General features: G+C 37.4%; 1 protein-coding gene across 5 annotated transcripts; it reads left to right on the forward strand.

Moving 5' to 3' along the window:
- Positions 1-69,999: 69,999 nt before the first annotated feature.
- On the forward strand, positions 70,000-120,888 carry LOC131052754 (HIPL1 protein). 5 transcript variants are annotated; one of them, XM_057987350.2, is made up of 7 exons: positions 70,000-70,178; positions 70,769-70,932; positions 77,546-78,349; positions 78,444-78,660; positions 118,059-118,237; positions 119,738-119,979; positions 120,346-120,888. In XM_057987350.2, exons 1-7 carry the CDS (start codon positions 70,109-70,111, stop codon positions 120,755-120,757), a joined length of 2,088 nt encoding a protein of 695 aa, XP_057843333.2. In that variant the 5' UTR covers positions 70,000-70,108; the 3' UTR covers positions 120,758-120,888. The 5 variants fall into 5 exon arrangements, with proteins under 5 accessions (XP_057843333.2, XP_057843332.2, XP_057843334.2 ...); XM_057987349.2 differs by lacking the exon at positions 70,000-70,178 and adding an exon at positions 70,270-70,665 and having other exon boundaries at positions 118,065-118,237; positions 120,346-120,887; XM_057987351.2 differs by lacking the exon at positions 70,000-70,178 and adding an exon at positions 70,270-70,665 and having other exon boundaries at positions 78,444-78,516; positions 120,346-120,887.
- The last annotated feature ends 23,291 nt before the right edge of the window (positions 120,889-144,179 follow it).

The following is a 144,179-nucleotide window of genomic DNA, read 5'->3' on the forward strand; positions in this document are numbered from 1 at the left end:
TAGATATTTAATTAATTGATTAGAAGAAAAGGAATAATTGAATATTAGATATTTAATTAATTGATTACAAGAAAAGGATAAATGAATGAATTAATAAAATGTTTCAATTAAATTAATTAATAGAAGAATATGATATGAATTAAATAAATATAAAATATTTATTTAATTTCTCATAGCCATTTTTATGTGTATACATATACAATTCATCAACCTTGATAACAAGGTAGGCTAAACCCTCAATCCTCAATTACAAAATTACATCACACAATACAAAGATCAACCACCAAACCAATATAATGATTTACATAGAATAGAATGGACCTAAATCAAATTACCAAATGCACAACTCCACTGGAAATCATGCCAACATCAACTGCAACATGCTACACCACCAGGAAAACTGCATAACACGAAAATCATCACCGATTGATAGAAACCACCAAAAAATTGCACAACGATCAATGCAGATCGACAAAGAAAATAGGACATGACTAGGAAACACCAACAAGCATGTTAGAATCATTAGTAACAACTGCATCAACACCACTTATCAAAATCTTCATCGATCAACATCTAAAAGCTCAAGAACATAACCAATCAACAACTATCACGAAGAAAGATAACTTGTGGAGTATCAAATCACAATCCATTTAAAAATGAAGATACACAAGACTATCCCAAACAATATCCCAAAATATCAGCATAAGATCTGATCAGACTGGAATATACTGGAGGAAATACTTAACTCTACAAAATAGTGATTAGCAAAACAACACTGCAAACCAGATCATAAGTTCTTCTCAGTTTGCAATCACTAGAGCAATACACATGAATATGTTGAAATAAATGACAACAACATATCCTAGCAAAAACAATGACAAACAATATCCAACACAAATAACTTAGGTTTGCTACTGACAAAATGAGTCTTCTAGAGGCTGAGGTTGCTAAGACCCTTAAGAGCCTCATGTAATTTTTGTTCTCTATTTTTCTGGTTAATTCTCTATTTGGTTGTTGGTATGTGGGTCTCTAGTGGTTTTTTGTTGCTATTTTGTATTTTTGCTCTCTCTTTGGCTGCCAAATGTATTGCTCTATCCTCTGCAGCCTTTTTTGTTTTGGATTCTGTTTTGTTGTGTTGATTATAAACCTTTTAGAATCTTCTTTGTAAAGGGTTTTTGGGCCCCTTCAAAACTCATTTTTGCCTTAATCCAAAACATCATCCCATCAACAAAAACATAAATCTTGTCTATCTAGGTGGGAGAAAATAGATCCCTATTAACACTCACATGAGCACCAAAGGATTCTAAATTGTACTTCTCTAATCCTTCCCTAAAGAAGCTCATAGCCTTCTTTGTATTCTCCTCATGAGCCACACAACTAGCGTCAAATATGTCAGCCAAGAAGCCAAATGGGGGAAATAAGGAGATAGTCTCAATGGCTTGCATCACTATCTCCATGTTCACTTGAACCACCAAAAGTGAGAAAAATGAATTCCCCACAACAACTCACACAATATTTGTACCACCCTAGAGAAAAATGCATCGCATATGGCATCCTCATACACATGCCCATGAGACCTGAGCTCAACACCCACAATACTCATCACTACTTCTCTTGCAAGCTCACCTTGAAGTTATTTGAGAGGGAATTTTCTATAATGGGATTTTTTTTTCTTTTTTCTACAAAAAAAAATAGAAATCATATTAAGGAGGATTAAGGTGGAAAAAAATACATGCACGAGTTTCAAGATGTGGAAATTAAAACTGGAGGATCTATTGATTGATTGTGATTTTTGGAATGTTTTTTATGCATATGTTCAAAGACCTACAATTCTACTCAAATACCTTAGTATGATGTAATGAAATAAAAATAAAAGGGTGTAATCTAATTATACCTTGCAAATGTAGTTCTTATCAATATCCACAAATAATGCCCAACAAAATCATTATGAAGAAACATGGAGAAATCTATCAACCCAAAAACTTGGTGACAAAATTTTCTTGAGGATGGAAGAAGGTGAATCGATTACAAACCATCTAGAAGAATTTAACATATTGGTGATAATTAAATTCTATGGGTGTGAAAATGAATGAGGAAATATGCCAAACTTTGTTATGTTCATTTCCAAACCCATGGTATACCTAGTGATGGCCATTGGAAGCATTTATAACACTTTAAAGGTAGAGAATGTTGTTTTTTATTTCATTTCTAAAGAGATAAGGAGGGTAGTATCTTTGAGTTCTAAATAGGCTTTGAATGTTTAAGGAAGACCAAAAGAAAGAGAAAAAAGAACAATCAACTTAGCATGCCAAATAAAATTTCAAGTCCAAGGGGAGATATAAATCCCCTCGAAATTCCAAGGCTAATTATAGTAAACCCAAGAACTTCCTTAAGGAGTATAAAGAAGAGAAGAAAAAGAAGAATAAATTTTATTTTGATTACGAGTTTGAGAAGGAAGATGGTGACACATTCATTACAAATTTGCCTACTCATGCAAACAAGAATGCATTGGTGATTGACTCAAGTGCATCTTTTTATATGACCTAGAATAAACATCAGTTTTGTAAGTGTGAAAAGTGCAAAGGACTTAAGGTGAACTTGGTAGAATCTAGATAAAAATTCCTAATTATAGAGTTAGGTAATTTGATGATGTCTTGCATACCCTAATATTAGCATGTATTTTTTTTATATGTGAGAAAACTAATAGATGTGGGTGTGTAGGTGGAATTTGAAAGGGACTTTGTATTCATATAGAGCTATTTCCATGTAACCCTATGAGAGAAGAATATATAAACAAGTATTCAAAATCCATAGTGCAAAATAATATTAAAACATATGATCAATATGACACAAGGTCTACCCCAAGAAAATCCTCATGTAGTAAGAACCCAACCTCCAAAAGTACTCACATTCAATGTATTATTGCATTAGTAAATATTTCACAACAATTACAAAATCTCCATGAATACTTCTAAAACATCAAGCTCCCCGCATGCATTCTATGCAAACAAGAAAATGAGAATCATGTTGCCACACATCCCAATCCATGCTTCCTCTTCTTACATATGAAACCTATAAGAGATGCTCAATATAGCCTTAGTCAAACAAACCAAAATAACCAACTTTAACAACTACTCATGGGCTTGATTTTATATAAATAAGCTTGCAATAAGTTGTTGCCAAAATGAGCGCTCTCCTCGAGATTTGTGACAAGGGACTAACCTCCTCCTATGCGATCCCCATCTCTACAGTTTGTATCGGGCATTGAAAGATCGGTATTTTGATGCAACGACAAACTGGGCCAACAAATGGCATCAGAGCATTGGGTCATGGGTTTAAATCGCCTAAGGTAACACTAAGGGGGATATTGTTGGCAAAATGGCTAGCACTCTCCTTGGGATTCATGACAAGGGACTAACCTCCTCCTGTGTGATCCATATCTCTATATTTTGTATCGGGCGTTGAAAGATCAATCTTTTGACACAATGGCAAACTGGGCAACAGAAACCACAAAGTAGTATTGCATAAAACTTTGTGACTAATACCACAATATTACAAAATGATTTCCCTTAATTTATTTTTGGTACTAATTTTTCCATTTTTGGTAATAAATCTGCCTAATACTAAATATTCTCTAAATGTGAAAACCCACATTAAATATTTATCCTGATATTATATATTGTAATGGTGTAATTTGGAGTTAGGGTCACACCAAGCAGGTTAAGACCACCAATTATCAAAATTAACCAACACGTTGAAAGGGGGATGAATCTTCAATAGATCAAACCTCAATTCTATTAGGAAGAGGGTTGAATGTTGATTGAGGTCCTATTTCCCCTTTTGTTTGAGTTGAAATTGTGTAACTTGAATTAGGTTTGGAAATTATGAATACTAAATCTATTGAAATAAAATGATACAAACAAAGTGTTGTAGAAACCAAACAAAGCTACAAGATACGATTATGAGCACTAGAAGATGATCAGAGTCCATACTTGAAAATTCAAAAAAAATTGTCAGGACCATGATGTAGTGCCATGGTCCTCAGTGAGCGCCATGGTCTTGAGGTGTTTCCAAAATTTCTGCAAAAGGTAGTTCACTTTGTCTCGGTCTCCTTTCTCTTTTCCTACATGCACGACTCCCAAATCTACCACCTACACACCAAAAAAAGGGAAATTGTGTCGCTATATAGGGTTTTACCTTAGTCAAATCCCTTGTTTTGGTGATGTCCACCTCCACAAATAGTCAATAATGTATTGAAAAGTGTGTGTGCTAGAACCTTGTGTACATGCAAGATCCTAAATGAGCTAGAAAGTAAATCTAGAGTTTTACCCTATGCTTAGAGTGTAAACCCTAAATGAATGTAAATGATTCAAATGACAAATGTAATAATGGATCTAAAGCATGAATGTAAATCTAAAAACAAGTGTTGTGAAGCTTAGAAAGAGATATGAAAATAACATGAAACCATACCAAACCCTAAGGGAGAGGTACAAGCCAATCAATAGTTAGTGATCTCCTATTATTCTTCAATATCCCAAAGCTTCAATTGATGATGAAAATGGTTGATGAAGACTTGATAAATGCTTGATTTGTTTGTTGAAGACTCCACATAACCTGTACTTTCACTTCATAAGAGGCTCCTTCAATTCCTTGTATATGGATCCTTCAAATGAGGAAAGGAAAGCATATATGTATGAAACCCTAACTTTTTTTTTTATCATAGGCTAACCTAGAGATGATATCATTTCACACCAAGTTAGATTTAAAAATTATAATATTACCAAAACATGATCCCGAAATTCGGGGAGAAAAAGCTGGGACCATGGTTGTTAGACATAATGCACCACTAAGAGGGTGGGTGAATCAGTGGTTCTCAATATTTTCCCTTTAGCTATCCTATGTGAGCATACCAAATAATAGATCTAACTCAATGCAGACTTACAGGTTAGTGAAGAGACCAACACAAATGCAATCACATAAGCGACATCACATAACACCAATATATACGAGGAAAACCCAAGATGGGAAAAACCTCTGTGAGCAATATTGGAGTCTACTGCTCCAATGCAACCTCATAATAACAACTCTATTACAATGTTTAGGGCATCAACCCCTGATTTAGGGCACCATCCCAAGGAGCACCAACCCCTAACTTGTTTATGGGATTCAACACAAAGGAGCTACGACTCAAATGTTTACAATGAAAACATCAATTACAAAAGTAGTTATCTTGTTACAAGTGAATCTTGCAACCATTTCTTATACCTTACTTTGTCAATGAGATACCTTCTCTGCTACACCGACTCACTCTTCTGTTGCTCTCACTTGTTGCTCTACTACCGGAAAACCCTACTGGTATACCTCTTTTCTTCTTTTTCTATGTTGGATCTCCTCATCACTGCTCTACACTTTAGCGGTGCTATACTCTATTGGTCCACTATATGCCTTCTGTACATCTCTCTTCACTTCTTCTCTACCAGTATAACCACTACCAGTTCTTCTCTTCACTGTCCCTCTTATCTCAGATACTTGTTTTGCACTTGGCTAATTTTCTCTCACATGTAGAAGTAACACTCAATCACTTCGCAATAGCACTATCCTCTTCTCTTCAACAAAAACTTAACTATGTCTTTGGCCAGCATATTTATAGACTACCTTTCCCACCAAAAGCCAATTCAAAATCTAGGTTGTTAGGGTTTCCTCATTACCCTTGAGGCAAACTAAATCCAATCAAATCTTCCCCGATTTGATCTCTTTGACAACCAACTATACACCTCCACCATTATTGCACCTTCTTGACCACGCCTTCTATCTTTGGCAATTTTCTTTTTACCTTGTCAGTTGATCTCTTGATCAAGTGTCGGGATTGGTCTTGTTGTTTCCTTCATCCACCTTGATCTATTCAAATATTCTCAGTTGTCTCTAATTTGTCCTCCAGACCTCGAGCCACACACCTCTGCAACACATCTTGTGATTTGTGGGATCTTCCATTAACGTCGACCAACTCTGCAACTACCCCATCGGTGTACATTCCTTCTTCATCTAAATGCAAGTCTGCCACCTTGACTCCATGTGGCATCTAGGTCAACCAACTGCCAGCTTGGATCTTCATTTTCGATCCAGATGGGATCACTGACCAAACACTCTACCGGTTCCTCTTTTCTACCAGTATACTTACCTTGCCAGTATCTCACATTCTACCAGTTAACTCCTCATGTCTGCACTTGTTGAACTATTGGTGGAACACCTAAACTGGTCTTTAGACATGTCTATCCCAAGACATGCACATTCCCACAAGGTGGGAAGTCTTCTGCATCTCACCTTTCCATATTACCGGTGAGCATTCATACCGGTAAAACCTCTTGATGACTCTATGTCATCAACCTTCAGCAAAGTCCATCTTCAATCCGACCCTTTTACTCTGGTTGTGTTTGCTTAGCCTTGCCTTCTCACTGATCAACTCAGACAATATCTCAACCATTTTGTCATGCTAACAAACTCATCACTCTTCATTTGTACCGTCATCTCAACATGCCTTCATTGTCGGTCCAGTGCATATCCCTAATTTATTGCTCTTAATGCACACCTCTTCTTCCTTATCTCACAAAACTATGATGTACACAATGCATGATAGGAGATAAGTTTCTCTTATTGGTGGAGTGGCACCTTGTCTTCTGCATCTTGCAGTGTAATCATGTGACTTCCCTATTTGTGCAGCATATCTTCAAACAGACACATGTGATCCAGTGTGGGCACATTCACTGTCAGTCATTTCTTCTCATGATGACTGCATCTTCACTAGGTGAGAGTCCTATTTTCTTGCAACCTTACAACATACATGTGATCTATTCATTCTTATCCTCCAGTGTTGATGTGATTTAGGTAACATTCTCCTTCTTCATCACAAACAACATCCAAGCACCTTGCTCATCCTACTTGTACACTAGTCATGACCTTTGTAGGTTGACAACCACTCACTTGGTTGATCTGAATTCCCCATGTCAACACATCACTTACCTTACCATTCCATCCACACAAGTTAGGCACCAACTTGTGTACCAGTATCACCAGTGGCCACTCTTTCTTACCTTACCGGTGCTCTGCAACACAAGGTGATATCAAAGATATCTCAACATGTACTCCTCCTTGACAGTGTTACACATAAATATCTCATACTGGTAGTCATCCCATACTAGTTGACATCAATGACAACCTAATGCCAACAATCTCCCCCTTTGGCATTGATGTCAACTCATGTAGTATTCAACATATTACATAATCCTTCTCCCCCTTTCACTGATCTATGGTTTCTCAGCACATGTAGTATGTAGTATACTACAAAATCTTTCTCATCCTTTGACAATAATGGAAAAGGGCACTATCAGGCTATCATTCATCCTTGTATTTACCAGGCACTAACAGAATTCTATCTCCCCCTTTGTTTTTACCAGATTTCTCTCCTTCTTTGATACCAATTGTTGCATTTTGTTACATTTTCTCAAGTCACAACACTTGAGATGGAGGACACAACCATCAATTGATGCCAATTGAGCATGCAAATTTTATACCTTTTGTTAAACTTCTCAATTTCAGAGGGATGTGCCAGTGAATACTACTCACCTGTCAGTCAACCTGCATCACCTCCTGTTTGATCCCAAATTTCTTTTAGGAATCAAATGTGATTGTACTACCAATACAACCAGCCAACTGACAAGTAGGAATCAAATGTGATTGTACTATGAATACAACCAATCAAATGACAGGTAGATACCCCTTATAATGAAATTTTCTTGGGTATTCCTACTATAACTTTTCATCATCTACAGTTTTGGGCAATCAATATCCTTACAATTTCAAGCATGTCAGCTCTGCATCATGAGCACTTGAACTCCCCCTGAGTCATACATCTCAGGTTCTTATCTTCAGTTAGGTACAATACCGGGACTCCAATCTCCTCCATATACCTGTTGAGATATATATGTGTGTGTGTGTGTGTGTGTGTGTGTGTGTGTGTGTGTGTAATCATCTGATGATTTTTCAGCTCCATTGTTTCTACCACGGCTTATGACATGATCCTAGATGAACACAATGCCATACAATATTATCATCAAGTCATAAATCTAACCGGTTAGCCCTTAAACATGCATGTCTGCATGGTAAAGCACTAGGCCAAACTATGTCAATTAGGTCTTTTCCAATACCACCTGAGACATGAACTCCACATTCCATGCTACTGGGACTATTGCAGTGATCTCCAACTTTATTGTCTTACATAACCTGCAAGTACTTGTTAGCATTTATGTCAGTAACATCTTGCACATACCGGTTTCCTGTACTGGTCCACTATCACTACCGGAGCACCTTCCTATGGCTCCTAACATTTTGTGTCATAATATATCTGATTCCAATTGTTATCTTGTCAAACATTGATACAATAGTAGTGATTCGATCTTTCATACCAGCAACAACATGTTCTTCCATGTTGCCTTCATCACTGAGGGGGTGAATGATAAGTTCAGTGTATTACTCCCTCTAAGATCCTACATCTCCTTTAGGCCTTAAGAGATATCACCTGTGCAATGAGTGCACTGTGCTGGTCTATGGTTTTCTTCCTCCATACCTGCTTGGTCTCATTCTTCTTCCCATTTTTCAGGCTTGGGAGTAGGTCTTTCCTTCTTCTGCTGATGGGTCCTTCCATTTCCTGATTCTCCATCATAGCCAGAAGTAGTGATATAGTAGCACACAACATCCATCTCAACTTCATGTTTGGGGAATCTCTTGACATACCGGTTTGACCATCTCCTTCTGGTCATATTGTTGTGATTGGCAACCAAAACTGATGGACCTCTTGCTCCTGCAGGGACATTTCTCCTTTGGTTCCATGCAGGTCTCTGACTTCCAAATGCTCTATAACCACTTTTCTACAGAGCATAGTTGTTATACTGGCCTCCATGTGATTGTAGGTTCCTCTTCTTGCATTCAAAATCTCTATGCCCAGATCCATTACAGTTATGACAAAGAATCATTGCATAACCGAGAGAGGGGACATGCATGTATCTACTCTTGGATACATTTTGCTTATATGCATGATGTCTATGAGATCCTATATTATTCTTTCTAGATCTCATTTGACATACCTCTGCCCTATGGCCATAAGCATTACATGCAAAGCAGTAACTGGTAAATGATAGCATATGGCTTATAAATTTATTTTGCCATGCATGGGGAGATCTTACCGATTTGGCATCTCCATTTCTTCCTCTTTGAGAATGGATCCTTGCTTGTCCATTCTATGTAGCTCTTCCATTTGGTCTCTTCTTCTCCCAAACTTGTTTTTCCCTGTGGGTGGTAGCATTTCTCTGCCCTCTACCGGTAGGAGGTCCTCTTTGTTGTCTTCTCATGTTCCTGCATCCAGAGAAGTTGTCTTCTCCCATCTTCCCTTTACCTTCAGGATTTGCATTGTTCCTCCTTCTTGTAGCACCGATTTTCATTCTTGTCTAAAAGTCCTCACCAGTTGTGGTTAGGTCAACCTTCTTTCGGGGATTTTTTTTTACTATGAAGGTCTACCCATTGTTTTCTCCATTTGAGGAGACAAACTAAATGCCATTGTGGGGGACATTCTTGTTGGTGGAGCATTCACCGACACCGCTTCCTAACCCTTCAGTATCCTTGGCATGCTTTTTCTTTTTCAACATTTTGTCCAAGGCATCACTACTGTCATAAAGCTTGATTCTCACCTTGAGCTCATCCTTACATTTATCAAGGTCATTTTGGAGAACCTCCACTTCTCCAAGAAGCTTTTGATGTTCTTTATTTTTTACTTTTAGCTCAAAGGCTAGATCTTCACACCGGCATTCCTTGGTGTCTTCTACCTGAGACTTCAACTCTGAGAGGCTTTTCTCAGATTCTTCAAGGCATTTTGTTAGCCGGTTTTGCTCCACTATAGCAGCATTCTTGAATATCTTGTATTCCCTTCTAACTCTATTGAGTTCTTCAAGTGCATTTACAAGCTCTCCTTCAAGGTAAACTTCGGCTTCTTCTTCTTCTTCTTCACTATCAAATAGATCTTGATGGCTAGATCTATCTGCCATGTCTTGCTCTTCTTCATCATCACTGCCAAACACATCTTGCCAATGGGATCTGTTTGCCTTAACATTCCCAAATGTGTGCACCTCATCTTCAGATTCTTGAGCCATGAAGAGGTGGGATCCTTCTTCATCAATATTGCAGCTACTAGTCGATCTACCTTCATCATCTACAGAAGTATGAGATATATTTCTCATCCTATCATCACAAGCCAATCTTGTAGTAGTAGGCTCATTTCCATAGAGCTTCTTCAATCTCTCCCATAAGCTTTTTATTGTTTTGCATATGTCCACCTATGAGGAGACATCACTAGTGAGCCCACTGAATATGGCCTTCATGGATTCTTCATTGCATATGCAACTTCTTTTTTCTTTAGATCTAGTGGGAGGACTGACATTCCTAGGAAGACCATTAATAATTGCCATCCAGACATCATAACCTAGGGAGGATAGGTAGAATTTCATTCTACAACTCCAAATAGAATAGTTTGAACCATCAAACACGGGAGCAGGGATTGACACTAAACAAACTATTGTTTCCTTAAGCCGGAATCTACCCAAGCTGGAGAAATCTCATCCAACTGGGAACCTATGCTCTGATACCAATTGTTAGACACAATGCACCACTAAGAGGGGGGTGAATCAGTGGTTCTCAATATTTTCCCTTTAGCTATCCTATGTGAGCATACCAGTTAATAGATCTAACTCAATGCAAACTTACCAGTTAGTGGGGAGACCAACACAAATGCAATTACACAAGGGACATCACATAACACCAATATATACGAGGAAACCCCAAGATGGGAAAAACCTTGGTGAGCAATGTTGTTGGAGTCTACTGCTCCAATCTAGCCTCACAATGAAAACTCTATTACAATGTTTAGGGCACCAACCCAAGGAGCACCAACCCCTAATTTAGGGCACCAACCCAAGGAGCACCAACCCCTGATTTAGGGCACCAACCCAAGGATCACCGACCCCTAACTTTTTTATGGGCTTCAACCCAAAGGAGCTACAACCCCTACACCAAGATATAACTCAGTGTTCACAATGAAAACATCAATTACAAAAGTAGTTATCTTGTTACAAGTGAATCTTGCAACCATTTCTTATACCTTAGTCTGTCGGTGAGATACCTTCTCTGCTACACCAACTCACTCTTCTACTGCTCTCACCTGCTACTCTACTGCCTCCAAACCCTACCGGTACACCTCTTCCCTTCTTCTTCTTTGTTGGATCTCCTCCTCACTGCTCTGCACTTTACCGGTTCTATATTCTACTGGTCCACTATCTGCCTTCTCTGCAACTCTCTTCACTTTTTCTCTGTTGGTATAACCACTATCGGTTCTGCTCTTCACTCTCCCTCTTATCTCAGATACTCGTTGAGCACTTGGCTGATTTTATCTCACATGTAGAAGTAACACTCAATCACTTTGCAATAGCACTATCATCTTCTCTTTAGCAACAACTTAACTATGTCTTTGGCCTGCATATTTATAGATTGGTTTTCCCGCCAAAAGCCAATTCAAAATCTAGGTGGTTAGGGTTTCCCCATCACCCTCGAGGAAAACCAAATCCAATCAGATCTTTGACAGCCAACTATACACCTTCACCATTATCGCACCTTCTTGACCACGCCTTCTATCTTTGGCAATCTGCTTTTTACCTTATTGGCTGATGTCTTGATCAAACACTGAGATTGGTCTTGTTGTTTCCTTCATCTACCTTGATCTCCTCAAACATTCTCAGCTGGCTCTAAGTTGTCCTCCAGACCTTGAGCCGCACACCTCTGCAATAGCTCTACAACATGTCCCATGATTTGTGGGATCTTCCATTAATGTCGACCAACTTTGTAACTACCTCGTCGATGTACATTCCTTCTTCATTCGAATGTAGGTCCGCCACCTTTACTCCATGTGGCATCTAGGTCAACCAACTACCAGCTTGGATCTTCATGTCGGTCTAGATGGGATCACTGACCAAACTCTCTACCGGTTCCTCTTTTCTATCAGTATACTAACCTTGTCGGTATCTCACATTCTATCGGTTAACTCCTCATGTTTGCACTTGTTGAACTGCCGCTGGAACACCTAAATTGATCTTCAAACATGTCTATCCCAAGACATGCACATTCCCACAAGGTGGGAAGTCTTCTACATCTACACCTTGTCCATATTACCGGTGAGCATTCATACTAGTAAAACCTCTTGATGACTCTATGTCATCAAACTTCAACAAAATCCATCTTCAATCTGACCATTTTACTCTAACTGTGTCTTCTTAGCCTTGTCTTCTCCCTGATCAGCTCAGACCATATCTCAACCAGTTTGTCATGTTGACAAACTCATCACTCTTCATTTGTACCATCATCTCAACATGCCTTCACTGTCGGTTGAGTGCATATCCATGATTTCATGCACTTAATGCACACCTCTTCTTCCTTATCTCACAAAACTATGATGCACACAATGCATGATAGGAGATAAGTTCCACTTATGGTGGAGTGGCACCTTGTCTTCTGCATCTTGTAGTGTACTCATGTGACTTCCCTGTTTGTCTAGCATATCTTCAAACAGGCACATGTGATCTGGTGTGGGCACATTCACTATTAGTCATTGCTTCTCATGATGATTGCATCTTCATTTGGTAGGAGTCTTTTTGTCCTACAACCTTATAGCATACCTGTGAACTGTTCATTCTTCTCCTCTAGTTTTGATGTGATTTAGGTAACATTTTGCCTCTTCATCACAAACAGCATCCAAGCACCTTACTCATCCTACTTGTACATTGGTCATGACCTTTGCAGGCTGACAACCACTCACTTGGTTGATCTGACTTCCCCATGTCAACACATCACTTACCTTACCATTCCATCCACACAAGTTAGGCACAAACTTGTGTATCGGTGTCACCAGTGGCCACTCTTTCTTACCTTACCGGTGTTCTACAACACAAGGTGATATCAAAGATATCTCAACCTGTACTCCTCCTTGACAGTGTTGCACATACATCTCTCATAGTGGTAGTCATCCCATACCGGTTGACATCAATGACAACCCAATGCCAACAATGGTGTCGTCTGTGGTTTGGCTGACTTGTTTCCAAATTTTTAGGGATGCAAGGTATCATGATTATAAAGTAATTCCTAGGTCGGTGTAACAATTCAAGGTGTTTAGGTATGTGAAATTGGGCCTTGAAGGTCAAAATAGAACTTAATTAGAGCTCTAATGAATTAATTGATTGAAAGAATAAAATTAAAAGGGGCACACATAGAGTAAAGGGCCTAAATTTATGATGTATGGAGGGATAAAAGAAGACTTTATATTTAATTAAATTAATTAATTAAATTCTTAAAGGGAATTTAAAATGCAACATGCAAACACACTAAGGAGGGTGTCAACCTTAAACGTGGAATTGTACCACCCAATTAAGGGTGTACAATTTACGATGCTACATTTAGCCCCCACTTTAGTGGTTATGTGATACTACGTGCATATGCAAGCTAAAGTGCATAAAAATAAACATTCATGAAAAAGGATATATCCATCGGGTGTCGAACGAAGCTCCCAATGGTATCTGCAGTACACTGTTAGGAACCACATCCTACAAAACCACATTGTTAGATAAAATCACAAAATATCCTAAATGCTTACTAAGGAAGTGATGAAATTTGAGGGTAGCTATATGCCCCCCCTTATTTCATCTTGCTAATTAGTGAGTTGAAACAGGGTATCATTTTTACCACATTGAATTGTGAAGGCAAATTGATGACAAATTCTCACAAGAAGGTTTGATGCAAGATCAAAACTAATGGAGAATCATTTGGTAAGAAAGAGAACTACACCACAATTTCGACACAACCAAGAATGTGAGAATCAGAGCTCTCTAACACAAGATGAAAGATTAAGTGAAAAATGCAAAATTAGGGTTTAGAAAAATATTACCCTTAAAAAAATAAGGGATCTTTTTTATAAATAAAATAAGGAAGAGATCCTTATCCAAATACATCCACCTTTGAGAATAGAGTGTAGCTTTGATAATGACAACATCTTGAAGGAGAGGAGAAGGAAAATAAGAATACACACCTTCTCCAATATGTAGAAAAAGTGGATTCTTATTGCACACTTTTACTAAGGAGAGATTGTTCATGAAAGATGTAATATTTCAAACAAAGAATAGGTCCTAGACAAGGAACAACATCCCATATTCTATGAAAGGAATGACATCAAATAAAAAATACAACTTAACAAAGGAAAGGTAAACCATTGGAGAAAATATGGAAGATTAAATATCACCCTTTCCCCTCGAGCATAGAGGAAAGGACATCAAAGAGAGATCATTTATAAAATAATCATTTTTCTAAAAGAAGGAAAGAGATCCTCATCAGGGATATGCACATTCACAACATAGAAGGGTTCTCTATAAAAGATACCACTCAATGAAGAAAAGAATTTGATGAATGATTATAGATTTCCATACCAAGTAGGGGGTCTCAATTAAGGATATGTACTTAAGATCTCCATTACGGATACTTGTTCCAATATGAGAAAGGGAATTCCTAAAAGGAATATACACCTCTACAATCTATAAGAGATCCTTATACAAGACACCACTTCACAAAGGGGAAAGTTTTAATCTTAAGAAGATGAGATGTTTGAAATGATTCTTGCCCCATACATAGAGACAAGAGATGGGACCAAAAATAGGCTATTATGTTGCTTCCAAAGTATGATTGCACATGAAATTGTACTATCATGAATGGCAATGATCCCCCAATAGGTAAGCTACCAATGTCACATGGTAAAGAGCAACATAATAGCCACTAATGCTATTTAAATATATGATATATTGGATGGAGGATTTGAGTATGACATGTGAAATTCTCTACACTCAATGAGAGCAAAAAAATGTATAAGATGATGAGTATTGGAATGTCTTGATCAAGAAAGTAGTTTATAGGAGAAGAATAGGCCACTAAGTCATGTTCCTCTTGCACAAAAATTCTCATACATAGAGGAAAACTTAGGAGAGGGACAAATTCAATTCATTAGGGCCTTGTTTCTAGAAGAAAGGATAGAAGATAAAGCCTCATAAGTGGGATTGGAAATCTCTTGGTGAGATTCATAAAGAGAGTTTCCAATCACCATATTTTCCTTATGAGTGAGTGGGATGAGTGGTGAGAGATGTAGAGGATGATTTAATTGAGATGAGGTTATCATCGCTACTAAATATAACATTCACATTAAGAGATGGCATTTTAGATGCTTTGGTGGGATTTGAAGGATTATATCTGAGTCTAAATGAAGCATCACGTATGTTATTTTCTAAAGGAACCTTAATCCCTTGTTCATTTGCATCACAACCATTTCCATTATATCCACTCTTACCTAAAATGTTGAAGCATTCACTGGTAAAGAGGGACCTCAATGAGATCAAACCGGATCAGTCAGCAAGAGTAAACACAACGGAAACACATAGAAATGATGGAGGCAATGCAGAATAGGTTATTTTATTGCATGAAATATGATTACAACCAACCAGTAACAACCGGGTTACAACATACTAGCTCTTAGGCCTAGTAGAATACGTCACAACCGAGACCTTGAATCAAACAATCTATCTTCTATGTATATTCGAGCTATCTAATTCTCTGATTGATTCCATTCTAAAGAATAATTATATATTTATATATATATATATATATATATATATATATATATATATATATATATATATATAAATCCAAATGATCCAGTCAGCCCAAAAGGGATCAAATCCTGAAGAACAAGACCTAACATGAAAATCACAAAGGTTAACCTCCACCAAGAGATTCCTCCAAAAAATTCAAAGTATGAAATGTAAGAAAGTTGGCCACATGCCAAGGAACAATGAAATCAATGCCCAAGGCTCTACAAACTTTAGAATGGGTTCCGGTAGATCACTAGAATAGGTCTCAGGCAACCGGTAACAAGACACTATCATGGAAACTGGTAGCGACATCTTACTAGAAAGTGATCCAAATGCGATGTGGTCTGAAAGAAAGAAACATGATCAAGTCTTCAAGTAGAATCCAAATTCATAGGATATGGTGACCTAGAACCGAGAAACACACAAAGTAAAATTGAAACTGCAAACATAAAACAAAATAGAAAGGAAAAATTGTTTGATTGATGCAAGATTGTTGTGAACTGGGGATGCTCCTGTATCAGAAATCTAGGGTTAATGAAAAAGTGAGCCTCTCACTTTGTTGGGGTCAGAGGGAAACCAAGGTGGTCTACCTCTACCTGAGAAATCCAAGATGAATCTTCAACTGGTCTGCCCTTCCACTTCACAAGATATTCCTTATACTGACTGTTGCGGGTACTACGCCCAATCTTGCTATCCAAAATCTCTTCAATCTGATCCGGTTCATTCCGGAGTAACTGTTTCTCCAAGTCTACAACACTATCCTTACTGAATTTTGGTTCATGGTACTCATGAATATCCACAATGTTGAATATGGGTGAAATATTCGGTAGCTCCACTTCATATGCATTTCCAGAATTGAACTTCCACAAAATATTATAGGGTCCAAACTTCTTCATCTGCAACTTATTATAAGTTCCAACTAGGAATCTCTCTTTTGTCAGATATACCATCACTTCATCACCAACTTCAAATTACTTATGTTTCCTTTTCTCATCTATCTTCTCCTTATATTTGATGTTTATGTCTTCCAAATGTTGTTTAACCTAAATATGCAATGTTGCCATGCGATCTACAAAATCTTCTGCTTCTGAACTCTTCTTGTCTTCACTGTTAATGTCTCTCAATTCTTCTATACCTCTTGGGTGTACTTCGTTAACAATCTCAAAAGGTGTTTTTCTAGTACTTCTATTCACTGAATTGTTGTAGGCAAACTCTGCTTGTGCAAGGATTAAATCCCAACTTTCGGTTTTATCTCCCACTAAACATCTCAACAAATTTCCCAAACTCCGGTTAACAACTTACGTATGTCCATCAGTCTATGGATGAAAGGTAGAACTTAACTTCAAATATGTCTTCATATTCTTCCAAAGTGTTCTCCAAAAATATCCAACAAACTTAGTGTATCTGTCTGAAACTATGCTCTTAGGCAATCCATGCAATCTCACCACTTCTTTGAAAAATAGGTCTACTACATGCAATGCATCTGATGTCTTATTGCAAGGTATGAAATGATTCATCTTCAAAAATCTATCCACTACCACAAATATAGAATCATTCCCTATCAGTGTCTTAGGCAATCCAAGTATAAAATACATGCTTATATCCTCCCAAGGTCTTACTGGTACTGTTAAAGGTTTATACAATCCCACATTCTGACTACTACCTTTTGCAACTTGACAAACTCTACAACTCTGCACATATATCTTAACATCCTTATGATTTTGGGGCAAAAGTATTGCTCACTCACCAAAGCAACTGTTTTGTCAATGCTAAAATGTCCAACTAGTCCTCCACTATATTTCTCTTTTATCAAATTCTCTCTCATGGAACTCTTAGGTATGCACAGCTAAACTCCCCTAACTAAGATTTCATCTTGAATAAATTAATCCAACCATTTTATTCTATCTACCATAACTGGTTCTCTACATGCTTTCCAAGCCCCTGCAAAATCTAGGTCCTCATCATACAAGGTCTTAAAATCTTCAAAACCTAATACTGTCACTCTTATCTCTGTCATCAAATTCGTTCTCCTATTCAATGCATCAACAACTTTGTTAGATTTTACACTTCTATGCTTTAACACAAAGGTGTAACTCTGCAAGAAATCTACCCATCTTATATGTCTCTGATTCAACTTACTCTGACTGTTCAAAGATTGTAAATCTTGATGATCTATATACAACACAAAATCCTTAGGTAATAAGTAATGTCTCTATTTCTTCAAGGCTTGAACTATGGTATAAAATTCCTGATCATACATTGAATATCTCTTACGGGCATCATTCAATTTCTCACTGAAATAGGCTACTACTCTCCCTTCTTGACTCAAGATTGCTCCTATTGTTGTTCCACTTGCATCATAGTCCACTTGAAATACTTTACTAAAATCCAGTAAAGCTAACACAGGCTACTCAGTCACTTTTTGCTTTAACAGCTCAAAACTTTTGTTTGCTCTGGTGGTCCACTTGAATTCCTTCCGATCTCCTCTCATGGTCTCAGTCATAGGGTTACAAATTGAACTGAAATTTTTGATAAACTTCCGGTAAAAATCAACCAACCCATGAAATGATCTTACCTCTCCAATGATTTCCTGTGTAGGCCACTCAACAATGGATTTCACTTTCTCAAGGTCCATCTTCAAACCATCCTCAGATATCACAAATCCTAAATAGACTAACTCATCCTTCATGAAAGTAAACTTCTTGATATTGATCAACAACTTTTCTTCTCTCAACCTTTGCAAAAGTTGTCTTAACTGCAACAAATGCCCCTCTTTTGTCTTATTGAAAATTAGAATGTCATCCAGATACACAATAACAAACTTACCCAAGAATTTCTTCAATACCTCATTCATCAACCTAATGAAATTAATCGGTGCATTAGTCAATCCAAAAGGCATCACCAACCATTCATATAGTCCTTCATTTATCTTAAATGTTTTCTTCCACTCATCACCTTCTCTGATCCTAATCTAATGATATCCACTCTTCAAATCTATCTTTGAAAAGTATTTTGCTCCACTCAAAAAATCCATTATGTCATCCATCCTAGGCAAAGGATGTTAGGTCCTGGAGACAACTGAGAGGGGGGGTGAATCAGTTGTCAAATAAATTCAAACCAAAAACTAATTAACCAACTTGATACTTAATACCGGTAAACTAGTTAAGCATGTCGGTAGACAATGTTAACAGTAAATTATTATACCAGTAAGGATTAATGCATGAAACATAAACATAAAGTCATCCACAACACATAACACCAATATTTGTACATGGAAACCCTGTAAGGGGAAAAACCATAGTGGGAAACCTTACCCACAATCAAATGATACTACTACAGATAGTAAGTGTACATAAATGGGGTATGCACATGCAAAAAGGCCAACAGCCTAGAGCTCACTGCTCAAACACAAAATGGGAGTCACACTGACTACAGTTGGATGGTTAAATCCAATAAGAATGTACTGCACAAAATAGCATCTTCATATGCTAGATTCAGTACCGGTGTAATACTGATATGATTCTATAAAAACCTAGCTTCACCTTGAAATGATGTCTTCATGTATACCTCTGCTTAATCTTGCATATACCTTCACTCAATTCTTTTCCGCATTCCACACTTGATCTTACAAATAAGATCTTACATTTATACCATACCCTAAGACCAATTTTAGTAGGTCGGCTCTACAAGATATTACAATAAAAAAATTTTACATACAATATAATATCCGATGCAATAACTAATTAAATATGATGGCTTAATGCATTTACATCAATAATAAATCATCTCCATATCGTGCCATGTTGATCTGGAAAAGATAAACCTGCCGGTGTAACCCTAGATAACCTTGTACCTATTTGCTGGTAAAAGCAAATATGCAAATATGAATATACCAATGATTAATTCTTCAAAACAAAGTGTCCACATGATGTCTTCGACATTACCAAGTGTCTTCCATATCATTCCAGGTACTGGTGAATATTATATCCTGGCGGTGAACCATATACTAGTAACTATGCAATAGTTACCTACTTGCTAGTGAATGTTGTTGGATCTCCAAAGTGCTTGTTTGCAATAGGTGTTGACATCAATGACAAAACCATACCAAAATACCAACAATCTCCCCCTTTGGCATTGATGGCAACACAAGATGGAAAAACCATCAAAGTGCCAAAACAGAAATGCCAAATACCAAAAACCAACAATCTCCCTTAGACAACAATTTCTCCCCCTAGGAGCAACATTTGTTTATCCGAAGATTTATTTCCAATACAAGTCTCTCCTAAAAGATAATGTGTTGTTTTTCCATAGATATCTCTCCCCCTTTGACATCAAATGCCAAAGTTACAAAAATTAAGTTCATACAAAATACCAACTACTCCCCCTGAGAAGTAGCTTCCTCATCAAAGACCGGAGTAAAAGATTTGTCTTTTAATTCTATCGGTTGATGACAATCATCAACTATCTAAGTCTCTACTAGTGGTGGTATGACTCCAAGCTGATCTCTGAGATATTCAAAATTCTCCTTAGGCAAAGGTTTTGTGAAAATATCTACAAGCTATTCTTTAGTATTGACATAAACCAGTTTTATCTCCTTTTCTTCAACTTTTTCCCTTAGAAAATTAAGTTTGATAGAAACATGCTTTGTTTTAGAATGTAATACCAGATTCTTGGATATATCAATTGCTGCAGTGTTATCACAATATATAGTAATGGGTTCCTTGCATTTTACCTTTATGTGTTTCAACATATGTTTAAGCCATAGTACCTATGTACAGTTAGTTGCTGCTGCAACATATTCTGATTCTGCTGTTGATAAAGATGTACAACTCTGTTTCTTACTCAACCAAGAAACTAATCTTTTTCCAAGAAAGAATGCTCCTCTAGTGGTTCTTTTTCTATCATCCACATCTCCTACCCAATTTGCATCTGTGTATGCACATAGATCAAAATTTTCATCTCTAGGATACCATAATCCAAGATTTGTTGTGCCTTGTAAGTACCAGAAAATTCTTTTTACAGCTGATTCATGATTTTCCCTAGGATTACTTTGAAATCTAGAAACAATACATACTGCATTCATAATATTAGGCTTGGTTTGTGTCAAATACAGTAAACCTCCTATCATAGATTTGTATATAGTTGGATTAACAGGTGTAGATTCATCCCTTTGAGATAATTTGTCATTTGTAGTCATAGGTGTGCTTACCTGTTTAGAGTTCTCCATCCCAAATTTCCTTAGTAATTCTTTCAAGTACTTGGATTGACTCAAAAATATACCTTTATCAGTCTGTGAAATATGCAATCCTAAAAAGAATTTTATTTCTCCAATCATAGACATTTCAAATTCTGGCTACATTTTAATAGAAAATTCCTTACATAATCCATCTTCTCCTCCAAAGATTATATCATCAACAAATACTTCAATAATCAAGATGTCATCATTAGTTATTTTGTAATATAAATTGCTATCTGCATTTCCTTTAGTAAATCCAATCTTTAAAAGATACTTATCCAACCTTCATACCAAGCTCTTGGGGCTTCTTTTAATCCATATAGAGCTTTTCTTAACCTACAAACCATATCATTGTCATATGTTAAAGAAAATCCATCAGGTTGTTCAATATATACTTCTTCTTCAAGATCTCCATTCAAAAATGCACATTTAATATCCATTTGATAAACTTTGTAGTCCTTATGAGCTGCAAAAGCCAAGAATAATCTGACTACCTCAATTCTGGCTACCAGTGTAAAGGTTTCATTGTAATCAACTCCTTCAATCTGAGAATATCCCTTACACACTACTCTTGCTTTATTTCTGACAACCTTACCATCTTCATTAAGTTTGTTTCTAAATACCCATTTGGTTCCAATTACATTTTTATCTTTAGGCCGGGGAACTAATGTCCAAGTATTATTTTTCTCAATTTGTCCTAATTCTTCTTCCATAGCTTTAATCCAAAATTTATCTTCACATGCCTCATTGATAGATGATGGTTCAATTTGAGAAATAAGATATACCTCTTCATTTGCCAATCTTCCTCTTGTGATAACTCCTTTAAATATGTTTCCAATTATGATCTTCAGAATGACTCAATCTTACATACCGGGGTGTCTTAGTTTGTTGTTGTTCTTCAATTACTGTGGAATCCTCTGATGATACTGGAGTAACTGGATCTTCATTCTGTACTGGTGGATTTAGTATAGGTTCATTTGTCACACTTTCTGTTGCCAGTTTAGAGTCTATATACCTTGAAGTTCCTCTTAATTGTTCATCAATCTTTACATTTGTACTCTCAACAATTTTCTGCAATATCTTATTAAAACATCTATATGCCTTGCTCTTAGATGAATAACCAAGAAATATTCCTTCATCACTTCTAGGATCAAATTTGCCAATATACTCATCTCTTCTAATATAACATTTACTTCCAAAAATTCTGAAATACTTAAGAGTAGGAGTATTACCAAACCATAGTTCATGAGGGGTCTTACCGGTTTCAACTTTGATGTGAACTTTGTTGAATGTATAGACAGCAGTGCTAACTACCTCTCTCCAATACACATGTGGTAGATTTGCTTCTGACAACATACTTCTTGCTGCATCCAAGATAGTTCTATTTTTCCTTTCAACAACTTCATTCTGCTGTGGTGTCCAAGGTGCTGATAACTATCTTCTGATTCCATTCACTTCACATAATGTATTAAAGTCCTTAGATGTGAATTCTCCTCCTTGATTTGATCCTGAACATGTGATTTTCTTACCGGTTTCATTTTCAACCATTGCTTTGAATAGTTTGAACTTTCCAAGTGCTTCTAATTTCTCTCTAAGAAAAGTAACCCAACACATTCTAGAATAATCATCAATAATTAGCATGAAATATCTATCACCTTGTAAGCTTTTTGTTCTAGCTGGACCACATAAATCAATGTGAATTAAATCAAGAGCATTATTGGACTTTTCTAGAATACTTTTGAAACTAGCTCTAGCTTGTTTTCCAAATTGACATTCCTTACAAATTGTATTTTGAGGTTTCACAATTTTAGGTAGATCTCTTACTGCCTTAGAAGTATTGACTTTTACCATGTAATCAAAGTTTACATGCCATAGTTTCTTATGCCATAACCAACTTTCATCTATATGTGCAATTAAGCATGCCTTTTCACTATTATTCAAATGAAAGATATTACCTTTAGTCTGATTACCGGTTGTAATTTCCAAACTAGTTCTACTCATGATTTTGCATTTTCCATTTTTAAATTGTAATTGAAATCCCTTCTCAACTAATTGACCAACATTTAAAAGATTATGCTTTAAACCTTCAACATAGTAGACATTCTCAGTGTTATTCTTACCATCAAGAGATATTGAACCCTTACCTTTGATTGAACAGGCTTTGTCATCTCCAAATCTTACTAAACCTCCATTGTATTCTTGAAAGTTCAAGAATTTACCTTTGTCTCCTATCATATGATGTGAGCATCCTGAGTCGATGATCCATTCATCCTTTGCTTCAACTTTAGCTGCTAGGGCTTGTTCTAAAAGTCGAGCAGTAGGTGCTAGTTGATCCTCTGTTATAGCAACAAAAACCCATCCATTGTTTGTTGGATCCTCATCAGAATCATCAGTCACACCTTCATCAGCAATGTAACAAGATTTGTCTTTGTTCTTCTTAAATTTGTATCTCTGATATTCAGGATTAGGCTTGTATGTTCTTCTTGCTTCTTCTCTTAGTCTAGCATGTCTATTAGGGCATCTTGAAGCCATATGACCAGTCTTATTGCAGTTAAAACATTTAAAGGGTGCTTTACCTTCATACTTACTTCCAACTAGACCTTTTGGCATTTTCCTTGCAAATAGTGCTTCAAGTTCTTCAATTTCTTCATTCTCCTTCCTGGTTTCTTCAAGTTCTCTTGCATAAAAGGCTCTCCAGTCTGATTTGTCAAATGATGGAGCAGATGATGTTGATGCTTTAAAGGCCAAATCAGTTTTTATAGTAGCAACAGGACCAAATTCCTCAATTTCAAAAGCTGAAAGTTTTCCAATCAATGTATCCCTAGTTACTGATGTATTAGGCATTGTTCTCAACTCATTTATAGCAGTAACCTTCATTTTATATGCCGGTGGTAATCCTCTTAAGATTTTTGAAACAATTTCATCCTCACTCAATGTTCCTCCACAACATTTAATACCCAAAACAATTTCATTTACTCTTTCCATAAAAACAAAAATCCTTTCATCTTCTTCCATTTTTAGATGTTCATACCTGACTCAGAAGCTTTCAAGTTTTGCAATCTTAAATGTGGAATCTCCTTCATTTAGTGTTTCCAAATTATCCCAAATAGCTTTAGCAGTAGACCTATCTGATAATCCCATGATTTGTTGATCTGACAATGCGCTCAAAAGTGCTTCTCTTGCTTTGCAATCATTCTCCTCATCTTTAGCTAGGGTAGTTGGAGCAGTCTGACGAGCTACAATAGCAGTATAACCATTCTTTGTAACTTTCTAGATGTCTTTACCGATGCAATTCAGATGTGTCTCCATCCTGATCTTCCATATCCCATAGTTGGTTCCAGCAAGTTTAGGACTGTCCTTCCTGAAGTAATTTGTAGACATTGGATCTCCTCAAGTTGTTAAACTTCTGCAAAAGAGGACTAGGCTCTGATACCAATTGTTAGGTCCCAAAGACAACTAAGAGGGGGGGGTGAATTAGTTGTCAAATAAATTCAAACCAAAAACTAATTAACCAACTTGATACTTAATACCGGTAAACCAGTTAAGCATGCCGGTAGATAGTGTTAATAGTAAATTATTATACCGGTAAGGATTAATGCATGAAACATAAACATAAAGTCATCCACAACACATAACACCAATATTTGTACGTGGAAACCCTATAAGGGGAAAAACCACGGTGGGAAACCTTACCCACAATCAGATGATACTACTACAGATAGTAAGTGTACATAAATGGGGTCTGCACATGCAGAAAGGCCAACAGCTTAGAGCTCACTGCTCAAACACAAAATGGGAGTCACACTGACTACAGTTGGATGGTTAAATCCAGTAAGAATGTACTGCACAAAATAGCATCTTCATATGCTAGATTCAGTACCAATGTAATGCTGATATGTTTCTATAAAAACCTAGCTTCACCTTCAAATGATGTCTTCGTGTATACCTCTGCTTAATCTCGCATATACCTTCACTCAATTCTTTTCTGCATTCCACACTTGATCTTACAAATAAGATCTTACATTTATACCATACCCTAAGACCAATTTTAGTAGGTCGGCTCTACAAGATATTACAATAAAAACATTTTACATACAATATAATATCCAATGCAATAACCGATTAAATATGTTGGCTTAATGCATTTGCATCAATAATAAATCATCTCCATATCGTGCCATGCTGACCTAGAAAAGATAAACCTGCCGGTGTAACCCTAGATAACCCTAGACCTATTTGTCGGTAAAAGCAAATATGCAAATATGAATATACCAATGATTAATTCTTCAAAACAAAGTGTCCACATGATGTCTTCGACATTACCAAGTGTCTTCTATATCATTCTAGGTACCGGTGAACCATATACCAGTAACTATGCAATAGTTACTTGCTTGCCAGTGAATGTTGTTGGATCTCCAAAGTGCTTGTTTTCAATAGGTGTTGACATCAATGACAAAACCATACCAAAATGCCAACAAAGGCAACCAGTATTTCACTGTGATTTTCTTTATTGCTCTTGAATCGGTACACATCCTCTATTCTCCATTCTTCTTAGGTGCTAATACAGCTGGTACTGCACAAGGGCTCAAACTCTCCCTAATCAAACCTTTCTTCAATAGCTCCTGCACTTGTCTATTTAGTTCTTCATTCTCTGTCGATGTCAACCAGCGTGCAACTCTGTTAGGCAAACTAGCTCCGGGAACCAAGTCCATGCAATGACTAATACTTCTCATAGGTGGCAATACATCAGGTACATTATCTGAAATTATGTCCTCATATTCTATCAGCAAATCTCTTATCTCTTTCGAGTGTTCTCCTTCTGGTTTCAGTCTCTCAGTCTTCTTAGGAATAAAGGCAAAACACACATTCTCATGTCTCAGTCCATCCATGAATTTCCTTCCATCTACTAAATAGATTTTGGCATTCGTACATACTTCATTCTTCAAAGGTTCCTCTAAAGGTAACAAGGTTTTCTTCATCCCATTGGCCACAATAGTATATGCATTTTTCGTCCCATCATGTATTGTCTGTCTATCAAACTGCCAAAGTCTACCCAATAAAAGGTGACAAATATCCATAGGCATAATGTCACACAAAACTTCATCATGATAATTCCCAATTTTCAATTTCACCAAACATTTTTCACTTACTAACAACTTATGTTCATCCCGAATCCATGCTATCTACTAAAGCTTAGGGTGTTTCAACCTCTCCAATTTCAACTCATTCACCATCTCTTCTAAAACAAGATTATCTGAAATACCACTATCAATAAAAACTTTACAACACTTACCGGATACCTTACATCTAGTCTTGAAAAAATTCTTCCTCTGCAAGGGCTCTTCACTTCCTTCGCTATGACACAAACCTCTCCTCATCATCAATAGTTCTCCATCTTCTAGTTTATTGTTTGATATGGTGGGGTTTTCTTCCACCACTGTTGCTCTTCTAGTAGCCTATGTCTTCTTACATTTGAATGCACAGTGTCCTTCTCCTCCACACTTAAAGCAGGTTCCTCTGAATGTCCTCTAGTCTTGTCTTCCAAAGTTCTCATTTTGGTAACCATCCAGTTCTCTCCTCCTGTAAAAATTTCTATCATCCTTCCGGTATGAATTACCTTCTTTGCTCACTTTCATGTCCTTGTTCTAATCTATATTGGTTCCTCTTCCTCTAGTATATCCTCTTCCTACTTGAAATATTCCTCTGGTAAACCTTCCACCTCTACCTCTCTGTCTTTGCTCATGTGTTTTGTTCAATTTCTCTTCAACCTTCAGCGCATACTGGTAAGCCTCTTCAACACTCTCTAATTTGATCATATTGAGTTTATCTTGTATAGACATCCATAATCCATTCAAATATCTTTCAATTTGTTCAACTTCATCATCAGCATGTCCAGATCTGATGTTCAACTTGTAAAATGCTTCAGTGTACTCCTTCACACTAGATTCCTTCATCTTAGATTCTACAACTTCCTGAACAAATCCACTTGATAATTCACCGGCATGAACTTTGATTTCAACTTAGCAATCATCCTATCCCACATCTTGATCTTCTCTTTACCCCTTCTCTATCTGTCAACTTGAAAATGCTCCCACCAAAAAGATGCATGACCTTTCAACTAGTTACAAGCATATTTCACCTTCCTCTATTCTGTAGTGTTTTCAAAATTGAAATACTTCTCCATCTCTAAGATCCAATCCATCAATTCATCCGAATATAACTTCCCATCATATTCCGGTGGGGTAAAATGAGGTTTAGTTTTCACCCTACTCAAAACCCTTAAAAATCTTTCTTCATCTGGATCAACCGTCGGTAAGTTTACTTGTTCTGTCAGGGCTTCTTCTCCTTCATCTTCACTTACATCGTCAATATGTCAGCCTCTTGTCTAGGTTGTCTCCACGGCTTCTAACCAAGCTGCTATTCATCGTAACATCTCCATCACAACAGGGTCTGCATTCCCACATGCTCTACCATTCCTAGTTCATCTTCACACAATTGATTCATGCTAGTCCTTTGCAATTGCAGGTTGGATCCACAATCTGCCACCCTACAAAAAAATTTAGGACACGCAACCTCTAGAATGAAACTTCACTCTGATACCACTTGAAGAAGTCACCAGTAAAGAGGGACCTCAAAGAGATCAATCCCAACTAGTTAGCAAGATTAAACACAATGGGAACACATAGATATGATGGAGGCAATGCAGAACAAGTTATTTTATGGCATGAAATATGATTACAACCAACCGGTAACAACCGGGTTACAACATAATGACTCTCAAGCCTAGTAGAATAGGTCACAATCGAGACCTTGAATAGAAAGATCTATCTTCTATGTACAGTCTAGCTATCTGATTCTTTGTTTAATTTCATTCTAAATAATAATTTTATATATATATATATATATATCAATCCAAAAGATCCAGTTGACCCAAAAGGGATCAAAACCCAAAGAACAAGACCTAACATGAAAATAAAAAAGGTCGGCCTCCACCAAGAGATTCCTCCAAAAAATCTAAAGGATGAAACGTAGAAGGTTGTCCACATGCCAAGGAACAATGAAATCAATGCCCAAGGCTCCACAAGCTTCAGAATGGGTTCTGGTAGATCACCAGAATAGGTCTCAGGCAACCGATAACTGTTTATGGTGAAAATGGATAACAACAATTATAATATTGAAAGGATAAATGAATTCAACCACAAAACCCTAGCCTAACAACAACAAAGATCCACCATAACATATGAAGATTACCTAAGACAATGCAAATCAAATGAAATCACAAAGATTATACCATCACATGTCCAATAGGGTTTTGATCTCCATTCTTCCTATCTCCATTGATCTTGCTTGATATATTTGCTCTTAGATTTTATATGCACAAGAGCTCAACAAAGAACGAAACTGTGGTTGCAAGTAGGATTGATTGAATATGCAAGTTTGAAAGCATAGTCAGGGCTGAATGCATAGATTGATTAGGGTTGATAATGAAGGAAGCATCTCCTTATATAGAAGATACTATAAGAAATGAAGGGATAAGATTGAGAGGTGTAAAAGATAAATGGCGGCTATGATTAGAGGGTAGGTAAAGAAAATAATAAAATAATGAAAGGGAAGGTAGTGTAGGAATTAAGAGATGAATGACATTTGTCATAGGTAGAAAAGGTTAATGAATTAATTAAATAAATAAAGATTCATTTAATTAATAGAAGAAGTGGGATCAATTAAATAAGTAAAATATTTATTTAATTTAGGAAAAGGATAATTTAAATAAATAAATGTATTTATTTAAATAAGAAATAAGGCTAGAAGAGGATAAATGAATTAATTAAATAAATAAAGATTTATTTAATTAATAGAAGAATTAGGCTAAAATAATTAAATAAATAAAAATATTGATTTAATTAGACTAGACAATTTTAGGTGTCTACATTTTGCCCCTCTTTGAGACAATGCGGCTTGTCGCATTGTTTCAAAGAAGATAAGATGAACTGATACAAAGTTGCCCCAAGATGGGAATGATATGCCCCCTCGAGAGATTGGATGAAAATGTCTGGAAAGATTGCAGACAATCTCTCGATAAGAAAGAAAGGCTAGAATGGACTGATTGAATAGGATAGAGTGACAGAGTCACGAGATAAAGAAGACTTAGTCGGGAAATGAGGGCTAGGGCTAGGGCTAGGGCAGTCTATAAGATAGACTACAAGGGAAATACATCCTCATTGCCATCCACACATCCAAGAGATCAGAGTGCCAAGAGAGAATAGAGCAGCAACAGTCAGTAGCGATGACATTGGTTCACAAATTCGATCGCGTCCACCAATTTTAGAGCCCAGCAGAGGCAGGAGAGCCGGTAAGTACCACAAAACTTCCTTGTGCTTTGTCGCATGAAATGTTGTCATTAATGCATGCTAGGTAGCGCAATAAATGCATTTTAGAATATGTCAAACAAGGTCAAAAAATGCTTAGGCACATCTGTATTTGTGTCAGGCGCGTCTGTGCAATATGTAAGTGCGTTTGTGTCTTCTAGGTTGAATCGGCAATTCTGTGATGAAAATACGTTGTCGATTGGATAAGCTGCTGAGAGGATACACTCAAGTAGGTCCTCTAGGGAAGACTAAAATAGCAAATAGGACTAGGATTGACAATTTTGTGATAGAACATACGTTGCCAATTAGGAAACTACTTAAGAGGATACACTTAAGCAGAGGCCCTAGGATAGGATAGATCAAGGCACTTTGTGATGAACAGGGAGTACCAAGACAAAGTACTTTGTGATGAACTAGAAGTACTAAAAAAAATAGTAGCACTTTGTGATGAATAGTGAGTGCAAATGTAAGCAGCACTTTGTGATGAACAAGGAGTGCAAAAACATGTAGTACTTTGTGATGAACAGGGAGTACCACTAGGATAAATAGAAACACTTTGTGATGAACAGTGAGTGTCACTAGGATAAATAGTGCCATATGATAAATATAAGCAATAGGATAAAGAGTAGCATTTTGTGATGAACAGGGAATGCCACTATGACTGACATAATTGATTTGCTTGACTGCAGGAGTACCTACCTATGTTGGAGTCACGGGAGAGATTCCCATCGACTTAGAGATTACGACCAGAGCTGACATTTGAGGACCAAGCTGCTATTGAGGGTATGGGTCTATGATACATTCTGTATGTGCCCGAGTTTCGGGTGAACATGGGATTGCTGACTGCGCTGGCTGAGAGGTGGCACTCAGAGACTTGTACTTTCCATTTGCCGATGGGTGAGATGATAGTCACCTTAGAGGATGTGTATAGGATATTGAGGATATTGATCAATGGGGAGTTAGTTCCTTATGATCGAGAGGGAGACGGGGATGCACTGAGACGAGTGTTTTAGGATCCAGGCCTAGAGATGAGAGCTGGACACATGGCATGGGACACGATGACAACGATAGGACTGGCACTACCAGTAGTGCTAGGAGGAGTGATTAGTGGGTTCATGTGTCCAGACATGGCAACACGAGGGTTGGCTGTGGGCTGGGGGAGCACCTTGGAGACACTGGTTACACAGCACACCAGATATGCCTTGGGACTGTGTGTGCTGGCACACTTGTACTATGAGCTACATTAGTTTGTGTATCACAGATCCGTAGGATTGGGCTGCAGAGTTACATTGTTGCAGGTATGGGCCTATGAGCATCTGTCAGTTACCCGACCGATACACTTCAGGGGCAAGGGTCATGGACGTAGTTTTGTGCATTTATATTATATGATTACATCATAGCCACGAATTGGCAGGTTGGAGCATTGGCGTCGAGTCCTGGATGAGATCGACACTATGATATGGAGGTCGTACCTTGGGTGCGATTAGTGGGAGGATGATGCAGTGGATCTACCTTATACATTCCAGAGTAGATATCTGATTGGGCGGATGCCCTATGTATTGGAGAGATAGCTAGTTGACAGGGTATGCAGGCAGTTTGGCCGCATTCAGCGAATGCCACGGGGTTCTGGGATGTATGCTCGGACAGTCAGGGATCAAGCACACTTTGGGCCATTGTTGTTGTATGATCAGGTCGTGATGTAGCTGGTGGAGATGGTTCCCTTGCCATGGGATATGTGGCCAGATATTGAGGATGCAGGTATGGATGCAGAGTACACTGCATATTGGGCCGAGCATCCATTCCCACGACTGACAGACCCAAGGGAGGCGATAGATGGAGATGGTGGGGGGGATGGAGATGATGATGGAGATGGTGAAGGTAGAGGCCGACGGAGGAGGCAAGGTGCAATTGGAGAGAGGATGGGGAGGAGAGACAGGCTCAGGTGGTGAGGGGTCATGGTGGAATGCCACTATAGGTGCCAGCAGCACAGGGTCCTGTGTGGGGGAAAAAGTGACACTAAGCAAACATGCCCTAATCTCACTTTCAATCACACATTTGTGGAATACGAAAGAGCCTAGAGGTATCACACAATTGGCTACTTCTTTTTGTGGAAGAGAGAGCCACGGGCTACCTATTAGGATTTCTATTCCTTTGTTGTAATTGAAAGATAAAATGATGCAAGTTCAATTCCTAACCCCAAAGTGCAAGTACGAACTAATAACAAAATTGCAGAATTGAACTTAAACAATGGAAAGCTGTAAACACAAGGATAAGACAAGAATGCAGATACGTACCTGGAGTCAAAATATGAATGAAAATGTTCAGGATGGGGGCGCGGGCGCCACTGTCCTGATTCTGCCCCTGAAACTGCTCCGGAAACTACTGTCTGAAAGAAGGACCAGGGCGCCCAGCGCCCCTGTCCCAGGGACCAGGGCGCCCAACGCCCTTGTCCTGGTAGGACCAAGGCGCCCCACACCCCTGTCCTAGTCTTTTGCTTTGCAATTTGGTGTGAAGTTCAGTCTCCGTCTGCTTCCGTCAGATCTACAACTTGCGGCGTCGTCCGAATCCCAAAACCTGCACTTATATCTGAAAAGGTATGGTGGGCGGCTATATAGGGTTTTGCCTTAGTCAAACCCCCACTTTGGTGATTTCCACCTCCACGAATAGCCAAGTTGTATTGTAAAAGTAGTGTGTGTGTAGACCTTGTGTGTGTGCAAGATCCTAAAATGCAAGTAAGCAAACTAGAGCAACCTAGAAAGTAAACCCTAATTGCTTGTAAATGATAATGTAAATGCTCCAAATCAAGATGCAAAGTGATCTAAAGCATGAATACAAATGATGTAATGAAGCTTATGCAAAGACATGAAAACAACATGAAATCATACCCAACCCCAAGGGAGGGGTACAAGCCAATCTTCAGTCGGTAATCCCCTATTGCTCTTCAATGTCTTCAAAGCCCTAAATGAATGAATGAAATTGATGAATTCTTGATGGATGGATGTTGAATGTTGTTGAAGTCATCAAAGATCTGCTCTTTTGCTGCATAGAAGGTCCTTGAAACCAAAAATCCAGTCCTTTCAAATGAAGAAAGAGAGCTCTTATATATGAAACCCTAGGTCTTAATTTCAACTTTTGGCTGACCTAGAGATTGAATCTCCCGCCAATTTCTTGGGGTTAAGCTTTATTTTATGATTGGATCGCGCTCCTAAAATTTCGAGAAAAATGTCCGGGACCATGTGCACGTCAGGTGCCATGGTCGTGACAACTTTTCACCAAATTTTCAGGGTCGTCGGATATGATGATTTTAGAGAGAATCCCGAAGTTACAGGTGATTTCGAGATGTTTTGACCCTCGAAATCAAGCCCCCAAGTTCAAAATAGGACCTAATTAGGGTTTTTGATTAAATGATGTATTAGAGGAATAAAATGAAAGGGGCACACTTTAATGAAAAGGGCCCAACTTTATGATATGGGAGATGATAAAATAGAACCTTAGACCTAATTAATTTAATTAATTAAGTGCTAAAGGGGAAATGCAATGCAAAATGCAAAATGCGCCAAGGCGGGTGCTAAACTAGGTGTGAAATTGTACCACCCTAGCAAGTGCGTACAATTTATGACGCTACATTTAGCCCCCACTTTAGCGGTCATATGAACACTACGCGCATATGCAAGCTAAAGTACAGAAAAGTAAACATTATTTGAAAAAGGATATATCCATAAGTCTGTCGAACGAAGCCCCCAGCGGTATCTGCAGTACACAGTTAGGAACCGCACCCTACAAAACACACGTTAGATCACAAAATCACCTAATGCTTACTAAGGAAGGTGATGAAAATTTGAGGGTAGCTATATGCCCCCCCCTATTTCGGCTTGCTAATTTTAGTGAGTTGAAACAGGGTGTCATGTTTACCACTTCGAATTGTTAAAGAATATTGATGACAAATGCTCACAAGAAGATTTCATATGAGATCAGAAACTAATGGAGAATCATTTGGTAAGAAAGAGGACTAAATCTCAATTCCAACACAACAAAGAGTGTGAGGATTTGAGAGTTCTCTAACACAAGATGAAGGATGGAAACAAAATGCAAAGAGAAGAAAAGAAAGGAAAAAAACATGAATACACACATTGGTGATCCATGAGAAGAATAGTGAGAGAGAAAACATGGACTTCTCGCCCCTAGATCTTTTCTAGGTGATCCATGTAAGGGAGGAGAGTGAGAAAGTCTAGCCTTATGCCGCTGGTTCCACTCAACCTCGTGCATGTGTGTGTATGGGAGGTTAGAAGCACCTCATAGGAGTCTATGCCTGAGTATGCTACAACCTGTATATGTATAGTACAAAAGCGTGACATCTCGCTCTAAGAGTTTGTGCTCTGGTTCCGAGAATAATCACCTTGCATAAAAGAAAAATGGAGACATCTCACTCTAAGAGTCTGTGCTTTGGTTCCGAGAATGACCCACTGCTCAAAAAGTGTAATGTTTATGTCATAAGCAAAGTAGAACAAGGATACCTACCTTCATCACAAAAGAAGATACCCCAAAAAGGCAACAATGTCATAGATCCAAGCAAGAGAGTTTTGCACTCTTTAAGCAAGGATAAGATAGTTGAAAAGGGATATCATGTAGTATGTGTAAAGGAGATCCTTAGAGGAGAAGAGATCTTTGTACAAAAGACACCTATCCCCGAGAGGAATTGTCTTAGACAAACATCTTCTAGAATAAGACAAAGAAGAGAATAAGAATGCAATACTTCCTTCTTTTGCGAGGTGAAAGTGATTCTTAATGAAGGATGACGCTCTTTTTAACCCAATTGGGAGAGTGAATTCATTATGGATGTATTTTACCAAGTGCAAAAGAGGTTGTAGTCAACGACTTACACCTTTTGTAAGAGAGAATCCTTGAACAAACAACAACAAATGCATACAAGGAATGACATCAAGTAATAAAGTTCACACCATCCACGAAATAGGAAAAAGTGGATCCTTAGATAAAAATAAGGAAAGATCATTGCCTCCCAAGGATAAGGACAATGAGAAGGACTTACACAATCTTCTAGGGATAGATTTAGACATAAGAAAAATGTACTACATACTCACATGAGTTCATGCAAGCAAGACATTAGTGTATGTAAAATGCTCCTCACAAGAAGTGGTTAAGGTAAGAAAGAGAATACACATCTTCTCCCATATCTAGGAAAAGAGGATTCTAAAGAAAAGATGATCAATATTTCCACATTATTACCCCATAGGAACAAGAGATAACATAGAAAAATTAGGCTATTATGTTGCTTCAAAAATATGATTGCACTTGAAATTGTACCATCATGAATGACAATGAGCCCCCAGTAAATGAGCTACCAATGTCACATAAGGATGAGCAACATAATAGCCATTAATGTTATTTAAAGACATGATAGATTGAATAAGGTATTTGAATATGACATGCTAAATACTCAACTATAAGTGAGATCAAAAACATGTATAAAATGATAAAAATTGAAGAAGAAAAGTCACAAGAAATCTTAGAAGAAGGATGAGTGTAATTTATTAGAGCCTTATCCTTGGAGGAAAGGACTTTATGATGAATAGGAGATAAAGATTCATAATTGGATTTAGAAATTTGAGGGGAGTCATAAAGAGATTTGTTCATCGCCAAGATTTCCTTATGAGGGGAATGAGAGTTGATAGAAGTAGAAGATGATTTAGTTGAAGTGAGATCATCATCACTACTAAATATAGCATTCACATTGAGAGATGGTCTTTTAGATGCTTTGGTGGGCTTAGAAAGATTATATCCAAGTCCAAATGAATATTCATGCATGTTATGTTCTAAAGGAACTTTAATTCCTTGTTCATTTGTGCCACAACCATTTCCACTATAGCCACTCTTAGCCAAAATGTGAAAACCACGACCATAACGATTAGCCGTTTCAGAGAGAAAAGGTGGTTTTTCATAAGACGAAGAATCAAATCCTTCAGAATTAGAGGTGTGAGGAGAAGAAGTTTGAGAAGTAGCCACAAAATTATTGCTCATAGGTTCAGGTAAGACTAATTGATCTCTAGTTTCTTCCTTATTTTTAACTTTAAGCTCTCTAGGAGGAACCCTATACTCAGTTACAAAGGTGGGATTAAAATCAAGAGATCCCCAATCGTCTTCTACGAGAACCTTCTCAGTATCAAAAGCCTTTTCATGTGTAGATTCAAGTTGAGAAGAACTCCCTTTGGAAGTAGATGTTTGCAAACAAGCTTGAAAATTAGTATCACCTATCAAGGTATATGTCTTATTATTATAAATAAATTTAACTTGTCTATGCAATGTAGAGGGGACAGATTGCATACTGTGAATCCAAGGTCTCCCTAATAACAAGTTGTATGTTAGATTTCCCGACATAACATGGATAGGAGTAGGCAAAGTAATAGGTCCCACTGTGATGGGTAAGGTGATAATACCTAATGAAGACTTAGCCACATTATCAAAGCCTCAAATGGGACGAGAGTCAGGCTCAATAAGGGATGTATCCACATTCATCTTATGCAATAGATTAATGCTACACACATTAAGGCCAGAACCATTATCTACCAGTGTTCATCTTATAGCAGTGTCATTTATGATAACCACAATCATCAAGGGATCATATTGATGTTGAATTTCACTAGTAGGCAACTCATCTTGAGTAAACACAATTTGATCTTTAGGATTCATCACAGAGTTAACCAAAGACACTATATTACTAGATGTATTAGGTGGAGGAACATTCAAATCTTTCAAGGCATCTTGTAACATTCCATGATGAGCTGAAGAAGTTTGGATCAAATCCCAAAGGGATATCTTAGCAGGGGTAGCTTTAAGTTGTTCTATGAGATCATATTCCTTACTAAGCATTTGTGAAATACGAGGAGCTTGAGGAAGAATAGGTTGGGAAGGAGGAAGAGACACTGGAGTAACAGGAGGAAGATTAGGCTGCCTATTATTTCTTGTGTTATAGGTATGAGCAACCGCATGATAAGTCTCTCTAGTCAATTGCTTAGCATACTCATAAGGGCTCTTAGAATAACCTCCTTGCACAGTAATAATAGGTTTCTTAGGAGTGCAAAAAGAATCATTAGCATAACCACCTTGGACCACTAAGATAGGCTTATTTAAAGGTTGAGAATTTTGAGAAGGACAAGCACCTTGGACAGTGAAGAGAGGTTTGTTAGGTGTTTCATTCACATGTATCAAATTGATTGAGGATGGTTTAGAGGAATGAACAAAAGTGTTGGAAGAATTGTTGATAGTCTTCTCTTGCACTAAAATCTCATCACAGATTAAATCAATTTTAGGAGAGAGACAAGGGGTAGGCATTGATGTTCTAGTAGGTAGAGTAATACTAGGAAAAGTCATATCATCCTCTATCATCAAAGGATCTACATGGGGAATAAACTCTCTAGGAGAAGGATCAACATTACTCTCTAAAGTCTCACTCTTGAGAAGGAGATCTTTGAAAGAGATGTTCACCATCTTGCTTTGAACTAGGGTTTCCTTATGAGTAGAACCAAGTTGAGGAGAGGGAGAATAATTGAGATTCAAGGAAGGTGAGAAACTATCAAGGGAGTTTTCAATCTTGATTTCATCCCCTTTGGCTAGGGTTTTCTCATGGGATAGAGAATAATCTACACCTTCTTCTAATGGTTCATCCCAAATAGTGAGGTTGTTGAGAGGAATGTTTGAAGTATTGTCAATTTCGGGAGAGGAGATAACATTGTTTATTAATTCCTCAATCTTAGGAGGGAGAGCATCAATAGATGTGTTCAACTCATCCTCTTTCCTCAAAATATGTTCAATATGATCTTTAGGGGAGAGAGAATTAAGGAAATTTCTTATTATTTCATCTTCTTTCTCTAAGGGATGCTTATGGGTAAGACAAACTTTAGGAGAAGGGTAAGCATTTATCATTAATTCATCATCTCTAGTGGGAATTTTGTTGGAAAAGTAAATGCCATCACTAGGAAATGTAGGGATAATGTCATCTTCTTGCACAAAAGGATCTTCATGAAGGGAGTGTTTTTTAGGAGGAACATGAACATATTTCTCCAAAGATTCATGCTTAGGAAGGAGATCTTTGAAAGAAGTGTTCATAACCTCTTGTTGCACTAACATGCCCCCATTGGAAGGACCAACTTTAGGAGAAAATAAGTCAATGTCCATCAATACCTTTTCACTTAGAGAGGCATCATGTAGGGAAGGTGAAGTAACATTAAGAAAGGTGTTTATGATATCATTCTCTTCCTCTAGGATAGCTAAATAGGAAGGGCACATTTTAGCAGAATTGTCAAGATCACTCTTAAAGTCTTCATCCTTAGAGCATGGGAGAGTCTTAAACGGATTGGTAGAAACTCTTTTAGGCACTAAAATGTTGTTATAGATGGGGGGAAGTTCTTTAGGAGAAGGAAAAATTGAAACAAGGGAAGCTAACCCATTATCACATCTATGAAATGAATGCATCATGACAACAATTTTCCTCTTTGAAATGATAACACATGCAAAATAGAAGGAAATGTTTAATTTTAACCAATGCAAGCACTTAGAATATAGATTTAGAAAATGAAATTTATGATTCAAATGAGTTCCTAAATCAGATTTGAAATTAGTGATCCCAATTAAGCTATCCACAAGTTCAACAAAATTAGGGTTTTAGCAAAAATTTCCTCTAAATTTTTGAATCTTGCAAGAAATTAAAACTTGTAAATACAAATTTGAATTTGAAATAGCATAAACACTCAAATTTGAAAACATAAATCAGAATTAGAGAAGATTGGAATTCACGTCGGGTTCACCAAAATGTGTGGGGCAAAAAGTGACACTAAGCAAACATGCCCTAATCTCACTTTCAATCACACATTTGTGGAATACGAAAGAGCCTAGAGGTATCACACAATTGGCTACTTCTTTTTGTGGAAGAGAGAGCCACGGGATACCTATTAGGATTTCTATTCCTTTGTTGTAATTGAAAGATAAAATGATGCAAGTTCAATTCGTAACCCCAAAGTGCAAGTACGAACTAATAACAAGATTGCAGAATTGAACTTAAACAATGGAAAGCTGTAAACACAAGGATAAGACAAGAATGCAGATACTATCTGGAGTCAAAATATGAATGAAAATGTTCGGGATGGGGGCGCGGGCGCCACTGTCCTAATTCTGCCTCTGAAACTGCTCCGGAAACTGCTGTCTGAAAGAAGGACCAGGGCGCCCAGCGCCCCTGTCCTAGGGACCAGGGCGCCCAACGCCCTTGTCCTGGAAGGACAAGGGTGCCCCACACCCCTGTCCTAGTCTTTTGCTTTGCAATTTGGTGTGAAGTTCAGTCTCCGTCTGCTTCCGTCAGATCTACAACTTGCGGCGTCGTCCAAATCCCAAAACCTGCACTTATATCTGAAAAGGTATGGTGGGCGGCTATATAGGGTTTTGCCTTAGTCAAACCCCCACTTTGGTGATTTCCACCTCCACGAATAGCCAAGTTGTATTGTAAAAGTAGTGTGTGTGCAGACCTTGTGTGTGTGCAAGATCCTAAAATGCAAGTAAGCAAACTAGAGCAACCTAGAAAGTAAACCCTAATTGCTTGTAAATGATAATGTAAATGCTCCAAATCAAGATGCAAAGTGATCTAAAGCATGAATACAAATGATGTAATGAAGCTTATGCAAAGACATGAAAACAACATGAAATCATACCCAACCCCAAGCGAGGGGTACAAGCCAATCTTCAGTCGGTAATCCCCTATTGCTCTTCAATGTCTTCAAAGCCCTAAATGAATGAATGAAATTGATGAATTCTTAATGGATGGATGTTGAATGTTGTTGAAGTCTTCAAAGATCTGCTCTTTCACTGCATAGAAGGTCCTTGAAACCAAAAATCCAGTCCTTTCAAATGAAGAAAGAGAGCTCTTATATATGAAACCCTAGGTCTTAATTTCAACATTTGGCCGACCTAGAGATTGAATCTCCTGCCAATTTCTTGGGGTTAAGCTTTATTTTATGATTGGATCGCGCTCCTAAAATTTCGGGAAAAATGTCCGGGACCATGTGCACGTCGGGTGCCATGGTCGCGACAACTTTTCACCAAATTTTCAGGGTCGTCGGATATGATGATTTTAGAGAGAATCCCGAAGTTACAGGTGATTTCGAGATGTTTTGACCCTCGAAATCAAGCCCCCAAGTTCAAAATAGGACCTAATTAGGGTTTTTGATTAAATGATGTATTAGAGGAATAAAATGAAAGGGGCACACTTTAATGAAAAGGGCCCAACTTTATGATATGGGAGATGATAAAATAGAACCTTAGACCTAATTAATTTAATTAATTAAGTGCTAAAGGGGAAATGCAATGCAAAATGCAAAATGCGCCAAGGCGGGTGCTAAACTAGGTGTGAAATTGTACCACCCTAGCAAGTGCGTACAATTTATGACGCTACAGGTCCTAGACAGGTGCAGGGATAGAGGCAGAGGTAGGTACAGGTATAGGCACAGGCACCAGTATAGAAGGAGCCATAGGTAGAGGCACAGGGGGCCGAGGAGGAGGAGGATGAGCTGCTTGAGCTAAGGGAGATCTGCTAAGGACAAGCAAATGAGATTCGAAACTTGGAGAGGGAGACAGCTAGGCTCAGGAGGCGACTGAGGGAGATAGAGCATGAGTAGGATCAGGCTATCCAATGCTATACTGAGGCTGAGACAGCGCTAAGGGCTGGGAGGCAGGCGACAAAGGACACAAGGGCTGGATATGCCTATGTTCTACAGGTAGGGGAAGAGATAGGTTACTAGCGAGACCTATATTACAGGGTAGTGCCACTAGAGCAGCGGGCGAGGAGCTTTCGCAGACCATCACAAACAACGACAGCTACGGGAGGGAGCCAGAGGAGACAGGCATCCAACGGTGGGGTTATGGGTCCTCCACCACCACCAGATAGAGGGGATAGGAGGGATGATCCTAGGGTGGGTCCTTCTAGGGCTCAAACTCCGTCGAGGCCAGGTGGCTCTGAGGGAGGGAGTTCATCATAACCTTAGAGGGCTCCCTATGTATCAATGTTTTGTACCATTTTGTATTATGATGTAGACGCCTTCGGGTGATTTTGTAGCCATATGATTTTGACATCATTGTATCATGACACTTATGATTATATATATGAGATGATTCGTCATTGCGGCAGCTATATGCATGTGTACCTATGTGATGAGATGTTTCATGATGTATGTTTCTATGTGATGGTTATGCTATGGATGCAAATATGTACATAATGAAATGCAATATTTTTGTTCTTTTATGTTTTATATGTTTATGCAAATGCAATTGTGAATGTATGGAATGCAGATGAATATGATAATGCAAATGATTATTTACATGATGAGAATATAAAATGTGCTAACATGTATTGTGTGCATGATGTGTTGTGATTGTGATATCTATATGTATATATGAAATGCTTAATATGTGATAATGCAGGTGCAACTACATGAAATGCAAATGTTTTTGGCGTGTCATTATACTCAGTCATGTGATAGCAGGATACACAGACTCAAGAAGGATGATGGAAGTCAATCAAGAAAGGGGGATGAAAGATAGAAGATATGAAAGTGAAAGAGCCTCTTGTGTGTTATCATCATTGAGCTTTATTATGGCAAGTAGGTTATGACAATTGAAGCATATATTTGACCCAGAAAGTCATTATACCTGTTTGCATGGAGATAAGACAGTCACAAACAAAGAATGCCCCAGTTCATACTAGACTCACAGTGTCCTCATATCCTTAGACAAGTCATAGCATTACTAAGAGACAATCCACAAACAGCAAAGAAAAATAGGTGACGATACCCCATCCTTGCCTTTCTAGTCAAAGACATCCTGGAGATAGAATCTCTAGTCAGAGACATCCTGGTAAAGCTAAAAGACATGCCAACAAAAAGATGAAATCAAAATAAAACCAAGACTCAACACTAACATCCACTGTAGTCCTCAAGTTTAGTGTCTCTTGTCACTTGTATAAGTCTTATTTGATTGTGGTCACAATGTTTACTTTCACAAAAAGGATAGATAGCACTGAACCATAATGTTGTCTGAGTCTGTTGAAAGATTTGATTTGTTGAAGCACATTGTTGCTACTGTGTCTCATCTGAAACTGACTGAATCCATGAAACCAATATGTTATTGCAGAGAAGACGAAACCTAATTGTCGATTGGCGATGCAAGTGTTGTTTTATTGCAGATTCTACGTGAATAGACCGAAGGAAGCTAGAAGAAACTGTACTCCTCAAAACATGTGATGTTCTTAGTTCCACACCCATCACTAGACATAGGATTTGCCTTAGCCATAGATAGGAGTTGATTTATTATGAATGGAAAGGGGTGAAAAGGGAGGTTTTATTATGAATGGCCAACCAATCTTAGGTAGATCAATAACAAGCCATGATGGGAATGTGTAAGTTTATTATGGACGAATAGGTTGTGAGTGTGTGCAAAGTGAAAGGATGAAAGTGAATCCTAAAGGAGGGAGGAGCAATGTCTCTACGCATGGCGTTGGTGGCCCATTTTTCACCATGGTACTTGTCCAGGGCACCACCGAAGTGGTTTTCACCGTTGGATGAAAATGTTTTTCTTTACTTTTTTTATTTTTTGATTTTTTTTTGTATCACAAGGCACCTATTTTCCAGGTTTTCACCAAGTAATCATTTTTTATGTTTTATGATTTTTTTTTTGTATTTTTGAATTAGGATATTCCAAAGAGCTATGTGTAAAACCTGCGCAGGTGCATGCTATTGATAGGATCCTCTAAAGGTTCACCCTCTGTGGTTGAGAGTTGATATGCACCAGATCCATATGCTGTTGTAATGATGTAAGGACCAAGCTAGTTTGGTTCGAACTGGCCCTTCTTCTCTCTATCTTGCTGATTTTTGGGGTTTTCTCTGAGAACCAAATCACCTACCTCAAATGTGTGAGGCTTGAATTTGCGATTGTAGTTGCGACTCATTCATTGTTGATAAGCCTTTTTATGATTAAAAGCAGTTTGTCTTCGTTCATCCAATAGTTCAAGTTCTTGTAAGTGAGAGACCCTATATTCTTCATCACTGATAATGTTTTGCAAAAAGACTCATAAAGAGGGTAGCTCGACCTCAATAGGCAAGATAGCTTCAGCACCATAGACAAGTGAATAGGGTGTAGCTCCTGTAGGTGTGCCGACACTTGTGCAGTAGGCCCAAAGTGTGAGATTAAGTTGGATATGCCAATTATGGTTAGCGTCATCAACTGTCTTTTTTAAGATTTTAAGGATTGTTTTATTAGATGCCTTAGCTTGACCATTACCTTGGGGGTAATATGGTGTGGAGAAATGATGGGTAATAAGGAAATGGTCACAGAGTTCACGAACATCCTGATTTTTGAAGGGACACCCGTTATCGATGATAATGGAAATAGGAATACCGTATCGACAAATGATATAGTTGAGAATGAACGTAGCAATTTGTTTTCCAGTGACTTGCATGAGAGGCATGACTTCGATCCATTTTGTGAAATACTCTATGGCAGTGATAATGAATTTATGACCGTTGGAGGATGGAGGGTGAATCTTGCCTATGAGATCGAGTCCCCACTGACAAAAAGGCCAAGGAGTCACAATCGGTTGAAGTTCTTGTGATGGCACATGAATGAGGTCTCCATGAAGTTGACACTACTTACATTTCTTGACAAACTAATATGAGTCTTTTTCCATATTGGGCCAGTAATATCCAGTCTTGATGAGTTTCTTGGCTAAGGTAGGACCACTGGAATGTGGACCACATATCCCTTCATGTACTTCACGTAATACAATCTAAGCTTTGTCATTTTCTAAACATCTAAGAAGAGTGCCATCTAGACCTCGACGGTATAGGATACTGGCTAAAATGATGTATCGAGAAGATTGGCGAATGAAAGTGTGATGTTGGTTATTGGATAGATCAGGAGGAAGGGTATTATCGCGAAGGTATGTGAAAATGGAACCATATAACTGGGACTCAAGACCAATGACACATATCATCTCAGTAGGAGTGATTTCATATGAGGGAACCAAAAGGTTATCCACCAAGAACTCATAGCAGGTCTCATTTGGAGGTAGATCGATTAGTGAAGCAATTGTAGCCATGGCATCTACGGCTCGATTCTGCTCTCTTGGTATCTGCTCAAAGTCTATCTTTGTGAAATGTTGTTTCAAGTCATCTACCATTCTTTTGTAAGGCATTAATTTCTCATCCTTTGTTTGGTAATCATCAGTTGCTTGATGGATTACAAGTTGAGAGTCCCCAAAAACATGAAGTTCCTAGATCTTCCACTGAACTGCAATCCGTAATCCTGTTGTCAATGCCTCATGTTCTACTATGTTATTAGTGCAAGGAAATGATAAGCGGTATGATTTTGGTATAGAATCCCCTTGAGGAGTTATAAAGAGGATGCCAACTCCTACCCCATGTTGTGTGTATGAGCCGTCAAAGTATAATTGCCATGGTTTTGCATGTGACACTGTTAAAATGGATTCATTTGGAAATTCTGAAATTAGAGGAACATCATCTATCATGGGAGCATCTGCTAATTGATCTACGATGGCTTGTCCTTTTATTTCTTTTCTATCCACATACTCGATGTCAAATTCACTCGGGAGCATCACCCATTTGGCTAGTCGACTAGTAAGTGTTGCTTTATTGAGAAGGTATTTCAACGGATCGATCCTTGCAACCAACTTAGTCTTATGAGTTAGCATGTAATGTCGTAATTTTTGCGAAGCAAAGACCATGGCAAGACATGCGCACTCAATTGGTGTGTAGCTTAGCTCATATCCCACCAATGTGCGACTAATGTAATATACTGCCTTTTATTTGCCTTCAGTAACATGTTGTCCTAAGAGTGCCCCCAGTGCTGTTGAAGTAGCTGATATGTATAGTAGTAGAGGCTGATCTGGAATTGGTGGCATCAAAACTGGCGAATTCAAAAGATAATTTTTGAGTGCCTAGAAAGCTTGTTGACAATTATCATCCCATTTGAATTTGATGTTTTTATGTAGCAAGTGCTGAAAAGGATTGCACTTATCTACAAGTTGTGCTATGAATCTTCGTATGGATTGAAGTCTCCCTTGCAAAGATCAAAGTTGACTGATATTTCTTGGTGGCTACATCTCTAGGATAGCCTTAACTTTTGCTAGATCAGCTTCAATTCCTCTTTTTGATACAATGAATCCCAGAAGCTTCCCGGAGGTTACTCCAAAGACACATTTCTTGGGGTTTAATCTTACTTTATATTTTTCCAACCGATCAAAGATGACTGAAAGTATGTCCAAATGTGTGTCTCTCTCTATTGATTTGCCCAAGAGGTCATCAATGTAATCTTCCACAGTAATGTGCATGAGGTCATGAAAGATAGTAGTCATGGCTCTTTGATATGTAGCGCCTACATTTTTTAGCCAAAGGGTATGACATTCCAGCAGAAGGTTCCCCAAGGACAAGTAAATGCCATTTTGTGTTGATCCTCAAACGCGATCTTTATTTGATTATAACTAGAGAATCCATCCATCAAAGATAACATTGCATGACTTGCTGTGAGATCAACAATCAAGTCAATATTTGGTAATGGAAAATCATCCTTAGGACAAGCTTTGTTGATGTCTCTAAAATTTGTACATATTTTAATACTCTGATCTGGTTTACTGATAGACAGGCACTAAGTTGGAGATCCATTCGGGATAATCAATTGGGTGTATGAATCCGACATCTAATAATTTCTCAAGTTCTGCTTTGACTAGTAATGCTACTTGTGGATGCATCTTTCTTAATTTTTGTTTCACTAGTTTTGCCCCCGGTTTAACTATCAAATGATACATTACCAAATCCGGATCCAATCCAGGCATATCAGCGTATGACCATGCAAAGTTGATTTGTCATTCTTTGAAGAAACTTATGAATTTTGACCTTTCTGACTCCGTCAAAGATTGGGCCAAGAATATTTTGTGTGGAACCTCTTCCGTACCAATATTTGTTTTGATAGTCTCCTCTACCAACATGGATGACTTTTCCTCATATGATTCTGGGAGAATGTCGAGCCTTCCATCTTCAGGTGCCTCAAAGAGGTTTTTGCCCTCAGATACATCCTTTCTTTTTACTTTTTTGGGGTTAGACAATGCCACAGTGTGGTTTTCGCCATAAGACCCTTGATTTGTTTTTATTTTTATATTTTTGCAACTGGAAGGTCCGACACCCTCACCAAAATATGCCATGCTATTGAGTTCTATAGTGTATCCCGCTTTATGGTCCCCAGGGGGAAGATCATCTCGTATGCCAAGATAGTCAATCAAAAGCTTCATCATTTTGGAATGTGTCAAGCTGTGCAGGTCCTTCATGATCCCAGTCAATGAGTTGGTGATGAACGAGGGGAAGGCCTTTAATTCCTTTGAAGTTAGTGGGGTTAAGAGTGAAGATGCAGTTATATTCAGGTATGTCAAGGTAATTATCGAGGTCATCATTGGCACTCTCCTCATCAGTCTCGATCGTGAACGAATCCAAATTATCATCACTAGTAGTGCATTCTGGGACAGGTGTTCTCATTCTATGTGATTTCGACCTAGAACTTAGAGACAAAGATTGTATGGGTTCCTCTGGAGTTGTTTCTTGACCAACTTTGAATTTTTCATAAAATTCCTCTTCTTCTGTGGGTTCATCTAGCTCTCTGAATGTCTCGGTGAGCTCATAGTCACTAGAGGATTTGTCTGAACCCCATTCCCATTCATTGGAGTTTGTGGAATAATGATTCTCTTGTTGAATTTTGGCATCTTTGATTTGTAATGCTTCTTCTGTCTTTTGAGTTACAAAACCAAGTCCTTTGAAGCATTCCTTTTTGAATGTCAATTCAGGTTGTAAAGGTTCAATGATGCCTTCCTTTCTTAACCCAAGAGGACTTTTGCCATCATACCCAATTTTTTGTAGAATCTTGAACCCTTTGCCATACTTTTCACATGGTAAACTGATGTGATCTTGTGTATCATTTACAAGGTCTTTGTAAAGCATTTTTTATAAGTCTTCCTCTTCCAGTTCACCCCATTTTCGGAAGATTGTAGGATCCCATTCAAGTGTAATGATAGATACCCGCTTAGTAGGATGTGGTCGTCCATATTCTTTTGGTGAATTCATGACTTGTTGTAAGTACATGGTCTGATTCAAAGTGTATTCACCCATGCCTTTGTCCTGGAATTTGCCCTTAAGTTCACCTTGTTTTGATGTCAAAGGTTTTAATGACTCAGGATCAATGTACGTAGAAGAAGGAACAGCTTCACGATTACTGGGAATGATGGTCTTAGTTTTTGGTCTCAAGTTATTGCAATATATGAATGGATTAGGATCTCCATTAACTGTTATTTCAACTCCATTGTGAGGAAACTTGATGCATTGGTGATATGTAGATGGGACCACCCTCATTTCATGAATCCAAGGATGTCCTAGCAATATGTTGTATGTGAGATCAAGATCTAGGACTTGACAAACCACATCCTTCGTAACTGGCCCAACTTTGAGAAGTAAGGTGACTGTGCCCTTGGATGAACTCTCTTCATCATCATATGCCTTGATGGTAATTTTGTTTGTAGAATTCACAGCTTTGTCAGAATATCCCAATTGTTTAATAGTGCTCAATGTACAAATGTTTAGACCCGCTCCTCCATCTATCAGGACTCATTTTATGCGATGCTTGTGTATGAAGGCTTCAATGTGTAATGGTGCATTATGTGGCTGACTTACGGAGGTGTCATCAGCTTCTATGAATGTAAGAGTGTGTGGAATGGAAAGGTATCCCACCATGGCTTGAAATTGGTCCACATTTAGATCAGTAGGGATAGCAGTTTCTCTCAAGATTTTCTCAAGAATGGATTTATGTGCGGGGTATATGCGTAAAAGCTCAAGGATGGAAATAAGCACGTGTGTTTTTCCTAACTATTCTACAAGGTCATACTCAGGCTTGGTTGATGAAGAAGCAGTGTTTTTAGCTGGAGCACCTTGCAAATTGAATTTACCTCGATGGGTTGTAACATGACATTCAGAGGTAGGTTCAGAAGAAGATCCAATGCCTTTCAAAACAATCTTGGGTCTCTGGGTAGAATTCTCAAGGGTTTTGTCCTTGATGATAATGCTAGAGACATAATTGTCCATTGAGATGTGATTGATAGTTGAATCATAGTTATAAGATGCTCTGGTATAGTTGGTTTGGTCATCTATGGCTTTAGCTTTTCCCTTGTCATGCTTTGGGAATGGTTCCTTAAACATCTCATGTTCTTGATTGGATGAGTGTCCTTCAATCTCAATGTCACCTCTATCAATCAGATCTTGTATGATGTTCTTCAGTCAATGGAAATTTCCTATCTTATGACCCTTGCTCTTATGAAATTCACAATATTCATCATCATTCCACCAATTTGGTTTAACCTTTGGCTCATATGGAGGAAAATATGGAATTGTGATTACCTTGTTTGCCACTAGCTTCTTGAAAACTGACTCAAGTGGTTCTCCCAATGGAGTATACTTCCTCCATGATTTAGAAGTTGTTTGAGTATTCACTTGATTGTTTGTAGAACTTGATCCTGAAAAAATGAATTTAGGTCACATTGTATTGGCATCAACAACACCATCATTGGCTGTGTTCTTGTTTTTGTTCCAAAATCTTGGCTTATCTTTTCCTTTAAAGTCATCTTTGTTTTCTTTGAATATTTTGATGACTTCTTGTTCAATTAGGACTTTTTCTATCGCTACGCCTTTTTCAATGACGTCCTTAAAGGTGGACAAACAAACTTTTCTTAGATCATAGCCAATGTCTTTGTTAACATTCTGAGTGAACATTTCTACCATTTGTTTTTGTGGGATTTCACAAGAGCATCTACTGGCTAGATTCCTCCATCTTTGTAAAAATGATGCAAAAGACTCTCCCTCTTTTTGCTTGGTGTTGCACAAAGTAGTGACTAATATGTCTGTCTCTATGTTGTATGAGAAATGTTGGATAAATGCCTCTGCTAAGTCACCCTATGACTTAATACCATGTGGAAGTTGGGAGAACCATTTCATAGCTTGATCACCTAGGCTTTGTGGGAATAATCTCATCAAATATGTCTCTTCTGAAGCTACCTCAATGCAAGCTGTGAAAAACTGTCTTATGTGTGCCTTAGGATCTCCTTTTCCTCTATATTTATCAAACTTAGGTGTCACAAAGTGTGTAGGAAAAGAAGGCATTGTAATGTTCTTGTCAAATGGATAAGGACATATGTCTCTCATTGTGTATGTTGGCTTCGGTGTATTTATGTCCTCCATTTTCTTTTGTAAGTCCCTGATTTGTTGTTCCAAATTGCTCTTAGGTGGAGATCAACTTCTTGGACCATACCCCATGCTTGAGGCACCAATTGGAGGAGGAGCATGTTGCATATATGGATGATATTGATCATACACATGTTCATATGGAGGAGGTTTGTAATGATGCTACGTATATGGACCACTTGGTATAGATTCATGTTGAGGAACGAAATATCTACTTTGTCCATGTATACCATACTCTACAGGCATGTCATGAATTTGTTCTAGAGTGTTGTCCCCAAATTTGACGCGGGGTTTCCTTGTGTCCAAATTTTGAGCATGCCTTGGAATATCCAATTGATTTGGTGGTTGATCCTTAGCATTGGTATGTGATTGAGCATATTTTTCTGCATAAGACTTCCATAATGGTCTGTGAAGGTGAGTATCATATGCTTGGCCATGTGTGTATGGGACCTCTGGTTTTTGAAACAAAGATGATGGTGATTTAGGCACCATATGTGGTCCTCTATTGCCTCCACTATTAGGTCTCCTTTGATCCATGGTGGAGTGAGTTTGTTGCAAAGGTCTATTTTCCATTATTTGAGACATGTCAAAATCATGAGGTATCTTGGCTCCACTTTGTGCCATCATTTGTAAGAAGTATTGTCTATCCCTCATTATTTCCTCAATCAATCGATTGAAACAGGGATCCATAATGGATTCTTCCACATCTACTGAATGTATGGAGAAGTTGTCCATATTGTAATTGTGTGTATCATTGTTGTTTGTAATGTCCATGTTCTCAACATTTGGAATGTTTCTATAGGCATCCATGTCAGGTAATGTAGTATGATCAGAATTGAAAAAGATATCATTGTCATACTCATAGGAACTCATGTTTGTGGACTCTTGAGCCTCTTTAGCTTCTCTCCTAGATTTTTGGGAACGGGTTTCAACCATGAACTAGGTCTTGACCAAGATGTGTGAGACTAGATGAAAATGGAAAAGAGTATGGAAGACCAAGAGTTGGATGGAATGTAAATGAATCTGAAGTATACTTGCAATGTCCAAAATGTGAGACCAAGTATGTATGTAGTAGAGTAGGTGTGGCTTCCAAAGAGAGGATAGTTTCTCTTGATGAGGTAAGTTGACCTTGACTCTAAGTAAGACCAAATGAGACCCAAAGGTGATAGACCTTGATGAGGGACCACTTAGCAAAATGTTGTTGTATGTAGTGTGTTGACAAACTAAGATGAGGACAAGCAAGTGACCCTTTGACTCAAGTTTAGACAAATGTGAATGTAATGTAGGTGTACAGAAATGATGGACTGTGTGAGACCCAAAAACAAGTTGAATGCTAGATGAAACCTTGGAGAAATTGTTTGCTAGACTGTAAAAGTTTTTCAATACTGAACACAAACGCACCTGTATACTGCACAGACGCGATTTCCTGACGCAAACATGGTTCTGTTAAACACAGACGCGTTTCTAAGATTTTGTCAATGCAATGTTGATTCTGGGAACATATACGCATTTTTGCCCTTCATAGACATGGTTATACAACATAGATGCGGTTATATCAGACACAGACATGTTTCTGCAAAATTTGTGCATTTTTTTTCAATTTGTGAAGTTGTTTTGTGACCAAATCTGAAAGTTTGACTGTTTTTTTTTTGTAACAAGAGGACATAGTATTGATGAGGACTCAATATTTGCAAGTGTCTAGACTCGAAAATATGACTCAAAGAAAGTGTGTTGTTCAATGTAAAATTGTTTTGCATACACTTGAAGACACAAAAGACACAATGTTTTGCTATTTGGTCTTGAATGTTTTGAATGTTTAAAATAAGTCAAGCACAATTCTTATGGCTGGCCAAGACAATAGTTGTTGATCCCACATGGGGTTTTACCCCTGAGGCTACGCTATTCAGAGCAAGTGCTTAGATGCTTGACCTCACTGGCTCCACCCTCGGCACTCACTTCTCAGGTCAGCCAAGCATCAATCTCCATGAAAACTCCCCGTGGTGAACTTTGTATCTCTACTAAGAACCGTATGTGTGTGGGCCGCTACCAGAGGTCCGACCTCCTGCCCCAACAACTAGAAGGATTTGGGCTTCTAAAACAAAAAGGTGCTAGTAAGGGCATCCACTTGTGTGGCCATACATGCGACACTTTCAGCTCTGTAAATACAGAAGGCTCCCAGCCAGTAGGGGTTACACCTTACAACTGATCAAATAAATTTGATCAAACGGGTTTATGGGGAGACATAGTGTCGATATGAACTAATCAGCACACGTTATCCATAGTTTTCACCATGAATACAGTTTTTTATAGTGGTTTGGAAGAAGATGGCTTGTCTTTTGCTACCACTTGGGTCATTCTCTCCTCACTAGTAGTCCTAATGACCACACGGGGAGACAGGCCCTCTAAAGATGAAACAAAAAGAGCCTATTGCTCAAGACACAAAGGACAATGATTCAATTTTAGTGCACCAATTGAAGTGTTTGCTAGTCTATGAAAACAAGGAACACAATAAAAATCCAAAAACCCTTGCCAAGGACCTACAACAAAGAGTTATTAGTAGTTTGGATTGTTTGAAACAATCACCTCTTCCTGCAAGCACACAAGTTAGGTAAATTTTAGATCCAAAAGACTTTGTGAAAATAGGGACCTTCAACAAAATGATTTTGCTTTCAAGGCAAGCTGCACCAATTTCATTAGCTAGATCTGCAACTATTAGCTCAAAATAAACTAGATCTAAAAATAAAACCGAATGACTAAAAACTTGAATCAATAAAAATCCGAAGTGAAAATAAGTGTACACAGATGCGGTTACCCCAAACACAGACACGACTCTCTGACGCAGACGCGCTTCTGTGAAACACAGATGCGGTTTCAGAATGCAAACATGGCTTCTGGACACAGATGCGCCTAAAAACACCACAGACGCAACTAAAGAACACAGACACGGTTTTCGGAATCTGCAAAAATAAAATACTGTCAAAGATGTAGACGCGATCCAAGATGTCGCAAATGCGGCAAAAAATCATAAACGCGATCCAAAAGTACACAGACGCGAGAATACCAGAATGTCATCGAAAATGTCAGATCTGCAACTTCAAAATACAATATCTGCAACAAGGATGTTAAATGCAAAAGGGACAAGAGTCCCACTGGGCGTGCCAAAATGTTTATTGTGAAAATGGATAACAACAATTATAATATTGAAAGGATAAATGAATTCAACCACAAAACCCTAGCCTAACAACAACAAAGATCCACCATAACATATGAAGATTACCTAAGACAATGCAAATCAAATGAAATCACAAAGATTATACCATCACATGTCCAATAGGGTTTTGATCTCCATTCTTCCTATCTCCATTGATCTTGCTTGATATATTTACTCTCAGATTTTATATGCACAAGAGCTCAACAAAGAATGGAAATGTGGTTGCAAGTAGGATTGATTGAATATGCAAGTTCGAAAGCGTAGTCGGGGCTGAATGCATAGATTGATTAGGGTTGATAATGAAGGAAGCATCTCCTTATATAGAAGATACTATAAGAAATGAAGGGATAAGATTGAGAGGTGTAAAAGATAAATGGCGGCTATGATTAGAGGGTAGGTAAAGAAAATAATAAAATAATGAAAGGGAAGGTAGTGTAGGAATTAAGAGATGAATGACATTTGTCATAGGTAGAAAAGGTTAATGAATTAATTAAATAAATAAAGATTCATTTAATTAATAGAAGAAGTGGGATCAATTAAATAAATAAAATATTTATTTAATTTAGGAAAAGGATAATTTAAATAAATAAATGTATTTATTTAAATAAGAAATAAGGCTAGAAGAGGATAAATGAATTAATTAAATAAATAAAGATTTATTTAATTAATAGAAGAATTAGGCTAAAATAATTAAATAAATAAAAATATTTATTTAATTAGACTAGACAATTTTAGGTGTCTACAATAACAAAGGAACAACCAGTAACAAGAAACTGTCATGGAAATCAGTAGTGATATCTTGTCAGAAAGTGATCCAAATGCGACACAGTCTGAAAGAAAGAAAGATGATCAAGAAAGAAAGAAAGATGATCAAGAAAGAAAGTAGAATCCAATTTCACAGGATCCGGTGAGCCAAAAATGGGACACACAGAAAGGAAAACTAAAACTGTAAACATAAAGGAAAATGTTTTTGGTTGATGCAAGATTGTTGTGAACCAGGGATGCTTCTACATCAAATGTGAAAACCTAGACCACAAAGGGATGTCATATCAGAAAGAGATGGTGGGGTCTCATAGGTCTCAATGCCATAATTAAATGAATAGGAAAAAGATTTTCAAGAATTGTTTGAATTAGAAGCAGCCACAAAATTGTTACTAAGTTCTTTAGACAAAGTGGGCTGCTTTTTAGTTTCCACCACATCATCTTCCTTTTTAGTCTTAGGTTCTCTTGGAGGGACTTTGTATTCTCCTACAAAGGTAGGTGTAAAATCTAAGGATCCCCAATCATCTTCCAAGAGCACTTTTCTGGTGAAAAAGTATCTTTAGGAGGAGATGGTGATTCAGTGTGAGTGGAAGAAGAAATAGGAGTACTTAAGGAAATAGGCATACTTGAAGATGTAGGAGTATTTTTAGAAGAATTAGAAGTAGTTGAACAAAAAGATGAGGTTTGCAATAGAGATTGTAAATTGGTATCAACAAACAAAGTATACATCTTATTGTTGTAGATGAACTTAAGCTGCCTATGTAAAGTAGAGGGGATAGCTTGCATACAATGAATCCAAGGTCGTCCTAATAGAAGGTTATAATTAAGATCATCGTGCATGACATTGATGGTATGATGAAAGAATAAGGATCCGGTCAACTACTAAGAGTGGGGCGGGTGAATCAGTAGATAGAAAACTGATTTAAACTTTCACCAATCAAAAAACAACCTCTCAAAGCAAACTCGGAACTGACAAGATGCAATATCACTATCAAGTTAAACCAATTGACTATTATAACAGACTAACAGTGACACAACTTGAAACTCACAAACATTCAAATACTTTACTGACATAAGTAAAACCTCATTTCAGATTGTTGTCAGTTAACATAACATATCAAAGTGGATTTAGCAGTTAAGCAATTCAACCATAGTAAACATAACCACAAAAACATTCACCACTTGACATAATATTTTTGACGTGGAAACCCAAATGGGAAAAACCATGGTGGGGATGAATACCCACAAGTATTTTGAAGTCTTTTGAAGTTTGCCCTGTTAGGAGCCAATCCTGTTAAAGCTTTACAATAAGTCCTATTAAGAACATATCTTATTAGGGACCACCCGGTTAAGGGATTGACTATAATGCCCTATTAGAAGCAATACCCTGTGAGGAGTAACCTTGGTAGAGGATTTGAAATCCAAGCTAATGGACCACCTAGTTAGAGTATTTGAATAACACTAGGCTTGTTAGAGCTTACCCGATTAGGGGATTTTATTGTTGTAATTGTTAGAAAACAACAGGGGTTTGTTGATCTGTTTGAATATCACTACACTTGCTTGTTCAGATCCTTTTCATGCTCCTATTTGCCTTTACACAAACTGTAGATACATCATCTAGTTCAGCAACCACACTCTCACTCTTAACTTCAAATTTCCAACTCTACAACAAAAAATCTCATCAACCTTATAAACAAATCATCAAGTCAGTAACACAACACAAACCTAATTTTCTCATACAGGTTAAAAACAAATCAGTTCAAGTATGACCGTTGGATTACATAACAATCTCTGCACATCATTCAAGATAGCCTCGACCACTCCTTGATCACCACTTCATCGAACTCTGTAACTCATCACACGGTTTTCATTACATGCAATATACTTGCTCGTTCCCAAGATAAAAACAGTTATCTCAATGCACCAAAAACCATTTGAAACTCTTCTCATACAACATGCATACGTGTCATAATCATTATCAACCACCATTAGATCATAAGCCAATACAACTAACTTCATCGGTTAGGTTTTATCATATCAATAGGTAGGGTTTATTTGTTGATCTCACTTCTTCTCTAGTAATATCGGTTTCCTCCATAAATTCAGTTACCGGTTGCAGTTCCCTTCACTAGCTCCTCCTAATGATTACAAAACAACAATATAACAACATCATTATCAGTTAGTTGACATCAATGACAATATATAACATTTCATCAATGCAATCTTCATGCAAATGCCAACAATCTCCCCCTTTGGCATTGATGGCAATATAAGTATCAATACCCTTGATTACTATGATTGTGAATAGGAATCCTGGTTTACATTTTACCATGTACTCTCCTTGTCTTTAGCTGGTAACTAGCTATTTATCTTCTCTTTGTCAATCATACAATTCTTCTTCCCCAATAATCACATATTTCTTCTTCCCCTTTAAAAAGAATGCCAAAGTGAAAGTAAAACATGCAATGTCAAACTTCACTGCTAAGCATCTTCAACCTATAACTTGATGCTCCCCCTATGGAATAACTCCACTCTACACCAATCCTACTGTAAAATTCTGCAAGTAGCTCTGGGACTGATGTACTCTACATCATGCTCAATTGACCTCATGGAGGGTTACAACCCCTAGCTGACTTCTAAGATACTCAAAAGTAGTCTTAGGTAGAGGTTTAGAAAAGATATCTGCAAGTTGCTCCTTGGTAGAAACATGCTCCAATATCACATCTTTACTCTGTACTTTTTCCCTCAAGAAATGATACTTCAATTCAATATGCTTGGTTTGTGCATGCAAAACAGGGTTCTTGGAAATATTTATGGCACTGGTATTGTCACATAAGATCTTTACAGGTTCTGTAAACTTCATCTTGAAACCTTCTAGAATGTGCCTCATCCACATAGCTTGGGTACAATTCATATAAGTTGCAACATACTTAGCTTCAGCAGTAGACTGTAATATACAACTCTTCTTCTTGCTACTCATGAAACAAGTCTTCCTCCAAGAAATAATACTCCACCGGTTTTGCTTTTCCTATCATCAACATTACCTGCCCAGTCTGCATTTGGATACACCTTCAAATGAAAGTTACCTGCATATGGATACCATAATCCATAATCAATAGTACCTTTCAAATATCTGAATATCCTCTTGGTTGCTATCAAATGTGTTTCCTTTGGATTCTTCTGAAATATAGCAACTAGACGAACTGCATGAGCTATATTCGGTCTGCTGTGAATAACATAATGCAATTTCCCAATCATTGGCATGTACTCCATTTCATCAACAAATGTGGCTTCATCTTCCTTAGACAATTTACAACCTGTAACCATTGGTGTCTCAATTGGTTTGCAATCACTCATACCAAATGTCTTTAATACCTCTTTCACATTAAAGAATGTGTGATGAAAATACCACTCTTCATTTGCTACATTTGCAAGCCTATGAATTTTGTTATCTCTCCCACTAGAGACATTTCAAACTCACTTTTCATTTCATTTGCAAAGTCATTGCTCATGTCATCATTGCCTCCAAATATGATATCATCCACAAACACTTCACTAACCAGTATCTTATCTCCTTCATATTTGAGATATATGTTGTTGTCTTCATTGGTTCTTTTAAAACCTATCTTCATCGGGTGTGAATGAAGCCTCTCATACCATGCCCTCGGTTCTTGCTTTAACCCATATAGTGCCTTGTCCAAATTGCATACCATGTCTTTTTCATCAGTCAAAGCATAACCATATGGCTGATCAATTTATACTTCTTCTTCTAGTATTCCATTCAAAAATGTTGACTTCACATCCATCTGATATACTTTGAATCTCTTATGTGCTGCAAATGTAAGTAAAGTTCTGACACCTTCCAGTCTAGCAAATGGTGCAAAAGTCTCACCATAATCTTCTCCTTCTTGTTGTGCATAACCTTTACAAACCAATCTAACTTTATTTCTGAATACCCAATTAATACCTGTCACATTTTTATTCATCGATCTGGGTACTAGGGTCCATGTATTGTTCTTCTCAATTTGATCAAGCTCCTCCTCCATAGCTTTGATCCAATGATCATCTCCAAATGCTTCCTTAGCAGTTCTAGGCTCAATAGTGGAGATCATGCAAGAATTTTCTCTAATTCTTCTTCTGGTTAACACTCCAACATCCTTATCTCCAATAATTTGGTCAGGATTGTGATTGAGTCTCACATACCTTGGAATAACATGATCATTATCTTCAAGTTCTTCTTATTATCATCATCTTCTTCTGAATCTACATGTTTCGGTTGAACTGGTACAATAATATTCTCTTTACCAGTTTCAGGTTTCACCAGTTCTGGTTCCAAAAATAGAAGCAAGGATCTTCATCCTTTTTCTCCATGTTGGTTTCCCCTGAGACTTCATGATACTCATCCACTTGAACATCAACACTCTCAATGATTCTCTGTGTCTAGTTATTGTAACATTTGTAGGCCTTACTCTTGGTGGAGTAACCAAGAAATATACCTTCATCACTTTTAGTCTCAAACTTATTAATATAGTCACCTCTCTTAATAAAACATTTATTGTCAAATATCTTGAAATAACTAACATTAGGTGATCTACCATACCAGTATTCATAAGGAGTCTTATCCTTACCTCTCTTTACCAATATCTGGTTCATAGTGTAGACAGTTGTGCTGAAAGCTTCTCTCCAGAAATGTTTTGCTACACCTCCTTGCATCAACATCATTCTAGCAGCTTCAACAACTGACCGATTGTTCCTCTCTACAATACCATTCTGTTGTGGTGTCCTCGGTGTAGAAAGTTGTCGTTTGATACCATTTTCTTCACAATATCTAGTGAATTCCTCAGAAGTAAAGTCACCGCCTTGATCAGTCCTCAGACACTTTATCTTCTTACCACTATCATTTTTAGCTAAGGCCCTGAATGCCTTGAACTTACTAAAAGCTTTTGTTTTATCCTTGAAGAATGTGACCCACATCATTCTCGAGCAATCATCAGTGAAGATCATAAAATATAATTTCACCTTGAATACTTTTAGTCCTTATTGGTCCACAAAGATTTGTATGAACCAAATCTAATAGATGTTCCACTGAAAAATATTTTCTCTTAAAAGTTGAGGATGTCATCTTTCCCAACTAACATTCCTTACATAGAACATTAATTGGTTTGTCCAACTGAGGCGAACCTCTCACTATCTTACACTTACTCACTTTAACAATGATCAAAATTTATATGATAAAATCTCCAATGCCAAAGCCAACTATCATATACTTTAGCAATTAAATAGTTTTTGACTTTAGGATTAAGGTGAAACAGATTACCTTTAGTCTTCTTGCTAGTTGCAATCAGTTCACCTTTGCTCCCATAGATTTTGCACATACCATTCTTAAACTCCAATGGGTATCCTTTGTCATTAAGTTGAGCAACACTCAAAATATTGTGCTATAATCCTTCAACCCAATAGACATCATCTACATTGCTCTTTCCATTAAGAGAAATAGTTCCCTTACCTTTTACCATGCAAGGTGAGTCATTACCAAATCTCACAACTCCGCCATCAAATTCCTTGAAAGAAATAAATTTTCTCTGGTCACCGGTCATGTGATGTGAACAACCACTATCAATGATCCAATCATCAGAATTATCCATGCGAGAAACTAATGCTTTATAATTAGATGTCTCCTCTTTAATGACTACAAAAACAATGTCTTCATTAGCATCACCCTCAGATTCCTCATCAGTGATACCACCATCAACTACAATAAGATAATCTCTTTTGCCTTTTTCTTTGTACTTCTTGAACTTCTCTCGCTTGTGATCATTGTCACCATTAGGACAATTAGCTACAATGTGTCCAATCTTGATGCATGCAAAACATTTCAAAGGTAATTTACCTCTATACTTACCGATACCTTTGGGAAACCACTTGGCCAAAAATGCTTCAAGCTCAATCAAACTGTCTTCATCATCAACTTCTTTGTTGGATCTAGATTCATAATTGTGACTGACATCTCTACTTTTCCTCATAGATGGCTTAGAAACTGAAGCTCTAAATGGAGATTCAGCTTTTTGAACACTACCATCATAACCATTTAATTCAAAATAAGTAATCTTACCAATGATGGAGTTAAGGTTTACCTTAGTTTTGTCAACTGACTTTAGCTCCTGAATGGCTGCAACTCGGATAGTGTAGACTGGTAGAAGGGTTCTCAACACCTTGCTAACCGTTGTGGCATCTTCCACTTTACCAACAACACTCCTGATGTCACCAACTATCTCTTTTATCCTCTGACCATATTGTTGTATATTCTCTCCTTCAGCCATCCACATGTCATCAAATTTTCCTCTTAGACTCTATTCTTTGGAAATCTTCACATGTTCATCACCGCTATAAATCTCTTCAATTTTCTTCCATACCTCATAAGAAGTCTCCAAACCATTGACATCAACATATTCTGCATCAGACAAAGAACTGATAATAGCCTCAAGTGCTTGATTGTTTTCTTGTTGCTCTTTCTTCTAATCATCAGTCATAATCCCACTAGGTGCAACATATTGAGTACCATCATGTTCCCAGTATTGACTTCCTAGAATATTAATATAAATTTTCATTCTAGTACTCCATATCATTTAGTTCTCTCTATTAAACTTCAAACCTTCCTTCTTCATCACATTCTACAAGATCTTTACCTCATGTTGTTAGGCTTAAACCTTAGAGGACCTGGGAAGCTCTGATACCAATTGATGGTATGATGAAAGAATAAGGATCTAGTCAACTACTGAGAGGGGGGGGTGAATCGGTAGATAGAAAATTGATATAAACTTTCACCAATCAAAAAACAACCTCTCAAAGCAAGCTTAGAACTGACAAGATGCAATATCATTGTCAAGTTAAAGTGGTTGACTGTTATAACAGACCAACAGTGAAGCAACTTGAAATTCACAAACATTCAAATACTTTACTGACATAAGTAAAACCTCATTTCAGATTGCTTCTGGTTAACATAACATATCAAAGTGGATTTAGCAGTTAAGCAATTCAACCATAGTAAACATAACCACAAAAAAAATTACCACTTGACACAGTATTTTTGACGTGGAAACCCAAATGGGAAAAACCACAGTGGGGATGAATACCCACAAGTATTTTGAACTCTTTTGAAGTTCGCCCTATTAGGAGCCAAGCTTGTTAAAGCTTTACAATAAGTCCTGTTAAGAATAGATCTTGTTAGGGACCATCCAGTTAAGGGATTGACTATAATGCCCTATTAGAAGCAATACCCTGTGAGGAGTAACCTTGATAGAGAATTTGAAATCCAAGATAATGGACCACCTGGTTAGAGGATTTGAATAACACTAAGCTTGTTAGAGCTTACCCGATTAGGGTATTTTACTGTTGTAATTGTTAGAAAACAACAGGGGTTCGTTGATCTGTTTGAATAGCACTACACTTGCTTGTTCAGATCCTTTTCATGCTCCTATATTCCTTTACACAAATTGCAGATACATCATCTAGTTCAGCAACCACACTCTCACTCTCAACTACAAATTACCAACTCTACAACAAAACAACTCATCGACCTTATAAACAAATCATCAGGTCGGTAACACAACACAAACCTAATTTTCTCATAGAGATTACAAACAAATCGGTTCAAGTATGACTGTTGGATTACATAACAATCTTTGCACATCATTCAAGATAGCCTCGACCGCTCCTTGATCACCTCTTCATCGAACTGTGTAACTCATCACGTGGATTGCATTACATGCAATATACTTTCTTATTCCTGAGATAAAAACTGTTATATCAACGTGCCAAAAACAATTTGAAACTCTTGTCATACAACATGCATATGTGTCATAATCATTACCACTCATCATTAGATCATAAACCAATACAACAAACTTCATCGGTTAGGGTTTATCATATCAACAGGTAGGGTTTACCGGTTGATCTCACTTCTTCTCTAGTAATATCAATTTCATCCATAAATTCACTTACCGGTTGTAGTTCCCTTCACTAGCTCTTCCTACCGGTTACAAAACAACATTATAACAACATCATTATCGGTTAACTGACATCAATGAAAACATATAACATTTCATTAATGCAATCTTCATGCAAATGCCTACAAACATGAATAGGTGAGATGGTAAAATAACATGTCCCACTTTAATAGGAAAGGTTATAGTACCTAAAGAAGATCTAGCAACATTATCAAAGCCACATATAGTAAGAGAATCTAGTTTAATAAGAGATGTATCCACGTTGATCTTATGCAATAGGTTAATGCTACAAACATTAAGGCCAGAGCCATTGTCAACAAGGGTTTGTCGTATAGTATTACCATTAATAAGGACAACAATATTAAGAGGATCATATTGATGTTGGACATCATGAGAAGGCAACTCATCTTGTGTGAATACAATTTGAGCTTTGGGTGTCGTCATGGAGTCAATCAAAGAAGCCATATTATTAGATGTCATTGTGGGTGGGACATCTAAAGTTTTTAAAGCATCTTATAACATTCCATGATGCATGTATGAAGTTTGAAATAGATCCCAAAGGGAAATCTTGGCGGGAGTAGCTTTAAGTTTTTGAATAAGGTCATACTCTTTACCAAGAGTTTGTGATATATGAGGTGCTTGTGGAAAAATAGGTTGAGTGGTAGGAAGTGAAGAAAGAATAATCGAAGGAGGGTAAGGTTGCCTATTGTTTCACGTATTATATGTTGAGCAATCGAATTGTAACTCTCTCAGGTGATTTTTTTAGCATACTCATAAGGACTCTTAGTGGGATAACCCCCTTGCACAATAATAACTGGTTTGTTAGGGGTGCAAAAGGCATCATTACTATAACCACCTTGAACCACAAAGAGAGACTTGTTTAGAGGTTGAGAATTTGGAGAAGCACTAGCACCTTGAACTGTGAAGAGGGGTTTATTAGGTGTTTCATAACCATTTACATGTATCATATTGATTGAAGATGGTTTAGGAACACATGAAGAAGGTCTAGTAGAGCTAAAATCATGAAGTTGTTCATAAACATTATCAACCTTAAACATCTCTTCATGAATAGTTTTTTCTTCAAATTGAATGAAAGGGACATTGTCATAAAGGGGCACATTAACAATATCAAACCCTTGTGATATGAGTTCATTCTCTTGCTCCAAGGTAGCCTTATGAATTTTAGGAGAATGATCAACATTACTATTCAAAGCTTCATCCTAGAGAGGGAAATCTTTGAAAGAAATATTAATAATATCTTCTTGAACTAGGGTGTCCTTATAAATAGATACAATTTGGGGAGAGAGAAAGGGAATTATGTATTAATGCTTCATCCTTGGAGGGAAGGTTATTTAAATGAATACGAGGTGAGGTTTTATTAAGGGAATTGTCAATCATATCACCCTCTTTTATCATAATGTCATCTTCTTTGTCCAAGGTACATTTATGAGGGAGGGACATAATAAGAGAGTAATCAACATCATTCTCTAATGGTTCATCCCAAAGAGGGATATCATTGAGAGAAGTGTTAAAAATTTCCTCTTGCACCATGATGTCCCCATTGTTAAGGCCAATTTTGGGAGAGGTAATAAAAACTATTTATTAAAGTTTCATCCTTAGAAGGGAGAGCATTAATACACGTGTTGTTGAAATCATTCTCTTGGCTCAAAATGTCTTTAGTAGGATCTTTAGGAGGGAGAGTATCAAGGAAATTTCTTATAATTTCATCTTCTTCCTCTAAGGTATCTTTATGGGTAAGAAAAGCTTTAGGAGAAGGACAAGCACAACTCATTTATGCTTCATCTCTAGTGGGAAATTTATTGAAATCAAAAGAGGGTATGGTATCACTAGGAAAAGTAGGGACAATATCATCTACTTGTACCAAATGATCCTCATGGGGGAAGTAATTTTTAGAAGGAAAATGAACATCGTTATTCAAATATTCATACTTAGGAAGGAGATCTTTAAAATAAGTGTTCATAGCCTCTTGTTGCACTATTGTACCCTCATTGGTAAGACCAAATTTGGGAGAAGATAAATCAATTTCCATCAATACTTTTTCTCTAAGAGAAATATCATGTATGAAAGGTAAGGTAACATTAAGAAAGGTGTTTATGTTATCATTCTCTTCTATAACATAGTTTCATGGGAGAGACACATTTTAGGAGAAATATTAACATCATTCTTCAAATCTTCATCCTTAGAACATGGGAGAGTTTTGAAGGAATTGTTAAGAACTCTTTTTTGCACTAAAATGTCCTCATGGATAGGAGGATATTTAAGAGAGGAGTAAATTGAAACAAGGGAGGCTAATCCATTACCACATCTATGAAATGAATGCATTATGACAACAATTTTCCTTTTTTAACATATGCAAAATAGAAAACAATGTTCAATTTTTATGATATTTTCACCAATGCAAGCACTTGCAATTTATGTAATTTGATTTATAAAATGAGATCAACGAGTGCAAAGTTTTCCCAAATCAAATCTGAATCCAAATTAACCACAAGTTCAATTTGAAATTTAAAAATTAGGGTTTTAGTGAAATTAACTTCTAAATTTTTAAAATTTGCAAGGAAATCAAACTTGTAAATGAAAACTTGAATTTTAAATTGCATAAACACTCAGATTTGAGAACATAAATCAGAATTAAAGGTTTTTCACGTCGGGTTCACCAAAATGTAATGGTGTAATTTGGAGTTAGGGTCACACCAGGAAGGTTAAGGTCACCAATTAGCCAAATTAACCAATACATTAAAAGGAGGATGAACCTTCAATAGATCCAACCTCAATTCTATTAGGAAGAGGGTTGAATGCTAATTGAGGTCCTATTTCCCCTTTTGTTTAAGTCGAAATTGTGTAACTTGAATTAGGTTTGGAAATTGCAAATACTAAATCTATTGAAATAAAATGATGAAAATAAAGTGTTGCAAAAACCAAATAGAGCTACAAGATAAGATATCAAGCACTAGAAGAGGATTAGAGTCCATACTTGTAAAATTAGAAAAAATTATCGAGACTAGGATGCAACGCCATGGTCCTCAGTGAGTGCCATGGTCCCTCTGTAGCACCATGGTAATTTTTGCAAAAGGCATTTCACTTAGTCTTGGTCTCCTCTGTCCTTTCTCGACTATATGACTCTCGAATCTTCCACCTACACACCAAAAAGAAGGGAAATTGTGTGGCTATATAGGATTTTTCCTTAGTCAAACCCCTTATTTTAGTGATTTCTGCCTTCACAAATAGTCGATAATGTATTGAAAAATGTGTGTGCTAGAGCCTTGTGTGCATGCAAGATCCTAAATGAGCTTGAAAGTAAATCTAGAGTTCTACCCTACACTTGGAGAGTAAACCCTAAATGAATGTAAATGTAAATGTAAATGCTTCAAATCACAAATGCAATAAAGGATCTAAAGCATGAATGTAAATATGAAAACAAGTGTTGTGAAACTTATAAAGAGATGAAAATAACATGAAACCATACTAGACCCTAAGGGAGAGGTACAAGCCAATCAACAGTTGATGATCTCCTATTATTATTCAATATCCCAAAGCTTCAATTGATGATGAAGACTTGATAAATACTTGATCTATTGGTTGAAGACTCCACATAACCTATACTTTCACTTCATAAGAGGCTCCTTCAATTTCTTATAGATGGATTCTTCAAATGAGGAAAGGAAAGGCTATATGTATGAAACCCTAAGTTTGTTTTTGATCATAGGCCAACCTAGAGATGATATAATTTCACACCAAGTTGGATTTAAATATTATAATACCACCAAAACATGTTCCCGAAATTAGGGGAGAAAAATTTGGGACCATGGTGCCACGCCATGGTCCAACCAAATTTTTTCCAAATTTTTAGGGATGCAAGGTATCGTGATTAAAAAGTAATTCCCAGGTCGATGTGACAATTCAAGGTGTTTAGGTATGCGAAATCAGGCCTTGAAGGTCGAAATAGGACCTAGTTAGGGCTTTAATGAATTAATTGATTGAAAGAATAAAATAAAAAGGGGCACGCTTAGGGTAAAGGGCCCAATTTTATGCTGTATGGAGGGATAAAAGAAGACTTTAGATTTAATTTAATTAATTAATTAAATGCTTAAAGGGAATTTAAAATGCAACATGCAAACACACTAAGGCAGGTGCTAACCTTAAACGTGGAATTGTACCACCCAATTAAGGGTGTACAATTTACGACACTACACATACAACATAAAAAGTGGCCCCAAGAATATATATCATGTGATGCACATGACCCTAGGTCCCCTAGGTGCAAATGTTACATATAATATTTTTTTCACATTATAACATTATGCAAAGTGAGCAACACACCTTTTTCCAATAGATTTAAAAAAAAAAAGGTGTTAAAATGGTAAGAGGTGCTATAGTGATTACTGGAGGTAGTAGATTGGGAAATTTATTTCAATTTGATGCCTACACTATTGAGTACAATAGTATTAATTTGAAAAATTAAATTTATGTATAATTCATTGGAAAAAGATATGGTCTCTTTTTAATAAATCCAAGTTAATTATATAAAAGTCTATGTTATGGTACTAAAGATTAAGTCACATAGGAGATAAGGGTTTGCATACCTTAAAACATTAAAACATAGTTAATGCATTGATTAATTGTAATCTTGAATTTAATTTCTATGAGCATTGCATTTATAAAAAATAGAAGCATGTTCAATTTTACTTGAGTTCACATAAATCTTTTGGTATTTTCGATCTTGTTCAACATGATGTGTTTGATCCTTTTGATGTTCTTTGGTTGTGAAGTACACTTATTGCATTTCATTTGTTGATGATTATAACATAAGAATGTAATTTTATTTTTTAAAGACTAAATTTGAAGTGCTTTGTCATTTTAAGGAATTTATTTAGTAATGGTTGAAATGCAAACTAGAATATAAATTTTTGAGGGTTAATGATGGTAGTGAATTTTACTCTATTAATTTTGGTATATTTTAGAAAGATTGTGGCATTCAAAGATCAAATAAATCTCTATATTCTCCCTAACATAGTGGAGTTTTAGAAAGGATATAAATAGGAAAATTATGGACCAATCTAGGAGTGTGCTTAGTAAATTTAGTTGGGAACAAAGGTTTTGGTTTGAGGTTGTGGTTGTTCGAGTTTTGAAGTAAACTAGAGCAATAAATGATATTAAATATAATGCACAATAAGAGAGGTAAAAATAACAAATCATAATAACACAAAGATTTAATGTGGTTCACCTAATCCGGGCTACATCCACTTGAGAAATAATTGTCCACTTCTTTCTATTATCCAACAAAGAGTAAATTACAATATGATGTCTAGTTGTAATACAATGCCCTCATAAAATAGGTTGCCTTCTTAGAGGGAAAACAAAAGTGCACAAAAAATCCATTCTTAGATCTATGGCCTAATGATAGAAAGTAAGGATTCATGTATCAACACTAATTGATATAGGGGGAAAACATTAATTCACTATCTTGCCCTAATCTTCAACAAATCAATTCAATTCAATTCAAGGAGGAAAGAGCCCCATCAAGGAGGCTTGGAATCTGATCAAAATCTATATTTATCAAGGCTAGATCTATTAGATTCCTCTCCTCCTTAATGTGTTGGTTAATTACGTTATTTAGTGGTTTTATTATCTTAATTTAACCCTAACCCTAATTTTACACCAACACAATAGTATCATTAATGCAATAAAAAATATGCAAGTAGCACATTGTTGTATGGACTTAGCTTGTGATGTTATCCTATCCTAATCCCTCAATCTCACATTTGCCACCTTATATCAAATATATGGATGCAAGATTTACTAAAGTCACTTTCATGGTTGTAAATGTCAAAGTCAAACTTTTAGATTAATAAATTTAAATTGAACCTCACCAAATCCCTCCTTTTATTAATTGTGAATTGAAATAGCACACATTGTGTTGATTTGTGTGTTATGTTGTTGTATTTAAAGACATTCATTCATTCATTTAAAAACACACTAAGGATGTTAAAAAATGTTAAGATAATCTATGAATTTATAAAGCATATCTACAATTCAAATGCAAAAGGATAAAGAATATTAAATAAAAATTGCATCAAAATACTAGTAGCAAATTGCACAATTGCTTGTTGTCTTTGTTTTTGGTTCATCACCGTTGATTGGTCTTTTTAGTGGCTTGACTGAGGAGAAAATGATCGTCACTTAGGAAGTTCAATAATGATGTTTGTAAAGATCACTTCCTTAGATATAGATCATAAATAGAGGCAAACAGGTTATATAAGTTCAAAATAAATTGGTTCAAACTCGTCACCTAGGTTCAATTCCATACATTAGCTCAAATTTGCATTCATGAAAATGAACTAGTCAAATACATACACTAGTTCTCAAATCTACAACAATTATTTGATGGCCTTTAATTTTTTATTACTACAATGAATTAATTCTAACATTGTTCATAATAATTATCTCATTAGACCTTATACTAAGTCCCCTTGCTTTTTAAATCTTTGCATTAATTACTACATTTAATTCATTTATATCGCTCCCTAACTTTTATATCTAAATTGATTCTTTAGTTACTTACTTTAATTAGTGTAAATATTTATACAAAAGGCGATCTATCACTTACAATAGTAAAAAGTTTAAATGTTTTCCAATTTTAACTTACAATATTAAATTATTTGAACCTTGAAGCATTAAATGTCCAAAAGAATCCATAATGATATGGATAGGCATTAGTGGATTGTGAAAGCCTCTAATTTCTAATGTGAGTGTTCTAATTGTAGAAGGTTGTGGTTATTTGCTTGCTAATGCTACTTCTTAGAAAAACACGAAAGGAATTTCCCTTCCCAATATTAACCTGCAACTTGACAATGGCCACTTTGTTGATTATTATTTTCTTACTCTCTAGGAAGAAGAGAATAATGTCAAAATTGCTTTACAATGTCTCGACATTTTCTATTTAGCTCAATATCTAGCATATGGTGGTAGAAAACCCAATGCTATCATCCATCATTGCTACCCAAGCCTCATTGGCTCAATGAATTTGGCTAGAAATGGATTAGTCATGTTGAGATATTTGAGTTTCTTAGAATCCCTTTCGATTTTCATTTTTCATTCTTCTCTTTAGCAATCTATTATTTCTCTCTTAAGAAGAAATTGTAGATTATTGGATAAGCAAACCTCTTTCTATTTATAGGAAATTTTAGGTTTGTTCTAAGGTACTTTTAACCTCTTATATTTATTACTCTTCTCATTGAACTCCTTCTAAGGCTTCTCATGAGAAACTCAGGAAGAGATTTCTTATGGGTTTATACTAAGTAGGGAAAGTGACTTCATAGAGTCTCTTGGAATTTTTTTGTCTTGTGAATCTAGAGAGATTTGGTCTTATTGATACCCATTGTCAAGGATTGGTTCTCTATGCTAAATAGATTATCAAAGCACTTGAGGAAATTGAGGAGTTGAAAAATCTTGTTGTGGCATTGTATTTCTTTTAGGTACCTTGTGGTAGATAAGTTTGGAAAGGGCTAGGTTTTCAATTCATTCTAATTATGAAATATCTTCTAAAAATCTAGCGCATTTTTGTAGTCAAAATCATATGAAAAGCTTAGGAAGCTATTAAACCTTCGTTAATCTAGAATGCAAATAACTTTAGAAATGACATTTCTATCAATCAACACTCTCTTTGGTGGCCCCTTAGGATCACTTTCTAGGATCAACCTTTAGGTAAAGTCCCATGGATTCAAGCAATCAATGTTTTCATAGGGGGATTTTGTCTATATTAGATCTCCTTTTTAGATGCACTAGAAAATGACTAGATTGGCCTTAAGCCAAGGTGAATTACACACTTCCTAATCGAGATTTTGAGTGTTTTTTAATTATTATTGAATTGGATCTTGTAGAAACACTTCATGAGATTTGGATTAAACGTACCAAACCTTGCTCAAAAGATTGGAAATGGTATCTTGGTACACTTTTTGCAATTATAAGCCTCATAAAGGCCACACATGGATTTCTCCACATTTTTCTATATTTTATAAACTAAATAGCACATGGAGTTTGTAATTCATGGTCACTATTTAGCAACAAATATTTTATCTTGTTTGGTCAACCATTTTCAAACCCAATCTTCCTCATTTTGCTTAGTGTATTCTTTTCTAAGGTCTTTCCACTAGTTCTCATTTGATCCTTTTGGGTGTTGTTAAACCCCCCTATCCTTTTTGTTGTTACTTAAAACACTCAAGCACCTCTTTCGATTCTTCTCGTAAATTCTTCTCGTAAGGTCCAAGTACTCATATTTAGATGCATTATTTCTTTAAGCCTTTTAGACTTGAGCTCTTTTCTTAGCAGATGATTCTTTCAAGTGTTTAGCCATGAATATAATTAAGTTCACTCAATTTTGACATTCTTTTGGAGCGGAGATTATGCTTAGTATTTAAAAAGATAGAAACTCAACTCTTTTTTTTAACAAACTTCTATTAACTTTCATTTTTAATTGTAAATTATGTCTATAAATTTGTTCTAACGTTCTTCTATAAATTTAGGTGCAAGCTATAAGGTTGTTGGAGAAGATGCTATGTATAATTTCTTATTTAACATTGGGCTTACACTCCTCATATTATTTTACATATACCACCTTCCCTTTCTCATAAGGCTTACCTCCTCCCTAAGGGCACAAATGTGGTCATGGTGGTAGTGATTGTGCTATGCATAATTCTCATGGCTCACATGGCTTTCCTTAGCATAGAGGATGTGTATGGTCCTAGCAAACATATGTATCTTTTGTTACTTCTTAGCAATGTGACAGTGGTACCTCTTATTGGCTAGTTATATTGATGAGGAGCACAAAGAAGGCATAGGTGTCAATTCGTGATAGCTAGGACCTATAAGATGGTTTGAAGAAACTCTTTGATTATGATCCACAACCTCTTCCTACTATAGCTCTTATTGTACAAAGATTTGGTAGTTATTGTGTTTTTTGTTATTTTGCATATAAACCTTTGCTTTACTTAGATTTTTTGAGGTATGATTCTAATCTACTATTTTCAAAAATTAGTATAATATATCTATTTTCAAAAATAATATAATAGACACATATTCATCCAAGCCCATGTTAAATTTGACTTCTATCTCAATTCAAACTGTATTTTGATGATCAATCTTCCATATTGAACAGTTACTTTTTTTTGCTATCTTTTAAATGCCCAGACATAAAATAAATTATAGACTAAAATATTTACAACTACAATCCTTTATAACATTTTATTTCGGTCATATCTCCCATGGAATGCAGTCTTCTTAAAATTTTGACGGTATTTTACAGACAAAAATGCATAAGTACAGCCACACGGCAATCAAATTTATCTCCCGAATCACCGCTCTGAAAAGCTTTAAGGCGTATACAGCTAGCCATTAATGAAAAAGAACTGCTCCATCCCGATTCCATATCCTCTCTGGCTTGTCTTTGCTCCTGAGGGTCAAACTGGTGAGTCACACTATTTTTATTAATAGTTGTACTTAAAATACTATATTCTAGCAATTCAAGAAGCAATGGGGAAGAAGTCAAGACACAAAGTGGCCAACTTGCATTCCAGCGTGCTTTACACATCCGTGTAAATAATTCAGTCAACTGGCTATTTGGGGACCTAATGCACCTTTCTCTTGATTTGGTGTACCTCTTTCCTCGTAGTACTTCCAGTAATCTTGATGTACATTTATACACTTACCAGCTTCTCTTTGGTGTGGAGAACTGACACCACCCTTTCATTTAGTGGAGAACAACACAAAGCCATCCTTATATGTAACTTTGTTTCAACTATTCTGAGGATTTACATGTTTAGGCCTGTCTGAATATTATTCATGATCCATGATGGCCAGAGCCAAAACCTGTAAAAAGAATGTGGTGAATGGAGGATTTTTAATCCTTTTATTTATCAATGCTTGTGCAGCTCTTCCCATGTGTATTGATTCAAGTCAGTTGATTTTTGTTTTGACCCATTGTATTTTGTGTTTGCACACTATCAATCAATATTTGTTGTTTGAATCATCATGCCTTATTTGATTTATGGGTGACAGGAGCTCCTCAGCCTTCGGTCTCTCTAAATTTTTGCTCCGACAATGGGTATAAACAAAAAGGGTGCTGCAGTAAACAAGAGGACATGAATTTATTAAAGAAGTTTGAATCTATGAATGTGTCCGATACAGTATGTGCTAGATTTATCAAGCAAATTCTCTGTGCTGTAAGTGCCATTTTGATTCTGTTTGCTGTAAGTTACTGTTTTAATGTCTCCAATCTGTGCAGTCTAAGTTTCAATTATTTTTGTGCCTTTTAGCTTGTTGGGTTGGGAGTGGAAGTGAAGTTTTTGATTGATGGGATATGAACTAACAATAGTTTTTAATCTAGTTGCACCAGTTAAGAGTGGAATATTGTTCAATAGTAATATCTACAATTAATCTGATAATTGTAGAGAACCGTGTAGGAGAAACACAATATATGCAACGTGGGCATCTTTTTGATAAGCTTGCCACTGTGGTTCGACAAGGTAGAAATCTTACAAGAAATCTGTAGAAGCAAAAAATGTACAAATAATTTAGTCTTGTAAATCTAAATTAGGTGTTGATGTCCACTGGTGCTCAAGAATGAACAATGGAAATGAAGAAAATAAGTAGTCATAAAAGTGCATAAGAGTGGGAGTGTCTTTTGCATCCACTGTAGAGAGATATAGAATTGAAACAAAAAGAAAAGAAAAGCTCTGAAGGAAAAACTACAAACAGATTCCGAGCTTTCTGTACAAGAATAAAATCCCGTTTTTGTGGGTTTCCGCGAATTCTATACAAATGTCCATGGAGTCAAAACAGAACCCACTATTTGTCGGAAGTCTTGTTTTATCTAGTGAGATCTCATAACATGATGATGAAACCACACGCGGTGCCACCAGTTCTGGAATCTACAGTTGAATTGTTCGCCAACTAGATAAGAGACGCTGGATTTGTTTTCCACCCATGCATTGGAACCGATGGCAAAGTTTTTTCATTTTCCAACTTTAGGACTACTTGAAAGTTCCAAGTAAGACGAATTATCCTTTGGTAAATGGAATGCCACGAGAGGCTTTTCCTGTACAGAGAACTAGAACTGTAAGAGTTGGAGGCAACTCCTTAGATATGAAGAATGACAAGTTTCCAAGTCCTAATGGTCTCCCAGCAAAGTTATATAAGATCCCTCCGAGAATAGTGATGCAAACAGAATTTCTTCCAAATTGGTCAGTGGATTTATAACAAAATAGGCATCAAGCTTATCAATCGATACGTGTGACCCAACTTCTCTGATCCATTAACTCTAGGAATGATTTTTTTTTGGCATCTGAGGTCGGTTTAATGTTCTGGAGCAGTTATTTATGTGTTGCAGCATGTTCGCCATCTCTTCTTATGTCACCGCATGTTTTGTAATTATAATTCAATTTGAATTAACATCTGTTGTCTATAAAAGACTTTGATAACCTTTTTATTGGATCTTCCTTAAAATTTCTATCCTCTCTTCTTGTATTCCTCTATCTATTATGGGGTGACTTGTAGCTCGAGGGAAGGCTTTCTTTTGGGTCAACTCCAATGACTGTGTATCATTTTAGATCTATCTGAAGAGTGATAAGGTGGTCTATCGTTCATGTTCAGCAGTAATTGTTGCATGGTTTGTGCCATTTGTCTCTCTCTTGTCCCATGCCCATTATAGCTATGATGTTATCACTTCAAAGATTGGCGAAATCACAACGTTGATATTACAAAATTGAATTTCAACGATGGAAACACAAACCAACAAACCATTAATTATTTGTTTTACAACTATTTTCAGTGAAAATGTATACTCTACCTGTTTATGAATTAGATGTTAGTGAGACCAATTTACAATGAAACTTCTACACAAATTAAGAAGCTCAAAACCAACAAAACCTTTAATTATTTGTCTTACAACTATTTTCAAAGAAAATGTGTACTCTGTACCTGTTTATGAATTAGAAGTTTACAATAAAACTTCTATGCAAATTAAGAAGGTCAAAACCATCAATCACATAGTCCATACACACAACCTTCAAAGCTTTCATGGAAACCAAATCTGGGCCAACTAAATAACATAATTATTGCATGGGAGAAAAAACATCCTTACCTCAATAACTTTGATCATACTTATGGATAATTTTAAAGCCCTCTCTTGTACTTAGATACACTTGTAATTAGAGTATTCCTCCAAATATAATCCTTTCCCTGCTTTATCTTCCTAAAGCATGTCTTCATTCTCATTGCATTTTCCTAGAATATGCTTATGCTTTGTTCTCATCCTGTTGTCCTATAACAGAATTGTGCTTTATCCTCAGCTTGCCTTCCTAAAATATCTTATTCTTTGTGCACATGATGCATTCTCTTATAAGAGTCTTCCTAGTAAAATATATAGGATCATGACATCTCTAATGCCCTAAAGTCCATGATTCCACTATCCCTATGCAAGATCAGTTGAGTCCAATTGATCATCTTGCAACATATACTAAAGCATTTGCAAGGCCAACTAACTTGTGCATCTGGTTTTGAAAACATCATCCCGCCCAAATAACCTATATTCTTGAGCTCAAAGACTTCTCAAGATGAAGGGGCCGTGGAACAAACGTGTCTTGGACAATACAATGGGGAACCAAATCTATTCAAAATGCATCGTAGCACTGAAGCAAAATGGTTTTTACACTCTTAATATGTATCCAATAAACCAGGAATATCCTAGACATTTATCTGAAAGCACTGACAATATAAAGAATGGTGCATAACCCTTTCAAATGCATGATTGAGAGTCCAGTAGATTCAGAGATGGTTGAGGAAACTGAATTTCCATGTAAGCAAACAGTGTCCTGATCTCCATAGATTCTCCTTAATAGTAGAATTGAAGCCTGGAAAGAGCACCCATGGAGATACTGAAAGGATAACCCTAGCAGAATAGCGATGGTATCTAACAGTCCTTTTAAACTGTTAGGAGAATTGGAAAGGAGGTCTGCATCAACAAAATAAAGTAGAATACCAATCAAAACATGATGTAGTAAACACACATCATCAACTTGAGTATCACAGCAAAGATCATTTTTAAGCTTACAAATATACATAAAAGAAAGGGTACCCCTGTTTGATCTAGTACCTTTGAAAAAGTTGAAGAGTCTTTAGCGGTCCAAAATCAAACAGCAATTGTATCATCGAATCCTGTGTTGGCACTAATGAAGATCTTTCGGTTGCAAGCAGCACACAACCCCTTGATAAGTAGACGTCTAGGAAAAAGTTAAAACCTTCACAATATCTATAAAACAGAAAAAATATTACTTCTAAGGATCTTTTAGAATATGGTCAATACAATGGAAGTTTCTCTTGATGCTTTCCAATGCTCTTGCTTTGAGATCACCATGTTCCGGTTCCTTAAAAGTATCGTGTCCAACACTGTAGGCATGGGCAATCATAATACTTGTAATTTTTTGCAGCTGAACGATATCCCTAGTTATGAATGAGAAAGGTGATAATATAAGACAAAGTGGGTGGAAAGCCTAAGCCAACAATCTAATTAAATAGCTCTGCCAAATATAAGGCAAGTGAATTTACACCATATTTGAGAAGCCTAGTCTGAAACCCACCATATTTTGTTGCTTCATTAGTACACTAGTTCTTTCTAGCTGTCTTAGTGTCACCTGGGAAAACGAAAAGACAACAATGAGGAGGAGAGAAGACTGAAACAAAAAGCTTACCAGGAATGTTATAAAGAGAGCCTGCATAGAAGACCTAATCTTGGGGGTCAGTGATCGATGGGTCAGTAACTCTGTCTTAGTGCACACAAGTTCTTTCTAACTGTCTTAGTGTCACCTGAGAAAACGAAAAGACAACAATGAGGAGGAGAGAAGACTGAAACAAAAAGCTTATCAGGAATGTTATAAAGAGAGCCTGCATAGAAGACCTAATCTTGGGGGTCAGTGATCGATGGGAGAGTTTCCTACATGAGGTGTACAGAGAAAAACTTTCCGTTTTGTGTTACATTTGGTATCTTGAATCTTACACTTGTGCAAAATGCAAGTAATCCTGCTCTGATTGCATAGTTATAGAAACTGAACTTTGGAAGGTATTAGATTTCAAGAGCAAATGTTTGTGTAGCTGAAGCATATATTTATTATTTTAGCAACTCATAATAAGAATTGCATCTCTAGCTATAACAGAAAGCATCCTTATGTTGAATCAGAGCTCATTCTTATGCATCTAGAGAAGAATCATGATATTTTACAATCTTCAAAGCCACAAGTCACTTTTGAAATTTCCAAGGACCAGTTGCAGATCTTATTTTGCATATGATCAAGTTTCTCATGAGGGAACTTGTATGCCTAAAGTTTAACTAGGCAAACAAACAAACCATGTTTTTATCTTCATCTAGACAAAAAAACTTATCTACTGATATGGAAGACCAAACCAACTTATCCTATTTAATATATTTTAAAGATCTGTGCCAGAAAAAAGATGGTGTGATGATATCTCTCTTCCTAAATCTTGAATAGCGATCAAGCGAAAGATGCTTTATAATTTTCAATATGGGTATTTTTAATTCAAATAGAGTAAATATTACAATATGTTGCTGGTTATGAAGGTTTATCCTGAATCCATGTGTTTAGTATGTTATGGTTATAAAAGAAGGTTTGAGTAATAAGAATAAAGAGTGCTCTAATGAAGAATAGGGAGACAACTGTTGGTGGCAGGTACAAGGGTTTACCCCCCCAGTGTCAGATTGTGTCCATGTGTAACTGCTACCATATACTTTGTAGTATTGCATACCATGCACATGAAATATGATTCAGTATCTAGTTTGGTATAGACTTAGCGGTGTTATTCTCCAGTAATAACTTTAATGATATTTCCTTGAATAAATGATCTTGATCAAGGATGAAATAACCTCACTGCTGACTTCTATTTAATTTTGAGTCAAGGATAGCAGCAAATCATATAATTTTGTTACTGAAGCTGGTTCATTACAATCTTTTACAAGATGTTGCAAAGAATATTTGAAATTGGGAAAGATCTAAGTTATCATCGTTGGCCTTGGAATGTTAAACAGTCTTCCTTTTTAAGAATCTTTTGGATACAGAAGACATTGTGGATGAAAAGTAAAGGATTTTCTTGTAGAAAATGAATGTGATATCACCTTATCATGTAATAATCCTACCTACATGAGCTTCTGTGGTTAACATATCTAGATCTATGATACACTACACATCATAGTGTAGTCAAGGATATAGCAGAAAGCTGCAGATTATTGGGGGCTTGCCTTACTAGATCCCAAGAAGGGACAAGGTATGCCAATTATGTTTTGATTGATAAAATGAGCTTTGCTGAACTGATTGATCACTTAGGTTAATTCTGAATTCCACATTCATTTTTGAGTCTCGCACACTTCCTTTTGAAGAAAAATTGATAATCCTCATGAGAGATTTTAGCCAACTACAGCTGGTGAAGGAAAGATCAGTGAACTCCAGATGCTGGTCCAACATAGGTGTTATTTATACTTTTTATTATTATCGATATTGTTTTGATACTTACTGACTAGTCAAGTCAAGAATAGTAATATATTAAATACACATGAAAGACAAAAATATGATTGTTTTGGTCTTTCATATTAGTCTATTTCCTCTAATGTAACATCAATATAATTCATTTCTAGTTTGTAATCTTTCAGAAAAATATAATAAAAGTAAATATAAATTTCAATTATGGGTATCATCAATGCTGCTGTGGTTGCTTCTAGCTCAGACCCATATAAACCGAAGTCCAAAATTGGCTGACAGGTGAAACTCCCAATGTTTTTGCATCCACGTATTTTGCTTAAGCATGTGATAGATTGTGTGGAAGTAATACCAGACCTGTATTTTATACAAGTCTAAGCTAGTAAGACATCGAATACGTGTCATTTCCCTTTTTCCATTAGTGTCGTATGATTGAACTTTCTAGGCAATTTATTATTTAACCAACTTGGCCAATGTTTTTGAGTTGCATTTTAATCTTGTACCTTTTATCTCGTTTACATCATCACTCCTAAACCAAATTTATTGTCATTAATTGTCTTGTGTATTCATCATCAAAATAATGCAACCCTATGTTGGATATGTGTTTTTTTCCCAAGAATTTGTTGGATATGTGTTGCATACTTTGTGCATGTTTTAAACTTCCTATAAACAGCACACCTTATCCACAATTAGTGGCGCCTGGGGCATTACTCTAGCAGGGGGGTTTGGCAGCGGCAGTCCCTGAACCTTTTTTCAGGTCATTTTTCAAGGTGGTTTTTCAGTGCATCGTTTTATACCCATTGTATTGTAATATTGCTTAGCAGCTTCCTATAGTATTAAGATCGTACTTAGGAGGAAATATCTTTTCACCTTCATGTTCCTTTTATTGTTGCAGGAAAGTTTGGGCAAATTTTGTTTACTTCAATCTCTTTTATGCTGCAAAATTTTTCTTTGGATAATAATTTGTCTTCTTAGGCTGCCTATCTAAGGCAGTGCTTTAATATGTACTTTTCTCAGCATACATAATCTATGGCTTATTCAATGAAATTAATTGTAAAATGATTATGTTCTTTGAACTCAGCGGGCTGCACATTAATAAATAGATTAGGTGTGCTGTTTCTCACCTTTCAACCCAGATTCAAGTTATTCAAAGATGAACTTTAAAAAATTGTGCCTTGATAGCCCTCCATATAATTATTTTGATCTATTTTGCTCAGTTCTGAAATTTCCATTGTTCTTTCCTTTTGTCATTCCTTATTTCCAATTCTCAGCATTTTGTTTTGCATACTTGTAGCAATGTGACCAATTTGCAGCAGATCTATTTCAAATTCAAATCCAAGAACAGCGCATGATTCCTGTACTGTGCAATTCAACTGTAAGAACAAATTCCTCAACAAATGACACCATTGAACAAAGCTATTGTTCCCATCTTTGGAATGCATGCCAAAACGTTTCTATCGTAAATTCTCCATTTGCACCTTTATTGAAAGGAGGGGTATCAGGATTGCCAATGAATATGACACATGCAAAGCTTACCGAACTTTGGCAGTCAAAGAATGATTTTTGTGCAGCTTTTGGAGGCACAATAATTGATGGTGTCTCATGTTTTAATGGCAATGTTTTTGTACCCAATGTCACTCAAAATGAATCTACTATTGAAGGTGTTTGCTTAGAGAGGATTGGAGATGAAGCCTATCTCAACTTGGTTCCTCATCCTGATGGGTCCAATCGTGTATTCTTAGCAAGTCAGGCAGGTCAAGTGTGGCTGGCTACATTACCAGACAGTGGCTCTGGAAAGCAATTGAACTTAAATAAATCAAATCCATTTATAGATTTAAGTGACCAGTTGGTTTCTGATGCAGAATTTGGATTGTTGGGATTAGCTTTTCATCCAAATTTTGAGAAGAATGGCCGATTCTTTGTTTCATTTAATTGTGATAAGACAAAGAATTCAAATTGTGAGGGACGATGTGCTTGCAATTCTGATGTCGGATGTGATCCTTCACAATTAGGTAAAGATGACGGAGCATTACCTTGCCAGTATCAAAGCATAATTGCAGAATACTCTGTCAATGGCACTTCTACTTCACCTTTTCAGGTAATATTTATTTGATTTTTCTCTTCTGGTTTTCCAAACTTCAGCAGTTGGAGATACTTATATGTTTGAAAATCAACATATATGATTTTGACAGGCTACATTTGCACATCCAACAGAAATTAGAAGAATATTCACCATGGGTCTTCCATATACAGCCCATCATGCAGGTCAGATTCTGTTTGGACCCACTGATAATTATCTATATTTTATGATGGGAGATGGAGGCAGTATCGGTGACCCATATAATTTTGCACAGAAACAAAAATCTTTACTGGGGAAGATTATAAGATTGGATGTTGATAATATACCTAGTAAGTCATCCAAACCAAATTCATACATGAGAGTTCAAAATGAAATATTTGTTTTCCACTTTTTTCACTTGTTATTTTTTGTAATGATCATTTCTTATTTTTGTTTAATGTTTTGGCCTCCTAGTACAGTTTTATGCACACTAAACATATAAAATAAAATTGAAAGCCCTTGTACATTTAGTGCTATGAACTCTTAGTTGTAATTTACCACCATCTGGAAAACAGGTTGCAACTAAATGGATACTGCAAATCAAGCACTCCAATCGGCTAAGTACATAATCTATAGAGATAGTTACATGCAATATCATGTACAAACTCTTTGCAGTGATCAATGTAACACAATAAATATTAAAACCTGCTTAGTCTTGAGTGCTTAGCTTTTATGGATTATATTGTTACTTTAAGATCAATTGCAACATAGTACAACTTCATGATGGACTTTAACATTAGCTGAAGTAAAATTATTGAAACTTCCCTCTATGTCTATTTATGCTACTCAAGTATTTGACAAAGAGATCTACAATCTTGATAACTTTAGCTTTATCGATGCTTTGGTGTGGATACAATCTTGCATCTACTTTTGTTACATTATTGAAAACATTATGGTTCATTCTTGTTGTCATATGCCATGCATAGGAATACAAGTACTCATATTTCACCCATTCTATACCTAGAGCATAATTATGGAAGCTTACAAAAGTTCTTGTCCTTATATTCATTTTCATTCCTTAAATATTTGACAAAGAGGTTAATAATCTTGGTAACTTTAAGACTATGAACTTTAAGACTATGAATTACATGAAGTTTTAGATCTTGGTAGCTAAAAGCCTAAAATAATGAATTACATTTATCACTCCTCTCGCTACTAACAAATGCTTAGAGGGTAATTGTGTAATAAGTGGGTTCCCTTGTGTTGTAATTATTACCACCATAAATACAGAAACATGTCAATTTGCAGTGAAATTAGGAGGCTCATCACCATGAAGAGAAAAATGAATCTACACCTTTCTTCCTTTGATCTTTTGTCATCCTTATTTTGGTACAACACTAATGTTTTTTTGTTTTGTTGCTGATGTATCTACTCTCTTGATTCTCTTGAAATTACTGCTTGAATCTTCCTCTAGTTAGGCTTGCTTCTTGTAGCTGCAGTATTTGATAAAACATTTTTTATGCACCATCTCACAACTACCATATGGCCGTTATGGCTTGTACAAGGTAATGGTCCTTGTAAAAAATCTTTTCTTATAAACATAAATATGAATTACATTAAGTATTAGATTTTGGTATGAAAAGCCTGAAGTGGTGAATTATATTCACCATTCCTCTCTTTGCTAACAAATGCTTAAAGGATGTTGGGTATTAAGTGGGTCCCTGATGTAGAGTGGGCAAAAAGAAGGTAAGAAGACCCAATACACCCTTCTCTGTCAAATCAAGGCTTATTACAACCCCAACTAGGGTTCTACACACATACCAATGTAATCAGTCAACCACAACACTTCCTAAGGAGGGTTTAGGCTATTTGAAAATCAAGGTCACTCATCCTATGCCTTTCACCCAAGTTTGAAGACTTCCTACTGCACCCGAGTCAAGGAACCCCCAATTAGGCCTATTCCTTGTAGCCCTATCTGACCGCTATTTCCCAAATAATTCAAATTTTCCTCAAAGCGTCCTAGGAAAAAATTACATTTCAGAGTACCCTTCTGGGGCTTACATCCAATTCCAAGAGATCGAGTTATGACCTTGCTCCAACACCCCTAAGCACCTACTGGGTTTGCAGACCTAATAGGCCTAATTAGGTCTATTTTCCAAAGCAACTACTTAAGAATGGGGTTGCAGAATCTAAATCACACCTTGGGCATGTTCCTTAGGTATCTAATGAACCAAAACCATCCTTAGACCGGTTCTCAAACTCTCCTTAGGTGACTGTTCTCTCATTCCTCCTCAAGGCTAGGCTAAACACATGGTTTTGTTTAACCTAGGGTATGGTGGAAACCACACCAAAACTCACTCCCAGATTCCACCCTTTTGGAATCACAATATACACACCCTCAACCTGCATTTCCCAAAGGGCCGATGAGTTCCTCAATAGGATTTGCAAGTTAGGGCCATTCTTTTGGTGAAACCCTATGAACCGGATTTCTGAGGGATAGTTTTTGGAAACCGTCCACAACTTGCTCCAGACTCCACCAATTCGAGTTGGACCACTTGCATTCAAACCTGCACTCACACAACAATCCAACCATTTCAAAATTTCATGCCAACCAATGCTCTGTCAGATCGTACAATATGGAAAACCAGTAAAAATGGGCAAAATCTAAGTTTTTTGTTTATTCAAACCACCAACTTCATACATTCATCATCCAACCCACCCATAGATGATCTCAAAGGCACAAATACGCTTTCCCCCAACGGCTACAACTGATTTCCAACTAGTTATGACTGTTGGAACTTCTTTGCCAATCGGTGGGTAAATGTTGCTTAGCAACTTTTGCAACTTTTTACATCTTTTGACAACTTTTCAAATTTGACATTCCAAAGTCCCTAATGGACTTGTAGACCAATCCTAAGCCTAAAACAACTTAGGACAACTAAACAACATACCTCCTACCCTACATGAACCCATGGTCAGAGTTGGTTTCCAGGTTTATAAGTGACCTAGAGCCAATTGACCTTACAAAAGGTTCTTTATTACATTCATAGGATTCAAAGATTCAATATCGATTCAAAACACCATCCTAGGGTGTGGGACCATCTACCAACATACAAACAACAAACAAAATCCAAAACCAAGAGGTGCCCTGCACTAGTCCCCTTGTGTTAGTAAATATTGATGTGGTTTTTATGCACCTCGAACACAGAATAAAATACCAAGGTATTCTATGCTCTCCTAAACAAAGAAACATTGAATGCTAAACAAAGTGATCAATCAAAGCAACTCCAAGGTTTACAATGCGAACTATGCAACTTAATTGCTTGGGATAGACTTAGTGTTATAATGTGATTTTGTTGGTTCACAAGGAGACTTACGTTTTGCTTGAACTTTGCTGGAATTTGGACTCTACACTAACTTGCTTGGAAAATAAAAGGCAAAAGGGAAAGGGTTTAGAAAGATTATACTAATGCTAAGAACAATGATAGCAATGGATAGAACTTAGAAAGACAAATTCCCTCAAATCAAGCTTTGCTTCGCCATGATGACAACAACTACACAAACTTGATGCAATCTTCTAAGGAAATGGAAGATTTTCATATTGCAAATACATCACTCAAATACCCAATGCTAGCACAACTAGTGTTCTACCGACGTGGGGGACGGATTTCGGGGACGAGGGACAAAGGACCTAAGTTTGGGGATGGTGGGGAGATGATGGTGTGGGGGTGGTGGTGCTAATATACATATGGTACTTGAAAAACTAGTTGTGAAAAGATGTATAAGAATTACATTTCAAATGAAACTATGGCAAATTGGTAAAATTATAAATAGCGAAATTGCAAATACTATATACAAAGATTTCTTGAATGCTAAATAAAATTTGACAAATGAAATTGTCAAATTGGAGATTTCTATTATATCGAAAATATCATAAAGATGATTACATCATAGCAATGAGTAGCACTAGGCTCCAAAGATGTAAATATCTTAATCAACAATAAACCTTTTGGCCGAATTTTTAAAAAAAATCGGGAATCGGGAAAAAATCGGCAATAAATCGGCAAAATTATCGAACATTTGAAAATATATAATTTCTTAAAATATTCTTAAAAAGGACATGTATACACTAAATTTATAGAACACAATAGCATATTACTGGTTTCCATCATATATAAATCGTAGTTGGAGTCAAATACACACCATATTGCAAAGTGATATACCAAAAAAAAAGTTCAAGTTCTAAATATGTTTGAGTCAAATACATATTGTAGAGTCTAGTCCACAAAACAAATCAATCTCTGAAGTTTGAATACATATTAAGTTCATGGTTTCATATCATTGAAAACTGGAAATCATAGATTGCGTCTACAACTAAAGCTCAAAAAACTTTGTTGCCGCTGAGTGGGTGCTAAAGTAGATGGTGTTGCTGCAATATCCTCAACGGGTTAGGAATCTGCCTCTTCTGGATCAGCAAACTCATCTCCTGCCTCGTCACGTTCTGCCACCTCTGCCGTCCATTCAGCTACCTCCCTCTCCATCTCATCTAACTGAGTGTCAGTGAGAAATGCATCCACATCAACATCACCAGTAGCACCATCAGGTTCAGCAATCCAAACCGCTGTGTATGGATCAATCTCATCTATGTCAAGTGCGTCATATGAAGTCTTCCCTTGTACCCTCTTTTCATGCAATCGAAGGTTGTACCGCACATATACAAGGTCATTCAAGCGCCTTTGAGTCAACCTATTGCGCTTTTTTGTGTGAATGGCCTCAAAGACACTCTAGTTGCACTCACAACCAGAAGCACTACAAGGCTGAGCTAATATGTGGATTGCAATTGTGGCACCATAATCTTCCCACCACAGATCTACAAGCATACAAATTGGCATTTATAACTTGGTTAATATTTTTATAAACTTAAAGATTGAAATAAATGGTAAAATAGATTTAAGAGCACATTTTTTTTTACCTGGCAGCAGGGTGCCTCTCTTACGAATACCAATAGGTGAAGAAAACAATGGCCCATCTTCCTTCTTGTACCTCTGCAACTCATCAACAATGATGTCTTGAATATTTTCATCAGGAACCAACCTACGAATACATGTTTCAAGGCCAAGTTGAACCTCCTCATCTAGTTTGAAAGTGCGGGAGTAAAAGAACTTGGGGTTCAAATAGTAGGTAGCAACATGGATATGTTGGTGGAGTTGTTGGTTCCACCTTCGACCAATTATGTGCCATATGGGTTCATATTTGGTCCTGTCTGACCCATACAAGTGTTGAATTGCCTCTTTGGCCTTATCCATTGCCTCATATAGATACCCTATGGGGTTTTTATCCCCATCCACCATTCGTAGAACCCTCACCAATGGTTCTGACAACTAGACATGACAATTTTAACAAAAACCAGCAATGTGTAATATTAGAAAATTAAAAAATAAATCATCAATTGAAATTTAAACTTTGAGTTTGAACACTTACATTGATGATCTCCTCCATGAGTTTGGCAAATCTATCATCAAAAATGGCCTTCACGGCCTTCTGTGTTTCAGGCTTCCTACAATAAGGGCTCTCCAACCATCTTTCACTCACAAACATCCTCTTCAGGTTGGGCAATGCATGTAATATGCTCTGTAAGTTGAGGAACTTAGTGGCAAAACGGGTGACTCCTGAACACACAAGATCCTTACCATCAATGTGTTGTCTCATAAGCTCCAAGACCCACGTGTGGTTGTCGATGTACTTTGTGATTTCCCTTCCATCTTCAACCACATTCTTCATCCAACTAAGTTTCCCTATGTCCTCGAGGAGCAAATCAAGGCAATGAGCAACACAAGGGCTCCAAAATAATGTCGGATGCCTACCCTGTAGAAGTTTACCAACTGCCACATATGCAGCTGCATTATCGGTCACAACCTGAACAACATTTTGCACTCCTACTTCAGTCACCACCTTATCCAACATGTTGCACAAGGTTTCACCATTCTTCACTTCATTTGAGGCATCAATCGATTTAAAAAATACCATTTGTCCCCCTGAAGCAACTAGAAAGTTTATGAGCGTCCTATTCCTACTATCCATCCACCCATCAGACAAAATGGTGCAACCATTCCTTTCCCAATTCCTTCTTTGTTGTTCCACCAGCTGATGTGTGTTTTGGACCTCATCCTGCAATAATGGCCCACTCAACTCAAAACAAGTTGGGGACTTGAACCCCTTACCTGAAATGGTCAATCCATTGACCATTTGCTCCCAATATGGACTCTCAACAATACTAAACAGAATATTGTTGTAAAACCAAAATCTAGCCACTGCTGCCTTTGTCTGTTGATGCACTTCCTTATTCCATGAAGTACCTAACAATCCAGGTTGTGCACCAGGAGTGCTATGAGGAATGAAAAAACCAGATGTATTGCTGCTCACCCCAATATTTTTTGACCCTGTAGAACTGATATCCCTCATTGGGACTGCCATTGCCTTTGCGGTCCTCTTTTTTTCTACCTTCTTTTGATCAAATTCTGAAAGCCTTGCTTTTGCCTCCCTTTCAACCTCTTCGGGACATTTGTCACATGGCGTAATATTCAGTCCAATGAACTTTGCAAGGTGAATTTTGAGTTGGTAAATGCCACCGGTCATTGGTTTCGTGCAATGGTTACAAATAAACTCTCTTGCCACTGCACCTAGTGTGCCATGTTTCCACTTAGGAACCCTCTTTCTACCACCACATCTACTTGTACCACCTCTAGTTGCAGAAGCCATTATCTTTTATAAAAATTCGAAAGGCACCTAGCAAAAGAGACCAAAGAGTTTATTTAATACCAAAAAATAGATTATTATGGAAAAAGGGCCAAATAGGTAAAATAGTAAAACTAAATACATTTATAATTGTAAAACTAAATCGTAAAACTAAACACATTCACAATTGTTCACAACTTCATAGTCACAACTTTACAGTTCACAACTTCACAGTCAATTTATAATTATAAATACTGTAAAACTAAATACATTTATAATTGTGAAGCTGTGACTGTGAAGTATTTATAATACATATTACATAATATTGTAAAACTAAATATTAATAAATGTATTTATAAATAAGTTTTACAGTATTTAGTTTTACATACTGTCATAATACAGTATTATTATAAAAACTAAATTTTACATACTGTCATAATACAATATTTAGTTTTACATAATACAGTATTTATCAAATGTATGCCAAGTTTTACATACTGTCATAATACAGTATTAGGTTTTTACAAGTTTTATTATAAAAATTTAGTTTTATAGTATCATAAATAAATAAGTTGTGACAATATTTAGTTTTACAAATTTATAAATAAATAAGTTGTGACTGTGAAAATAAGAATGCATCTTACCAAGTTCGAATAAATGTAAAAATAAATAATTTTTTTAAAATTTAACAGGTTGAAATGCATCTTACCTGTCAGGCATCGAGAGTTTTGATGCAGGTCGAAGGCATCATGGGCAGCAGTCGACACTGGCAGACGAAGTCAAACAAAACAATAAAATGCGTTTTTTTTACCGTCCGAACTTTTATTGCCTTTTGCAAAAAAAGTAGGGTTTCGCATCACTTTTTCAAGCCGTGATTTTTTATTGCAAACTCGCGATTAAACCGGAAAAACTCGTGATTTAAACTGATAAAAACTCGCTATTTTTTAAGCAAAAATCACTTGCGTTTTTGTCTGAGATTAAATCGGCCACCTGTTCGCATCGCGATTTCGGCGATTTTTGCCGATTTTTGTATCTTTGGTACTAGCATTACAATTTCTAGCATGATATCAAAATAAGCCCCAAGTACAAATATCAAAATGTAGTGAAGGGAGGCCTCTAGTCATCTGCAAACTCATCACTGTAACTACTGGACTCCTTGCAATCAAGATCCCCCAAACTAACACCAACCAGCCCTGTATCTAAAGTGGTAGCATCCTAATCAACCTGTTATGGCTCCTCAAGCTCTACATCCCATCATGCCACTAGACTCTCTTTGTACACAAGTGTCTTGTGGTCAAGTTTCTTTGCTTTCCTAGAGGTAAGTCTATTCCTCTTAAGAGAGTGGATGAAGCTATATGTAGACTAGTTCCTCGTAGCAGCTGAAGAACTAGAAACTTGAGATAGAAAACGAATTACTAGAGTGGTAGTCAAAGATTTAGGACCATGACAATTCCACCACAAAAGTGGGTACTCCTGTGCCAGAGTTTCTATATCCATCTTTGTTGTGTCTGAATAACCCCTAAGAGTGGCAAATCTGGTCCACTTAGTGTGAATTGTGCCGACATCTCTAGCATCATACATCTTATCAATGCTCTTAAAGAACCCTACCTTCACCTCATCATCCTGAATCGGTGTAACTCTATCGAGCCTAGCCTTGTACCACTTGGGATTCAAGGCATAGGAAGCCATATGCAAGGGAGTGTTGAGCTTGTCCCATTTGCGCTAAATGTGCTCATTGTAGAATGCTAAAGTGGGGTCCTTCATTCGCACAACAATCCTCATTTGGTCAAGCATAGAATCGATGCACTAATACACCTCTCCAAAGGTAGGTGCATCCCCATCCCCATATCTGATGACCTGGAAAACTGGAGCAATGATGGAGACTATGTATTTTGCATCAATCCAAAACACATCACTCTTCATTATCTCCTTCACCCTTCTCCCCTGCTTTGTCTTGGCCTTGATCCACCTATTCCACTTTGCTGTCATAAGCATGAGTTGCAGTGCCTCTTACAACTTAATCATTCTCTCCAAGAGAATGAAATAGGATGCATATCTAGTCTTAACTGGTTTCAAGAACTCCTCCTTCGAGAAGGTCCTAGAGAGTGCATGTGAAGTGTGGTGGTTGTAGATAAACATCTGCACATCTCTCACATCGCTGACACTCCTCTAATCCAGTCAACCTTCCCCATGTCCTTGAGTGCATTTTTCATGGCATGCACACAACATGGAGTCCACCAAATATGTTTGTAGGTTGTTGTTACCAGATTTTCACCTACGGGCTCAATCAGGTAGAGCCACTAGGTTCTTTTTGAGCAAGTGGTATATTTCATAGCCTCTCTATGTTGCATTCAAGTACAAATGAAATAACATCAAAACATTGCAAAATGCAAAGATGGCAAAATAAAAAAAAATTTCATTGATATAAATACACAGAGCAGTAGGCAAGTCTTTCGGAAAAAATGTAGTCTTTATTAAATGATAGAATGCATGTCTCACACAATAAGTCGTGAGACTGACCATGTTCATTCAATATGCATGATGCACATGAAAGCTAAATTATACATGAATAAGTAAATGCTAAAAATGCATGTCTAGAGGGTGACCAGTCATTGCCTGAATGACTGGCACTTGTTGGGTGATCCATAAATTTGTCGGTGTCGTCCTACTCCTCCTTGCTTCCCAGGTCCTCAGCGCTCCTTTTTCCTACATGATTCAATAGGCAATAAGTTAGAACTGTGTTCTAAGCAATGAAAGGTCATACACTATACATGAGCATTCACTTATACATGTATAAGTCAGTCTTGATGTGCAAAGAAAGGAGATGCATATTTTAAGTGTCCAAGAGAAATCAAGAAAATCATCATACATAGGCATATTATTTCTAACATGTTTGCTTCATGTGCAGCTACAAATCTGATCATTTTCATTTTTCAGCATGTGGGGTGAAATGGGCTCCCACAAGGGTTGAGCTCAGTGTGCTACAATCTAGTGTTTAAAACGAAGTATGGATTCTCTTATTGTTTCAGTATAACACAATCAAGTCGAGGTTCATTATTCACAATAGTGAACTAGTCAATTCACTGGTATAAACAACAAATCACTACTCAAAAGAGCTACATTGAAACATCAAAGACCAAGCAGCCAAGTCACATCAAAGATAAAAGAAGAAATAAGGCATCTCATGGCATTTTCAGAAAAATGCACAAAGGCTTCATGTGCATGTAGGACAGCAAAGGCTTGATGAGCAGTCATAAAGCAAACATAGATATAATCTTAGAGAGAAGCACTCTTAGATGAGCAGGATAAACTATAGCACTTATGGTTTTGAATCACCAAGCAAAATATCATAGACCAAGGTAGTGGTAACCATCACTCAGTGAACAAAAGACAGTGTTTTAGAGGTTCTCCAAGCTGACAGTCAGGAAAATTGATAGTAAGCATCAAAAGCTAATGCAATGATAAGGCATTTTGGCAGTCTATGCATGAATACCATGACAAATAACAGGAGGACAGCCTTCCTACAACAATCCTCAATTATAAATCAGTCACACTAACATGTAAAATAAAGTCATAAATACTTTCAAGTATAGTCATGGTAAAGCTTTATATATCAGCCCAATGGTAGAAGCGAGACATTTAAGGAGGCTCAGTAAAATGACAGCAGTGATAGCATTCACTATAAATATGGAAAACATAGTTGCAACCCCAAGGATATCAAGAGTAGAAACTTCATTCTTATTACATAAGTTCAAGGGTATCATGCTAGGTGGAACTGGAAGCATAAGCAGATGGTATATGGTGCACTTTGGTACTTCCTGGAAATAGAGCAGCTAGACCATATTTACATCTTACAAGGTGCAGACTCAGTCTATATCAGATAAATGCAAGCAATCATCTTCTAAAAGAAAAATCAACTATATAGGGGCCTCGAAAAAAAGGAAAAACCTTGCAAACTTTTTCACGCTATAGCAGCCATAGGAAATTTATCTTTTTCATTCATGGTTCTGAGTTTTGCTAAGAAGAAAAAGGAAAATGCAGGGGTTTCAACTTTAAACTCATAACAAATTTTGCCAGAATATGACTACACATTATGGCGTGCGGATTCTTTTATATGTTTCCAGATTTGGGGTTTTCAGAAAGATCTTTTAGTGCAAGAAAATCTTAATTCTTTTCAGTTTTATGGACGAATTTCTCGGAAAATCACTTTCAGAAAGGAGCAAATATTTTTTGCAAAATAAATCAAAATATCTTTCAGCCGTAACAGTCCAATATTTTCAGAGGTAACTTTTAGAAAGGAAATTCTTTTGATAGAGTTGACTTTCAGAATTAATGCAAAGTATATACCTGGAAGTCTGCAAATTGTTTCCAGAATTTCGTAAAACCCTCAGAATATGGCATAACTCTCATGGCGGCATCCAACACATCAGCAAAATCGCGCCCAGCAGCAAGAGAAACCAACAAGAGATGCCTAGTTTGCTATCAGACAAGGAGTATGGAGTAATGAAACCCTCGCGGCAGCCCCAGTTCGCCCAAAATCTGCAAGGAATGTGCAGAAAATGGCGCCCACAAGAGATGCCCCAGTTCGTCCAGAATCAATGAAGATGGCATAACTCTCACGACAGCACTCAAAGGACTCAGTTTTCGCGAAAATACGCTTTTCTCTCTGCGATTTCCACAAAGATCCATCTATGGCAGCCAACAATAAACCAGAATGCCCTTCTTTTTTCCATAAAACCCTATTCTCATGCAGCCGCAAAGGGAAGATAGAAATATCGAATGAATAAAATGAGGTTTTTAGGGTTGAGAAATTCCCTAAGTATTCATCGATGCCAAAGGCATTGTTTGCCTTTGCTTTTTTTTTTGCTTTCTCCTATCTTATACCCCGTAAAGTGCCTAAGGGGTAGACATTTTATTAAGTGATTTATTAACATCACTTAATAGGTGTTTTGTAATGAGACATTTATCAAGTGATATTAATAAATCACTTAATAAATGTCTTTTATGAGGACCTTTGAATAAGTAATATAAAATTCAAGACATTTTAATTAAAGCGATTTTCTAAAATTTTATTATATTAATTAAATAATTTACTTTACTTTATGTTTATAATTAAAATCAAAATAATAACAGATAAAATAATAATAAAATGTTATTAAAGTGAAATTGGTCACTTTGTTAATAATTTTATCATTATTTCATTTATTAGCATTTTGCCTTTAAAACATAAGCATAAAATAAAACAAAATATTTAATTAAATAATAAATTTCAAAAAGTCACTTTATGAGATGTATTTTCTTTTTTAAGAGGTCAAAGAGATATTTTTGCAATTAATGAAGGCTTGTAGGCCTGTCAGGAGATATTTTGGGGCCATTTATGGCGCTTTTATGGTTGCAGTATAGGTTGGCTTGACTTTTGGCCCAAGTGTGTTCCCTTTCAGACCCGTTTCAGGTCTTTTAAAGTGGATTTTTTGGTTCTGCTCGCCCAAGAGGAGGTGAATATTTTATTCATTATCTGCTTTTTGGAAAGCATATATTCTACCTTCCTTCTTCATTGTAAGGGTTCTTCTTCATTCATCTTTTTAGCATACTATAATTTCTGAGTTCTCTCTGCAAGAGGGAATGTTTTTGTAACACTTTATCAGGAATAAGAGAGCATTGTAACAACTTTGAGCAGTAATAAGCAGTCCATACCTTCCCATATTCTTTTGTCATTGAGTACTTGGTGTTTATGCAGGTTTTTTGTGATATCCTTGTCCTTTAAACTGTATTTTCATGACGGTACCTTATGCAGAAGCATAATTATTTGCAGGTTATAAGTTGTGAGTGAAATAGTAGTCTTAGGTTGTGAGAAGTGTTTTTTCTCTTCTAAGGACTGTGACTTTAGCCTTCTTATAAATTATTTATGCAAGGGTTATGACTTATTGGGTTGTGTAGGTGAGTATTATTACTGTCATACTATTTGTTGTTTGTTGTTTTTCTTCCTCAAGATATTCAGTTTGGTGCATCACCTGTTAGACAGTAGGTTCATTTTCATGTTTTCCTTCTCTTGTCTCAACAAAAAATCATCAAGGTAGTTAGAATTAGGTGATAACCAGTTAAGAACCAGCTTTCTCTGGAGGTTCACTCCAAGTTTTAGGCAACCCACAGGCCTAGGAGAGTTCCCATGTTTCACAAGCTTGCTGAGTTGATAGCTTAGCAAAAAGGGGTGCAGGTTCAAGTGATAATAGTTTTTGGCACGCCCGGTGGGACCGAAAGTGTAATTTTCAGTTTTTATCAGATGTTTTATGCTGTTGTTCTGGTGTGTGCAATAGTATTTTTCAATTTTTAGAGGCATCTATACAGCATACCTGACGACTCTGAGCTCTGGTTTAGTAAAACCAGTATATTTTGCATATGAGAAGAATACAAACCAGAAGTAGTTCCTCATCTTTTGAATATTTACAATTATCCCCACCCAGAAGAAGAGGAATAGTAGCTTAGAAACAGAAGGAAAATCGTGTTTATTCCAGAAGAGCCAAATCTACTCCACCTGTTGTTGGAGTTCATACTGCTCCAAGAATCCCAGCAGCGATGATTCCTGCGAGAAATCAGCCATTCGTGGCATTTAACCAAGGCAGTCCACTTAATTTAACTCAACATGATCCAATTTCGGTTGCCGCCTTGAAGAATTTGCCATACTTTAATGGTGAAGATTAGACTACTCCAGCGGAGCATATAAAGGATGTGGCGAATCTGTGTGTTGTCCACCATGTGGCAGAGGAAAATGTGGCAATCAGACTGTTGGCAGCTTCCCTCAAAGGGAAGGCTTTGCAGTGGTTCAGGAGCCTAGCAGTTAACTCCATTGACACTTGAGATCGTTTGGGGGAAGAGTTGTGCAAGTTCTTTGAGGACAAATCTGACCATTTATCGCTAATGGAGCAGATGTCTACAATAAAGAGAGCTCTTCATGAAGTCATGTCAGATTTCAGCCACCGTTTTCAGAAGACTTGGGATAGAATCCCACAAACGGTAAGACCTACTGCTAACCACGCTTTCTTGTATTATTTAAGAGCTTTGAATAGTGATATCTCAGTGATGGTGCAATCGATGGGAGGCACTTCTTTACCCTAGGCCTATGCTATAGCTATTAGAGCTGAAAATAGTCTTATACAGGCTAGTAAAATTGCCCCAAGACTTTCTCTACCAATTTTTACTACTATTCAACCACCGATAGCAATGCAAATACCTCCTTTAGCTGTTATCCCAACTGTACCAGCATTACCGGCACCGAGTTCTTAGTCTGTTAGACAAGAGAACAACTTTCCAGCACAATCCAATGACTTACAAGAGATTAAAGGACTGCTGCAGACATTTGGCAGGGAGATTGTGAATTTGAAAAGGCAGCAAAACTAAAATTATAGGCCAAATACAGCCCCTTATCAGGCCCCTTTCCAGCCAAACAGGCCTCAATATCAGCAAAATCCTCAAGGCCAAAGACCATTCATGAATCAAAGGCCATTTCAACCTTATAATCCAAATGCTCTGAGTACCTCAAAAGAGTTGGTTCCTATGCAAAATAATTTGTTGCATGAACCTGAATGGTGTTTTCCATGCAATCTACCTCATGACTAGGCCACATGTTCTAATGGTCTTATTAACCAAGCTCTTATGGTACAAAGTGCATCTGCTGTTCAACAAGTTTCAGTGGATGATACAATAGAACAGAATGCATCTATACACTTGGATATGTAGGGGGAAATGTCCCTTCTTAACTTTCAGAGGGAAGAATTTTGTGGAATGAACAACCCACAAGCACCAAATCAATTACATAATGTTGTTGCAACGTACACAAGGTCAAAAAGGAGAGCTGTAGATGATGGACAGCAAATAGATAGTGGTATTTCTCAACAGAAACACATTCCAAATGCCCACCAAGGGGCTGCTAGCTCGTCTAATGGACAAATAATCCCATTTTTAGCAGCAAATCAATCTGCTGAAAGTACAGAACAGCTAAAAGATTCAGCGCAGCCAGTGCCTGTAAAGGAGAAAGGTGTTGCTGTTCAAAAAATTTAGAACAAAGTAAGTGTACCTGCCTTTAATATCATTGATCATATGAAAAAGGCTAACGTTACTTTGTCCATGTGGGATTCATTGGCTATCCCTGGTCAAAAGAGTCTCCTATAATCAGCCTTATCAGATGTCAGTTTGGCACATGAGCCCACCAATGAACAATCTAGAGTGATGCTTACCAATGTTTCAAAAACAAGTATTGAACAGCCGGGAAAGGAAGTCAAGCCACCTCCTTTTTATGTTTCTCTAATCATTGGTAAACACCTAGTCCACAATTGCATGATAGACTCAGGAGCTAGTAGCTCCGCAATGCCCAAACAAATAGCTAACAAGCTAGGAGTGGAATATGAACCTCTTGAACAGGGAGTAGTCCAGTTAGATGGTACTGCTGTTAAAACAGTTGGTGTCATAAAAAATCTGAGTTTGACATTACATGCATGCCCAGGTTTTGCCATTCTACAAGAGGTTTATGTCATTGACTTACCTCCCTACTTTTTTATATGTCTGTCACGGGATTTCACTGCTAAGATCGGTGGGTATTTATCTTCAGATTGGTCCCACATGTTTTTCAGGACCAGGTATGGCACTAAGGTCACTATTAAGTCAGAGGCAATAGCAAATGACCATATAGAACCTTATGTACCCCCTGCCATAAATGCTAACTTGTCTATTCTTGACGAAGAAGAGTGTCCTATGGCCAAATAATTGGATACGTAGGTTGACGATATTCCTGACATGATATTGGATGAGTGGGCAGCTGAAAACAATCAAGATTTAGTAAACAAACAGCTACAGGAGCTTGGTTTTGGTGTTTACTTAATGCACGAACCTGATACCTTCCTTCCCAACTTGGTGAAAGTTGAAGTCCAGCAATCAGATCAGCTTGATAATGAGGTTTGGAGGTTATTTTTTGATGGTTCTAGGAGTTCAAATGGCTCAGGAGGAGGTTGCATGCTTATATCTCCTCAAGGGGAAAAATATTATTCTTCTTTCAGGTTTTCATTCAGCTGTACTAACAATACAATAGAGTATGAATCATTGGTTCATGGCCTATTATGGGCAAGGAAGAAGAAAATCAAATGTCTCCAAGTGTTTGGAGATAGTGAACTCATTGTGAATTAGGTACAAGGCCTCCATGTCACAAAAAATGATGCTTTGAAATGCTATAAACATAGAGTATGGGAGCTGATAGAAGAATTTTGTGCTTTCAATTTGTTGTCTATTCCGAGGAGTAGGAATAAGAATGCTGATAGACTTGCTGCCATAGGAGCACAATATGATATCCCGGATAACATGAGTAGTGACAGCAAGCAGCAGTATGTGAAGGTTGTTGTTAGACCTTCTATCCCAGATAATAATGTTTTTTGGCAAGTCTTTGAAAATGACCAGCAGATTGTAAACTTTATCAGGGAAGAGGCTGAGTTTTCATGCAAAAATCAGGATAAATTCCAATAGCAATATGAAGATCAGATCATACAGCTGAAAAGTAACAAGTTAACCAAAGGATTGGTTACCTTGGAATCCATCTTCAATTCCGATGACCAAGTCAGGAAAGAAAGGTCCAGCATTCAGATTGATCGGGACCACTATGAGGAGGTTGAGATTTCAAGGGGTAAGCTTCTTAAACTTGGCAAATTTCATATCAAAGGAAAAGAGGAAGCTTTTATATCCCTTTGTCAAGAATTTAATGATATATTTGCTTGGCAATATTCTGATTTGAGGGGATTTGACCCTAAGCTTGCACAACATACAATAGAACTCGAGCCTAATTCCAAACCAGTAAGACAAAAATAGAGACCATTAAATCCCAAATTAGAGCCCCTGATGAAAAAGGAATTAGACAAGCTGATTGAGAATGCTATAGTTTTTCCCATCAAGCATACTTCATGGGTTTCAAACTTAGTTCCCGTAAGAAAGAAAAATGGTGAAATCAGGCTCTGTGTAGATTTTAGAGACCTTAATCGAGCCTCACTGAAAGACCATTATCATCTACCTTCTATGGAGCAAATTCTGCAAGTAGTTTCAGGTTCTGAAATGTTTTCTCTACTAGATGGTTTTTCTGGTTATAACCAGATTTTAGTCAAAGAGGAGGACCAATATAAGACAACTTTTACTACCAAATGGGGTACTATGGCCTATAGGAAGATGCCTTTTGGGTTATCCAATGCAGGGGCAACTTTCCAGCGAGCCATGGATATGGCGTTTCAAGGTTTGATGTATAAAATAGTGTTGGTTTATTTAGATGCTATCACAGTGTTCTCAAAGGAAGCAAAGGATCATCTAAACCATTTGAGGCTAATCTTCAAGAGGTGCAGGGAATTTGGGGTGTCTCTTAATCCCAAAAAGTGTGTATTTGCTGTCCATGAGGGAAGATTGCTTGGTTACGTGGTCTCCAAGCACAGTATCACCATTGATCCTGAGAGGATAAGTGCCATTTTGGCCCTTCCTTTACCAGCACACAAGAAAGGTCTGCAAAGTTTCATAGGAAGGATCAATTTTGTCAGGAGATTTATCCCTGATATTGCAAATTTGTTGAATCCTCTAACTGCTATGTTGAGGAAAAATATGTCTTATAGCTGGACCAAGGAAGGCAAAAGAAGTTTTGAGCTGATTAAAGAAGCAATGGCTGCTGCTCCTACACTTCTAAATCCTGATTTTTCTAAGGATTTCACTTTGTACGCGTATGGTAATGTTGATTCTGTTTCAACTATGTTGGTACAATGAAACGATGAAGGCTCGAAACAACCTTTAGCCTTCTTCAGCCAAGCATTGAAAGATTACGAGCTAAGGTACACTTTTGTAGAAAAACATGTGCTTGCTGTTATCAGGAGTTTGAAGAAATTCAAACACATGTTGTCTAACAATAGCGTTAATCTAATGGTTGCTCATCTGAGCATAAAGGAGTTTCTATTGAGCAAGGATCTCAATGACAAGAGGGTTGGTTGGGTAACTATTGTGATGTATTCACACATCTCCCCATTGCAAATGGGAACCCCTACTTTTTGCTTTCTAGGGTTTGTTTTTCTAGGCTTTAGAGTTTTGTTTGTTAGCCTTTGCTTTTCAAGTGTCGCCAGGGGGATCACTTGGATAGCAGGCTCTGCTTGAGCTAGGTCAAGTCGGTGAGTGATGAAGTCTGGAATGTCCTGATCCTGAAATTTGGCTGAGTCTGGAATGTCCTGATCCTAAAATTTGACTAAGTCTAGAAAACTAAAGAATCCTCCAAAAACTAGATTTTGCAATATAACTCTTGGAGGTCCGAAACCACTCTCAAACATCCTGACAGCATATATGGAATATAACTTAAAGTATAAGAATGTCACTTATACTTAAATGTTATATTCCATAAAATGATCCTGACGGAGAGACCAAAATGTCAAATTTCGCTCCTGACCCTTCCAAAGGGTCCAGAGCGAAAATCCTTGTACACCTCAATTTATCACTTGTCAAGACCAATTTCATAGTTCCTTAGGCATGTTTGGGGGTGTCTTGACATGTTCTAACCTTAGGAGGTGAGTAAAGGTGGATGAGGTGAAGATTTTAGCCAAGAATGTGAATTTTGCTCCTGACCCTTCCAAAGGGTCCAGAGCGAAATTCTTGAAAACACTCATTTTTCCTTTAGCAAGAGTCAGGACCAAGGTGGAGATGCATGAGGAAGGATCTATGTTTGCCTCCCAAAGAGGATGAGAGTTGGAAAAGTCAAGGATCAAGCCTAAAAAATGATTTTCGCTCCTGACCCTTCCAAAGGGTCCAGAGCGAAAATCTTTGTAGCTCTCATTTCCTTCCTAATTTTGGCTAAGTGTTGGTCTCTAGGGCATGTTGGAAGATGAATTGGTACGTTCTTGCCTTGAGATGGAGTTGGATGATTTTGAAGATCAAGATTTTGCCTAAGAGATGAATTTCGCTCCTGACCCTTCCAAAGGGTCCAGAGCGAAATTCACTATAAACCTCATGTGCTACCTTGAATGGGCTTAAACCCTGGTTCCCCAAGTGGAAAACGATCTATATTTGCCTCCAGGAGAAAATTGAAGTTTGAAAAATGAACAATCAAGCCTAAAAAATGATTTTCGCTCCTAACCCTTCCAAAGGGTCCATAGCGAAAATCTTCTTAGACCTCATTTCCTCCCTAGTTTGACCAAATTTTGATTTGCAAGGCGTCTTGAAAGGAAGGATGGACATCTTTTGCCATTTGAAATGTTTGAAAGCGTTGGAGAAATGAAAAATCAAGCTCAAAACATGATTTTCGCTCTTGACCCTTCCAAAGGGTCCAGAGCGAAAATCTTCATGGACCTCATTGTCTTCCTTGTTAGGCCAAGTTTGAGGTTTGAGCCTTATATAGAAGTCTCTTTACAATGAATGGCTCAAATTGATTGTGAATCAATGGCTGAGATTAAGACAACAAAACCCTAATTAGGGTTAGTTACAACTAACTCCATTCAACCAATGAAACAATTATAATGTTTAGGACACATGTCCATCTTTGAATTTGCACCAATAGGAATTGAGGTTGGGTACATCAAATTTTGGTCTTTACATGTGTATCTTGTTGATGAGTTAGGTATGTTGAACTTGGACATGCTGACTTGGAATCTCCTGATTGGTTGAATGTGATTGGATGCCAACTCATCTCGCTTCATGTAGATCATCATAAAGAAGTCCTTGGCAGCCTCAGGTGGTCGCCATTGGTGATGTATCATCCCATGGGCATTCAAAACATGCAAATCAAAATTATCGACATCAGTAATCATATGGTGGTGAAAATCGAATTCAATTGGAAACTATGAATTTAATTAAAGTTATCACTATGAACTGTGGGGTGGAAAAATAATATCTACCTAATGAATAATAGTGTTGCATAATGGACTTGATCAAAAGAAGATTAGTGGGAGCTACATGGGCTTCGGGAATGGCAGTTTGGATGACAAATTACATGATTGGGCTTAATAAAAGTGAAATATTAAAGTCAGATAACTCCTGTCTATATGAATCCATGATTTTCAATTAGTGAAACACAAAGGATTCTATATGACCTAGCATGCCAAAGGTATTTTTTGATGTTGTATACATAGAGGCACATGAGATTACAATTGGATGCTTCCAATGATCCTTCTTTGTCATCTATCTTTGGATGAATGCCAATGAATCCAAAAGTATGGAATTAAGATGAAACCCCAAGGCTCTCCCATTTGACCACAAAGAAAAGGAAATATATAGTGGTGGATACAACATTAGAAGATGAAGCAACCTTAAATGAAGAAAAAATAGAATGGTAGTAAAAAGTAGAAGAGGTGGCACAAACAACACCACCTTCTCACTCTGCTATACCAATTATTCCACCTATTGACAAAGCTAGCCATATAGAGGAATAGCTAAATCCACTTGGGGATCCTATTTATACACTAGAAATACCTCCAATAAGATTGATGCACACTCCACTAGATCCTCCACTCATGATATAACATCTAGAGGCAATGTAGGTGGAGAATAACCACAACATGGAGCAGCCCCACACAAGATGAAATTACATCATCTACACATTCTAAACGATTGAGTTCATCTTTGGAATAGCTTGAGCTCATCTCTATCTAGTTTCTATGGCTAGATCTAAGATCTTATTGATCCATTGGATACAATACAACAAATTATGTAGAGTTTAGAAACCATGGCATAGGCAATGCTTGATGTGGTGGATATTGTCAAAAGTATAGTTAGCATACTCGTTGAGTACACGACATTTTTTTTGCTCCACAAGTTTTGGTGAGATTTACTCCTTAGTTGTTTTTGAAAAATTCATTGATTTTTTTACAAGTTCTTGTTGAGACTCCCCAAAAAAATCAGCAAGTTTTACCATTTAACTCATGACACTAGTAACATGTCAAAATTTAGGGTTAAAAATATGGGTTAACCACTACAAAAATTCTTTTCCATTTAACTCATGACACTAGCAACATGTCAAAATTTTGGGGAAAAAATGTGGGTTAGACACTGTGAAAACTCTACTTTTTTGGCTTTATAAGCATTATTTTTTGCCTTTTGAAAAATCATGAAAATGGTGTATACCATGATGGTTTGTGTGTTTTTAAAGGTCTTCATTTAGGCTTGGTGGTGGGGGCTCTTAAACTTGAGCTCAACCTATATCATGATTGGGAACATGCCATGGCCATTGTTGCTTGATCATGTTGGAGGCGTTCCCACAAGAATCTTATGAGAAGCGCAACACCTCAACCCCATTGGAGGCATTGCCCCAAACCCCCACCAAACTCATTTGAATCTTGATATAAAGCTGCACATTAATTAGCATGAGCCCACAACAGTCATAATTTTGACCAAGTAATAGATCCATGATTGATCATGATCACAAAATCTACAAAATACCATAGTTACCAGGAAACTCATCTCCTACCCTTGGAGACACATCTCGAAGATGGATACACATCTCAGGTACTTGAGACGTCTCCGAAAACTTCCCAATGCATAGGGCACTTTTGGCTGCCATCTCCGAAGTCTCCCGACCAAAATTGACGTTTCCCACCAAAAAGCTTAAGGCAAAACACAACAAAATGCAAATAAATAAAATAAACCCGCAGAAAAGCAAAGTCGTAGGGAAATAACTAGTCAAGAAACCGCATCGTAGGAAAACAAAAATCCATGCAAAGTTTACTGATTGGATTCTCTAATAGTTTAGACTTTTTGAGAGGGACGTAAACAGCTGTATGACTAATTTCTTGTCATTGTAATGGTCTAAAGAGAAATTGCCTTAACTATCTAGCCGACAATATTGAGTGTGCTCAAGAACGATATTACCTTACTTTCACTAAACCATTTAGACTGGCTATGGTACCAGCAGTAATAAGCAATTTTAATTTCAATTTTTGTTCAATTTTAAAGATAGTGTTAAACTTTACCATTGTTCTTGTTTCCAAAGTTCTTTGTCATGATATTTCTTGGAAAGTATTAAATTATATTAAAAAACAATTGGTGTCTCCAAGTACCCCTATCTCCTATTTTTGAAAGTTAGCCGTACCAGTACCAATACCAGTCTCCAGAGTCTCTAGGTACCCCCGACTCCTAGTAACCTTGCAAAATACATATCACCTATTATAAAACTTTGCATCTTTACAGTTCAAGTCATAATCAAGGACTATCTTGTTTTATACATTAGGCAACCTATTTAGTACACAAGGACAATCACAAAAAATTGGCATACTATAGTCATTATATTGCTAAATATGAGTTTAGTCGTAGTCAACAGGAAAGCTACCTCCATTATGCAAAAATGTATCAATTATGCCTTGCACAAACAACTCATAGAACAACCCCATCTAAGGTCAAACTAGAACATAGCCAGTTATCTTTTTGCATAATCATTCCTCTTTGTTAATGAGTTTAACAACAAAACATGTAATCTTGAAGGCTTCAAGTAAACTTCAATAATAAATGCCTCAAGTTGAATATACATACCAATCATACATGTCTTTATTTATATATATATATATCCTCCAAGAGAAAGGTATTCTAAGAATCACACACAAAGATCTAGGAGGGAATGGATCATGACCGTCCCATAATAATCTGATTTGCAACCTCCATCCTCAAAATAGAATTCCATAGGTCATCTACTCCCCTATACATCTTTCCAAGGACCCCTCTTGGATATGGCAGTTTACACATTTCACAATAGTCCACACATACAAGCCTCAAACTAAGAAGGATTTTAATAAAGTAAGACTTCAATGTTAATTTCAACAATAAAATATAAAATAAATGAAATTCTATAAGTAGCAATCAATATCCTTCACTTGAACATCCACACCAGTCAAGCATGTCTTTATCAACTCATGTTCATATATATATAACTCCTATTCAATTACCCATGCTCACCAAGGTTCTATAATGTCTAACCAATGTTATCATACAAGTATTTGAAATTTCTTTATATCATAAATCTTCCCTTTTTCTTAAATAGCCATCTCATATTGTCCTCTAAAAAATGGCGTTTAAAAAACCCATCCTAGAAATGTGTCTCCCTGTCCCCTGTTGTCCTGTTGTGATGTATTCACACATCGCCCCATTGCAAATGGGGACCTGTTGACGTGTATTTTGTACACAATCATACACAGAATAAAATACCCAAAGGCATCTTATCCTCTCTTGAATAAAGTCGCTAACTGCTGAAGATTCGCAAGAAGGATCAGTTAGGATGACTCCAATGTTCTTGTAAGTAGGTCTCTACGTGTGGATAAGCACTAGTGGTCGTTGTGATTGCTGTGTCATCAAGGGGCCTTACGTTGCCGAAGATTTTGCTAAACTAAACAAACTTAAAAAAAATATCAAAAGGATAGGGTTTGCAAGAGGTCTAATCTAGTCTAACCCTAAGAATGACTCAATGTAGACAAGGCTTGGTGAGATTCTACCAACTTCAATATTGCCATAAATTAACAACTCAATTGAAATTGATGCGATCTTCTAAGGTAACAAATGATTCTTCAATACATCAAAGATCAAGGACACTACCACGAAGGTACATATCCAAGATACAATAACGATTGAAGGTTTAAACAATTCAAATATCTCCAGTCGACCACGCAAGGCGTTCTTACAATCAGCAAGAAGCTAGTGGTTTGGAAAGCGAATCCTACCAAAGATCAAGTCCAACACTTTGTCCTTCGAATTAACACACTACTTTGATTGAGAATGATTCAAGAAAAATGAACAACCATGAAGATAGCCAAGAGAATTGCAACAAAACACCATAACTTCAATATTTTATTGATCTCAAAGCCATCATGTACAACAATTGTTTGAATTCCTTTCTCAAAACTCAATCTTGCTACAAAAGTAAATTGCTTCTAAACTCTAATCTCTAATGCATCAATAATTTCTAACTCTCTCTCTTTCTAGTTACAAAATGAAATGAAATGAGGGTATAAATAGCATCCTCAATTACAATGAACGGTCCAGATCAAAAAGCAGATCAACGGTCAAGATCATGACACCTAAACCCTAATTAGGGTTTGTTACAAATAGCCTCCTTTTTACTGAACAATATTAAATGCATAGCCAAATATTAAATTTGGCACAAAAACCTAGGAGACATAGACCAATGACAATTAAGATGCCATGTCATCTATAACAACCTTTCATCTAGAATCTTATTCCCTTTCCAATGCTCCTTTTTAGCATATGCAATGAATCTTGATACGATTCCTTCGATCTCAGCAATTGGAATCTCGGGAAGATTCTTCATTCTTTCTTCCAAGTGGATGACCTGATCAAATGCCTCGAGAAGAGCAGCGTCCCATCCAGGTTCAAGTTCCTTAGTCTTTTCAATCAGGAGCATGGTAGCAAACATCTGGTCCTGTTGCTCATCTGTGATATTAGCGTCCTTGCAAAAGATGACCTTGATTCTATCCTCCAATTCATGCAAATCCACATCTATCTCAACTTCGATCCTCCTGTCAAGAATAGTACGCAGTACCTCAAATACTTTGTCCTGGATTGGGTTGATCACCTCCTCAACATGGCTACATCTAGTACTGATGTCCTCGAAGAGAACTTCCTTCATCTGGAGTAAGGTTGACCACTGAAGTAAACTGTGAGGTCCTCCATCCATGATCTTTTCCTGCGCTAAGACCTTCCTTGATGTTTGTCTGATTACTCGCAAGACAGGGATGATAACATCTTTGGTATGAGCAAAAGCGGCTACTGTTATCATCAAGTTGTGGATGATCTCAAGAACCTGGATAGCCCTATGAATGGTCTTCATCATCCTTGTTGCAAATTCTATGGCAACTGTATGAGATTTGTCCATCCAAGTACTCATACGCTGGACCATACTCCTGAATCTCTCTGCCTCACCAATTGATTGAAGGGGAAGTGCCTGTACGGGTGATCTTGTTGGATCTTGACGTCCCAAAGGCTCATTGAGATGGCTGAAATATGTTCTCCATGCACCGACCTCTCTCTCAAGCTTTCTATTCTTCTCCATTTCTTCTCTAAGCTTATCTTTCAAGGCCTCAAATGAATCGGTGGCATCGTCCATCGTCTGTTCGGCTGTGGATGGACCTAGCTCAAATGTCTCTATATCATATTCCTCTGCTAGGATCTCACCTTCATACTTGTCCACTGCCGGTGTAGCTATCTGTAACTTTCTGGATCCAGTCTCATCCCTAATCATCTTGGACATCTTGGTAGCCCTCTTCTTCTCTGTCACTTCCTGAGAATGTCCAACAAGGCTTTCTAAATCAATCACATTGTCTTCGTCCTCGATCACAATCACCTTCGTTAATCTTTCCTTCAACCAATCTGGGATAGCCGATCTTGTCTCTTTAACCTGTATCTCCTTATGCAATGCTTCTTCTTCTCTAGGAGGAGATGTTACCTCGTCATTGTTCTTATCTTCATGTAACTCATAATCTTGGAGAGATCCACTTGGTGACCCTCGAGGTGCCTGTCCTTCTTTATCATTCTGTACCATTGACTCCATAGACTCTTCTACTTCAAGTGTCCTCTTCTCTTGTCGAGAAGATGTGTTGGATGAGCGATCTCGGTTGGCCCCTTGCTTCTTCTTGGAAGATTCTTTCTTCTCAGGTCTCTCTTTTCTCTTCGAGCCTCTTGGATGGAGATCGCCTTCACTTGCACTTCGAAGGTTGCCTTCACTTGCATTTCTGGGATTAGGATTACCTTCGCTTACACTAGCTCCACCTTCGGCTGGTTTCTCTCCCAAAGTGAAAGTCATAGCTATGCCTTGCTCTCTCAACTTCTGATGCTGCACATCAACCCATCTGCGAGTACAAGACAAGACTGGAGCCATCAAAGCATCTAGATCCACAACCTCAGGCTCATTCCAATCTAACCTTACTGATTTGCTTTCTCGATCATAGGATGATTGGAGATGTCTCCCACTATCCTGAGCTTGGTCGGCCACTCTGTAAATCTTGCATTTCCTGATGAAATCCAAAGGCAATCTAGAATGCATCTTTCTTTTCACTTCAAGATCGTCTAAGAGATTCATCATAAAATCTTCTATTTGGAACTCATGCTTAAACTTCCTACCGACTGTCTCCTCTATATATCCATGTGGATCAAAGCTTTCTCTCAAAGCAAACAATGAAAAAGAATACAAAGCTAACTCCTTCTCTGCGTCATCCATGGCTAAAGCATTAGGACATACCTCAACTGAATTGCCCAATATGATAGGTACCGGAACTCCATTCCCATGCCTGTGTCTGAACGCCTTCGCATAAGCTGCCAATTGTCTTGTTACCTCAAGTAACACTACTCTGTCTGTCGGATATCTCGACAACATGTATGGAGGTGAAGGACATCCATGAACTCTAATATAAGTAAACTTCGGAAATTGGATAAACCAGGCACCGCACCTCTTTACTAGCTCTTGTGCATCCTGAGATAATCTGTTGTGAATCCCACCTTGCAACGTCCTTGTGATGTTCATCGTGAAGGTATCATTAACTAACTTGTAGTTACTTCCTAGCGGATGATGCAAGTGGACATAGGAATCACAAACCCTGACCTCGCCGGGTCCTCTTCCAATCACTCCTCTGTGAGGTAGTCCTGCGTACTCGAAGCTCCTGATCAAGGCATATATGACGTATGAACTCATGTGGAAGGACTTGGTAGCCTTGAGTCTCCTCAACTGTACGTCCAAGCAATGGCTAATCATCCTGGCCCAATGTATTGTTCCTTTTCCCTGAACTATCACCTGGATGAAGTAGAACATCCACTTCTCAAAATAGAAGGCTTGAGGGGCTCCTGTGACTCGGTTAAGCATCGTAATCAAATCTCTATACTCCTCCTGGAAATCAATCCTATGTGGTGTGTTTGGTATCTTGCTCAGGCGAGGATGACTTTTAAGCAACCAGTTCTTGTTGATGATGCTTAGGCAAGCATCTGGATCATCTTCGTACATGGACTTGGCTCCTTCTATGCTCTTGTAGACCATATCCCTGTGCTCTGGAAGATGGAAAGCCTCACTTATAGCTTCCTCTGAAAGATACGCCAAAGTGTTTCCTTCCTTGGACACGATTGTTCTGGATTGAGGATCATAATGACGAGCACACTCGATCATCAACTCATGGCACTGCACTGCTGGAGGGAAGCCGACCGCCTTAATGATGCCACTTTCGATTATCCTCCTGGCGACAGGTGATGGCTTGCCAATATAGGGGACCTCTCGAAACTTCTTCGTACTGAAGTTACCCAAGTTGGTATCTCCAATGTTGCTCCACTTAGACACGATCTTGGTCTCCACTTCTTCGGTCTTTTGATCTTCCTTCATGAGAGCTGGATGACTGGTGGATGCTCCCGCCTTCGGGGTCGCCATACCTACACAACATTTCATAATAAGAAACTAGATTTTGCAATGTATAACATAGATTAGATTAATTTTAGGAAACTTCATGATAAGTCCTTGAGTTATCATTTCCTAAAAACGATTGAGCCACTGAAATTCAAAATTTCAAAATTCAAAATTTAAGGCAATGACAATCAAAATTCAAAACAAAACAAGAGAAGATTTCGCCATACCTTACTTGAGAGTTTAACTCTAAAATGCAAAACAAGGAAATTTGCCTAGGCAAAATTTAGAATTTGAAACTTTTCCCCGTGATCTTCCTTTAGCGAATGTCCTCCTTAGCAATTCGCCACCTTTGGGGAGTCTTTGACGTAGTCTTTGGCAAGTTCGCTCAACTCAAACTCGCACTCCTTTGGATGATGTTCGCACCACTTCCTTTGCTAAATTCGCACTTCTCCTTCATGAAATTCGCACACCCCTTTGTCTACTCCAAATCGCATGTAAATGAAGGTTTAAAATGATGATTAAAAATGAAAATTTTCACCTTCCTTTATAGGCGCTTAACCCCCCATTACCTCTAGGCCGACTTGGTAATTTAAAACAAATTTAAAATAAATTTAAAGGCCGACTTTTGTAAAATAAAACAAATAAACCCCAAGCGCCCCACTTTTTATTAATAATTAATTAATTTAATGCCTTTATAATTAATTTTTTTCGATTTTTTAATAGGCAAAATTAATTAATAAATGTTTTGCGCTATCTTTTAAATGCTAACTTGATTGGATATTTCAAATTTTATTGATCTTTAGCATTTAATAAAATCCAAAAAAATGTTTTAGCGCCAAAATTTAGAGAGGTGAAAAGATACAAACCATATCACTCTGGTCCCTGACTGAGGGACAGGAGCGAATTATCATTTTAGCCTGGATTCTCACCTTCGACGTTTAAAATCACCATCTCCACGTTGAAACTGGCATTTTTTTGCTAGGAATCTCGAGCTTGATCGACTTGATTTTGTGGATGAATGCCTCCTGAGGTTGATATCGCCCTGGTCCCTTGGTGAGGGACAGGAGCGAACCTTGTATTTTCTCCTTGATCTTTGTTTCTTCGATCACCAATCTTCATCATGTGGCAAGCAATGACGTTATCCCTTCGTTCCAAGTTTACCTTATTCGTCCTTAACAAGGCATTTTGATGCTTAAATGGTTTTCGCCCTGGTCCCTTGGTGAGGGACAGGAGCGAACCTTGTGTTCTAGCCTAAATTTGCTATCTTGTAACCTTTGCTTCTTGTTCATCGCCTTCCAAATGACGCTTTCAACTTTATATAATCTTGCTTTGACATGATTTTTGAAGGATAATGAGTGATTTAATGAAAATCGCCCTGGTCCTTGGCTGAAGGACAGGAGCGATTTTGTCTCCTTGTTCTAGTTGCTCACTTTTTGACGTTCAACTCCCTCACATATCATCCTCTTAAGACACCTTAGACTCTGTGCAACCTTGTACGTCCTTTACTTAGCGTGATTTTTGAAGGAAATGGCTAGTATAGTGAATATCGCCCTGGTCCTTGCCTGAAGGACAGGAGCGAACTTTAGTATTCTGGGCTCATCTTTGTTTCCATCAATTTGCAATCACCTTCACAACGTAGAATGAGGTCCTTTGATCCTTATTGAGCACTCGAAACGTGATCAACATCCAAAACTTAAGCCTCCATAGAAATTTCGCTCTGGTCCCTGACTGAGGGACAGGAGCGAACTAGGGCATTTAGTGCAAAATCTTCATCATATTGACTTGCAATTGTCTTCAAGGCGCAAAATGATGTTCCTTACTTCCTTTCAAACACTTGAAATGTGATTAATTAACATAAATTTTGACACATTCGAACATTTCGCTCTAGTCCCTTGGAGAGGGACAGGAGCGAATTTGGGTATTTTAGTGTAAATTCTTCATCTTTGGTGGTCCTTGCAACTTCGTTCTTCGTCGAGACACCTCAAAACGTCCTTGCCACCCTGTATCCTGACTTGGAGTGATTTAAACTTGAGTGGAAGGCAAGATAACTAACATTTCGCCCTGGTCCCTGGCTGAGGGACAGGAGCGAATTTTCATTTGCAAGCTCAATTACACTTTGCCAACTTCCAAATTTATCTTCAATGGACTCGTTGTGCCCCCTTTCATTCATCCTTGGCCTGGAGTTCGTTCTAACTTGGTGAGAAATTGGCCTAAGGGAGAAATCGCTCTGGTCCCTGACTGAGGGACAGGAGCACCTAGGCCAATTTGGGCCTCACTTTGGTATCTTGTAATCTTCAATTTGTCTTCAACGAGTTCGTTACGCCACCTTTACTTGCCTCAAACTTAATGTTCACTTGATCTTTGCTCAAATTTTGCCTTATGAGGAATTTCGCTCTGGTCCCTGGGAGAGGGACGGGAGCTACCACTGAATTTCGCCCTGGTCCTTGGCTAAGGGACAGGAGCGATTTAGCTTCTAGGTCCAATCTTCTTCACGAAGGCACTTCCAAATTATATTCAACTGATGAAACATATCTCCTTTGATCTCCTCAAATCGTCAAATTGTTCAAATCCAGCAAGGACAAGGCAATGTTTGATTTTGAGCTCCGGTCCTTCACTGAGGGATAGGAGCGATTTTTGCTCCTGGCAAACATGCCTCCCTTTATCATTTCCAATCCGAAATTCATCTTGATCCTGTAGAGACAGTAAAATTTTGAGAAACAAGCTCCGGTCCTTCACTGAGGGACAGGAGCGATTTTGCTTCCACAGGCCAAAATATCAAGATTTTGGGATTTTAATCACTTCACAAGGTGAAAACAAGTCATTTCCAATGCCCGGGATCAATTATCAAAATTTTCAAAATTTGATCAAAATTTTCAAAATTTGGTCAAAATTACTCAATCGGACAAAAATCCAAAATCTCATCATTCACACTTAGACAAATTTGGACTCTGCATTCAAAATTCCGACTGAAACTAGACCAACTCACTTAGCCTCTGGCGAATTCACTTTATGCAAAATTGCATCCTACGAGAGGAAGCTCAAAAATTCAAAATTGGACTGGACTCTGGCCTGAAAACACAATAACAGAAACCCTAAGGCTTGACCCTAGTCCAGACAACTGGCATACTAAACCAAAATCCTAAAAAGCAGAGAGAAAGGTGAGCAAAAACAAGCAAAAAGAGGGGGTCTCCATTTTAATGGGGCGATGTGTGAAATGGTCACAACAGGATCCTTGCTTTTTGCTTTCTAGGGTTTGTTTTCTAGGTCTTTTAGGGTTTTGTCTGTTAGCCTTTGCAAGATGAGTGCTGTCGAGGGGATCGTTGGATTGCAGGCTTTGCTTGAGCCAGGGTGAGTCCATAGGGCCCCAGAATTAGGGTTTCTTTGATATTCTTCCTTAGGGCTTGGTTTTGCTCTTGTTACTAATTGTGTCTTGCTTGGTGAGTGAGTATCATTCTTGAAGGTCCGAGCTAGGTCAAGTTGGTAAGTGATAAAGTCTGCAATGTCATCCTGATCTTTAAATGTCCTGAAATTTGGCTGTCTGGAATGTCCTGATCCTGAAATTTGACTGTCTGGAAAACTGAAGAATCCTCCAAAAACTAGATTTTGCAATATAACTCTTGGAGGTCCGAAACCACTCTCAAACATCCTGTCATTTCCTTATATCTTTCTTCTTTCTTATACTTAAATGTTATATTCCATAAAATAATCCTGACGAAGAGGCTAAAATGTCAAAATTCGCTCCTGACCCTTCCAAAGGGTCCAGAGCGAAAATTCACCAAAGACTCAAGATCTCGCCTAAGTCAAAGAGTGGTCGAGCAAGTTTGCAAGGATATGGAAGGAAATGGATCTAGGATCGAGTCTAAGACAAAGTCAAGTCAGTTTGAAGGTGAATTGAGCTTAGAATAGAAATTTCACTCCTGACCCTTCCAAAGGGTCTAGAGCGAAATTCTTGAAAACACTCATTTTCCCCTTTGCTAAAGTCAAGACCAAGATGGAGATGAAAGGAGAGTAGTCTATGTTTGCCTCCCAAAGAAAATTAGAGTTGAAAAAAGCAAGAATCAAGGTCAAATCATGATTTTCGCTCCTGACCCTTCCAAAGGGTCCAGAGCGAAAATCCTTGTAGCTCTTATTTCCTTCTTTGTTTTGGCTAGGTGTTGGCGTGATGTAGGATAAATTGGTATGTTCTTGCCTTGGGAGGGAGTTGGACACTTTGAAAGATGAAGATTTTAGCCAAAAAGTGAATTTCGCTCCTGACCCTTCCAAAGGGTCCAGAGCGAAATTCATCAAAAACCTTTTTTGCTCCCTTGTTTTGGCTTGAAACCTTGCTCCTTTGATGGAAAATGATCTATATTTGCCTCCAGGAGAAAATTGAAGTTTAAAAAATGAACAATCAAGCCCAAATGGTGAATTTCGCTCCTAACCCTTCCAAAGGGTCCAGAGCAAAAATCCTCCTAAGGCTCATTTCCTCCCTAGTTTGACCAAATTTTGAGTTGCAAGGCATCTTGAAGGGAAGTGTGGACATGTTTGGACTTTGGAAATGTTTGAAAGCCTTGAAAAAATGAAGGATTCTAGCCAAGAAGGTGAATTTCACTCCTGACCCTTCCAAAGGGTCCAGAGCGAAATTCCTTACAAGCCTACCTTTTTGACCTTGCTTGGGCTTAAGACTTTGTTCCTTGCATGAGAATGATGTTTAGTTACCTTCTAGAGAAGATTGGAGGTGAAAAGATGAAGGATCAAGTCAAGAATGAGATTTTCGCTCCTGACCCTTCCAAAGGGTCCAGAGCGAAAATCCTAAATCCACCTATTCCTTTCACATTTGTGCCAAGTCAGGCCTAGACAAGGATGATAGAAGCCCTTAAGATTGCCCTTGAATGGATTTTTGTCTCAAAAAATGATGATTTTGGGCTAGAGGAAGAATTTTGCTCCTGACCCTTCCAGAGGGTCCACGGCGAAATTCATTATAGGTCCCGTCCTTGGCCATGATTTCTAGCGAAATTCTCTTTTCTAGTCACTTTGAGGTCAAGTGAAATGTTGCAAGCATGGGAGAGGGATCCAAGGATAAGAGTCCAAGTAAACAAAGTGAAAAGAATGGAATTGAATGAGGATAAACAAGCAAATCATGAAATTCGCTCCTGACCCTTCCAAAGGGTCCAGGGCGAAATTGTGCAAAACCTATCTTTTCCCTCAAATTTATGCCAAGTCTAGTGTGGGTCAAGATTAGAGGTGTCTTTAGGCATGTCCTTGAATGGTCAATAATTATCAAGTTTGAAGGAATTAAGCCAAATGATGAAAATCGCTCCTGACCCTTCCAGAGGGTCCAGGGCGAAAATTCTTCAAACACCTATTTTCCCTTGCAAAATCAAGTCAAACTTGGGCTGGATGTGAGAGGAGAAGTGTTTTCTAGCCTTTTGAGGTGAATGCAACTTGAAATGATGGAGGAATAAGCCTAAATTAAGAAATTCGCTCCTGACCCTTCCAAAGGGTCCAGAGCGAATTTTCTCTAAATCACCTTTTTTTCCCAATTTTGTGCCAAGCCAAGTGCTGACTAGGGTGAGTTTTGATGGGAGAGGTCCTCAGGAATGACTTTGAATTAGCAATGATTATCAAACTTGAAGGAATTGAGCCAAAAAGTGATTTTCGCTCCTGACCCTTCCAAAGGGTCCAGAGCGAAAATCCCAATTCCACCTATTTTCTTTGCAAGGCAAGGTAAAATTTTGATTTTTATGGCCTAGAGAGGAGTGAGGCAAGGTGTTCTAAGTCTTGGAGGTGATTTGAAGTTGAAAGGATGAGGAAATAACCCTAAAACAAGATTTTCGCTACTGACCCTTCCAAAGGGTCCAGAGCGAAAATCCTAAAATTTACATTTTCCTTTCAAATTTATGCTAAACCATGCCTAGGCCAAGGTGAAAGATGCCCTTGAGATTGCCCTTGAGTTGATTGTTGTCTCCAAAAATGATGATTTTGGGCTAAAGGAAGAAATTCGCTCCTGACCCTTCCAAAGGGTCCAGGGTGAAGATTCTTCAATCACCTTTTTCTCCTTGCAAAATTAAGTCAAACTGGAGTTGGATGAGAGAAGAGAAGTGTTTTCTTGCCTTGTGAAGTGATTTGAAGTTGAAATGATGGAGAAGTGAGCTACAAACAAAAAATTCGCTCCTGACCCTTCCAAAGGGTCCAGAGCGAAATTCCCAGTATCACCTAAATTGCTCACAATGACGACCAAGTAATTGATTCCTAGGCCTTGGTGGAGAAAAGACTAGTGTATGCTTGCCTTGGAAGGTATTTTGGAATAGAGACATGATGGAATTTGTCCAAAAGTGCAAAATTCGCTCCTGACCCTTCCAGAGGGTCCAGGGCGAAATTCTTATAGGGCATGTCCCTGGAAAGACTCTTGAACAAACTTAATTTTGATGTCTTCTTGTTTTTTATTTAAGGTATAAAATGCTATGTTGAAATGTATTTATTATGTGTCCTTAATCATCTTTTTGTTTGTCTTGCAGTTAAAAGGGGACCAAGGCAAGACAAGGACGACCTTCTCCAACCCAGCATCATCAAGGATGGCCTTCTCCGGTCCAGCATCATCAGAGACGACCTCTTCCAGTCCAGCATTCGAAGGAAAGGCACACCATCCATCCTGCACATTGAAGACAAAGGAAGTTAAGGCAAGGGTTTGTTGAAGAAGCAGACAGTTTTAGAAGAGTTAATTAAAGCTAGGTTCTCAGCAACATCAAATTGAATATCTACCAAGTTACAAGTGTCAGACAAGGTGGCATCCCAGTCATCACTCCTCCAGTTGGATTGGTCCACCTCAGCGTGTCCAGGTTCAATGTACCTGACTCATCAAAGATGACACAAACTTCAATGTACCTACCCCGGCTATCCATTGGTCGAATATTCCAAAGAAGACGTGTCCAAATAATGCAATTATTTCATTGGCCAGAATTGAGTTTGTTGTAACAAACCCTAATTAGGGTTTTCATTGTAAAATCTCGGCCATTGATCTCAAGTTGATCAGAGCCATCGAATTGTATTGAGGGCACTATATAAGCCCTGACTCCTCATTTGTGAAGGCTAATAGTGAGTCAATAGTCAATAGTTAGAAGGTGAATAGTTAGAAATGGTGAGTAGTCAGTTGATAGAATAGCAATTAAAGTAGAATAGAAAGAGAAGGCAAAGATTGTTGCCAAGATGTTGTTGTAAAAGACTTTGTAAAACTTCATTGAAGAAATGGTGAAATCTATGGGTCGATTCAACAATTTGCATGGTCTCTATACTTCTCAGATTTGATTTCATGTTATTAGATGAGTGGAAGAAATGTGTTTGATTGATGGTGAAATCCGTATATCCATACTACTAGCAGTTTGTTGATTGCAAACTTGCCTTGTGTAGTCAACTGGAATCATTTAGTTTAAGCTTAACTTCAATTGTCGCTTCCTCACTAATATGCATCAGCCTGATGGTGTCTATGCCTGTAGCGATGATCTGAACATCATAAAGCTTTCCTTCGAAGATTGCACTAACCTTGTGGAGATGGTCCTAGGATGTCAAAACAAGACTTAGTTAGAATTTCATCAAAGGTCATTCATTGCTCCTACATTCTTAGTGTCAGAATTAGATCCTTCCCTCGCCCTCGTCCTTTTTTCCTTTTTTTCAAAATCTAGGCTAGTGAAATCCTGTGTTCCAGCAATATTCAAAGAAAATCAGACGTTTAGTCATCAAGTGTAAGTCCCCTTGTGATTCCAGCAAATCACATCATACCGCAGAGAGCTTATCCACACGTAGAGATCCTACATAATAGAACCTTGGAGTTACTCCGACTGATCCTTCGGCGAGATCTTCAGCAGTCGGGAGCTTTGTTCAAGAGAGGATAAGGTACCTCTAGGTATTTTATTCTGTGTTTGGTCATGTACAAAAGACACATCAACATGTCCCTATCACAAAAATTTAGGGGAGTTTAGTATGTCTTACGTTTGTGTAATATCATTCCTTCACAGTGGATTCTAGCTTTGTAGTTAGATTCAGTTTTGAGTTGATAACTTGATACACACATTTGACCCCTCAAATCAATACAAAACACATCAATTCTCAAGTAAAATAATCTGGCCTTAGAGGACTAGCATGTTGCTCAATTTTCAATTTCTGATCATTCTTTTATCATAACACATCAGAACCTTATTTTAGTGTGTTGTAAACTGGACCACTCTTGCCCATTGGATCTTCTTTTTTAAAACAATGTTGTCATAATCCTTCTTAGGTTGTACATGTCTAGATGGATGCAAAACCAAGGTCGAGATTGACAAAGAGTGAATTTAAAGTCTTCTTTATACAGAATTTTGACTTCTTTTCCATTCGATAATTTTTGCATTTTATTTTGCACAAGTTAAGCCTTTGCCTCCCTTGTGTATTTGCTCCGACAAAGAGTGAATTTAAAGTCTTCTTTATACAGAATTTTGATTTCTTTTCCATTCGATAATTTTTGCATTTTATTTTGCACAAGTTAAGCCTTTGCCTCCCTTGTGTATTTGCTCCAAAGTTCATAGACAAAGTCTCTTTGTTATCTATTTATACTCATAACATAGACATCCTGTTCTAGATTGCATCTTTTTAATGTATATATGTGGCTTGAGCAATTGTTTCTTGTATCACATTGTGAGATTTAGGTAACACTTGACAAAGAAAATAAAATAGATTCCATGCAAGCACATAGAGATATTTTCACAATAAAGCACATATACTAGCTTGAAGCATTCATAGTATAAAACAGGTGCTCTCGATTGCAACCTTCTGATGTAATCACATAGCTCAAGCAATTTATTCTTGTGGTTTACTGTATCATTTGTCATAGAAAACAAAACACATTTCATTCATACCTACAAATATATAGATCAAACACAAGAATAAAGAGATATTTCCACATTTATCTCAATTGTCGAGGTTTTGAGTCTTGATTATTTCTACCAGAAGGTTTTCTCTTTGAAAATCACTTGAGCATAGAGCCATCGTTCACATGCCTAAATTAATAAATTCTATGCACAGACTAAGTTCTTTTATCAATTTTAGCCTCAATACAGCTGGCAAGAGAAAATTCTATAAAAAAATAATTCTTTAAAACATTTATGTAACATGCACCCTTGTTTATTTTTGTTTTTTGTTTTCTATTTGATGTGTTTGATAGAAGAGTATAGAAATGCAGAGAAGTATTGCAGTTATATAGATTTATTGCAGCAAAATAACAAGGAAATACTTTGCAAATACAATATTCCAAATGCTTACAATCAGCTATAATCTGAAAGTACAGTACAATAGTAAAACTAGAGATTCCCAGATGTTTAAATTTCATTACAATACAATCACAAACATACCCATTTGCTGTAAATGCCAAAGAGAGAAATACTGTGAATACCCAGTAGGCTGGAGCCCAATAAAGTAGTCCAATACAATGAAATATCAGCTTCAGATAATACAACAATGAACAACAATACAAAGGAACCCTAGGCACCACAAATAGGGCTGCCAAAATTCCCCAAAACCCCAGTGCTAGGCTAGAAGTCTCATGCCACCCAAGGAGAGTACGGCCAGAAAGGGTGAAGGTACAACCAGCAATGAAGATGCAATCTCTCCTCAAATCTGCTGCAAACTCACTTAAATCTGCTCAAACAATCCTTCCTTCAATCTGCCTGAGCTCTCTATGAGTCAATTTGAAGAAATCAATCTACACTGAAGTCCAATTGTGATTCCTGGATGAAATCACCATGTAATCTTCCAGATTGGATCTTTCATCAACGTATTAGATGCTCCTTGCAAGGATTTCTGTCTTCACAAAGCCACAGGATCAACAAGTTCTACCAGCAAGTGTAATCTTCAAAATATCAAAACCAAGCATCACAAATGAGCTCCAAAAAATTGCTTTTAGAGTCTCCCAAAAAGCTACACCCCCTCAGGAATTTGCTTTTAAATTTAATTTTAAATCTCCTTATGTCTCCAAAGTGGTGCCCATTCCAGAAAAAACCCTTTCAAAATATTTTACACTTTTTGGGCGCCCATATTGTCCTTTATAAAATATATTAAAATAACAATAAAGTTAAATATTTAATTTAACTTTATAATTTAATAACTTATTGTTATTTAATTTAAAAGCACTGGACTATATCAAATGTCGAGATATGATCATTAATTGCATCCACTGAGCATTCTAAAAATAGAAATACTGACAATTGTCATAGTTGGTGCCCAAAATTGACTTAATAAAAATAGTATGGGCAAAACATCCAAATCCACTCCAAAAAAAGGCGTTGTGCACATCTCAACCTCCTGAGCTCAAAGAAACACCTGTCACTACTGAATCAAATTGTCATCATGAGTTCCCTTACCTTACTTATTAGCCTACCGGAACCCACTAAATAGGCTAATGGTCCACCAAACTAAAGTGCTGAGGAAGGGCACATTACAATTTAGAATCAACCCAACAACCAAAATAGAGGAAGCCTCAAGTTTTAGATAGTCGTGTTGATGATCACTATGCAGATAGCTTGATTCAATATTCTATATTTATTGAGGTTACAAGCTCACAAACACATAAACTAGAAGGTAACCCATGATACTAGAGTCAGCTCAAACCAAATAATGGGCCCATGCAAAAGAACTGAACTATCAAAAGATAGCTGAAGATCAACACAGATCTAAGTTAATAGCATAAGCTTCATGCAAGGAGATCATCATTAAGAACCCATCAAAGTTATGTGGGTTGAATGGGAAAAACCAGCATAAAAGAAAAGATCACTTAATGGATTTAGTTCCCTTTGAATCATCCACGTATTCAGCATCTTGCCCAACTATAGTTCCTGTTTCAGGCAAAACAGTGACTCATAGTCAACTGGAGTAGGAGGCATGTTTGGCTCGGATTCCATCTACTCTAGTTACGTCAGTAATCAGGTCCTGCACTTTAATGCTTAATAATGGCTTCGCATGCTTGGTTCGATATGGAGAGCCCATTCATCTTTTATTATGAAAATGAACACAAAGCTTTCATCAATAGAGCAAAAGAGTTGACGAACATCTCTACCTACAAAAGTAAGGAGAGAAAGCACTTGGACTTCTGCCCTGAGTGGCAAAGAGTCAACATCTTTATGGAACCATTACAAATTAGATTTAGCTATCAGAGATAACTCTTCCTTGAAAAGTCAATTTCTCTATTGTGAGCAGAGAAGAATCGTCCTAAAAGGTAGATTTGGAACATGCTTTCTAGAAGCTCCTTATAGAAGCCAAAAGAATGGTATAGTAAATACTTTTTTGTGCTGCAATTAATCATCCAAAAAATTCTTAACAAAATATCCTTACCAAGACAAAGGAATGGTAAGAAGGAAATTAGTTTCAACTTGAAGCCTTGCCCGAAATGAACTATCCACAAATCACCTCCAAAAAATGTGACTGTCTCCTTTCTCCTACATTTAATGCAAGAAGAGTCTGTAATGCTCATCTTGACCTGCCTTGGTTTAACAGCTAATCCTTGGAGAATCACTAAAAATTCAAAAACTTTGTGCTTGAAAGACAGTTGCAGATAATAAATGTTCCAATTGATCAGATAGTAAATGATGATCCATCATGAGAACTTGAATTCTAAGAGGAGATACCCAAATAGTGGATGATTTTTCAAACTTCAATGAGCACCCTCATTTTATTGAACTTGAATTTCTGTTTTTTCCTTACTTGCTGCCCCTGCAGCATCAGAAGAAATTTCCAGACAAATGAGTTTCTCCTACATAGATCGTTGAGTAAGTTCAGGAGTTAACGCCGAATCATCTGCAAAGTGGACATTCAGAGATCAGTTCCTCTGTAGGTAGAGATAGGGACCTAATGGGCAGTCCTGTTGAGTGGATCTTTACAAATGGATAGGATCTTATGCTATCCCATTCAACTAGGAAGAGAACCCACAAATACTTTAATCTATAAATCATATTTGGAAACTATTTAACGAGTATCCTGTAACAGCTTTTGGTTTCTTCTAGTTTGTTAAGGAAACATTCAAAATTTGAATGCTGATTCATTTGTGTTACAATGAACTTGGCTAGCTGAGTGGCCATGTACAAAGATGAAATTATCAGTCTTCTTTATTACTTTAAATGCATATTTTACCACTCTCACTATGGACTTCGCCACATATGAGGACTCTTGGTGCCTTCACCTTGTAAACAGTTTCTATACTAAGATATCTCAAACACATCTATCTAAAGGACATGGACATATATCATTATTGAGGTGCCTATACTTCTTTATCCTGGTTTTTTTAGATGCATTTAAGAAATCTATGCTAGTTTAAAATATAAATATTATTATATATTACTTCATGATTTAAAGCTATTATGAATTAATCTATTAAAGGGTTAATATAAAATAAGGTAAATAATAAATAAGAAAATAAAAAAAATTATTGCTTAGAAATTGGAAAATCGTGAAATTTGTAAAGGGTATCATTAATTGGAACTTTTGACACTTTTACCTGCTCAAGGCTATGAAATTAAAAATGATATTGATAGTAAAAGAGAGCTTGATTTCCACACAGAATGTTTGAGTGAACATATTTCTATTAAAGTCTAACGAATGGGTGTACCAAATTTCTTCTACTTTGTTTTTGATTCTTTGAACTTAAAGGTGCAGAAAAAATCGATGCAGCTAACCTTTGGGGGAATTATTCTATCCCTTCTGATAACCCATATGTTCAAGATAATAACTGGCAACCAGAGATTTGGGCCTTAGGTTTGAGAAATCCTTGGCGTTGCAGCTTTGATTCATTGAATCCAACTTATTTTTTTTGTGCAGACGTTGGTCAGGTACTGTAAACTTATCTTTTCTTTCCATGGTCTTTATGATTTGCACCTTTGTGTTTAATAATTCGTATTCAGGGAATTTATAGGAGTCTTCTGAAAACAATCTATAGTGGAAATTCTCTTAAAATGTTTATTTGATAGCTTTTGTTATCGTAAAGAATCTGTTTGTTGATTTAAAATATTTAATAAATGACTTTTAAGACAACATTGGCAGTTAATAATGTTCTCAATCAGAGATTATAAATTGAATATCATGCTAGCCATCTCAACTCAAGGTCTGCAATATTTCCTGTGGAAAAAATTAAATGTAACCACTTAACTGTTAGCTAATGGAGAAATTCATGTAAATAATGCATAAAAAGCTAGTTCTATGGCATGGAAAAATATAAGTAGCTGGCTTCAGAATGCAAAATTGAATTATTCATACCAGGTGAATGAAAATAGCATGAACAACATCATGGTAAATCATTAATTGGGTAATTGGCAAGAGACAGATACGAGAGCATCATGATGGTTCTAGAATATTGCTAAATGTCTTGATTGAAGAAAATATTGATGCCATAAATGCAGACAATACCCTCAAAGGTTACATAAACTTAATTTTCAGATGAAGTTTTCAAATGTCTGTAAACTCTGTTAAAAGAAATTTCAAGATCCTGTCTCAGGAAGCTACCATTGCTTCACTTGTCATAGAAGCATATCTGAATCATACAAAATTGAAGGGCCATAATGTTTTTGGTTCTTATTTCATATGGGTTTGTCAATGAACAGAAGAACAAACTAATTGTGTAGGCTTACTATAAGAAGGGGATATAACTGAAAACTCGAACCAAAAATTGGACACAAGAAAACCCATGAAATGAGAACACATAGATATACATTTCAGGCTGGAAATTTGCATACATCTTTAGGAAGTGGGTAAATAGGGAAGCATGGAGAAAACTTGGTTTATTGTTTATTTAGGGGAAAAGAAAAATGAAGCCAGGAAGTAGACCTGTCAGCTAGTTGTTATCCACAATTCAAATTCTGGGGAATGTTATGGGAAAGATTTTCATAACCTAATAAGGTTTTTGGGAATAGGAATGTATCCTCACACCCTGGAGAGTTTCCTGGACATGTATGGAGAAACACAACCTGCTATATTTACAGTGTGATTGCCAAAACACTATTTGCTTGATCATCTTTTGCCATTCAGAACTTATTTATTAAAAAATTACTGCAAAGAGAGGGGTCATAGGATAAGTTGAGTCTTATCTAGTAAGCTTTAGGGGATGTGCAATGACCTTGTCGAAGGGCTCAACAAGATAATTTTAAAGAAACTGTATTGAAAATATTCAAAAATATTCATAAAAGTTAAATGATAATTTAGATTGGCCTAGTTGATGCATATTTTTTGGATGAATTTATATCTCATTTAAGATGAGTGAATGGATGTTGGTAAAACAGGGAAATCTTAGGACCTTAATGTCTTTAATTCTAACATTGTATGACACTAATTTGCAGGAAGTCTATGAGGAGGTGGATTTGATAACAAAAGGTGGCAACTATGGTTGGCGTGTCTATGAAGGATTAAATCTCTACACTCCTCTTTCATCCCCAGGAGGAAACACGAGTGCAAATTCTATACAACCTATTTTTCCGGTAATGAGTTATACTCGCAATAGTGTCAATCAGCAGGAAGGATCTGCCTCTATAACTGGTGGCTATCTTTCTAGATCCAACCAAGATCCATGCTTATATGGAAGGTATGTAACTACATAGCATTTTACTACTGGTATACTTGAAAAAGATAACACAATATATTTTTTCTTAATTTTCACATCTTAAGCAACATATATACTCCTGGTAGTTGATTCAACAGATCAATTTTCTCTCTGATGATGGGTGAAGGTAAAGTCTCTCGCTTGAATTTATGGAGCTAAAAATTGTCATGCCAAAAGGACCAGAAAACTAACACCTTATAATGTTATTCTGATGAAGACAACTTATAGGGGTTGGCGATAATTAATTCTTCCATTGTGGATATTAGTGTCCTTTCCTTTGGTGGATACACTTTTTTAAATGTTAATCATAAATCCATTTATTCATCTTCGAGTTTTTTGAAATTGCAGGTATTTGTATGCTGATCTGTATGCTGCAAATATGTGGGCTGGTATAGAAAATCCCATTGGCAGTGGCAACTTTAGTAGCACAGCAGTAAATTTCAACTGCTCTGCTAAATCCCCAATTCCATGTTTGTATGCAGCCCAAACTAAATATCCCACTTTGAACTATATATTTTCATTTGGGGAGGACACCAGGAAGGATGTGTATTTGCTAGCCAGCAATGGGGTGTACAGAGTGGTACATCCCAGTGATTGTAATTATGTATGCACGAAACCGAGCCTTTCTACTGGACCCTCGAATGTTCCAAGTCCATCCCCAAGTCAGGTAGAATCTCCTTCTAAGTCATCTGCTGCCATGGCAAGGAGCATAAGTATTTGGCTTTCAGCCTTTATTGTCATATTCATAATTCTAAATTAGAACACTGGAAGCATTCTTCTAATCATAAATAAATGTAAACTTGAGTTCATTTTTTAATAAAATGATTCAAAGTACCAGCGTTTGAATTATTTCAGGGTGGGAAACATTTTAGTTAAGTGAAGGGTTGTAGCATCTCAACGCATAATGTTTTGTTGTTGTTTGAATTGCTCACTTTGCAACTTCAACTTGGCTTTTCTAGCGTTTTTTTTTTCACGAACATATTTGAAATGTGGATCCTGCTTTGGTTCAGCAATCAATCCGCCTTAACTGCTAGACAACGCACCAAGGTTGCAATTCCAACAGATTGCTAATTAGCATGTTTATTGTCTTCCATATCCATATTATTGGCAGTTTCATCGCTAAGCCTGTTAGGCGCGCTGTAGCTTATGGTTTTGATCAATGCAATGTTAAATATTTTACAGATTACTTACAAGATGGCAGGTTCATGTTGTGGAATTTAATGCACCATTAATAATCTCTCTAAAGCGGCTGTTTCCCACAATTTCTTTACCAAATTTTTCAGTGTATATTTTGGAATTAAAATAAATTAATTAATATCTAGGTGATAGTAATTGATATCGCAATTGTATACTGAAGCCGAGTTTTATCCTTCTCCATCAAAATCAGCACAACATTCATTTTGAATATATTTGTAGGGATCAATTTTGACTTTCAATTACTGATTTAGATTATGTAAAGCATACAAAGCGTTGATTCTTGGGTTGCATTCTGGGATTCATTTTTTTTCTGATTTGAATTACCTTGCTCTCTAAAAGAGATGGTTTAGATTGAATCTCTACAGCTAGAAGGAAACAACATGTGCCGCTAGGTTAAATTTTGGCGACATGAGGAGAATTGTCCGGGACGATTTGCAACCTAAGTTAATTTTTTTGTCCCAAAAATCAGTAGCACTATGAACAAGTCAGGACAGAGCTCAAGTGTAGGGCTTTCAAGTTTATGTTAAAAACCATGTGTGACCAGCTTGAATCAAACGTTAACAGTATCATAAACACACAATAAAAGAAGAAAATTGAAAAACAAATTTAAAAAAATGTGATGGTTCTTTGACGAGACAGAATAGAATAAAATATTCAATTAAAATTCCCATAACAAGATGGAAAAATTAAAAAAACAACAGGGCAGATGAAATTGAATAACAAATTGTGCTCTAAAATGGAATGTATTGAAAAAACTATTCTTATACTAGGGGAGAGGAGTCAGAACGTCCTAACTTCGGGGGTCAACGTGGGGCCACGTGGACTCGGAGACCAACTTTGACCTCCTCCCATGTCGACTGCCGAGTTGGCTACCTGTTGTGACGTATTCACACATCGCCCTATTACAAATGGGGACCCCTACTTTTTGTCTTCTAGGGTTTGTTTTCTAGGTCTTTTAGGTTCTTGTCTATTAGCCTTTGCATTGGAGAGTTGTCAAAGGGATCATTAGGATAGCAGGCTTTGCTTGAGTCAGGTGGATCTACTCAAGAGGTTAGGTCAATTGAGTTATTAGGGGTTATTTAGATCATTCCTAGGGTGTTTTTTGTGTACTATCTGGTTGCACTTCAAGTTGCTAAATCAAACCTTGGTTGAATGCATAATGTCCTCCTAGGTCCCATCCCTTACATCAAGGGTAGAGCGAATTCACCTTGAGAAGTCTGGAATGTCATCCTGATCCTCAAATATCCTGAAATTTGGCTGAGTCTGGAATGTCATCCCGATCCTGAAATTTGACAAGTCTGGAAAATTGAAGAATCCTCCAAAAACTAGATTTTGCATTATAACTCCTGGAGGTCCGAAACCACTCTCAAACATCTTGACAATATATATGGAATATAACTTAAAGTATAAGAAAGAAGAAAGATATAAGGAAATGTCACTTATACTTGGTTGGTTGGATTGATTTGCAAGGATATGGAAAGAAATGCATCAAAGGGTTGAGTCCAGGACAAAGACAAGTTAAATTCAAGGAAAATTGAGTCAAGAATAGGAATTTCGCCCTTGACCCTTCCAAAGGGTCCAGAGCGAATTCCTTTATAAGACACTCTACATTGCCCAAAGCCATGAGCTAATCCATGTCCCAGGTATTATTGAAGGCAATTCACTTGTTTAAATGAAGAAATGTGGGAAATGGAGTCAAAAATCAACCCAAAATGCAAATTTTGCTCCTAACCCTTCCAAAGGGTCCAGAGCGAAATTCCTGTAAGACCCTATTTCTTCACAAAATCTTGAACTAGATGCCAACTTGAGGAGCAAATTCACTTGATCGTGATAGAAGGAGGCCTAAGAAGTTATATCCAAGCCAAAGAAGGAAGGAAAAAGGTGAGAAATAAGCCCAAGTAAGAATTTCGCTCCTGACCCTTCCAAAGAGTCTAGAGCGAAATTCACATAACCTTCATTTTCTTCCTTGTCATGGCCAAGTTTTGGACTTCTAAGGCATGGTGGGAGTGACCTTGAGGTGTTCTAGCCTTTGAAAGAAGGTGTGAGGTGATGAAAGGGTGAAAATCAACCTAGAATGGAAATTTCGCTCTTGACCCTTCCAAAGGGTCCAGAGCGAAATTCTCCATAAACCTCATTTTCTTCCTTGTTTAGACTAAAAGCCTTGTTCCTTGGACATAGTAGGGGTAAATGGACATGTTCTTGCCTTAGGAAGAGAATGAAAGCATTGAAAAGTGAGGATTTTGTCCAAGATTGGGAATTTCGCTTCCAACCCTTCCAAAGGGTCCAGAGCAAAATTCTCCATAAACCTCATTTTCTTCCTTGTTTGGACCAACATCTTAGTTCCTTGGGCATATTTGGAAGTGGATTGACATGTTTTTTTGCCTTAGGAAGTGATTAGAAGTGAAGGAGTGAAGGATTTTGTCCTAAATCATGAATTTCGCTCCTGACCCTTCCAAAGGGTCCAATGCGAAACTCTTGAAAACACCTATTTCCCCTTTAGATGAGGTCAAGACCTTGGTTCTTATGAAGTGAAGTGACGTTTCCTTGCCTTTTGAGGTGGATTGGAGCTGAAAAAATGAAGAAATGAGCTCAAAATGTGAATTTTGCTCCTGACCCTTCCAAAGGGTCCAGAGCGAAATTCCCAAAATCTCCTTTTTTTTTTTTTCTCAATTTTGTGTCAAGCCAAGTGTGGATTAAGGTGAATTAAGATTGAAGATGTCCTTAAGCATGCCTTTGAATGGCTTGTGACCACCAAAAATGAAGGTTTTTGAGCTAAATCTTGAATTTCGTTCCTGACCCTTCCAAAGGGTCCATAGTGAAATCCTAAATAGGTCTTGTCCCTGGCCATGATTTTTAGCAAAATTCTCCTTTCAAGACATTTTGAGTTCAAACAAGTGTTGTCTTCGTGAGAGGGGGATCCAAAGTTGAGAGTCAAAGGAAAGCAAGGTATGAAGAATGAATCTAGGTGAAGGAAAACAAGCAAATCAAGAATTTTACTCCTGACCCTTCCAAAGGGTCCAGAGCGAAATTCCCCAAATCACCTAATTTGCCCATGATTGAGATTAAGAGATGGATTCCCAGGCCTTGGTGGAGAGAAGACTAGTGTATGCTTGCCTTGGAAGGCATTTTGGAGTAGAGAAATGATAGAATTTGTCCTAGAATGTGATTTTTTTCCAAAGGGTCCAGAGCGAAATTCTTAAAACCTTTATTTTGCTCCAATTTTGCATCAAACCTAGTGTTGATTGAGATTAAAGGCATCCTTAGATATGCATTTGAGCAAGTTGTGGTCACAAAATGTGAAGATTTTGTCCTAAAATGCAAATTTCGAACCTGACCCTTCCAAAGGGTCCAGAGCGAAATTCCTTATAGGTCCTGTCCTTGGCCAAGGTCCAAAGCAAAATCCTCTTTTTTGGTCTTTTTGGGGGTGAAATCGATGATATCTTCAGGAGAAAGCAATGTGAAGGTCAAGATAAGTTCAAGGCAAAAAAATGATAGAATTTGAGCCAAGAAGGCAAATTTTGCTCTTTACCTGTCCAAAGGGTCCAGAGCGAAATTCTTATAGGGCCTGTCCCTGGAGAGGATCTTGAGCGAACTTCATTTTAATGTCTTCTTGTTGATGATTTAAGGTAGAAAATGCTATGTTAGAATGAATTTATTATGTGTCCTTAATCACCTTTTGGTTTGTTTTGCAGATGAAAGAAGACCAGGCCAGGACAAGGACGACCTACTCCAGTCTCGTGATCGTCAGGGACATTCCAAGTGCATAAAGGAGGACTCTAGGTGTTTTGAAACGTTGGAAGACTTCAAGTGTTCTAGGAGTTGCAAGCTAGCCTCAAGACCTCATTCTACCACATGAAGAAACCATATGATGACAGAGAAGAATGACCTTACCAACACTTCAAGGTGAGGTATGCTATCGGAAAAAGAAGACTTGATAGTAAGGAAGCCTCATCAAGTACATGGGAGTAAAGGAGGTACATCATTCATCACATCAAAGACAATAGAAGATCAACCAAGACACAAACATCATACAAGGTGACATCCCAGTCACTGCTCCAGTCAGATTGGTCCACCTTAGCATGTCTAGATTCAATATACAAGATTTATCAGGGACAACACAAACTCTGGTGTACCTACCCCTGATTCCTATTGGTCCTCACTCCTGGAATGTAATTTTCTCATTGGCTAAGGAAGTTTGTTATAACAAACCCTAATTAGGGTTTTCTATCTTGTAATCCTAGCCATTGATTCCAAGTCAATCAAAGTCGTCAAACTGTAAAGGGCTCTCTATATAAAGCCCTGGCTCCTCATTTGTAAAGGTTAATAGAGAATAGTTAGGAGTGAGCTAATAGAAGAATAGTCAATAATTAGTAGCTCTATAGTAGACAACATTTTAGAGTAGATTAGAAAGAGAAGGCAAAGATTGTTGCCAAGACATTGTTGCAAAAGACATGTAAATTTCATTGAAGAAATGGTGAATTCTATGTGTCAATTCTACAATATGCATGGTCTCTATACTTCTCAAATTTAATTTCATGTTATTAGATGAATGGAAGAAATTTGTATGATCAATGGTGAAATTTGTATATCCATACTACTAGCGGTTTATTGATTGCAAACTTGCCTTGCATAGTCAACTGGAATCATTCAACTTAAGCTTAACTTCAATTATCGCTTCTTCATTGATATGCATCAACCTGACGGTGTCTATGCTTGTAGTGGTGATCTGAACATCATAAAGCTATCCTTAGAAGATCACACTAACCTTGTGGAGATGATCCTAGCATGTCAAAGCAAGACTTAGTTAAAGTTTCATCAAAGGTCATCCATTTCTCCTACATTCTTAGTGTTAGAATTAGATTCCTCTCCAACCTTTATCCTTTTTTCCCTTTTTAAAAAAATCCAGGATCAGTAAAGACCCACGTTCTAGTGATATCCAAAGCAAATTAGACACTCAGGTCATCGAATGTAAGCCCCCTTGTGATTCCAGCAAAATAACATCATACCACAAGAGCTTATCCACACGTAGAGACCCTACATACCAGAACCTTGGAGTTACTCCGATTGATCCTTCGGCAAGACCTTTAGCAGTCGGGAAACTTTGTTCAAGAGAGGATAAGATACCTTGGTATTTTATTCTATGTTTGGTCATGTACAAAAGACACATCAACACTACCCCAAAAAGTGATCTTAACTGCCAACTCGACTTGATGCCACGTGTATTGTATGCATTCATGGGAGTGGTTGATATTATGCCAATTCGGTGCATCAACCAGAATGTGGCTAGGCCCACCCCATTAATCATTTAGAATATATGTCAGTTTCAAAGGGGGTTTCCGCGTGGCATTCTTCTACATGGCCACCCAATCCACCAACCTCTCCGTCCAACATTCCTGCCACCACTTTCAAAGTTTCCTTGCAGCTGCATTTACTACACGTCACCTTGCCCTTCGTGCACCTAGCTCTTCACGCTTTTCATGCACGACAACATTCAATGCACTCGCCCCTTCTCATTTCACTGCTTGCCAAAGTTGGTGTGTTTGATGCGCTCTCTGCAATCGTCGTTTTGTTTCGCACCACATCCTATTCGTGATGGCATTGAAGGAATTAGGGATGGAGCTAGACCGTGTGCACCCTTTGCCAGGTACAAGGACTAGTTTTCTCCTCGCTTTACTTGGTTTCTCATTTTTTTTTAGGTTTCATTTTTTCAATGTTTCCTTTGTACTTCCGTTTTATGTGGTTTTTGTAGGTTTCGATGGTGATGAGGACAAGATGCCATTGGTATGGGACTTAAAGCCATCGTTCGTCTCCGACCTAGGTGAGATTTTCTCCTCACTAAGGCTTACCGATTCCATTCACTTTGTTTTTGGCATTTTCCTTTCCTCTTTACGATTTTTTGACACTGTGTTATATCGTCCATTACTTTGTTTGCGTGTCCAGCTACGTTTCGACAAGTCTTTGTGTTTCAAAACACTAAATGATGTGTTCATGAACACAAATACATGCAAAAAGCGAATCATAGTCCTCTGTTCAAGCTCTACTGTGTTTCTAATGGTGACTTCTAAAAAAAAAAGGTTTTCATTTCGTGCATCACTGTTAAAATTGGTGGTCTGTATTCTATTTTGACTAACACATTGCTAAAAAATGGTTATAAATTTGGATTTTGAGCATCAGTGTTAATGGGTTTTAACTTTCACTGTTCATGTTTGTGGGTTTCAATGTTTTAATGGTTTTAATGCTTTTAGTGCTCGAATGGTTTCAAACCCTTTCAATTGTTTGCAGAGTTCAATGGTCTTTCGTTTCAGATTCACTCTGTGTATGGTTTTATTTTATTTCAATGGCCTTCGGTTTTAGATTCACATTGCTTTAGTGTTTTCAGGGCATTCAATTTCACTTCCATTGTTTGAGGGTTTAAAGGATTTTGGTTTCCAGCATCACTGTTAATGGGTTTTAAATTTCACAATTAATGTTTCAAGGTTTCACTTCAATGGTTTCAATCCCTTTCAATGGTTTGCAGAGTTAAATGGTCGAGGGTTTCAGATTAACTCTGCGTATGGTTTTTTTTTAACTGTTTATGCGTATGGGTTTCATATATTGGTTTATTGGTTACCATCTCGACCATCAGATTGCTTTGATGGTTTAAGGGTATTCAATTTTACTTCCATTGTTTGAGGGTTTAAAGGATTTTGGTTTCGAGCATCACTATTAATGGGTTTTTAATTTCACAGTTAATGTTTCAGGGTTTCAATGGTGTCAATGTTTTAATGGTTTCAAACCCTTACAATACTATGAATATGCAATGCTTGAATGGTTTCAATGCTCGAATGGTTTGAGGGTTTAAAGGATTCACTTTGAATATGCACTGTTTGAGGGTTTAAAGGATTCAATGGTTTACATTCTTCGTTTACCTTTTGAGCATCACATTTCCTTTCTGCTTTAAGGGTTTTCTATTTCTACTGCATTGTTTGAGGGTTGAAAGGGTGCAATGGTTTCAAACCCTTTCAATGTTACTTGTTTAGATTCATTGAATGTACTTGTTTTTTTTTTTGCTAATTAGTTGCCATGTTACTTTATGTATTGTTAACTTAATGAACGCCCAAATTTCCTTTACTATGTTAAAAATGGAATAATAAATACTTGGTTTCATTGGTGAACATGTTCCTTTCTTAGTTTTATATATACTTTACATGTTTCTTTTCTACTTGTGCACTTACATAGTTGCCATGTTTATTTATAAATAGTTGTCATGTTCCTTTATAAATAGTTCCCATGTTTCTTAATACTTGTGAACATCCATACTTAAATAGTTGCCATGTTTCTTTTATAAATATTAAACTGTTAAATTGAATACATTAACTGTGAAATGCAAACCCTTAAACCCTTAAACATTAACAGTTACATTGAAACCCTTCAACCCAAGTTTGACATATCATGCATTTATGTATGCACTTGTATATACATATATGTATGGACTTGTTTATGCATATATGTATGGGCATGTGTATACAGATATGTATGTACATGTCTATATGTACATGTATGTCTGTACATGACTTACAACTGAAAATGCAACCCTTCAGCCCAAGTTTGACATATCATGCATATATGTATGGACATGTATATGCATATATGTATGTACATGTATATGCATGTGTATGCATATGTATATTTCTACATGACTTACAACTGAAAATGCAGCCCTTCAACCCAAGTTTGACATATCATGCATATATGTATGGACATGTATATGCAGATATGAATGTACATGTCTGTATGTACAAGTTTGTTTCTACACGACTTACAATTGAAAATGAAGCCCTTCAACCCAAGTTTCACATATCATGCATTTCTGTATGGACATGTATATGAATATATGTGCAGACTTGTTTATGCATATATGTATGGATATGTATATGCATATATGTATGTACAAATGTGTATGTACATGTCTATATGTACATGTATGTTTCTACATGACTTACAACTTAAAATGAAAACCTTCAATATATGGTCACATTTATATATGTATGTATCTACATGTATATACATATATGTATGTGCACGTATACACATTTATGTGTACATGTGTATACTGTTGGAATCCAAGAACACTGAGGGGGGGGAGTGAATCAGTGTTCTACTGGAACAAACAATTTTAACCTTATTAAAACATGCATACATCAATCGGTATACCGATACATATAGAATTGAAAGAAGTAAAGCAACCAATAAGCCAATCACATAAATGAATACCATAACACACATATTTATATGTGGAAAACCTGAAAGAGGAAAAACCACGGTGGGATTTGTGACCCACAATATCAATCCACTAGCCATATGAAGAGATATTACAAAATATAGGGGCCTGCACTTGCAAGAAGGCTTACAACCTAGAGCACACTGCTCAATCACAAAATGAGCCTCATTGACTACATACAAATCTAGACTACAATCCAGATAAATGATTGAACTACAAAGAGAGCTTCATCTATGCTTGAATACAGTTATGGTTAAGCTCTGTCTGTTCTGGTCTAATACCCTTAACCCTATACCGGAATAACCCTTTACAAAAATATCCTCACATACATAATCTCTCTCATATATTTCACATCTCCTTCATTATTTCCTTCCTTATATATCTTCTCATGATCTCTCTCTTTCAAAATGATCTAACCAACCGACCTATATACCCTTTACAATTTATCATGCCTTATATCGACTTACAAAGATAATTACAATATCAATATACATGTCGGCTAGATAACATAAATACATGAATATCAAACACAATTGCCGATGTTGGATCTGTTGGCATTGTGTTGTCATTGATGTCAACCGGTATGGGATGACTACCGATAGAAGAGATGTATGTGCAACACTGTTATGAAGGAGTACAGGATGTGATATCTTGAATATCACCTTGTGTTGCAGAACACCGGTAAGGTAAGGAATAATGATCACTGGAGTCACCGGTACACAAGTTAGTGCCTGAATTGTGTGGATGAGATGGAAAGGTAAGGTGATCGGTATCGGTACAGTGTATCTTCGGTAAGGAGAGTATATCAACTGGCAAGTGAAGTGTTGACAATGAGTAGGATGCTTGGCTGTTGTTTGAGATGAAGAGGCAGAATGTTACCTGAATCACATCAACGCCGGAAGAGAAGAATGAACAGGTCACCGGTATGCTGTGAGGTCGCAGAACAACAAGACTCCCACCGGATGAAGATGTAGTCATCATGAGAAGCAATGCCTAACAATGAATGTGCCCACCCCAGATCACATGTGTCTGTTTGAAGATATGCTACACAAAACAGGTGAAGTCACATGAGTACATTACAGGATGCAAAAGACAAGGTGTCACTCCACCAGTAAGTGGAACTTATCTCCTATTATGCATTGTGTGCATCATAGTTTTGTGAGATAAGGAAGAAGTGGTGTGCATCAAGTGCATGAAATCAAGGATATGCACTGAATCGACTGAGAAGGCATGTTGAGATGTCGGTACAGATCAAGAGTGTTTACCGGTATGTAAGTCAACCGGTAATATGGACAAAGTGCAGATGAAGAAGACAACCCATTTGATGAAGATGTACATAAAGCAGGTTAGCAAGAGTGCTGACCGATTGAGTAGTCCACCAGAAGAGAAGCAGAGTGCAAGGTTGATGTCAGACTGGTTTGAGGGTTTAACTGGCAAAGTTAGTAAACCGATAGAAAAGAGGAACATATATAGTGTTTGGTCGGTGATCCTATCTAGACCGACATGAAGAGCCAAGTTGGCAATTGGTTGACATGGATGCCACATGGAGTCAAGGTGGCAAACTCATAGAGATTGGTGAAGTGTCGTGTAGAGATAAGTATTTCTACAGGTGTGCATTGAATATGGATCCCATGATTTGTGGATCGGATCAGAGGAGTGTGGCTCGAACAAGAATGAACGACAGAGAAGAATCAGGGAGTTATTGGTGCCTGGATTGAAGCAAGAAGATCAGATTGTGAGAAGACCTTTAGAAGGAAACAACAAAAACATTAATGGCGTTTTGACAGAGGCAAGTCGAGATACATGACTATGTTTTCTATATTTGGAAAACGTGTATTGGAAGGCACGTAAATGGCAGAGTTGTATAGTTGGCTGTATGGGTGATTAGATCCGGCAAGATCTGATTGGATTTGGTTTGCCTCGAGCATGACGAGGAAACCCTAACTGCCTAGATTTTTAATTAGGTTTTGGCGAGAAAACCAAGCTATAAATATGAAGGCCAAAGACATAGTTAAGCTATTGCAAAATAGAAGAATATGGTGTTGTTGCGAAGTGTATTACTTCTGCATGTGAGAGCAAATCAATCAAGTGCACAAAGCATATCTGAGAAGAGATTGAGTGTGAGGGTGAATCAGGTTGAAGTGTTCAACTGGCAGAAGAGCAGAACCGGTAGTGTTCACACCGGCAAAGAAGAAGAGAAGGAAGTTGCAGATAAGGCAGGTAGAGAACCGACAGAGCATAGTACCGATAAAGAGCAGAGTAGTGAGGAGGAGATCCAACAAAGCAAAAGGAGAGTAGAGGTAAATCGACAGAGTTTACCAGCAATGAACCAGCAGATGAGAGCAATAGAAGAGTGAGTCGGTGCAATAGAGAAGGTATCTCACTGACAAAGTAAGGTATATGAAATGGTTACAAGATTCACTTGTAACATGATAATTACTTTTGTATTTGAAGATATATTTGTGATCACTGAGTTGTAGCTTGGTGCAGGGTTTGTAGACCATAAATCTAGTAGGGATTGGTGCTCCTTTGGGTCGTAGCTCATAAATAAGTTAGGGGTTGGTGCTCCTTGGGTTGTTGCCCTAAATTAGGGGTTGGTTCCCTAAACATTGTAATGGTTTTGATTGTGAGGCTAGATTGGAGTAGTAGACTCCAACAACATTGCTCACCGAGGTTTTTCCCATCTTGGGTTTTCCTCGTACATACTGGTGTTATGTGTTGTCCCCTTGTGTGATTGCATTTGTGTTGGTCTCCCCACTAACCGGTAAGTCTGCATTGTGTTAGTTCCCATAACCAGTATACACATCTAGGTTGTTAAAGGGAAAAGTTAAATACCAGTGATTCACCCCCCATCTCAGTGGTACATTGTGTCTAACAATTGGTATCAGAGTGTAGGTTCCTAGTTAGATGAGCTTTCTCCAGCTTGGGTAGATTTTGGCTTAAGGACACAATGGTTTGTTTAGTGTCAATCCCCGCTCCTGTGTTTGATGGTTCAAACTATTCTATTTGGAGTTGTAGAATGGAAGTATTCCTATCCTCTCTAGGGTTTTATGTATGGATGTCGGTTATCAATGGTCTCCCTAGGTATGGCAGTCCTCCCTCCGAATTTGAAGATGAAAGAAGATGCATATGTAATGAAGAAGCCATGAAAGCCATATTAAGTGGGCTCACTGGTGACGTTTCCTCATAGGTGGATAGATGTAAATCAACAAAAAGTCTATGGGATAGATTAAAGAAGCTCTATGGAAATGAACCTTGGTCCACTGAATTAGCTTGTGAGAGTGAGAAAAACAATGCTAATGATTTATGTGAAGATGACAGAGGTAGTTCAGATTGTTGCAACAACAATAATGATGAGGAGACCCACCTCTTCATGGCTCAAGAATCATAAGATGAAAGGCACACATTTGAAAATGATCATGCAAACCACTCCTACTAACAAGATGTGTTTGGCAGTGATAGTGAAGGTGAAGAAGAAGAGGAAGCAAAAATTGATCTTGAAGGAGAGCTTGTAAATGCACTTGAAGAACTCAATAGAGTAAGAAAGGAATACAAGCTATTCAAGAATGCTACTATAGTGGAGCAAAATTGGTTAATCAAATGCCTTGAAGAATCTGAGAAATGCATCTCTGAGTTGAAGACTCAAGAATAAGGCACTAAGGAATGCCGGTGTGAAGATCTAGCATCAAGGCTAGAAGTAAAAATGGAGAATATCTGCAGCTAGTTGGAGAAATGGAGATTCTCCGAATTGACCTTAAGAAATGTCAGGATGAGCTCAAGGTAAGAATTCGGTTTGATGGCAACAGTGATGCCTTGGACAAGATGTTGAAGAAGCAAAAGCATGCCAAGGAAACTGAAGGGTTAAGTAGTGGTGTTGGTGAATGCTTCATCAACAAGAATGTCCCCCACAATGACATTCAGTTTGTCTCCTCAAATGGAGAAAACAAGGGACAAACCTTCACAGTCAGAAATTCTCCCCAGAAGAAGGTTGACCTAAGAACAACTGGTGAATACTTGCAGGCAAGAATGAAGACTGGTGCTGTGAGAAGGAGGAACAATGCAGATCCCAAAGGTAAAGGGAAGATGGGAGAAGACAACTTCACTGGAAGTAGGAAAATTAGGAAGCAACAAAGAAGACCTCCTACTGGCAGAGGACAAAGTAATGCTACCACCCATAGGGCTAAGTAAGTGTGGGAAAAGAAGAGACTAGATGGAAGAGCTGCACATAATGGACTACCAAGGATCCATTCTCAAAGAAGAAGAAATGGGGATGCTAAACCGGTGAGATCTCCTCATGCATGGCAAAATAAATTTGTAAGTCATATGGCATCCTTTACCGGTTACTGCTTTACATGTAATGTTTATGGCCATAGGGCAGAGGAATGTAGAAAGAGGTCTAGAATGAATAATATAGGATCTCATGGACATCATGCATATGAGAAAAATGTATCCAAGAGTAGATACATGCATGTCCCCTCTCCCGATCATGCAAATGTTGTTTGTCATAACTACAATGGTTTTGGCCATAGAGAGTTTGAGTGTAGGAAGAGGAACCTACAGTCACATGGAGGTTGGTATAACTATGCTCTAGAGAAAGGTGAACTCAAAGCATATGTAAGTCAAAGACCTGCATGAAACCAAAGGAGAATTGTCCCTGCAGGAGCAAGAGGTCCATCGGTTCCAATTGCTAAACACAACAACATGACTAGAAGAAGATGATCAAACCGGTATGTCAAGAGATTTCCCAAACATGAAGTTGGGATGGATGTTGTGTGCTACTATAGCACTACTTCTAGATGTGATGGAGAATCAAGAAATGGAAGGACTCATCAGTAGAAGAAGGAAAGACCTGCTCCCAAGTCTGAAAATGGGAAGATGAATGAGACCAAGTAGGTATGGAGGAAGAAGACCATGGACCAGCACTGTGCATCCAATGTACATGTTATATCTCCTAAGGCCTAAAGGAGATGTAGGATCTTAGGGGGAGTAATATATTGAATTTATCATTCACCCCCTTAGTGATGAAGGCAACATGGAAGAACATGCTGTTGCCAGCATAAATGCTAATAGGTACATGCAGGTTATGTAAGACAATGAGGCTGGAGTTCATTGCGATAGCCTTGGTAGCATGGTATGTGAAGTTATGTCTCAGGTGGTGTTGATGAAGACCTGAAAGACATATGTTGGCCTAGTGGTTGATCATTCAGGCATGTATGTATTTGGGCTAAACAGTTTAATTTATGGCATGGTGATGCCATTGTATGGCATTGTGTTGATTCTGGATCATGTCATAGGCTATGGTGGATATAATGGAACTGAAAGATCATTAGATGATCACATAAATACAACTCAACTAGTATATGGAGGAGATTGGTGTCCTGGTATTGGACCTGACCAGAGATGAGGACCTAAGATGTATGACTCAGGGGAGTTCAAATGGTTATGATGCAAGGCCGACATGCTTGAACTTGAAAGTGTAAGTGCATTGATTGTCCAAACTGCGGATGATGGAAGTTACAGTAGGAATACCTAGGAGAGTTTCATTGTTAAGGGGTATCTACCTATCATTTGGTTGGTTGTATTCATAGTACAATCACATTTGATTCCTACTTGTCAGTTGATTGGTTCTATTGGTAGTACAATCACATTTGATTCCTAAAAAAATTTGGGATCAAATAGGAGGTGATGCAGGTTGATCGGCAAGTGAGTAGTGTTCACTGGCACATACCTATGAAATTGAGTAGTTTAACAAATGGTATAAAATTTGCATGCTCAATTGGTGTCAGTTGATGGTTGAGTCCTCCATCTCAAGTGTTGTGACTTGAGAAAATGTAATGAGATATAACAATTGGTATCAAAGAAGGAGAGACATCCGGTTAAGACAAAAAGGGGAGAAAGAATTTTGTTAATGACCGATAAATACAGGGAGGAATGATATCTTAATAGTGCCATTTGCCATTATTTTCATAGGGGGAGAAGGATTTTGTAGTATACAACATACTACAGGTGTTGAGAATCCATGGATTAGAGAAAGGGGGAGAAGGATTATGTAGTATGCCAGATACTACATGAGTTGACATCAATGCCAAAGGGGGAGATTGTTGGCATTGTGTTGTCATTGATGTCAATCGGTATGGGATGACTATTGGTAGAAGAGATGTATGTGCAACACTTTTATGAAGGAGTACAGGATGTGATATCTTGGATATCACCTTGTGTTGCAGAACACTGATAAGGTAAGGAAGAATGATCACTGGAGTCACCAGTACACAAGTTAGTGCTTGACTTGTGTGGATAAGATGGAAAGGTAAGGTGACTGGTACCGATACAGTGTATCCCTGATAAGGAGAGTATATCAACTGGCAAGTCAAGTGTTGACAATGAGCAGGATGCTTGGCTGTTGTTTGTGATGAAGAGGTAGAATGTTACCTAAATCACATCAACATTGAAAGAGAAGAATGAAAAGGTCACCGGTATGCTGTGAGGTCGCAGAACGACATGACTCCCACTGGATGAAGATGAAATCATCATGAGAAGCAATGAATGACACCAGATCACATGTGCCTATTTGAAGATATGCTGCACAAAATAGGGAAGTCACATGAGTACATTACAGGATGCAGAAGACAAGGTGTCACACCACCGATAAGTGGAACTTATCTCCTATTATGCATTGTATGCATCAAGCGCATGAAATCAGGGCTATGCATTGAACCGATTGAGAAGGCATGTCGAGATGCTGATATAGATCAAGAGTGTTTATTGGTATGTAAGTCAACCAGTAATAAGGACAAAGTGCAGATGAAGAAGAGTCCCCATTTGATGAAGATGTACATAAGGCAGGTTAGCAAGAGTGCTGACCGATTGAGTAGTCCACCGGAAGAGAAGTAGAGTGCAAGGTAGATGTCAGACTGGTTTGAGGGTTTAACCGATAGGGTTAGTAAATAGGCAGAAAAGAGGAACAAATAGAGTGTTTGGTCGGTGATCCTATTTGGACCGACATGAAGAGCCAAGTTGGCAATTGGTCGATAGGGATGCCACATGGAGTCAAGGTGGCAAACTCACAGAGATTGGTGAAGTGCCATGTAGAGATAGGTATTTCTATAGGTGTGCATTGAATATGGATCCCATGATTTGTGGATCGGATCAGAGAAGTGTGGCTGGAGGAAGAATGAACGACAGAGAAGAATCAGGGAGTTATTGGTGCCTGGATGGAAGCAAGAAGATCAGATTGTGAGAAGACCTCTAGAAGGAAACATCAGAAACATTAATGGCATTTTGATAGAGGTAGGTCGAGATACATGACCGTGTTTTCTATATTTGGAAAACATGTATTGGAAGACGTGTAAATGGTGGAGTTGTACAGTTGGCTATCTGGGTGATCAGATCGGGCAAGATCTGATTGGATTTGGTTTGCCTTGAGGATGATGAGGAAACCCTAACCGCCTAGATTTTGAATTAGGTTTTGGCGGGAAAACTAGGCTATAAATATGAAGGCCAACGACATAGTTAAGCTATCACGGAATAGAAGAATATGGTGATGCTGCGAAGTGTATTACTTCTGCATGTGAGAGCAAATTAGTCAAGTGTACAAAGCATATTTGAGAAGAGATTGAGTGTGAGGGTGAATTAGGTTGAAGTGTGCAACCGGTAGAAGAGCAGAACCGGTAGTGTTCACACCGGCAAAGCAGAAGAGTAGGAAGTTGCAAAGAAGGCAGGTAGAGAACCGACAGAGCATAGTACCAGTAAAGAGAAGAGAAGTGAGGAGGAGATCCAACAAAGCAGAAGGAGAGTAGAGGTAAACTGATAGTGTTTACCAGGAGTGAACCAACAAAAGAGTGAGTCAGTGCAATAGAGAACGTATCTCACCGACAGATTAAGGTATATGAAATGGTTACAAGATTCACTTGTAACATGATAATTAATTTTGTATTTGAAGCTATCTTTGTGATCATTGAGTTGTAGCTCAGTGTAGGGGTTGTAGCTCTTTTGGGCTATAGCCCATAAATCTGGTAGGGGTTGGTGATCCTTTGGGTTGTAGATCGTAAAAAAGTTAGGGGTTGGTGCCCTAAATTAGGGGTTGTAGCTCCTTGGGTTGGTGCCCTAAACATTGTAATGGTTTTGATTGTGAGGCTGGATTGGAGCATTAGACTCCAACAACATTGCTCACCGAGGTTTTTCCCATCTCTGGTCTTCCTCGTACATATTGGTGTTATGTGTTGTCCCCTTGTCTGATTGCATTTGTGTTGGCCTCCTCACTAACAGGTAATTCTGCATTGTGTTAGTTCCCATAACTGGTATACACATCTAGGTTGTTAAAGGGAAAAGTTAAATACCACTGATTCACCCCCCCTCTAAGTGGTACATTGTGTCTAACAGGATCCAAAAGATGTCGACTTCCAATAGCGATAACCTAATTCTAAACCATGTCGACCTGCATTGCCGATGACCAAAGAATTCCTTCCAACCTGCCGGTGTCGGTGTTGGTGCCGGTGAAGTGTTTGTGAAGTGCTTGCTTGTACACAACTAGCCAAAAATATAAAGCCGAAATAAATTACCATGCTGCCATCAATGACAACATATTGAACCAACCAATTGAGTGAAAATTTACAACAATCTCCCCCTTTGGCATTGATGACAACACTCATGTGAAAAATGGTCATGGTTTCCAACTACCGATTTCATCCTGAACCTGCTCCCCCTGAGTTGAATATCCATCAATAGAAAATACTCCATACTTCCATAGTTTTCCACCTATACTCCCCCTAATGTATACAACTCCCTTTTCTTTTTCACATCAATATCACTCCCCCTTTGACATCAATGCCATAAAAAATAACCAAAAATGTACCAAAAACCGAAAATCAAGATGAAGAATGAAAGACTATACAATGAATATGTCCCAAAATACCTTACTGGAGCTGGATGTATTTGAATATATCTGGATAGGCCTTCTCTAATAGCTCAAGATAGGTATCCCAACTAGATTTCAAAGTACCAAAAATAGATACAAGTCCATTTAGCATATGGGCAAATGACTCTTTCTCATTAAGCTCTCTCGGTGTGGGCTTACCAACTAGATCTATACACTCCTTATGTACACTAAGTAAATCCAACTGGGGACTCACCAATCCTCTAAAACTTTTGGGTCTCCTTATGATTTTATTTTTTTCCTTCTCGAGAGCAAAAACTTGGGCTTCCAAAACCAAAATTTGACCATCTATAGATGTAGTTAATAAATTCAATCCATCAAAAGAATTGGCTATACCTGCAATCTCCTCATGAATATCCTTAATCTTTTTATCTGTCTTAGCTCTAAGAAAACCTATATTACAACATACTTTTTAGATATTAGTACACTGCCTCAATTCATTATCTGTCAATTTCAACTTATCATTAATCTTCTTCCTTTTAGACTCAATCACTTGATCAAATGTAGCTCATTTTTCCTGTGTGAACCTCTCCAGTGCTTGCCGGTTTGATATCTGCTACAAGGATTGGAAATCCTTTGAAATGTGCTCTGTGATTGTCTTAAGCTTGTCGAATTGGCTCGCTTTTCTATCAAATTTGCACCCCGGGACTAGTCTATGCAAAACAGTGATAGATTGATCAATAACCCCTTTATCCATAGATCCCTCCTTCAACATTTTCTGTGCAACCGTCATCATGAGTTTAGTAGAACTCATCTTAGTTATGCTTTTCTTTTCAACCTGCAAGGTGTCAATTGACAACAATGATGGACTCACTACCAGTTCCCTCCCGGATTCCCCTTTCTTCTCCTTTGATGTTTTAACTTTTATAGCTTCGTTACTTGCACTGGTGGCTTCGCCACTTGGTGCAGTCTCAGTAACTGTCGGTTCCTCCCTAGGAACTGTAACCTCATCATGTACATCTATATCTGGAGGACTGTTGTCCTCAACATTAGTATCCTGTACATTATCAACCTTTACACTCTTTGTATCTACCAGTATCTCAACATTTGCCTGTACATTTGTATCTATTGGGGGCTCAATATCCAATATCTTAATGTTTTTCAAAATTGAGGGTGAAGTACCCATAATACCCTTTCCTTTTCCTTCCACCAAGATGTATGCAGTATCCGTCTTTGGTTTTGGTGAAGTCTAAAAACCACGATTCTCTTCAAAGAACTTAACCCATGCCTTGTGGGTCTCCTTGATTACCTCATTTACTCTACCTAACACAAGACTGATTAATCTATGCTTGCTATTAAATATTTTCCTATCTACAACCTTAGGTGTCTTATCCATCTCCTTTGGAGCAATAGAAACACAAACAAATAACAACTCTTGTATCTTTATATGCTTGTCTTCTTGCATTGCTGATAGTCTTCTAGCATCTAAGATATCATACAACTATGTCGGTATTTGGTTTTCAATTTCTATCAAGGCTTTCTTATAGATATCCAAATACAACAAAACTTCTTCCTCTACCTCTCTTTGTTCATCATTATCTAAATGTTCATAATAAAACTGTGCATTCTTTAACATACCATCTTTAGTAATCTCATCAACTAACTCTCCACAAGTCTTTGGTGGAATGATAGTTACATTACCAGATTCAATGTCATCCTTCTTCTTTCTCCTTCCAGTACCAGATGGGGCTGAAGGTGTCTCTTTTGGTGCTCTTCTCTGTGCCGGTACCCTGATAATAACTTTCCTAACTGGTTGCTTCTTAGCTTCTACCTTAGCTTCTTCAGTTTTTTTCCTCAAATACCCTTTTAAACAAATGCAGATTCAGCTAGACTAGGTTTAATACATATTTCTGTTTCTTTTCCCTTCCTGCCTTTCTCCGGGACAACACCAATCAATGCTTTGATGTCCAGTGAAACTTTTTCAATAAATTTACTTGCCTTACCTTCCTGTTTCTCTCTCTTCTTCAGGTTGAACTCAATTTCAACCTCTTGTGTCTTCTACTTAGCAGTGCCAAAGGTTTTTACAGTTTCATCTACCGATGCCTCAATTAGCATTTGTGCATAAGCATCAAGAATTTGTGCATCAACTTCATAACCCATTTCCTCAATCCAAATCTTCTGGGGTCTAATAGCTTCCATCAAAGTTTCATCATTCTTGACCATGAAGCATATGTTAGTTGAATACTTCTCAACAATGTGCTTGGGAACCCTCATCCTAGAATTCATAGCCTTTTGAAATTATTTGAAATAACCCCACACTTTGTCATCTCTTTGACTACCCAATGTAGCAATTGACTGTTTTAGTTGCCTCCCTACCGAGATATCGAATGCCCATTTTCTCTTCCCAAAACCGGGAGTCTCATTGATGAAAAATAGCTTTAAACAAACAATTAGGTTACCATACCAGAATGTTCCTATCTTTTCTCCTTTAATATTTCCTAGGTTAATCAACAGTTCATCCAACATCCAACCAAATAGATCCAACTTCTCATTCTCCCTCATCATTTTATGAGTTGCATAAATGCAGAAGCTAGAAATAGAGTTTAGTCGGTTTGATTGTGTTACCTTGTAACCAATGACCATGCTTCCGAATCTGATATATATGTCGGTGATAGTATTGATCCTCATTGACCACTTGTCAGATGTTGCACCATTAATCTTTGTTGACCTGATCATTTGAAACTTTCTTCTCCGGACGTTGTCCAACCTGTGGTAAACCGGTGATTGCCCGGATGGCCTCCTTCATAATCTTATACGGTCTATCTAACCAGATAAACTCTCCATGCACCCTGGTCAAACCATACCTAACAATTTCATCTTTGAATTCTGGAATGTCCAGAATGCCGGTAAACCCTAAATCCACAATATGCTAGTATTTGGGCTTAATCTTTCCAGAATCTCCCATTAGCTCATTCATGTACATGCTCTTAATATCAGTCATTCCCAAATCCTCAATATGACAGTGAATATAAGCTCTTACATCTTCGACATACACGACTCCTTCCGAGACACGGGAAAAAGCTCCAACCGAGTCGTCTAGGGTAGCAACATGTGGATATTGCTTGAAAATTGGTCTGGGATGGTCCTTGACCTCAACAATAGTCAGATTTGAATCAAAGATAGGTACAAATGATCCCGCTTCTATGATTGAAGATAAATACCTATGAATCGTTGGTGAAAAATCCTAAAGACCTCTTCCAATCACTAGTGAAATCGCTCAAGATGATATCGATCGCTCTGATTCGCCTTAGACTTCTTTTGAATTTCTTTGAATGTAAAGTGATCAGAAATGAAGTGAATTCGACCTTTTATCCTTCAAGAAAACCTAATCTTTCATTGACATCAATGACTTCTAGTGGAAGATACTGGATCTCGATCAAACATTTCCATCCCGGATAAGCATCTCTAATGTCTGGAACATCTTCCAGAACCTCTGCCTGGGGCATATGCAACATCCTCATGAATTTTGCCTACCCCTAAGGCATCTTCCTTAGTTATTGGATGAGCTTCATGCCGGTACAAGAGCAACCTCCTTTGCTGGTTGAGTAACCAGTGCATTACCATCTACTGATTGTTCTTTAGTCTTCTTGGCCCATCTCTGAGTATGATCTTGTCGGATTTCATTAACCTTCTCTTTTCCTTTCTCATTTGATCCTCCATTACCAATTGGTGGATTTATGCTTCTACAGAATTTGACAATATATCCAACCTCATTACATGCATAACATGTAACATTGTTCTTTTGAATTGCTTTGCTAAAATTAGTGTAATTGCTTGACCTGAATTGATTATCCATATGTCCAAATTTTCCACATGCATAACACTTAACATTCATTCTGCAATCTTTTGTCTTATGACCATACTTATTACATTTAGAACATTGACCCGGAGCAGAATCAGGGTTCTAATTTGCTCTGTTTCTACACTTCCTAGCCATATGACCAATTTATTACAAACAAAGAATCTACCATTAAATTTATAAACATTAAATTGCCTTAAGGTTTTGATCTTCAATTGTAGTACCGAAACTCTATCCTTGTTCAAATCTAGGTCCACTGGAATCTTCATTCTGCCTTTGATTTTTCAATAACTCATCTAGCTGTGCTGAACTAATCTTGAATTTTTCTTTACACTCGCAATAGTTAGATCATCTCTCAAAACTATCATTTGTCTCTCAAGATTTTGTTCATTACTCCGGGATTGTACTAAATCAGTTCTCAACATGTCATTCTCATGAACCAACCTTCCACATTCTTCAAATTTGTTCTTTAGAGATACAACAAGATTTTCTTCCTTTTTCTTCCAGTCCTCAATCTCTTTAGACATCCTCATAGTTATAGCTTGCATGCCATTCCTCATAACCATGTTCTCTTGACTCAGTTTTAGACATCTCTCATTAAGTGCATCTTTCTCATCATTATCCTTATTCTGCAAAAGTTCCTTCCTCCTAGTCTGAACAGATGACAGTCTCTCCCATAGGACAAGAATGAATTCCTGTGCAGAATTCAATTCATCTTGTAGCTTCAAGTTCTTCATCCTTTCAACATCATAATATTCAAGTGCCACCTCAAGTTGCTTCTCCAAACTCATATCCATGGATTCCGGATTCAGGATCTTCCTCAAGCTATTAAACTTCCTTCAAGGCACAAGGCTCTGATACCAATTGTTGGAATCCAAGAACACTGAGAGGGGGGGGGGTGAATCATTGTTCTATCAGAATAAACAATTTTAACCTTATTAAAACATGCATACACCAACCTGTATACCAGTACATATAGAATTGAAAGAAGTAAAGCAACCAATAAGAGAATCACATAAATGAATACCATAACACACATATTTATATGTGGAAAACCTCAAAGAGTAAAAACCACGGTGAGATTTGTGACCCACAATATCAATCCATTGGCCATATGAAGAGATGTTACAAAATATAGGGGCCTGCACTTGCAAGAAGGCTTATAACCTAGAGAACACTATTGAATCACAATAGGAGCCTCACTGACTACATACAAATCCAAACTACAATCCAGAGAAATGATTGAACTGCAAAGATAGCATCCTCTATGCTTGAATACAGTTCTAGTTAAGCTCTATCTATTCCGGTTTGAAACCCTTAACCCTATACTAGAATAACCTTTTACAAAAATATCCTCACATACATAATCTCTCTCATATATTTCACATCTCCTTCATTATTTCCTTTCTTATATATCTGCTCATGATCTCTCTCTTTCAAAATGATCTAACCAACTAACCTATATACCCTTTACAATTTATCATGTCTTATGTCGGCTTACAAAGATAATTACAATATTAATATACTTGTTGGCTAGATAACATAAATACATGAAAATAAAAAACAATTGCCGATGTTGGATCCAAAAGATGTCAGCGTCCAATACTGATATCCTGATTCTAAACCATGTCGATCTGCATTGTCGGTGATCAAAGAATTCCTTCCAACCTGCTAGTGCCGGTGAAGTGTCTGTAAAGTGCCCGTCGATACACAACTAACCCAAAATATGAAGCCAAAATAAATTACCATGTTACCATCAATGACAACATATTGAAACCAACCAATTGAGTGCCAATTTCCAACATATACATATATGTATGTACATGTATTTCCATATATGTATGTACATGTATTTCACTATATGTATGTACATTTAGAGATGCACATGCTTGTGTATAGATGTATGTATCTAGATCTCATCATGTACATATCTGTATGTGCATAGGGGGGACGAGCTAGAACTTGTGCACCCTAACTTTAAGGTAACACGTGGC

This window comes from Cryptomeria japonica, chromosome 6, assembly GCF_030272615.1.
Source record: "Cryptomeria japonica chromosome 6, Sugi_1.0, whole genome shotgun sequence".
Classification (NCBI taxonomy): Eukaryota; Viridiplantae; Streptophyta; class Pinopsida; order Cupressales; family Cupressaceae; genus Cryptomeria; species Cryptomeria japonica.

Coding starts and splice junctions, on each gene's coding strand:
- LOC131052754 (XM_057987348.2), top strand. CDS start 70,560: ATGATGGCCAGAGCCAAAACCTGTAAAAAGAATGTGGTGAATGGAGGA. Junction 70,666..70,768: donor TCCCATGTGTATTGATTCAA/GTCAGTTGATTT, acceptor TATGGGTGACAG/GAGCTCCTCAGCCTTCGGTC. Junction 119,980..120,345: donor GATCCATGCTTATATGGAAG/GTATGTAACTAC, acceptor TTGAAATTGCAG/GTATTTGTATGCTGATCTGT.